At 45.2% G+C, this 144,179-nt stretch overlaps 3 protein-coding genes across 3 annotated transcripts; all 3 read left to right on the forward strand.

Moving 5' to 3' along the window:
* The first annotated feature begins 23,793 nt into the window (after window positions 1–23,793).
* Window positions 23,794–66,218, forward strand: LOC139048813 (uncharacterized). Its single transcript, XM_070523584.1, has 5 exons — window positions 23,794–23,912; window positions 41,164–41,264; window positions 42,256–42,315; window positions 56,780–56,888; window positions 66,007–66,218. Exons 2-5 carry the CDS (start codon window positions 41,198–41,200, stop codon window positions 66,113–66,115), a joined length of 345 nt encoding a protein of 114 aa, XP_070379685.1. The 5' UTR covers window positions 23,794–23,912; window positions 41,164–41,197; the 3' UTR covers window positions 66,116–66,218.
* Window positions 66,219–94,233: 28,015 nt separating this feature from the next.
* Window positions 94,234–96,394, forward strand: LOC139049274 (uncharacterized). Its single transcript, XM_070524648.1, has 2 exons — window positions 94,234–95,415; window positions 95,492–96,394. Exons 1-2 carry the CDS (start codon window positions 94,234–94,236, stop codon window positions 96,392–96,394), a joined length of 2,085 nt encoding a protein of 694 aa, XP_070380749.1.
* Window positions 96,395–120,403: 24,009 nt separating this feature from the next.
* Window positions 120,404–122,564, forward strand: LOC139049275 (uncharacterized). Its single transcript, XM_070524649.1, has 2 exons — window positions 120,404–121,585; window positions 121,662–122,564. Exons 1-2 carry the CDS (start codon window positions 120,404–120,406, stop codon window positions 122,562–122,564), a joined length of 2,085 nt encoding a protein of 694 aa, XP_070380750.1.
* The last annotated feature ends 21,615 nt before the right edge of the window (window positions 122,565–144,179 follow it).

A 144,179-nucleotide genomic window follows, 5' to 3' on the forward strand; every position in this document is an offset into this window, starting at 1 on the left:
GTAACGTCATCACTCCCCCGGTTGTGTGGCGGGAGATTTGAATTTCGAAAAACGTATTCGGACCCTTCAGATGCAATTTTCTGCTAGGCTAAGTCTTTCCTTGGCACGAAACATGCGTTGCGAGGTTTCTGGAAAGGTATTTAAACACAGCACGTCGACTTAGTATTTTCCTTTAGTGGCCTTTTAAGTGCCCCTGCCGATGTTTGATCTTTGACTACGTCGTATGAAGTTCACCTACTAGCATTTTAACCAAAGCATACGTTTGAATGCTCTATATTGACTCGCATACTGTGGTAGTCAAGATGAGGCCGAAGCTCAAAAGGTTATTCCTTTCGTTGACGCGGGTAAATGTCAGTACCAGACCAAGAAAGTTCCTTTTCCCTGACATATTCCTTATATTCGCAACTGCTACTCCTGAAGATCTTGGAGCAAAGAAATGTGAAGTCAATGCAAATGCCGTCTTGTGGTTAATACCCTCACTGCAGATGACGTATTGTCTCCATGACAAAAAAAAAAAAAAATTCCACGCACACGGATACTGCAAGGCATATGCACCAAGACATTGCCTCTTCAATACTGTAAGGCCATTTCCAAGTGTCGAACATAAAGAACATGCATGTCATTGATGTATGGTATGGTATGAAAATTTTACTCAGGTCCTTCAGGTCGCGTAGATACCCAGCCCGAAGCGGTCCGCTCCGCCGCCGTTGACGCAGAAAGAAAAAAAAAATACCTAGAATCTCCTCAGGGAGTTATCGGCATGATGCATAACCATTTTGTAGTAATGCCATAGGGTTGAGTGCTCACGCTGAGCACAACCGGTAATCCTAGCAGTGCCCAGCGGCTGCCGTAATCTTGGCGTCATTTCTGTAACTAAGACAGGGCAGCGGCGACATGAACTGCTATGGAAGGCGGTGCATGTTAAATGAGACAAGCAAACTACTTCAGGTGGCGGCGCCAGGTGCGCTGATGACGTTCCGATAGGAAGCCACGGCTGCTCCACTGTTTTGTCGTAATAAATGTCTACCTGATGCGTGCTGATATTTCTTGTCCTTGTAGAGTGCCACATTTCCTGTATAAATTACCTGGTTGCCGAAGTTGGCCTCAAGGACGTTGCTATAAGAGCGAGATACAGCTACAGGCACATACCTAATGACCCAATTCGGCATAGAAGAGGTTATTTAAAGAGCAGCACGAACCATGCGGCACACGCAGAGTGCTCTAAGTCATCGTCAAAGAGCTTCATTGAAGAGCGGCACATAATTACACCTGCCACATAGGGCCCTGTACCCAGAGACACAGGTTTCGGGAAAACGGTTTGAGACCGACATGGACAGATACATGGAGTGTTTTTTAGCTGCACCGGATTGTTACATATTACCGATACCGCATAGCGCAGTTTTAATCCTTGATCCAAATTTCTCCATGACGCGCCCATTACTTCTACGCCTAATTGAATATTTACCAAACTACGCTTATTATTTTTCAAGTCACTTTTGTACTGCAGAAAACATCATCCACGAATGGTAGCTATAGTCGGGGACAATTTAGGTCTGCAGTGAAGCCCCGTCCACGCTCTCAAAACCGCCAGCCACTGTTCCTCCTCGAGGGTGCCAATAGTTCGTACTTTAAACTTTCCCTGCTACGTCAATAAGGCGTTAACCACAAAAATGAAACTATAAGCGCGTTATTTTGTACTTTTTCACTCGTCTACTATAGTGTAATCGCAGAAGCCGAATTTCTTATTGAACTGAAATAATACGCTCGCTTTTACATTTATTGTCAAGTTTCACTTCAGTTGGCACTAAAGCTTCATGAGTAAGTTGTGTCAACAGTGAAATGAACTGTACTGCGGACTTCTGAAAAGTGAAATGCTCAGACTCCATACAATTTGTCCATATCTGTTGCACACCTCATCTCTTCCGCCGAAGAAAAGACTCTTGTAACTACAGCAGACGCTCAGGAGGTACCAAGTACGACGCCATTTTAAAATGCTTGCAAGACGACGAATTCGTTTGCTTATTTAATTGGCTGGTGGAGTAACATCCCTCCGCGCGGTCCATGTGCTTCGTTTGCCAACTGCTTTTTTTTGTTGTATCCTACAATAGCTATTTCGCAAGACGTATCATACCACTCAGTACTGCGGCAGTTTCAGGATAATAATTTTCAAAGTGTCCGATGAAATGCATCGGTGTTTCAGCTACTTTGTGCTTCAATGCACAAAACGGAGTTTTCTTTAAAACTCTACGCGGTACGTCAATATATTTCGCCAGATACTTGAAAATTGCATGTCAAAACTGCTGTAGTCACGAGAATTCTTTCAAAATTAACTGTCCATTCAAGCCTTACGATCTCACGGGCTATACTGCGTAGATTGAAATATGTGCCATAAAGTATTTATCTAAAATTGAATTAGGGTAATTATATGAATTATTGAAGTAATAACACTTTGATTTTTTGGAGAAATGATGAGCGTCTCATCGAGAAATTTAGATCAAGGGTTAGAATTACATTGCTTGCCACAGGCAATTTTTTTTTAATTGTGGTGGAGCTAAAAAAAAGAAAGCTGTTATAGGTAGATAGACAGTGTCCCTTAAATCGCGCGAACTACCCTCAGGATTCATTAGCGCACGCTCTTTATCCCGTTGGTGCATGATGAATTTAAAAGAATACACAAATTTATGCAAACCTGCAATTTTGATACGTGTTTTTCATCTGTACCCCCCCCACCCCGCCCCCCACTGTAATGCCTGAATGGGCGCTGTGGGTACTAAACAAATAAATAAATAAATAAATAAATAAATAAATAAATAAATAAGTAAGTAAACATAAGTAGATATCAGAAATACACCAGTGCGCGTACGCGGAGAAACCTCATTCACCCACAAAACTTTGTGCTAAAAGAACACGCAACGTAACTACGTTCATAAATAAACGTCATCTCATTGTTGTACAGATAAACTGAGGTGTCGCTGACACAATCATCTCCCTTATTTATAATATGATACCCTTCGTGTAACTCTCTCGCTCGGCTATCTCGGCACCGGCACAATATCTTAACGTCTTTCAGGATCGGCTTACACGGCCATACCAAGCAATGAGTAGGAAGGGACCCATTCGCTTTATTCTTAATCGGCAATTCATCCTCACTTATGCGTATGTTCACGCACCTTCCTGTTTGGCCAACGTAGACGTTGCCGCATGATAGCGGAATCTGATAGACTACCCCAACGCTGCAACACACAAGGACTGCGCCGGTCCTTGTGTGATCTCTCTCTCTGGTCGTTTGTTTGCGCAGTTAGAAAACTGTTTGCTGCTGCTTGTTCACATGAAAGCACAGAATTTTATACATGAAACCTAAGTGGAAAGTAATCACAGCAGAGATAAACGAACAGGGGCGATAGGAGCTGAGAATGCGCGCAGGCCAGTGATCTGTGCTGACTTATGACAGCAGGTACAGAGATTACGCGTGCGTTATAGGCATAATTCGAGTATCCACCCAAATGCGCGTACTAATCTTAACGCCGATTACCAGCTATATACCACCTATTATGACATTTATTCGTCACTTCACGCTAGTGACCGCCATGCTAACGAACTCATTTCAAGCTCTTTTTATGAAGAAAGCCTCGATTATTACCCTTTCAGTGCCATTCCTTGCTTTCCTTAGAAATGTCGTTTTGTCCAGGAGTGGCACACAACCACAGTGCTTGCACTTGTCTGCCATGTGGCCGCCCATGTTACAGGTGAAGGAAAGAACTCGAGTATAGTGAACAACATCTTTGTCGTGCGAACTATTGGTGTGGTGCTTAGGCGCACGATATTGAATGTACCACCCAATAAATCCTGACAGATTCCGGCTAATTACGTTTGATAGATTATACGAATTTAACATTACCAATTCCAATTTCCAGTAGTATTCCTATCGTTCCAGGTATTCTTTCCGCACTTTGAGCAGGTACTATTTCTGTTTTGTTGTGATAACGCTGTCTGAAGGCAAAGCCAACAATCCTGCCAAGAAACCATATTTTGCGTGCTATAGACCAAAGCAGAAGTGGATTTCATCGGGATTGTTATATTCTAAATGACTCTCAGCGTTAAATTTCATATTATTTTTCTGCTGATGCCGCCATCCCTCTGAAGACAATTATAGAGAGAGTTCACGCGCATCATGGAGAGCTTGACGAGAAATGCGAAAGAAGGAAAATCAACGAGAAACCTGCAAACGTTTGCATCTATAACCACATTACGCTCAATGTAGTCGAGAACCCTCCTTTTCTAACCGTCCACCAGCTTTGACGCTTTCCGTTGAGACCCGTTGAGCGAGAAGAACGTGACTCATTCTAGGCATTATTCTCTTGCGAGAAGCCATCGTAAACGGAGCGCGTGTGGCGAGACAGCCTCTTTCTCGTGCCGTTTGCTGCCCTTTAGGGCATGACTAAAATGCCACATTTAAACATTTAAGCGCAGCCACGCAGGAGAAGCGTCGGCAGCTGCCACCATCAATACCGTAACCCCCCGGCCCTTGAGTGTGCTGCCCAGCCTCACCTTCTGCTCGCTGCCGATCAAAGCGGCAACGTATCACTTCCATAAAATTTACATGTAATTAGTAGTTACAATCATCTTGCCATTTAGCCTGCTACTGTAAAATGTTAGGAATCCAGTAGTAAATATACTATTGTCATTATGCCACATGTTAACGCCATATATCATTTTGCTAATAACTGAGAATGATTTAGTGTGCAGACTTTGTTTTAGAACGACGTTGCGGATGTTGCATCTATATATTAAGAAAAAGAACGTTTTGAGAATCAGAATGGGGGCTACTAGTTGCCACGAGTACCATAACGATTAAGTAGGCACCGAAACATGTCATATTAGTGGAATGCATTTTTCGCTGCTGTACTATATAGGACACCAGCCCATAGTATGGGTTGCCTAATTGCGGCTTCGTCCGATTGCAGCCACTGGCAAATCATTATTTGTCAATTGCAATGTCTTAATATCCAGCGTTAGTCGAACTAGTAGGCAGAAAATTGTATTATTAGTCATGATCAAATCATAGCAGCGTTTCAAATTTAAGTTCGTCTGCTGCGTTTTCACTTTGGACTCAGCGAGGGCCTCAATTCCAAACTAAGCAACATAGCTTGCCCGCACTGTGGGCACCTCTTGTAAATTTAAAGAAAGAAATGGTCTGAATACAGAATTGTTAGAAAATTATTTTTCATTTCTGGAATAGGGATGTTAAGCCATAGAGCCCTGTACTTTACGTGTAACAGCAGGAAAGTTCTTCGACGACAAAGGATATTTTACGGTGAGCTTCACCACGCGAAACATTGGCGCTGCAGTCGGCACGACGCGCCGTGGGCGTTGACGTGGCCACAGGTGCTCCGTCGGCTGGTTCAAATCTAGGCTAGCGGGCTGAGAATGAAAATTTTAGAAACGCCAGCGAAGACACGGTGATGAGCGGTTCACCAGCTTGCCTATGATAAATAAAACACTTCCTAACAAATTCACAGAAATAAAATCTGAATCGTGACGAAGTGCTATCGTACGTTTCCTTTTGGGTGACGAAGTATCTAGCTGCATACTGGAAGGTATTTTCATACAGCTTCGTTCACGCGAGTGTATATGTTTTTGTATTGCCAAGTTCAAGTGCTCCATAATATGATACCTAATACTTCGATACGGTGAAAATAAGCTTGTTATGTGCAAGTATACAGTGTTCGCTAGCGGAAAGGTTACGTAGAATCTCCTCAGACAGTTGTGTGAACGAGGCGTAAGTATTTCGCAGTAACCACTTGGTGTTGAGTAGTCTGGCGCTGATGTATTTGCTATACTTGCGAGAATGACCGTGAAAGGATCGTGAAATGGAAGAGCATGATAGGAACTACGAATTGTTAAGTTCATGACGTTCCGATCCGAAGCCATGGCTGCTTCATAGTTTTGGCTTACTAGAGGTGGGCCTAATCCGTGCCTGATCGCACACGTCACGGGGTCACAGAGACGCGCTCGTGCCACTGCTCGCACATTTGTGATCGTGTTCTTCTACAGCTGGCTCCGATGCCGCTGATGATTCCCGCGTTCTTATATTGCCCCTCGCACTCTTGCCACTGCTAGGGCGTTGGTGGTCGTTTTCTTCGACAGCTGACTGGCTCTATGTTGACAGCGATCGTTTTAAGCGACGGACGGATGCACGGACAGTTTCTCCGTTGGGCAACCATAGAAACGCTTCGACATTTCCAAGAAAAAAAGACTGCACTGCGGCCCAAGGGTGGGCAGAACACTGCATTACAGTCTACTGTGCCCTGTCCTTTCCTCGTTTTACGAGCACGAAGCCTTATACGGAGCTCCATTTTAAGCGTAATTGGAATATATGTTTAGTTTTTTTTATTAAATAAATTATCTGCATATTTTGGTCTATATATTTGCCTTTTTAACAATCACCTCAAAGGCGCAATGTGACCGTTCGAGCTGGTTTTCCTGAAAATGCTCTCCTGATTTCGACGGAAAATCACCTTGGCCATGTAGACTTATTTGAAGAGATTATTTGATTGCTATTTTATATCTTCACATCTTAGATGTTGAATTTGTGAAATCCCGCAGCTGTAATGTGACGCATGTTTAGCGTAAATATTAAGACTACGAGCACACATCTCTCGTTGTTATTGCAAGGTCTATAGTGGAATGCTCCTTTCCTCTACCTTAGCCTGGTCTTGTGAACCCGACCCGTGGGGCTCAGATCACCTACCCATTTGGTTAACACCAACACATACTGCGGGTCGCCAGGATGTCGTTTATACAGTTACTAACTGGGACAAGTTCCGACAGCTGATCTCAGAGGCACCATCTCAAGACAGCCTATTTAAACTTATAAGTGAGTGCTTACAAAAAGCTACAGTACAACGGCGACGGAATATCGGCAAACCAAATCCCGATCTAAAGCTTTTGCGGCTCCGCGCATGTCGACGGCGCGCTTATAGACGGGCGCAGCGCTCTAAACGACGCACCGACTGGACTATATACAATCGCCTTGATGCAGCCATACGGCGACATACAAAAGAGCTTCGTCGCAAGAGCTGGGAAGCTTTGTGTAGTTCGTTGCATACTGGAAGTGGTTTTGGAAATGTATGGAGCATACTGAAGGTTCTCCGCACTCCTGAAATCTGCAAGAATCCTACGGCTACATTGAGCATAGCGACTGGCCAGTCACCAAAAGTAATAGCAGAGGCTTTTGCAGACTTTTTCGTCTCTCATGCATCCAGTGACACCACAATTAGCGACCTTCCTTGTTTGACAAGTCACAGCACCGTAATCGCTTCCTACAGTCCAGCTTGCCAGATGGACGAGGCAGATTTCACTCTTGAGGAGCTGCGACACGCGCTGAGCCTCTCCAAACGCCGCACTGCTCCAGGCGCAGATGGTGTGACGTACCAAGCATTCCGGAACGTTGATAAGAGTTTCCATGACCGTATATTGGACGAGTATAACGAAGTATGGAGAACCGGTGTAATCCCTGCTGAGTGGAAATCGTCCGTGGTAATACCAATTTTAAAGCCCGGGCGTCCGGCAAGGCACCTGAAGTCCTACCGACCAATATCCCTAACTTCAAACATCATCAAGTTAATGGAGCGAATGGTCTTGTTTCGCTTAGATGTCAGGCTAGAGGAGCTAAATTTTTTCCCTGATGTCATGAGTGGCTTTCATCGCCGCCGTTCGGCTCTGGACAGCATATCAGACCTCGTCTCAGCACTCGAATTTGCTAAAGAAAACAAGCATTGCGCCTACATGCTCTTCCTGGACATACAGCAAGCTTTCGATTCAGTTCCGCATAAGGCGATTATTGTCGCTCTTGCAACCGCGGGAATTTCGGGTCGTCTGCTCCACTTTGTGCATAATTTTCTGTCGGAGCGCCGGATGAAAGTGCGTGTCGGAGGAGTAACTAGTGAATACCGAAATGTGAAGTGTGGTGTTCCACAGGGCAGCGTATTATCACCGCTTTTGTTTAACACTCGCCGCGCTTCCAAGTCGTTTGCCTCGAGACACTGACTTCCCTGTGAGCATAGCTGTCTACGCAGATGACATTGCTCTGTGGATAAGCGGCCCTTCGCACCTTGGTCCGCGACTTCGTGCAAGCTTGCAAAGAGCTCTCAACGCTACTTCGGAGTACTTGGGTGAAGTTGGCCTGCTCATATCACCTGCTAAGTCGGCTGCAATAGCCTATCACCCTAAACAACGCGCTCGTCGAACAATGAGCCGACTGTATCTTGACGCAACGCCTATAAACTGGGTGCGACAACACCGTTATTTGGGCCTGATTGTGGATGATCGCATCTCTTGGCGTCCTGCCGTTAAATCTGTACGACGCAAATCGCACTCCCTTCTTAAGTATGTGGCCGCCTTAACTGCTCGAGGTGCTGGTTGCAACCAAACAACGGCTCTTCAGGTGTACCAGTCATCTGTACTCTCAGGCATGCTGTACGCATTACCAATTTTGAACATACCACCTAGTTTGATGGCCCAACTGGAGCGAGATCATCGCGTTGCCCTTCAACTACTGCTTGGATTACCTCATGATGCGCAATCTATTGCATTACTTACTGAAGCGCATCAGTTACCCCTGAGGCTGCAAGCAGATCAGAGAGCTCTGTATCACATTGAGCGTCTGCACCGCGCATCGAATGGTCAATCGCTCCTTGATGGTCTGATTCACCGCCCATGATCTCGCATGGGAAAAATGGCGGCATTATTTATAGATATCACTACCATTTCTGAACATGCTGCTTCAGATACGTCTCCGCCTCCAAAAGGTATCACGAAACACGTATTCCCCATTTTCCTCACAATCCCTGACATGCACAAAAAGTCTGAAATGGCTGTTTCGGCAATATTTCAATTGGCTCAGTCTCACTTGTTCGAAAAGTTTCCAGATTATCTTCAAGTTTTCACGGATGCATCTGTACACAACGACGGTCAAGGCGCCTCTGCAGCTTTTTACTGCCCTTCAACAGAAGTACGACGTACCTTTCAAATACCTCATCCAACTTCGTCAACAACTGCGGAACTAGCAGCGATTAATGTTGCACTGAAATACGTGCAAGAGGAGTTAATTACATCGAAGGTTGTCATCTTTACGGACTCCCGTGCTGCCCTTAGCAGGTTACAACGCAGTGAGCTTGATTTTCCACTTGTGCGCAGCATTAATGACTCTGCGAGCAAAAATACATCACGTGGGGTATGTCTCGTTGCTCAATGGATACCTTCACACGTAGGAATCGCCGGAAATGAAGAGGCTGATCGGCTCGCTTCAAGTTGCGTTCATAACAACTGTGACTGCCCAGAAATTACGTGCAAGCTTGATGACGCTCGTCTGCTGATTCGTCGCCACCTACTCAAGTAGCATCCAGATCAGCGCGTCGCAAATGGAACGTTCCCGCCCCGTGTTCGTGGTCGAGGCTTGCCTCGTCGCGCTAGAGCACAACTTCTCAAGCTGAGGGTTGGTTGCGTGAACGTGCACGAACGTTTATACAGACAAGGGCGTGCGGAAAGTCCGTTGTGTACGTCTTGTGGCTGTTACGAGACACTTCAGCACCTTATACTTGAGTGTCCCGCTTTCAGTGTGCAGCGCGTGTCACTAGTGAGAAACTATCATCTCCTTGGCCTGCGGTGTGCGACACTCGAGGAATGTTTATACCCCAGTGGCTGTGCATCTAAACGTGATCAGGCCCATCGCGCCCTACTAACCTTTATAGACCTAACTAACTTAGGTTCACGTTTGTAGCATGAACATTCGACATTCTGTTGTAGCGTGACCTTCAGTGACCGGCCCTACTGTGTGTGATCAGTGTTGTACCCTAACGCTTCTTCCTTCGAAGATGGGAGGTGGCGGGTTCAAACACCTTGTAGTGTATATTGTGAACCGGTGATTACGTGCAGGTGATTACGTGAAACGGTGATTACGTGCAGCTTTACTTGGCGTCTCATCGTGGAGAACACAATCAGCCGCATAGCGAACTAGCCATGGACGTGGTTGACAATTGTGGAGGCTGTTCGACGCGGTGTCACTTTAATTCCGGCTGCAGAGTTGTACTTTAGTGTTTAGATTTGTCCTGTTGCAGTGTTCTACTTTGGTCTTTAGATTTGTCCTGTTGCTCTCCTTTCCTTTTTCCTTTTTCCTCCCCTCCTTCCTATCTTCCATTTCTGTGTTGCTGTCGCCTCCCTTCAGAAGAGTAGGCAGGCGTTGTGCCCCTTCCGGTGGCAGTTGCCAGCCTGCTCCTCGCTTTCCCTTTCCTGTTACCTGCGTATATGTGTATATGTGTGCAAAACAAATAATAATAATAATAAGACTACGAGCAGCACTCGCATTTGGGTGTTCAAAAAGCGACGCGAATATTATTGGCGTGCCTTTTGGCAGTATCACAAGACAATACTTCTAAGTGATTGCTACAATAACAACTGCAACATCAATGCGAAATTTATCGCACTTTGGACAAGGGTATCTTGAAAATGATGTGAAAGATTCCTGCTAGTCTAACATTATCTCGCTACGTCCGGGCTTCAATAACGCAATCGCAACAAGTGAACCATTTCAATAAACTTTCTGCGCATCGTTTCAATTAGCTACTTGAAATATTTTTCTATTCATGTATGTGATATAATTTTCGCTTCTTCATGTAATTCACTAAAATGCCCCGATGTATGTTACCGTTCACAAAAAAAGTCTGTTACAAAAACCCACAAAAAAGGAACGACAAAGCCAGCGGGCACTTGTAGCAGCAAAATCTCTATATCCGACAACATACAAGTGCATTAGGAACCCCTATATGAAACCCCTGCAACCACTGCATTGAGACAACTATGACTTCTATCTTGTAGCGCCAATACAAATCTATTTCTTCCATTGTTTCACTCTAAATACCGACTGAGTGGACGCTTACGAAGGCTCCTACGAGTTGCAGTGCATTCTATTTCCTGAATATATGACATGTGTATATTTTTCTGTGTTCGCAGTTTGCCCAGTACCAGTAACATTTAAGTTACCGACTTTCCTTTCGTTGAAGGCACTTGAAGAACTGTCTGCAAGCCCGCCTGAGGGGTGCTTGCTTTGAGCGGCAGTAGAAAAAATACGAAGAGCACACTGTGTTATTTTCTATTACCACGAAAGATGTGGTCTGGCGGAAGATGTTGTCATGGTATATCCTCGGACTCGAGGGCATTTCCGAATTTTCATTGCCTAAAACGTGCGGTTTTCTTTGTTATTCTTTCCTTTTTCGTAGTGCATGGCTACCGAAACATGCCGCCCCTAATGTGGCCCAACTAAAATGCTAAGAATTCCAAGGCAGATGTCCTCTTGCCCTTCTTTGGTTTCCTACCGAAGTTAGTTGCTACTTAGCCATGCTCATCTCTCCGAATGAGCTCATATATCAGCGTATAAACAAAACATAGAATGAGCATCGACGACACATGACTGCTATAACTCGACGTCGTTCTCACTAACAATCCTGCGTTCTGCAGTTCTTTCTGTTACCCTTTAAGGCATTCTCTAGTGCTTAAGTTAAAATGATAATTTTCGCCTCTCTTATGATGTTTGTTAAGGCGCACAATTGCCCTGCTGGGCAAAGGACCTTGGCACCCAAACGTAGGACGATAGCGAGTAAGCTTAAGAACACAGAAAATCAGGTAGAGGAGATTAAAGAAGCACTGGATGCAGCGACAAAGAAACACAATATGATGGGAGACTGTGCAGCTTGCCTCATGGTAAGCCTTAGGCAGATATGGACAGAGCTCAACTACCCAGTCAAGGGGCTAGGAGCAATGATCGATTGCGTGGTAGAGCTCTGAAATCGCTTCACATAGCATCAGTCTGAAGCGCAAGGAGCGTTGCAAAGCAACGTAAAAATGACCGCGTAGGCGTCCGTCCATAGACTGACCTCCCAAAGCAGGGATGAAAGTAGAATTAATAATGGACAACGAGAACGGCAACCCCCGTATTTGGCAGCGGAACTCCAGGGGGTACGCTAATAAAAAAGCACTCCTGCAGCAGTACTTTAGATCATTAACGGACAAACCGCAGATTATAGCACTGCAAAAGACCCTAGCCTCCGCAGCGTCTCTCGCTGGTCACAGGGCAGTTCCCGGCCAGCCAGGCAGACGAGGAATCTGCACACCTATAGAAGCTAACACACCTCGCCGATGACCTGAAGCTGACGAATTCTAAGGTCGAACACATGATGGTGGGAATTCTGCTTATCACACCGCGGCACAACCAACGTAGAAACATTGTCCTTGTGCTTAACGTTTACAGCAATCGCAAGCGCAAGCGTCAGCAGTTGAAAACGCTGCTTGAGCAGGCAGTGGAACTAGCAGGCCCCCACCCCTTCCTCATAGTCGGAGACTTCATTACCCCAGACGGCTTATGGGGATACGCGTACGAGACAAGCGAAGGTCAGGACCTCTCGCGAGATGCCAATGAACTGGACCTAATCCTCATCATCGATAAGGCTTTCCCTACGCGGATAGGAATTTAGGTGACCAGAGACACGACACCACATCTCACTTTCATCAAGAATGTCTGAAAGTCTACATGGACCAACACCTCCACGGATGTTGGCAGGGATCACTACGTGTTGGAGACCTCAATAATGAGATCGCAGCAGGATCCGTGAGTTCGCTGTGATTGACTGGGATTTCTTCAGAACATCCGTAGTACAAGGGCCGATGTTCCCGACAACATACGCTAATGGTGCGAGCGCATCCGCAAAGATACGACCGCTGCCCCCCTAAAGGTAAAATTGGACCTAGGCGTGGCCAAGATGGACAGCAGAATTGCCCATCTGCTGGGAGTCAAGGAAGGCCTATTCCGAAGATGGAAGGACACAAGCGCAATCATAGGCTGCCGAAGGAAATACCAACGTTGAGCAAGGAAATAGAGAAGAATTGCAGCACATTGTGCAAACAGCAGTCGGACGCGCTCTGTGAGTCCGTGGGCCCTGGAACGTTCTAAGCATCCCTCGGACGAACCAGCCCTACGGTTAACCAGAGGCACATCCTAGCCCATGCCCTACATAAGGGAACCACACGGTAAGTGGTAGAGGAGCTTGTTGCTCTATCCGCCGTGGTTGCTCAGTGGCTATGGTCTTGGGCTGCTGAGCACGAGGTTACGAGATCGCATCCCGGCGACGCCGGCCACATTTTGATGGAGGCGAAATGCGAAAACACTCGTGCACTTAGATTTAAGGGCTCGTTAAAGAAGCCAAGCTGGTCAAAATTTATGGAGTACTCCACTGCGGCGTGCCTCAATCCCAAAGTGGTTTTGGCACTTAAAACCCCATAATATAAAAAAAAGCTTGTTGCACGAATAGTATCCAAGTACAGCTGCAACGGAAAAAGAATGGCACAAGTGAATCATGACCGGAGCGAAAAAATTGCGACACGTGGCGCTATTGTTGCCGAACGCGCTGATAGCGAGATTGCCAGGCATATTCCATTTCGAAAGCGGGGGTGGCCGGCAGAAAGCAGCCCATCCCGACGTTGCCCCATCGGATATTCAACATCTTAAAAACACGCTTGTGCATTTCTTATCTGCCGAACCGTGCGCCGATGTAGCTGCGCACATAATTTTTTTTTTTTGCGCTGGCGTTGCGAGCAATGCTATCTTCATCGCAGCTTTCCTTTAAAAGATTTGCTGGGCGATGCACTGTCAAAAGTAGCGTGTGGAAGTGCCTACGTCACACGACAGCAAGACTTTAAAATCAAGTGTAGTTCGCATGAAATTTGCCAGAACGACTTTAGGATGCCGCGAATCGACAAGGAAACAAGGGTCCAAATCTTAACCCTTGTTCAAGCTGGGCGCGTTGCTGCGGAGGTTGGGTGCTCGCTTGGAAGCGTTACGCGGATTGTTCGAGCTTTCCTCCAAGAGGCAAGGATTGAAGGCGCGGCTCGAGATGGGCGCCCAAGACGGACCAGCGAAGAAGAAGACAGGTTGATTGTCGCCGCTGCCTGTTGCGACCCTTTTATAACAGCCAAGGAGATACGGCAGGAACTCGGACTTCAGATATCGCTTACTACTATAAGGGAACGCCTTCGTTCAGTGGGGCTCCGCAGTAGAATGTCTTGCCAGAGGCCACTTTTGACGCGACAAAACAAGACGCTGATATTGGAGTTTGCCACAAGACATCTTTTCTGGAAGACTGAAGAATGGATGAATGTAGTGTTCACCGACGAATCTACCTTCAGCAGCAAGTGGGACCAACAGCGCCGTGTCTGGCGGCCAGACGGTGCCCGGTAGGTCATGTGCTTCCGTGTGTAAAAGGACAGGGAAGCAGCGCTTGCCTACATGTTCTTTCGTCTCCCATATGTTAAGAACAAAATGGCCGAATATTTATGGCAGCTGCTGCGGTGGTCTTTTCATTTTATTGCATTTCTCTACGCCTGGCATATTTTAAAACCTGTTGCTAAGGAGTTTATTTACTTTTCATTTAAATCCTACTACGCGAATTTCTGAAAAAAACTGTTGAGCTGCTGCGTAACAAGCAACACGTGAGCTTTGTTTTTTTGTTACAGGTTTGAACCCGAGTATACGCAACACGTCGCTGCTAGCGGCCGACGATCCGTCAATGTGTGGGGTGTTATAACATACCAAGGGCTTGGGCCGCTAATCCGGATAGATGGAGCTCTGACATCATCAGCCTATGCAGACATACTCGAAAGGAACTTAATTCCTTTCATCCTGGATGGCCCATTTCCGGATGGATGCTTCATTTTTCAGCATGACAGGAGCCCCATCCACACAAGCAGGTATAATTACTTGCAACCTATATGCACTTTGCACAAAAGAACTGGCAAACTTTTTGCTCACAATTTGTAAATGGATGCTATGAATTGATATTAGTGCATTGAAATGGAGGACTAAGAGTCTGTTTTTCTTTAAAATAATATTCTCAGTTGAGGCCTATATGATGTGGGCATTCTACCGGTGCCTTTTGGGGCTAATGAACATGTGACTGTTGTCATTTAACTGTTTTTATCTTTATCCACTTACAAGGTTATTTTCTGGCTGATCCTTCAGAAAAGTTGTCACTATAATTTTTTTCTGTTCATAAAATGTCGAGCCCTAAGGCTGTTATTTTTTCTGAACGAGTGGTTTCGTTCGGTATTTAAGAGAGTCATGCACCGCGGTGCTTATGCACAACAGCGTTAGCTTTCAATTATTGCACGCTCATAACTCCCATGTGCTGTTCCTATGTTTCTGCTAAGCAAAAAGCTTCCCAGGCTTTATGATCTCAAAATGTCTTTTTTTTTCTTTTTAAGGGTGGTTCGGCAGAGGCTTGAGGAGCTGTGCATTCAGGAGCTTCCATGGCCTCCAAAAGGAGCGGACTTCAATATTATTGAAAATGTGTGGGGCCTCATGAAGCAGCAACTGGCAAGACGGCAACTGCACGGAGCGTCACAAGATCTGCTTTGGGAGGCTGTGCAAGAAGAATGGACGCGACTCCAGGGCCTGCCTGGTATTGCAAGCACACTCTATGCCTCACTGCCCGCACGGGCACGCAATGTCGTAATGGCTGGTGGAGCTTTCGCCCGTCACTAAGCCACTAGCCTGGAAGGGATTTCTTAATTTATTGACATCTGTCAATTCATTTTATACTTTTCTTTATTTCACGTTCTGTGCTATATTGTTAAGGACATTGAAAATTAAAGACAAAATTTGGAGCTCAAGCTGTGCTGCGATCATTTGTTGCCAAAAAGTAAACTCATCTCTAGAATGTGCATGTTCATGCATGGTCCCCTGTATCTTCACTAGCGCTGATAGCCTTTGACAGTCTATCGTCCAGCAAATTGTGGGCTTTGAGGGAAACGTTTGCTAAAGAAAATGCTGTCGGCCAAAACGCCAGCTCAAAAAAAAGAAAAAGAAATGAAGTCATGTGCGCGACAACGTTGGCGCATGATTCTAGTGATAAGCAGCGCATAAGCTATCATTTAAAATACAAGCTTTCGGATGGGCAGCCTTCTGACGACCACCCCCGCTTTGGAAATGGAATATGCCTGGCAATCTCGCTATCAGCGCGTTCGGCAACAATAGCGCCGCGTGTCGCAACTTTTTCGCTCCGGTCATGATTCACTTGTGCCATTCTTTTTCCGTTGCAGCTGTACCTTCCAGTCGAACATGACGGCGAGGATGGCGTGTTCTGAGAATACGGTGGCCCCCCTCTACCACCACTAGACGTAAGCATTTGAGACTGAAATTTGGCGAGTGGTTCAACCTCTCAACTGCAAGTCGGCTCCTGGGCCCGACGAAATCAGCAACAGGACCCTCAGAATCATCGCCGCCGCATCCATAGAACGACTAACCAGCTTCATCAGCGAAGCATGAAAAACGGGAGAGATCGTGGATGGAAACGACATTTGTACAAGTAACATGATCGGTTCTCGCGCCGGCTTTTCAACGCAGGACACAATGATGCTTATTAAGCATCAAGTTATCGATGGGTAACCCAGGGATGCCAAGGTGGTTTTTGGCTTAGACCTGGGGAAGGCCTTCGACAACAGCAAGCACAAATTCATCCTGAAGATGGTGGCGAACCTCAAATTTCGGCCCAGGCTGCGTGACTGCATCAGGCACTTCCTGTCTGGAAAAAGAGCGAGGCTGCGTATCTGGAAGTTTTTCTCTGAAGACGTATCACTAGGACATCAAGGCACGCCCCACGGATCTGTTATTTCTCCGGTGCTTTTTATTCTCTGCGTGATTGGACTGTCCAAATGGCTGGCCAGCATAGACGGCATCAAACATTATATCTACACCGACGACATCACGTTCTGGTTCATTGGAGGCTGCGGAAGCCCGATCCAAGATGCCATGGAGGAGGCGATTGTCCAGGTAGAGTCGTACTTGCGCCGAACGGTACTCACACGCTCATCCACCAAGTCGGAGCTGATATTCTACAGGACGGAATGGGTCTCCCGACTGAAGAGATGGAAAACCGTGGAAGAAAATGACATACATCTTTAAACCAGAGAGGAAAAGGAAATCCCGAGGGCAGACATTATCAGGGTCCTCAGTATGTTTATCGAAGCAAAGCGTGGCAACAGCACCACTCTGCGAAAGATAGTCGCCAAGACAGACAACGCTTTTCGACTCGTCAGAATGATCTCCGGGAGAAACCCGGCCCTTAGGGCAGACAATTTGCCAAGGGTCATTAATGCGTTCGTGCTCTGACACTTTACATCACCGCTACCATGCAGAATTGGCTCAGGTGGGAATCGGACAAGCTCGGCGTTATTATCAGGAAAATGTCAAGGAAGCGCTGGGGCTTCCGTATGCGCACAGACTTATAATCTACTCAAGCTTGGTGGGCACAACTCTGCGGCCGAGATACCAGAAGCACAGGAACGCTCTCAGCTGAAGCAATGTTTGGGTACCGGCTAGTTGGTATTTCATTGCTTCAAACATCACTCTCAGCTGGCCTCATTGTCTACCACGATGACCGGTCGACACATACTTGCCGAATCGGGGTAAAACCCCATACAATTACAAACAAACAGGAAACTTATATGCAGAAATGCACAAGAAAACGTCACCGTTGATCCCACCCCGTGCAACATTCACTCTGCGCATAACCAGGGATGGCGTTGGGCGAGAGGGACGGCACTACTCAAGCAATAATAATATATGGGGTTTTACGTGCCAAAACCACTTTCTGATTATGAGGCACGCCGTAGTGGGGGACTCCGGAAATTTTGACCACCTGGGGTTCTTTAACGTGCACCTAAATCTAAGTACACGGGTGTTTTCGCATTTCGCCCCCATCGAAATGCGGCCGCCGTGGCCGGGATTCGATCCCGCGACCTCGTGCTCAGCAGCCTAACACCATAGCCACTGAGCAACCACGGCGGGTACTCAAGCAATTGGGTATGGGTTCCGCGATACGGCCGGTAGGCTACAGCTGCCTGTCCCCACGTAGGAGTAGCTTGGGGGCGCGGGGCAACCTGCGCCTCTTTACTCGACCTTAATAAAGTTATACTCACGCGCTCACTCACCACGTGACATCCGCAACGAGGCACGCACTAAGCACATCTTCAGTGCGCTAAGTAGTGCAAGATTTACCAGTGATGTTGAGTATGAACATTTAACAACGCACAGTTCGTGCGAAATGCTTGAGCATCTTTCATGTAACTTGCTGAGGAGATTCTACGAAAGTTTATTTCTTTCTACATCCATATCACGCATGATCATTACGTTCTACACTTGGAAAAGACCTACGGTATTGAAGGGTCAATATGCCTTCCAGTAGGAGATGTGCACAAAGATGAGATTTTTTTTTGCCACGAAGACAATATCTCATCGGTACTGAGGACATTAACGCCAGAAGGACGACATTTGCTTTGACGTCGTGTTTCTTTGCTCCAAGTGCTTCAGCAGTAGCAGTTGCGGCTATACGGAATATGTCAGGGAAAAATTTTCCCGGTGTAGTACTGATATTTAACCTGTGTCAAGAAAGAAAGAACCTTTAGAGCTCCGGCTTTAAATGAACTATCATAATTTGCGAGTCAGTACAGAGCTTTCAGACGTGTTCTTTGATTGAAATCCTAATAGGCGAACTTCACACGGCGTAGTCAAACACGATAATCATTTTCACGCAAGTATACGCAGTTACGGCGAATGCCTTAGATGGCTCATGACTGTGAGCAAAACGAGAACAAGGTAAAAGAGAGAGCCTGCGTTTCGACAAGTACTCTCCTCCACACATCATATATAGGTAGGGTTCTTCTAAATGGGAGAGGGGATCAGCCGGGTAGCGGAGGCAACGTTCAAGGGTGTGTTCGCGCCCTCACCCCCCCCCCCTTCCCCTCAAGGGTGTAGAATTGAAAATAAATTTTAGCTATTCAACATCTGTGGAGGAATGCGAGGTAGCTCCACGCGTGAGCGGGTTGACGCGTCATTGTAGGTTCCTATCTTCATAGGAAGGGACTAGGGCGATAGGTGGGCAGAGGGGTGGGCATTATCTGCTCTACTGAAGGTCAGTGAGCTATCGCCTCTCTGAAAGAGAGAATAAAGTAGCGGCCAAAAATGGTGCTCATGCAAAAAATAATAAAACGGCATAAATATATAAATAAAAGAAGAAAGGAAGGGATTAAAAAAAACAAATACTCAGCAACCAAAAATAATAACGAAGTCATGTTCTCCATAGCTTGAAATTTAGCACAGTGAATAGCGTATAAAAAACTCCCTTTGAAACGTTTAGGCCTATTGGATGCAATGTCTTGAAGTTATGAATGAGGTACGATTCTCTGTACTTTCTGTCTTGTGCAGAACGGACATTTTACTGCTGCACGTAGAGTATAAGTTCATCAAAAGTACCACCTTGTTGGTTGAAATCCTCGGCAGGGCGTGTGGGGAGCTCTTTAGCTTTATCCGAGCTATGACTGTGTAACCTTTCATTGATTGTACTGTTTCGCCAATGTTTTTGTTTGGGACTGCATTCAAATATTTTATTAATAAATGGTGATGGTTTCAAATATTCTGGTGTAGGCTCTTTCCTAGCTAATTCCGACTGCCTCTCTAATCTTGACTTGACGTCACAAGTTGTGTCGAGAGGAACTTGTGGATAGTTTCTTTCTGCTAGCATTGCTTTAAGGAAATTTAGGTGCTGTCTTCGGTGCAGATTGTTCTTATTTGTTTCGCTTATCCGACAAAAATTCCTCGCTTGCCGTGTCGCGGGTTATGATTGTTGTAACCTGAATACTGCTGGCTATCCGTACACTCCGGATAAAGTGTCGTTCTGTTTTGCATTTTCTATGCAGACCTTCGTGTCAAGGAAGTTGACTTGAGTAGGGAAGTGTTGGACAGTAAACTTATTAGTCGAGCGAAAGCGGTTTATATGGCTAAGTAGGTCAGATGACGCGCTTGTGCCGTGTTCCTATATTATCTATATGTCGTCAGTGTAACGGAGGTGGGTGTGGGTATTTAAATCGTACGACTTTATCAGGTTTTATTCAAGCTGCCCCACGAAAATATTGGCATACGTGGGAACAAATCCTATTGCCACGCTAGTGCCGAAAGTTTGCATGTAGCGAATGCAATGGAATTCTAGATAGCTCACTCTTTAGATTAGTTCTCACGCTCAACTATTGTAAATTCGGTTCTCTTCACTACCTGCAAGCTTTCGGCAATAGCATGGGAACACAATTCGGTCCCATGTATGCCAATATTTCATGGCCGAACACTGCACCAGGGAGGCCAATTCCCGTTCTGGTGAGGAAGTGTCGTTTGTTGAAGCTTAGCGGGCCTTCGTAATTTGTTTGTTCCTGGATTAGTACCGCCCCACTGGCTCTCAGCATTTTGTGCCGGAGTCAGGTGCCACTTGAAGCCTGGAGATGTAGTGTACTGATTATGAATTAGAGCTTACTATTTTCCGAAATAAATAAAAGAACCGATGATCTGAGTTCCGACTATGGCAACCGAGAAACCATGATAGCTCAGTCAGATAACCCTGCAGGCAGCGAAGCCTGCTTGTGGCGGGGAAGTCTAGCCCGGAGGCTCCTATATGCCTAAATACTCCCTTGATTTACTTAGCCGCGATAACGAGTTCTCATTTTCTTTTATTGCCGCGTCGTGTTATGAAGTGCACAGTGCTAACAACTAATCACGCATTAAGTGCCCCGAATACGTTAGCCAGATAGGTATAAGCAAACTCATATGTAAGTAGGCTTACGAAGGGGAAATCTTGTCCACATTAAAAAAACAACAACGCCATCTCGGGATGTATATCAGGTGGATGAATACTGAAACCAAAGTTATGAATTCCTGCGCTTTACATTACTTCTTTGCGCTCACTAGAGAGTCAGCGTTAGAGATGTCAGTGTTGTCAGTCTACGCCCTTTTGTTAAATCACACGTGCCTAAAAGTTCCCGTGGTTTATCCGTGATTGACGGGTTTTGTTGATCGCGATAGCTAGCACAATATTGTCAGCAATGTGGCAGACACTGTCAGATCCACACTGGAAGCTTACCACTATCACTGAAAACAAAGGTGTACAATCAATGCATACTACCGGTGCTTACATAATGGGCAGAAACTTGGAGATTGACAAAGAAGCTCGAAAACAAGTTAAGGACTGCGCAAAGAGCAATGAAACGAAGAATGTTAGGCGTAACGTTAAGAGTCAGGAATGAAGCCGTGCGGATCACATAGAAAAAAGGAAAATCCGGTATTATAATTGACATTCAGAGAAAGAAATGGTGCTGGGCAGGCCATGTATTGCATAGGTTACGTAACGGGTGGAGAATTAGGGTTACAGAATGGGTGCCATGAGAAGGGAAGACCAGTCGAGCACGATAGAAGGCTGTTGGCGCAGGACATGGGTAACTGGGGATGGCAGGGAGAGGCCTTCAACCAGCAGTGGACATGAAATAGGCTGATGATGATAATGGTGATGCTGACGACGACGATGATGATGATGATGTGAGACTGTGTTGTGCGTAGACACACCTGTCGGAGCATGCCCCCGCACATGTTACAGCATCTTTCTCTCTCTTCTTTGCAATTGCTCTTTCCTATTTTGCCTTTTGATCACGCCGGCCTAATAATGAAGGTGTTTCCTCTCTTTCTTGCCGTTCATTCCTCCCTACGCACGTCATAAGCGCGCATGTTTATAATACCTCCTATTGTGCAAATAAAATTCACTTCAAAATTTCCTTTTGTGTATGTCTAAATCCCTAGTCATTCACCTTTCGGTTTGTGCGCAACAATTATATAAATAAAATGCTGCCAACTGGGCCAAACCAGTCCCCTTTTCTGACGCCGTGGCTTCGCTTTTGTACTCTCCTCAAGATGGTACCGAAGTCGCTTAATTGTGTTCATTCTGTAGTCATTATTCCAGCTTCTTCGTCACATTACCGTGAGGTCATCATTATTACGCCATCGTTGCCACACTATTGACGTCATACCGGGGTCGTCATTTCGGCATTATCATTCCAATGTGTTCTTGCCGCCATTGTTATATTGTAATTTTCATTCCAGTGCCATCATTCTTTGTTCGTCATTCTAAATCGTCACACAGTCGTCATCACGCCATTGCTTTTTGTTTGATTGTCGAGACTTGTGTGCTATCATGCGAGGTCATCATACTGTCGTCGTGATACAGTTTGTTATTAGAACATCTTGGGGCCACCATGCTGTTATTGTAACAACGTCAGCATAAAGTCGTCAACATTCCAGAACTTCCATGCTGTTCTCGTCGCCATCATTCTCTTGGCAATGGTCCTTCACGATTCCATCGTCGTCGTAGTGCCATCATCAGCGATCCTCAGGACAATGTGGTTGTTCCATTGCAATCATGCTGTCGTCCTCACCTTATCGCCCTAATGCCGGTCTATCTAAATGCGTCGCTCCAGCATCTTCATCACATTGTCGTTACACCATGCCGTTCTCATCGTAACATAGTCCTCAATCCATTGTCGTCACGCTGTCGTCATCCGTCCACTGTTGTTATTTTGTTGTCATATGCCGTTGTAATCATTGTTCGACACGATCTCATGTCTGTATTCCATTGTTGTTATTGCCTCACTTGGCATAAACTTTAAATCTTGCTTTCGTGGTGGCTTCGTTGTCTTTATTCTAGCGTCACCACGCAGCCAGCGCCATGACGCTTCCGCCCTGCAATTTTCGTCAAGACATTGCTGTCATACCCTCGGGTCATCATCTTTTCTTCTTTAGGTGATTGTGGTCTTTCTATGAATCGCCAGACACTCTCTATCATGCCTTTACGTTGTCGTCACTCTATCTTCGCTGTGTTTTTGTTGCCACGTCAGCATAGTTATTCATTCCATTTAGTGCGTGAAATATGCATGTCGGAGGGTCGCCTTTGGCTCTTTCTTGGCCATAAATATGACCGTCCCATGTAGTTATACGTTGCGTAGCCTAAAACGAGAAACATTGCACGCATCACCGTCAGTTACCTGGCATTTATTTACCTGCTTCACAGTTGCGTACCTTCACATAAAATCCAATATGTGTATTTATCTGCATATATATATTTTTTTCGACCACGAAAGCTCCGATAGCAGGGACATTCAGGGGTTGCCGGTTTCTGTGGGCCACAAGCCTTACTGTAATCTTGGTAATATTTGTGAGAACTTGTGGCTCGTTTCTTTTCGCTCAATGCACAGAGCACTCCACCATTCATATAAACACGGCCGCGAAAATTGCGAATGGAACCCATTATTTCATGCGCATTAGTATAGTGTTTTAATAGCCGAGCTACTTCGGGGGCGCTGGAATACACCGGTGATCAGAAAGAATAGTAGTAGCGCGAGGAAAAAAACGCTGGGATACTATAAGCCATTTTATTGTAAGAACAACGCTTTTTACTAGGGCTGAATGTATATACTATTACTAGTCGAATATTTGTACCTACAAATCGTATTCGAAGTGTCGGTGATCGTTAATTAATGACGAAAGCATCACTTTCCCGATGTGCCAACCTGGTATTGGCATTTTCCCGAATTGAATTTTTCATATATGAAATGTGAGCCGAATATCATACTTGCTCTTAACGTGCGTCACTACACAATATAGCAGTGACTTCTTAAATTCTGAGCGATAGGTCTTGTGCGTATCTCTGAACCTTCTGAAGAACAGGAATAAAAAAACTCTGTTGGCATTATCGGCTCCACGTCCGTTCGTAGCTGCAGAAATAATTTCAAAAATGCTCACTGACTTTACTCGACATTAGTATGTATACGAAATTTAAATGTGACCGATATGAATTATGCCGTAATTCTTCTCCGTGTCAGCCTGAAGGTAGGAGCTTAGATATATAACCTGCCACCAGGCGCACTATATTGTACACGAAGTTGACACTTAATCAGAGGAAAACCGTTACTGCGGGGCTGACTGAGCTGTGATCCTTCTTGTGAGCATTCATGAGTATTTCTGTCCTCTTTGTATTCGAAATAATATGAGTTGTGGTTATCTTACAAAAATGTGAAAATTAGAACATTTGCTATCGCATAGCTACGCTATATTGTAACTATTTTGCGTCACCGCTATCCTATAGTTGTAGAGCTCAATTAAGCGGATTTTTCAACTGAAAGTTAGCATAATGTGCGGCGTATAAACTCCGCATGCTGGATGCAGTTTTTTTGCGTTTATGTTGTTTTGTTTGCAGGAATACTGTTGTTCTTTTTTGAGAAACCGCCATGGCTGCTTAGTGACTTTCGTATTGTGCTGCTAAGCACTAGCTCGCGGAATCAAATCCCGTCGACCACGGCCGAATTTAGATGGGCGCGAAATTCAAAAACACTTATGTAATTAGTTAGGTGTGAACGGCGTGCCTCATGTTCGCATCGTGGTTCCGGCATGTAAAACACAATAATCTGTTTTTAATTTTTGTGTCAACGCTACATTACTCGCATTGCACTCTCTTGAATAACGTGTGCATCTATGTAATAATTCCAATGCGCCTACTTATTTTGTCGTGGTTTCCTAACTGCAGAGGAAAGGCAAGATAGCTAACATCTGAAGCAACCATCCCAACGCATTGCTCAATAATGGAAGCTACCTATCCTCCCTCCTAACATGCACACGCAATTCACATATACAGCGACATACTAATTCTTAATACTAATTCTAATACTACTAATACTGCACTTAAATCTTAGAGTACGCGCACACACGAACACAAGATTGTTCTATTAGGCCTAAAGCGAACAGAAACTGTAATTTTTGCTCTGAATATACCAAATGATAAAACAAATTAGCTAGAACTGACCAAGCGCGAGCAAAACACGGACGAAAAAAGACGCACGCACACACACACATACACACACGCACACACACACACGCACCACACACACGCACACAGACACACGCACACAGACACACGCACACACACACACACACACACACACACACACACACACGCACACACACACACACGCACACACGCACACACGCACACAGACACACGCACACACACACACACAAACACACACACACACACACACACACACACACACACACACACACACACACACACACACACACACACACCCAGGCGCCTATGTGTGTCTTCTTTCGTCCGTGGTTTCCTTGAGCTTGTATGGCGCTTAAATACGCAACACCAACGTGCCAAGACTGCCACGTTGCTGAAATGAGTTAGGTTGTTGTCTACATCGAATCGTCTGCGTCTACTAAACCACATTCCAGTTAAGCGATGCATCACAAGTATTTTGTAAAGAAAAAGTGAGGTTTATCAAAGTGGCTGAACTAATCGCTCAAGTGGATTCTCTAAAGGTCATATCATAAGAAAGTGTAAAGCAGAAGAATCTGGGGTGTCAATGTAGGGAAGCTGGATTTTGACTTCTTTCCGACGCAGAGAGAAAAAAAGAAAAAAAAAACATGAATTCATTTTAATTTATTCATTCGTCATATGGATACGACGTCAGTATTTTGTCTTTGAAAGCACAATCCAGACTACCGCCCATCTTCCTTGGAACCCGCATTGTTGGCCTCACTGGTTTTCACAAGTTTCTTTTTATTCTTCTGTCAATCCAACATGGTATATTACAGCCGCAGCATACAGATCCTATCGCACCCGTCATTTATTTCAATTTGCCCGTCCACCGTCGCACAATACTTCGTTTTTTTCCTTCATTATATTCTAGAGCAGCTACACAGTGGAACAGCCTATCCTGTGACATCGTCTACATCGCTACTTTATCTTCTTAACTGCTTAAGAACGCGTAACTGATCTTCAATGTTAAAAATCTTCGCCGTATGCTTTCCTATTCGAAATATAATCTCACCCATTTTGTTCCATCCCCCGAAATGGAGGCCTTTAAGGAAATAAATAGAACTGAACTGAACAATTTTTTCTGCCCTGTCCCGTCAAAACAGGTATAAAAGGAATTTGATCCCTAAGAAAAAAATCATCATCATCATCATCATCATCATCATCATCCTGTTTTATGTCCACTGCAGGACGAAGGCCTCTCCTGCGATCTCCGATTAACCCTGCCCTGCGCCAACCAATTCCGACTAGTGCCCACAAATTTCCTAATTTCATCGTTCCACCTAGTTTTCGGCCGTCCTCGACTGCATTCCCATTCTCTTGGTATCCATTCTGTAACCCTAATGGTCCAATGGTCATCTAGCCGGCGCCTTACATGACCTGCCCAGCTCCATTTAATTTCTCTTGATACAAATTAGAATATCTTCCATACCCGTCGCTCCCTGATACAAACCGCTCTCTTTCTGTCTCTTAACGTTATACTTTGCAATCTTCGTTCCGTCGCTCCTTGCGCGGTCCTTAACTTGTTCTCAAGCATTTTTGTCAGTCTCCAAGTCTCTGCCCCATATGTCAGCCCTGGTAAAATGTACTGACTGTATACCTTGATTTTCATTTAAAATGGCAAGCTTCCAGTCAGGAGCTGATAATGGTTACCGTATGCGATCCAAACGTTTTTTTATTCTTCTATTTATTTTCTTCTCATGATCAGAGTTTCCTGTGATTAATTGATCCAGGTAAACACAGACTCTAGAGGCTGACTTGCGTTCCTGAACTCTTCTTCCTTTGCCCGGCTATTCTTCATTATCTTTGTTTCTTCTGCATATTAACCTTCAACCCCACTCTTACAATCTCTCTGTTAAGGTCCACGATCAGTTGTAGAAACTCGTCTTCATCGTTGCTGATTGGAACAATGTCATCAAAAAACCGAAGGCTGCTGCGATATTCGCCGTCGATCCTGACTCGTAAGCCTTCCCAGTTTAATAGTTTGACTACTTCTTCCAAGCACGCAGTGCACTGCATAGGAGATTGCGTCTCCCTGTCTGAGACCTTTCTTTATAGGCATTTTCCTGCTTTCCTTGTGTAAAACTAAGGTAGCTCTAGAATCTCTGCACATGTTCTCCAGGGTATTTATGTAAGCGTTCTGTACTCGTTTATTACGCAATGCCTTTATCCTTGCTGGTATCTCTACTGAATCAAATGCATTTTCGTAATCTATGAAAGCCATATAGGGAGGCTTATTGTGCTCTGCGGATTTCTCGATAACGTGATTAATTGCATGGATGTGATCCATTGTAGAGTATCCCATCCTGAAGCCAGCATGTTCCCTTGGTTTACTAAAGTACAGGGTTGCCCTTGTTCTGTTGGAGATAATTTTGGTAAACATTTTATATATTACTGTGAGTAAACTAATCGGTCTATAAGTTTTCAATTCTTTAACTTCTCCCTTTTTGCGGATTAGTATAATCTTTGCATTCTTCAAGTTTTTTGGCACTCTTGCAGTCGATAGACACTTCTTATGCAGAGCCACCAGTTTTCCAAGCAGTATGTCTCCTCCATCGTTGAATAAATCGACTGTTATCCCAGCTTCTCCTGCCCCTGTTCCTCATGTCTTGCAATGCCCTTTTGACCTCATCGCTAGTTATAAGAGGAGTTTTTGTATCCTGTTCATCACTGTGTCTAAAGGAGGTATCCTGACTCCTCTGGGTATTGTACAGGTGAGTAGAGAATTCTTCGGCTTCTTTTACTATGGCTTGGAGATCGCTGATGATATTACCCTTATTATCTTTCAGTGCATATATCTTGGTTTGTCCTATGCCAAGTTTCGTTCTCACGTATTTCAGGCTGCGTTCATTTTTTACGGCTTTTTCAGTCTTTCTCATGTATCACTTATTTTCGCCTTGTTGATCAGCTTTGACAGTTCCGCGCATTCTATCTTATCTCTTGAGTTGGACACTTTCATGCTTTGTCGTTTCTTTAGTAAGTATTTTGTTACATGGGAAAGCTTGCCTGCTGGTTGGCTTGGTGCCTTGCCTCCCACTTCAACTGCTGCCTGCGAAGCCAGCCTAGTTACGGTTTCCTTCATTAGATCTATGTCATCATCATCTCTTTTTTCTAAGGCTGCATATTTGTTTGCAAATACCAGCCTGAAGCTGTCTGCTTTTACCGTTACTGCCTATAGGTCGGCCTGTTTCTTTTTGGCCAATTTTGTTCTTTCTCTCTTCAAATTGAGGTGAATCCTAGCCCTTAGTAACCTATCATCACTGAACTTTTCCCCTACCTATCACTTATACATCCTGCACAATGCCGGCATCAGCAGAAAGTATGAAGTCAATTTCATTTCTTGTTTCACCATTAGGGCTTTTCCAGGTCCTCTTTCTGTTGCTACGGTTCCTAAAAACGTGTTAATTATTCGAAGCTCCTTCCTTCCTGCGAATTCTACCAGCATTTCTCCCCTAGTGTTCCTAGAATCGACACTGTAATTGCCAATTGCTTGTTCACCAGCCTGCCTTTTCTCCACTTTTGCATTGACGTCGCCTATTTGTACAGTATACTGAGTTTGCGCTCTTCTCATCGTTAATTCAACATTTTCATAAAACTGATCTACTTCCTCATTATCATGACTGGATGTTAGAGTATAGGCTTGTACTACCTTCAATCTATACCTTTTATTAAGTATGATTACGACTACAGCTACCCTCTCAATAATGTTTTAGAATTCGTCATGCTGCCAGCTATGTTCTTATGAATTAGAAATCCTACCCCGTATTGCTTCTTATCTGGGAGACCTCTATAGCAGAGGACATGTCCGTTATTCAGCAATGTATAAGCCTCACCAGTTCTTCTAATATCAGTAAGGCCGATGATATCCCAAACAATGTCTGATAGTTACTCAAAGAGTCCAGCTAAGCTAGCCTCACTCGAGAGGGTTGGGGAGGTAAACGTTACAAGGGTCAGTTTCCATTGGCGACCTGTCCGGACCCAGATATTCTTAGCACCCTCCGCTGCATTAAAGATCTGACTACCGCCTGGTGAGGTGCTCTGCAGTTTCTGCAGAGTGGGGAAATCGCGTAATTGAGTGATTCATTCGAGAGGCAGTGGCCGAATTCTGCACCAGGGAGGCCAATTGCTGTTCTGCTGAGGGAGTGTCTTGTTGAAGCTTCGTGGGTCTTCCTAATTTGGTTGTACCTGGATTAGTGTTGCCCAACTTGCTCTCGGCATCTTTTGCCGGTGTCAGGCGTCACTCCAATCCTGCAGATGTTGCGCACTGGAGGAGGTGAATTCCTAACTCACCAAAGCAAAAAAAAAAAATCTTATAGAGGGATTTGTACTTCCGACTATTGCAATCGTGCATTCGACATAGCTCAGTCCAGATAAACCCAAAGGCAGCGAGGCTCCCTTATTGCCCTCAAGTACAGCGGAGAGAGCCCTACATGCTTAGAAGCTTCTTTGATTTATCCGCTATAGAAGTGTTGGGTAACTTCAATATAGCAGGATTTCTAAATGGTTCTGGCCTCGTAGTTCCGGAATCGCACGTGCGCAGATGGCCGTGACCTCGTCTAGGCAAACCCTACAGGCGTACCGACGACCATTCAAAGTTGCGAATACATGCTCATGATATACAGGAGTACAAATGGCAACCCGTGAAAGCGAATATAAGTACAAATGTATAAGAAATAACTCGACGCAAAGTACGACTTTTTTAAATGAATATATGTATATGAAATATGGAACTGTTGATGTTACGTTATTTATTTCTTATCGTTTGCGTGCTACTGCCAACCTCATCACTTTTTGTCTTCCTTTAGCGCTGCAATTTATTTTGTATTGAGGAGGGGGGATATTCAGCACAAATATATTATTCTCTAAGCATCTGCCTGCTCTGAATCATTTCTGTAGTTCTCAAAGTACATCTTATTTATCAACCAACTTTGACGGTTCTAATTTTATAAACTGCATTGCCATTCTATATAGTACCAGCATTACTGTAACTGGCCTGTACGAGCTCGTCGTATCCTTATCAGTTTGCCTTGGCAGATCAGGTTCATCTTCCTCTCACGTCATCTAAAAGAATTTTCTTTATTCTAATTACTTGCTCTATCACACTATTCAGCATTTCCTTGCTCTTCGGACTGAAGTTTTTGATTAGCTATATTGAGAATTCATAGGGACCTGCAATCTTGGTATTAGGGAGATTTTCTTCTGTATTTTTCCAGTAACATCATTTTATGGTAACTTTTGATCCCCCAGACTTCATGTGGTTGCTGGATCGGTTTGAGTCTGAAGTATGCTTTCTTTGGTGCTGAAGTTATCCCTAATAACGTCTGTGATGTACCGCAGTGCATCGTCTCCTTTGTAGACGTTGCCGTCTTCTTACCTCATAATCGTTTGCCAATGTTAATTTTGAACTCCAAGTGCTTACATGGTTTCAGAATCATTTTGGTGCGGTTTTGCCTCATTTGTAAATGATACGCACCGAACATTCACTTGTGCATTTAATTTCTTCTTGTACGAGCTCAGGAGTACCTTAGGAGCACCTCTCTTCGTTTATTGCCAACTGCTTGGCTTCTCAATCATCCTTACTTGCCTGCTTATGCTCTTCTATAGCTTGCTTTATTCCTGTTCCGCCACTCACGTGGTATCCTCTTTCCAATCAAAATTTTTTTTTGCCATGTCTGTTTTATCTTTTGCTCCATAACGTCTACCAGTTCCTTACATTCCCAGACTACTGTAGAAAACGCCTCCATTTTCTTTCCTATGTTTCTTGCAATATATGCTTCTTGCTTTTCATTCATTTTAATACTTCCACTGCTATTGGTTTGTGTTACGCGTTAGTATCTCTCCCATATTTTAAGGTAAGACATTTATGATAGCTACCCAGGCAATATTTTCTATCTTTGTCTATTACCTAGCTGGTCTAGCTGTTCATAACCCATTCCGGAGACTAAGCCAAAATCGATACCGGACTGTCTACGCAGTGCCACCTTACCTGTCCATGACACTCACACTTGCTGTTAACTATTATAACGTTCTGTTCATCACACAGATCCAGCACTGGAGAACCGTCGCACTCAGTATATCCGTCTAAATTCTCCATGTGCGCATTAATATCTCCCACAAATATCACCTGGTTTGATATTTTGAACTCAATAATATTGATTCCAATGCAGTCAATGAAATCTATCGTTTTTATTTCTGCTAACACTGCCTGTCCCTAGGTAAGCTACTTCAAGCCACATCTTCTGGCCTTCCCATGTGCCGCTACCCCATAAATACCCCTAAATGTCTCTTTCACCGTTTGAACATCATACCTCAACTAGTTAGCATGCCTATGTATCTGCCTTTCCTTGACGCTGTCATTCTGTGGCACCCCTCCCATACGAAATTGTCACTAAGAGGCTGCTGCTTCAAATCATGCACATGCGGTATGGTGGAGGTGTATAAGCTTCATCTGCAATTTTGGTCAAGGTGTATAAGTTTGTAATTTCTTTGTTTTGAAATCTTGGTACTTCGGACATAGTATAAGAGATAACTCTACGTAAGTCTACTGTTATTAAGTACAACACAACTATTGCTTAAAATTGCATTTGCTACTGTATATACTCGAATCTAACGCGCATCTTTTTTCCAATAGAACTCGTCCAAAAATTTGTGTGCGCGTTAGTATCGAGTACGACACTAAAGCTGCATTACCACATCGCCATCGCCACTTCCACATGGCCGCTTTGTACACACTTCAAGCCCAGCTGCCATAGCTTCCTCCAAGCGCTGTAGTACCTGGCGTTCGTCTTCCCATTTTCTACGTTTGCTCTGTCAGCATGGAAGTGCCGACTGCGAAGACACGCGATGCCCCAATTAAAAGGAAAGTGATCATGTGTGCGGAGGCGGACGGAAATCGGCCGGCATCACGGCGCATTCGCAGTTCCCGAAACTTGCGTGCGGGAGTGGCACAAACTGAAGAGGCGTTCTACTCCGGCGGCTGCTGCGTATGGCACGGCTGCGCGACCCACATCTTGAAACCGATGCGCAATGGCGACTGAGTCTACCCATATAGGCGTACACGCTGAGTTGTCGTCGCTTAGGTCACGTTGAAGTGAGAGGCCGCACAAAGGTCAATTTGCTCGCCCCTGCTACAGTACTTCGTCACTCCAGTGTTTTGATAAGAGTTTCCGCGGGGCACTGAGTGATGCGTGTTCAAGTTTGCTTGTGCATGCGTGACCCCATGCCTGTTAATTGAGGTATAACTACGACTATCCTTACATTTCATACAGCTGTCTACTAAATTGCTATCGCAATCGATGCTTCACCTCTATGGGTAAAACTGGGACTTTTTCTATTTTTCGCAACTGTAGTATATAGGGAGTATATATTTGTTTTGTTTTTTCAAATGAGAAAAAGTTGTATTTCTGTATGAAAGAAAGAAATGCGTGGTACTATAAAGAACTTTTTTTAGGTCACAGCAAACGGATGCGCGTTACAATCGAGGGCGGGTCTCGGCCTTTTACTTTTTTTTTTGCTCACGGAAAGCGAGAGTGCGATACAATCGAGGGCGCGTTAGAAGCGAGTAAAGAGGGTACACTATTATACACTCATGCGTTGTTCTATGCTTCGGAAATCAAAATGGCACGATGGCTGCAGCAACACACTGAACTGCGTATCACGTGTAAAAGAGTCGTTCCATTTTCGATATGATTGGTCTCGATTTGACTGGTTAAATATTAAAGCACTTGGACTAGATGGAATATCAACTTGAGAAACAAAAAAATACTTTCTCACAGTTATGGCCGCTCTTGTCATCTGTCTTGCTAATGCCGGCGTATAATCGTTATCGCGCTCACCAATGTCGTTTCCCGAATTGAAGACACCTTGGGTGCCTCAGAACTTGGAGCATACAGCTATACCTTGAGTAGTGCTGCAACACACACCTTGTATGCAATGGGGACCAGCGCGGACCGGTTAAAGTCTGATGTGGGGGCCAACACCATTGAAACCGTAAGGGTTAGGCGCTTGATAAAGAGTTGCTTGGGTAGACTGTCACCAAACGACCTTCTTCGAGTGCCAAGGAAGGCCTACATCTTCTTAAAGAGCTATGACAGACCGCGATCCCCAAGCTTCCATACAGAAATGTAGCAGCACCCATTCGGTAATAAATTTGCGCGGAAGCATTGCCTACTTCAGCGTTTCGCGTTTCGTATGGCGTCTGTTTGCACGCCATACAAACTTGGAGGGCTGAGTGAGTGCCCACACCTTGCCTACTGTGAATTGATGTGGCGGATTCAGAACGGGCTGCTACTTCAACAAGACACATGACAGCATGATCCAGCCAGAAGGAAGTTAGTGGTACTGCATAGCAAGTCATTGGTGAGGTGAGGGACTAGCCTGAGTGGCTGCTTGGCGACGGCCCGGTGAAAATAGCCGTCGGTGCGGTTGTGGTGACGTTGAACTGGTGGGCATAAGGTGAGTGTGTCTTTTTCGCTGGATTACAGTAAAACAAATCAATTGCTTGTTGAAGCGACACCACTCTTTTGATCCGATATTGTGGAGCGCTTCTGGTGGTTGACGTTGCGACGGTCTTTCATGGCCGTTCTTTGACATGGCTTTCTCCAGACTATATGTCCCAATAGAATCCCTAGGAGTGTCGGCATTTAGATGCGGACATCTAAGAAAAATCCTTACAGCCATCTCCAGGATACGAACATGAATCTAGCATTTGACCGAGTTCATAGCAAGGGAATCATGTGATAGAAAATTCGAACAGAGGCGTTAGAAACAGTAATAAATTATTGAAGATTTCGTTTATGAGAATGAAGCGGCAGCCATCATTAGGCATACAATTCCCAGCAACATCAGCCAACCTAACAGGATGTGGAAGCATATGGTTTAATTACGCTGCAAATTTTGAGGATCATTAGTCAACATCTAAGGCATGGTTAGGGAAGTTTTTTTTTCGCTGGTTTGTTGCACCAGTGTAAACCCAATCGGCACTGTTGTAGGCGTTCCAGTGAGCTTCTGCTGAGAAATACAAGGCAAGGAGGAACAAATGTTTCTTTCGGTTAGCTTGGCTTTTGAATTTCGGATTATATTATGGGTATCTATAGGTTATATGAGATGGTGCGCAGAGGCACATATCTGTGTGTTTCTTCTCTAACTTAATGTTAAAATCTCATATTTATCATAAACGACATGTACAACAAAGTTGTGAAGATGTCGGTGAAGAAAATATGACAGAGGGTCAATAATGGCGTCAAAATTACATTTATTGTAGCTCTGGGTTGTTTCTGTGCATGCAAGAGGTTTGGAAGTATAAATAATAATGTAAAATTTAAATGCTAAACTATCACTTAAGCAAAAATCCTCTCCAAACTCCTAAACAGCCAAAGGAACTGGTTCTCGATATTGCTGAAATCAAAATGTTTCAATCATTGGTCAACAGGAGGCTTGAGACTTTGCAAGCTCGTGTATCTTCTCTGGAGTCACCCTCAACGTCTATTGGTGAGCAGGATTCAAACGCCAACGTACACACTCAAATCCAGCAATAAAAAAAAACTCTATATCAACTCTCTCTAGCAGAAACGACAATTTAGAAAGCAGGTCGCGTAGAAACAATATTATTACACACGGTTCAGTGAGGGCTCTAACGGGAATTGGAAGAAGCTTTCTTCCAACGTTGCTATGTGGTTTGAGGACACTCTTAAGAACGCACGATCGCGTATCCAAAGTTGTTATAGACTCTGCAATAACTTCAGAGGTCGGTCAAGTCCCGTTGTTATGAAGCTCCTTGATTTTCAGGATAAAGGGGTGGTGCTGAGGAATTGCTATAAACTAAAGAACACTAGCTGTTATGTTTCAGGAATTTCTCTCCACAGGTCTGCAATATTTGCAAGAAGCTCTGGAAAGCATCCTGCTCTCATAAGGACAGTGGTTCATCTGTCCAACTTCGATTTGATCACGTATTTATTAACAGGGTACGATATGATTGGGATAGCACATCCAATACTCTCGTCAGTTCATCTGCTTGCTCTACTAAACCGGCCGAAACACTTGCTAGGACCAAATCCCATTGAATTCACGGCGCTCGCAATAAACTTTCCATTTTAAACGTTAATGCAAGAAGCCTTGTCAGCAGTTTCTCTAAATTTCTTCGCTTGGTGTGGCCTTACTCGTAGCATATTATCGATGTTACTGAGATCTGGTTACATGATGGTGTGCATGGTTCTGTGGCAACCTCCCTGGTTTGAAAGTGGTTCGGCGTGAAAGAAAATTCGAGAGAGGAGGCGGTGTTGCTCCATTTCTTCAACCTCACCTTCACTTTTCTGTGCTCCTTGCACGACCTGATACTGCGTCTTTGTGGTGCAAAGTTAAACTTGAAAATATGTTTTGATTATAGATGTCGTTTACCGTTCGCCTGGTTTTACCATTACAGATTCTATGTGAATTTTTGCATAGTCATAATATTTCTTCATCCAACGCTATCTAGATAGGCGATCCTACTTCTTCCGGTGTTCATTGCTGTTCTATGAAAGTAAGTGGACACGAAGTAGCTATCCGGCAAGAGTTAGTCCACATTTCATTGTCCTGTGGCCTGCATCAGATGGTTCAAGATTTCACTCGGCGAACTTCAGTCCTTGATCTTGTCTTTCTTACTAAATCTCTTTTTATTGCCGGTTACGAATGCGATGTTATTGATGGAATATCTGACCACAATGCTGTGTTCACTTCAATTCCTGGCTCCATCCCTAGATCGCGCCATATGTACCGCACATTTCCTGACTTTAACCGCGCTGATGCTTTGGCCCTAATAGACGCCGTATGCGATTCTCTTTATGAGTTTGAACTAATAAGTACCACTAGGGATACTAATACATTGACAAGTTTCTTCGAAAATCTTGTCAGTAAATGTATCAACCTTTTTATTCCTTTAAAACTAAAGGAAACATACACTGAAATTCCTCGGATGCCTAGGGACCTTTTCCATTTATCACGTTTTGTGGCCATATTACGTCTCTCGAAACGTACTGGTGACTCAACAAAACTGATGCTATTCCATTGCGCTAAAAAGGAATACTGTGCCAAAAGGGTTGTTGCAAAAAATTTTCTTACCAGGTAACTTTACCAAAATTATTGATGGTTAATCCCCGAAAATTATGAAAAGCTATCCTACCAACGGGGTCATCGTCGGACACGTTGATAATTAACAATGTTGCAGTTTCTGATTCGCAGACAATAGGTTCTTTTAAGACCTACTTCCACTGTGTCTTTACGACTGATATCTCTGTAACCCCTGTTTTCGATTCCAAATCACACCCTTTAATCGACGATATATTACTGTCTCCCGAGGGTGTACTTAACTTAATCCTAAACGTAGACACCAAGATGCCGTGTCGTCGTGACGTTATCCCGACTAATTTCTCGTTCGATACTTTCTGTGGTGCAGCAGATATCAAACTATTATGTTTAGAAAATCTCTCTGAACCGGCACTTTTCCTCCGTCATGGAAACTTGCCTCAATGCTGCCCTTATTTAAGTCGAGTAACGTTCCATTGTTATATAACTATAGGCCAATCTCCTCAACAGCACACTCATGAAAATTACTCGAACAGAGTATCTTTAAACATAATATGAAGTTTCTTGAAAGTGGGAAACTTTTATGCACTTTCCAGCATGATTTTAGGCGTGGCTTTAACACTATAACACAACTGACAGAATTCGTTCATGACATCAGCAGTTCTTTAGACATAGGTGACAAGATTGATGCTATTCTTACAGACTCTAGAAAGGCCTTCCACACTGTGTCACACCCTAAACGTATGAGCAAGCTGCTCGCTATAGTAAAAAATGCATCTTTGGTTGGCTCGATATCGAACTTTATTTCCCAGCGTATATTTTTAATCGCTACTAACTCACCCTTGATGCCCGTTTCATCACGGGCTCTCCAAGGCTCAGTACTGGGTCCTCTTTTATTCATGCTTTACTATAATGATCTCCCCCTACGCACCTCAGTTTTACATTATGCAATTATATTTCCTGCTGATAATGTTGTCCTTAACAATTTGTCCTCAATTAATTTTGCTGGCTTCTGTAACTGGTCCGAAGTATGGCAAATGAATATGAACGTTTACAAAACTGTCGCCATGTTCTTTACAGAACGCTGATCCCCTTCTTTCTTTGCCTATGTCTTTAACAATATTATTTTAAATAAGGTCTTCAAATTCAAATATTTATGTATCCCACTAACACACGATTTGTCATGGTCGAAACACGTTGATGTCACCTGTAACACGGCCCCTAAAAGACTAGGTTACTTACACCGTATGCTGCGTCTTGCTCCTCAAGAAAGGAAACTTGCATTTAAAACTCTCATCCGCAGCATCCTCAAATATGGCTGTGTTGTACGGAGCCCATGCAAACACTCTGACGTCAAAAACTAGAATCAGTGCAAAAAAGGCAGTGGGTTTTTGTTTGTAGGTGAGATGACAAGGAATCTTCGCCGTCTAACTCTCTTCCCTTTCTTTATCTCACTCCTCTTGCAGTGCATCGCAAAGTTGAATGCCTAGAATTTCTGCACACGTTAATTAATTCTCCTCGCCTCTCCCCTCTATATAACTATTCGACTTTTTCCAAACCGTCAAGTACTAGGAGTCACCATGCTCTAAATAAATAAACCTTTTTACCCGCACTTATTCCTTTAAACACAGCTTTTTTCTTAATCAACAATTGAAGTTTGGAATTTATTACTGGGCAACATCTGTTCACTACCATGGAAACAATTCACGCAAGCTTGTTTATAAATGTTTGTGTGTTTGTTGTTCATCCCACTCCTGCAAAAACGTTATTTAGGCTGCAGTATGTATAAATAAATAAATAAATAAATAAATAAATAAATAAATAAATAAATAAATAAATAAATAAATAAATAAATAAATAAATAAATAAATAAATAAATGGCACACACTTGTACAGGTGATGATGTCGGTACAAAATGTAGTATTTTAGATGTCCCTATAAAAATTCCGATTGGCTGAAAGATCAGCCGTGTTAGTGAAAACAGTGAAAAATAGTTCCAAAATCACCGGTTTCAACCGCGTGTGCAATAGATGCAAGAGGCACAGAAGACCAAGATGTGTTACGATAATTGTTGTAATACATCACACTGGAAAATGTGGAACTTGTTTGCCAAGAAGGTTCACTACATCATGGAATTTATTGCCAAATTCAAACGAATTACCAGAAGGGCGGTAATAGACACCAATTTCATTTGCGGTGGGTCATTTCGACGCCTGGCCAGATATATTCAGGCTGACGATTCACATCAATAAGGTAGGATGCCAGAGGCTTTTCAATAGATATCAGTACGCTGCCCACAGCCCCTGTAGAGGAGTGCGATAGATTGCGAAACGCGAAACATTGTTAGCACTTTCGCGGTCGAAAATGTTAGGGTGCGACCAAGTTAACGTAGAGGCAATAACATCGCCGTCACCTAATGTTTGTTAAGTATACTGCATGAGTTACAGTGTAATGCACTCATATGCGTGGTGATGAAAAAGCGCCACAGCCCCTCGCCCATCTTTCTTTATATACGGTACGTTGAACGATTCCCAAGCTACGTGTGCTGCGCGTGCGCGGCCGGACGGCGGCTCGAATTACTTGATGCGGTCTGTCGCTGAGGCGTACCGTGAAAAACTTAATAAACATCTTTTTTTCCTTTAGCTGAATTGATAACGGCTCTGACGAAGTCAAGATATTTTCTTAATGGCAGCATCATGTTGTCAAAATCCGCAGACACGGAAATGTTCGAAGGCTTCAATTTGATCCGCTATGAAATGTATATTTCCTTTATTTCAAGAGCATTGAGCTTCTTGACGATTGGGCGGCATCTTGAGTTCATAAAGTGATCAAAACGATGATGGCCTAATGACATTGGACGACAATTATTTTCTCAAGGGGGTAGAAATCACAGCAATAGCATTTTGTGTGTCTTTTTGCGAAGACTCGCAGCCATCAAGAATGCTATGAAATATCGAATTGGTATGCCTTGAGCCGTCTTCCTATTTGTTACACCGAGACTCTAACTTGTATTGCTGCTATGTCAGGTGTCCAGTAACATTGCAGACATCGGTGTAATCAGCCCTAACATTTTAGGAGAGTTTAACTTGACTCTCGACTAAAGTGAGGCGTTCGAAATGTTAATTGGGTATTTTAAAGGCTTGCTGACAAGATTGAATAACGCGCGCATCATGCCTTAGGTTTGTCAGTGCTTAGTAAAGTTCTGTGTTCCGTTTTTTAAAATTTCTTTTAGCATTTGAAATATTTATGACATTTGCTCAGTGGTACTCACGCTATCGCCAGACACTGTAGGATAAAATCGACGGACAGGGCTTGTAGCGATCTTGCCTGGTTGCAGAAACAGGACCACGAAATCATCACATTCATACAGTGTCTAAATACGTATACTCGCGCCCACACCAGCGTCGAGCCGTTGGAAGGCGCACAGCAACATTATGTAAAGTAGACACATATTCAAAGTCGGAGATTCTGATTCCTCCACCTAAGGTTCAAATCCCAATTACTTTCAGTCCACGCTTAGCTCTCTTTGTCGTTTTCTGTGCCCTCAAATCTACGTGGCCAAATATCAGTTCCCCTAGACACGATGCGATTCAACATAATTTCATGCATGGCTGCAGCACTGTTGCTTCAATAGGTTTAGGAGAACGCGACTGCATCGCCTTGTGCATTTCAACATCAATGGTGGCACCATCTCGGCGAACATCATATTAGGGCTCCTTATACATAGAAAAAGTTTGTAGATTGCGACAGCATATATCTAGATTTTGTTATTACTCATAAACGCTCAATTCATCCCTAATCCGGTGGTTCAATGGCTTTGGCGTTCTGCGGCTCGCCTTGAGGTGGCGGATTTCAAAGCTCAGAACGCTTTTCTAACATGCTCTAAATTAATACTGAATATCCCAAGGGGGTGGGGCCACAATCATTCCGGAACCACCACTGTACCGCACTTTCCCAACTACACCGTCTCCTATGTCCGGCAAGTTATTGTAATGTTGTAAGTAGTACAAATTTATACAATTCTGGCACGTCAGGTACATTAACATCTTGAATGACTACAAGTCGCTTTTCAAAGTAAAATAACGTCAAGAAATGTAGTTAGGCTTCACCTTTAACGTTTTTGATTTCTTTTCAAGCGTACACCGACGAAAACCGTTTGCAGATTTGCTTGTCTCACAATAAATATATTTTGAATTTTCATACATTACTTAAAGGAACAGGAAAAAATATGAAGGCACTTAGGAAGCAAAATGTGCTATTGCACATTTTGCTTAGTGCTATTGCACATGACTGTTTCACCTTTCACGCAGGTGACATCTGCTTCACCTCCCCCACAGGTCGGGTCGGTATCGCACTATCTTCGGGATCGGCCCATGTATTGAGAGTGCTTAACGCCTGCTTTGACAGCAATAGCACATTAGTGCTAGTGCAGTCAATATAATAATAATATAATATATGGGGTTTTACGTGCCAAAACCACTTTCTGATTATGAGGCACGCCGTAGTGGGGGACTCCGGAAATTTTGACCACCTGGGGTTCTTTAACGTGCACCTAAATCTAAGTACACGGGTGTTTTCGCATTTTGCCCCCATCTGCTAGTGCAGTCAAGGTTCTTGACAGTTTGTCTGCTGACCTTCTGACAATGAGTGGGCCACAGATTTGCGGAGTACTTAACATAGTATTGCATAGTATTGGGAGTGCTTAACGCCCGCTTCACCTCCACCAAGGGTTGGGCCGGCATTGCACTATGTTCGGGCTTGGCCCACGTATGGTGCTTAACGCCTGCTTCACCTCCGCTGCGGGTAGGCGCGGCATTGCACTGTCTCGGGGATTGGTTCACGTATGGGGAGTTTTTTGCTTACCACGCGAACGACGCGAAAATTTCCTTGGACGGTAGAGATATAGAGCTTCGCTCTAAAAAGCATGGCTCATAGAGCGGTCTCCTACAATTCTCTCTGCAGAACATTTTTAAATGTTTATAGAGGTTGTTGAACTTCAGTCGCAGCTATAGACGCTCATCATTTTGTCTGCATATAGATGCCTACTGAACTTCCAATGATGCTTGTTACAAATGCAGCTGTATTGAGACGTATCATGTGCGTGAGGCATCAGGCGATATTAGTGGCTTGGTTACAATGCTTCAAGAAAAATACCAATACTCGTTATTACGTATGCGTTATCGCTTTTTTTACTAACATTACGGCATATGAAATACTTCAGTTTGTTTCCACCCATAAAAATGAATATTTCAGCAAAAAATGTTTTCTAACCGCCCCCCGTTTCACAGTGCCTCAATATGTACTCTTTCAGTTTACCAAGGACATATCTGATCTTATTTCCGGTGATGACGTCTTCGGTTCTCATTATGCTTTTATTGTTTATTGCATTCTCGGAATGCGACGACCGAATGCGTAAGTGATATTTTATACAATTTTATACTCTGCAATGTTTATTTTTTTTTTCAAAGCCATAGCTATCTGCATTCCTTCCGTCTAGTTTAGGGTTCAATGAATCGCGCCATTGAGCGATTGCAGGAAAAAAATTACAGGCGGTTTGGCCTCGCCAACCACGGAATATCGAGCGAAAGGACATTTTCCTGGACCAAATTCAGCCACTTTCTTGCAGCAAGTTAGGCATTGCTGGGCGTAGTTTGACTGGTTCCTAACTAAATGTTTTGAAGTTGCGATGTCGTTGTTAAACTGTCGTTTTCTTGCACACGATACGCATAGTGAGGGACACTGGGTTTTATAATGCATACAGGCTTATTCGGTGGACACACGGGAAGAAAGATTGCAGATTTACACAAAGGCCGCTTTGTAGTCAGTCTGTATTTTGTATAATGCTTCGTAAACATACAGCGTATGGTTAGTGCATATGTAAGTATGTAGTATGTACCTTCACCTGCATTTTTCAGAGACAGTATCCATGTGGTAGTGAGGGAACAGCTGGCGATTGCGACAAAGCACTTTTATATCACCAAACCTCATCTCCCTGTCTTGCGATGTCGGCGAAATGCGAAATCACCCGTGTACATAAATTTAGGTGCATGTTGAAAGACCCCAGGTGGTTGAAATTTCCGGAGTCCTACACTTCGGCCTGCCTCATAATCAGAAAGTGGTTTTGGCACGTAAAACCCCATAATTTAAAAACTTATCCCCCTCTACTATCCTGTTTTTTTCTATGGCCACTTCCACCAATGTCGAGTAGCTAGACATTGACGTGCTCCTCCGGAAGAGCTCTCTGCTTGTCCTCTAATTAAACCACCTTTTTGCTCTTTCAAATCTAAGCACCAAACTGTAATGCCTGTACCGAATAGCGATGTTGATTTGCCTGGTGCGTGCAAGAAGCTTTTTAAAAACTTTTTTGTTCATGCTCCCTTCGTCATTTCGAAAACATCAACAGGTAGAGTGACCGACCCAGAGTGCAAACTGCAGCGTTACCCAAAACGTGGTTCTCCATATGGTAAGTAAATATGTGTGATCTACTATAACTTAGTAGCAACGCCGATACTTGTCCTCCAGTAACTTCTGCTTACCTCTGTTACGTTCTCGGTCACATTAGAAAGTTTTGAAATAATGCACCTGTCCCTATTTCCGTGGAAGGACTGGTAAAAGCAAGCGTGAGTGAAGAAATTTTAGTTGCCGCTTTGTTATACCATTAGGCTGAGGAGGTTTGTGCAGTGTAGAGAGGTTTAGAAGGCGGCTTCCAAGAAACGGCTCGCACCTCTCTTACTCACGCTGATTTCTTTGTGTGATGTATTACGAAAAAGTGCACAAGTTGAAGACACTTACGAGAGCGCGAGCAATCGAAATGCGCATTATTTAGTGCAGTCGATTTGTGTTGTAAACAATTACGTAAAATATAAATAACTCTTAAGAACAGCGGCATAGTGTGCACTTGGTAAGCGCAGTTTCTTTTTAATACTGTCACGTAATGCGCATATGCAAACTCCGTAGGTATGTGGAAAAATGTATTAACATGGAACAGCAGTTCTGAGCAACGAAAGAAAGGGTATGCCATCTTCATTCAGCCGTCAGTTGCACTTTGGTTCAGACGTTGCATGATCTTGCGGTAAAGAAGACGCTTCATCGACATAAGTCGCCAATCTTGCTGGCGTCGGACCATGTGCTGTATATTGAGCAACATAACTTTTGTTTTGCCCTACTTGAGCTGTTTAGGCCTGTCTATGTAGCCTCTTAGGCCAACCCAGTGCACCAAGTTGTCTGCCTGCTTGGGCCACTAGGTAGCGGTCCTCGTGGCGATGCCATGGGGCAGTGAAAATTCATAATAAGTTGAGAGAAATCATCATAGACGAGGAAGGGTAAAGCAGCATAGGGAGTGGCCGTAAAGGGATCATTTTGAAAATAGGATATGTAGTTGGGAAAGAGACCAAGGAGTGCAAAATGGGCAGTCGAAATTTGAACACTGAACAAATAACAAATATAGACACCAGAGTCGAGGAAAAAATTGGCAAATAGCTAAGAAGGGGAATATAGTGAGCTTCTAAGTCTAATAACGACAGAAATACGGCAAACGAAACATGCTCATTTGAAAGGGGAAAAAAAGGAACTGAAAAGCTGGTGGAACAGGGAGATACCAGAAGCGATCACCGAATGACAGAAAGCATCCCGAGACCACAGGCAGGCAAAGAAGGCGCAGTTGCCGCAGGATGAAGTAGCCAGTAAATGAGAAATATACCGCGAGAAAAAGTCTATGATTCAAATACTGGTGCAAGCAACGATAAGAGGTGAAAGTGAACGTTCGTTTTCAGAAATATGTGAGAAAAAGAAGGCCGCCCCTAGAATATTATGGAACCACATAAAATTACTAGGCAGGAAGTCAAGAACAATTCAACATCTGCTAGCTGAAGAAGGCAACAAACTGGAAGGGGAAGCGGCATTAAATTACATCCGAAAAATAACAGCCGAATCTTTCCAAGGCAATGACAAGGTTGTATTTAAAGAAAAAAAAATTAGCATGAAAGAGACGCAGGTGGAAAAAGAGCTGCTGCTGACAAATTTCAACTGGAAGAAAGCCGAAGAGAAAGTTCCTAAGCGCACAGCCATAGGGCTAGACGACGTTCCCGTTAGGCTGATTAATGAACTAGCACCAAAAAGTAAGGAAGCTCTGGTGAAAGCAATAGGAAAAAACTTTAAAAGATAAACGAATACTAGACAATTGGCGATAAAGTTAAATTAATTTAATTTATAAAGGTAAGGGGGAAAAAGGCAGAATTCACTCGTATAGACCGTTGACACGAAGGTATTTCGCCCTCGTCAGCAGCAGTCCTTGAGATAGCTATTCTGCCGGCTAGCTCCCCACGCTATACGTGCCGCCCTCGCACCTTTTTAAGCTTTTCCTAGACGCTAGAGCTATGCTATTGTGTCCACGCAACCTTGAGCGATCGGAAAGCGCGTTTTCCACTCTTGGCCGGCGGAGAAGGGAGGCTTCGTTCCGGCCGCGAAGTTCTCCACATCTCTGTCAGATGCCCGGTCGTGGTCTCGTGCTGTCGACGCCTTCTCGGTGAGCGCTTATTTCCCCCCCTCCCTCATCTTTTAAGAGGCTCAATACATACAAGCATTTGTCTCGCAAACCAGATTTATTTCAAGGGAATTTTCCACGTCTCAATAATTTCTCTCGTCGTATTCGAGTGTTGATTGCCGTGCTATAGTTTGTTACCGAAGCCTTCCCTCAAGTCAAAACATTTTAAAGCAGTTTCCTACTCTCTAAAGCCGCTCGAGTTCACGCTGCTCCTCTGGCGGCCATTTTTCCAAGAAAATATGCCTTCCAACCACTCAGAATCGTGTGCGATATAAGCTTTCCCTCAAGTCAAAATATTTTAAGGCAGTTTGTCGTGTGCGTATCATGGCCACGCACGCTTATATCGCCTTAAACTGGCTCTTTTAACTACTACACGCAGAGACAAAGCAACAGCGCGCGCATTAGATCCCATAGATGAGATGAATATTTACAATTATTATTAGGGTTATAATTATATTCGAATGCTGATTGCTGTGCTATCGTTTGTTAACGAAGATTTCCCTCAAGGCTAACTATTTTGAGGCAGTGTTTCGTGTGCGCATCATAGCCACGCACGCTATATCGCCTTCCGTTCCTCTACCACGGGTGCGCGGGTGCAAAAATCGACTGTCGCGGACAATATCAGTCCCTTTCCACGTAAGTATGAGGCTCGGAGCAGCAGTTATGGCGCTTGAAAGTAACCTGGGGCCTGACGAACCAACCGACTGAGCTATCTTTCCGGGCAACATCAAAGGGTCATGAGTTCAAATCACCTGTCAGGTTCCTCTTTTTTCTATTTTTTCTCTTCCTTTTTAATGTCTTTTCCTTTATTTTATGACTGCACGGGAACCCTACTAAATACATATATATATATATATATATATTTATAAACGAGAAGAAAGGGGGTTAACCGAGGGACCCGATATTTATTAGTCATATAATGAGAAGCCAACAAACACTGACACCAAGTACAACAAGGGGAAATTGCATGAGCTTAATAAATGAAATAAAGCAATGATAAATTAATGGAAATTAAAGTGGATGAAAAAACAACTTGCCGCAGGTGGGAACCGAACCCACAACCTTCGCATGTCGCGTGCGATGCTCTACCAATTGAGCTACCGCGGCTAACACTCCCAGGGTTCTACTAGTACACATAAATACCCAAGAAAGTGGATGGGGAAACGCTGCCGCGGTAGCTCAATTGGTAGAGCATCGCACGCGACATGCGAAGGTTGTGGGTTCGGTTCCCACCTGCGGCAAGTTGTTTTTTCATCCACTTTAATTTCCATTAATTTATCATTACTTTATTTCATTTATTAAGCTCATGCAATTTCCCCTTGTTGTACTTGGTGTCAGTGTTTGTTGGCCTCTCATTATATGACTATATATATATATATATATATATATATATATATATATATATATATATATATATATATATATATATATATATATATATATATATATATATATATATACATACATCCTCAATTAGGTATGACGACACGTGTTGCAAGTCATAAATACCAGGTTCTCTAGTCGAGTGCCATCCGTGCGGTATAACCGATCTCAGGTTGGTCAACCTTGACTGATAAAATAGGGCACCACTGTAGGTTAAATGAGGCGTACAACTCCTGCGGGACCCGCCGTGGTTGCTCAGTGGCTATGGTGTTAGACTGCTGAGCACGAGGGCGCGGGATCGGATCCCGGCCACGGCGGCCGCATTTCGATGGGGGCGAAATGCGAAAACACCCATGTACTTAGAATTAGGTGCACGTTAAAGAACCCCAGGTGGTCGAAATTTCCGGAGTCCCCCACTACGGCGTGCCGTATAATCAGAAAGTGGTTTTGTCACGTAAAACCCCATAATTTAATTTTTTAATTTAACTACTGCGGGGACGGTAGAGTATCTGTCTCCCGTGCAAGAGGACCGTGGTTCAAATCCCGGTGCCGCGCTATTCTCCACCGGAAATACAAAAAAAACCGTGTGTTGAGAAAATTGCACAAACAGGCCTGGAGTGCGGCCTGATCCCGGCGACCAGAACCGGTAACGCACTCTCTCACCAGAGCAGGATTGGCCACCCTGGTGCAGTACTTGGCCACAACCTCCCATATGAATACAACAATCAAACCCCGGCCCTCAGTCCCCAGTAGCCGCGAAGCAACTGACCACGGCGGCGGTCAGATCTGTGACGCTGCAGAGGGTGCTAAGAATACCTGGCTCCGGACAGGCCGCCATTGGAATCTGAACCTGGCAACGTTTAACGTTAGAACGTTATCTAGTGAGGCGAGTCTAGCAGTGTTATTGGAGGAATTAGAGGGTAGTAAATGGGATATTAAAGGGCTCAGTGACGTTACGAGGACAAAAGAAGCATATACAGTGCTAAAAAGTGGGCACGTACTGTGCTACCGTGGCTTAGCTGAAAGACGAGAACTAGGAGTCGGATTCCTCATTAATAAGGAAATAGCTGGTAACATACAGGAATTCTCTAGCATTAACGAGACGGTAGCAGGTCTTGCTGTGAAACTTAATAAGAGGTACAAATTGAAGGTGTTACAAGTCTATGCCCCTACATGCAGTCATGACGACCAGGAAGTCGAAAGCTTTTATGAAGACGTGGAATTGGCGATGGGTAAAGTCAAAACAAAATACACTATACTGATGGGGGACTTCAATGCCAGGGTAGGTAAGAAGCAGGCTGGAGACAAGTCAGTGGGGGAATATGGCATAGGCTCTAGGAATAGCAGAGGAGAGTTATTAGTAGAGTTTGCAGAACAGAATAATATGCGGATAATGAATACCTTTTTCCGCAAGCGGGTTAGTCGAAAGTGGACGTGGAGGAGCCCGAATGGTGAGACTAGAAATGAAATCGACTTCATACTCTGCGCGAACCCTGGCATCATACAAGATGTAGACGTACTCGCAAGGTACGCTGCAGTGACCGTAGGATGGTAAGAACTCGAATTAGCCTAGACTTGAGGAGGCAACAGAAGAAACTGGTACACAAGAAGCCAATCAATGAGTTAGCGGTAAGAGGAAAACTAGAGGAATTCCGCATCAAGCTACAGAACAGGTATTCGGCTTTAACTCAGGAAGAGGACCTTAGTGTTGAAGCAATGAACGACAATCTCATGGGCATCATTAAGGAGTGCGCATTAGAAGTCGGTGGTAACGCCGTTAGACAGGAAACCAGTAAGCTATCGCAGGAGACAAAAGATCTGATCAAGAAACGCCAATGTATGAAAGCCTCTAACCCTACAGCTAGAATAGAACTGGCAGAACTTTCTAAGTTAATCAACAAGAGTAAGACAGCGGACATCAGGAACTATAATATGGATAGAATTGAACAGGCTCTCAGGAACGGAGGAAGCCTAAAAACAGTGAAGAAGAAACTAGGAATAGGCAAGAATCCGATGTGTACGTTGAGAGACAAAGCCGGCAATATCGTTACTAATATGGATGAGATAGTTGAAGTGGCTGAGGAGTTCTACAGAGATTTATATAGTACTAGTGGCACCCAAGACGATCGTGGAAGCGAAAATAGCCTAGAGGAATTCGAAATCCCGCAGGTAACGCCAGAAGAAGTAAAGAAAGCCTTAGGAGCTATGCAAAGGGGGAAGGCAGCTGGGGAGGATCAGGTAACAGCAGATTTGTTGAAGGATGGTGGTCAGATTGTTCTAGAGAAATTGGCCACCCTGTATACGCAATGCCTCATAACCTCGAGCGTACCGGAATCTTGGAAGAACGCTAACATAATCCTAATCCATAAGAAAGGAGACGCCAAAGACTTGAAAAATTATAGACCGATCAGCTTACTGTCCGTCGCCTACAAAGTATTTACTAAGGTAATCGCAAATAGAATCAGGAACACCTTAGACATCTGTCAACCAAAGGACCAGGCAGGATTCCGTAAAGGCTACACAACAATAGACCATATTCACACTATCAATCAGGTGATAGAAAAATGTGCAGAATATAACCAACCCTTATATATAGCTTTCATTGATTACGAGAAAGCGTTTGATTCAGTCGAAACCTCAGCAGTCATGGAGGCATTACGGAATCAGGGTGTAGATGAGCCATATGTAAAAATACTGGAAGCTATCTATAGCGGCTCGACAGCCACCGTAGTCCTCCACAAAGAAAGCAAGAAAATCCCAATAAAGAAAGGCGTCAGACAGGGAGATACGATCTCTCCAATGCTATTCACCGCATGTTTACAGGAGGTATTCAGAGACCTGAAGTGGGAAGAATGGGGGATAAAAGTTGATGGAGAATACCTTAGCAACTTGCAATTCGCTGATGATATTGCCTTGCTTAGTAACTCAGGAGACCAATTGCAATGCATGCTCACTGACCTGGAGAAACAAAGCAGAAGGGTGGGTCTGAAAATTAATCTGCAGAAAACTAAAGTAATGTTTAACAGTCTCGGAAAAGAATAGCAGTTTACGATAGGTAGCGAGGCACTGGAAGTGGTAAGGACATCTACTTAGGGCAGGTAGTGACCACGGATCCGGATCATGAGACTGAAATAACCAGAAGAATAAGAATGGGCTGGGGTGCGTTTGGCAGGCATTCTCAAATCATGAACAGCAGGTTGCCACTATCCCTCAAAAGGAAAGTGTATAACAGCTGTGTGTTACCAGTACTTACATATGGGGCAGAAACCTGGAGGCTTACGAAAAGGGTTCTGCTGAAATTGAGGACGACGCAACGAGCTATGGAAAGAAGAATGATCGGTGTAACGTTAAGGGATAAGAAAAGAGCAGAATGGGTGAGGCAACAAATGCGGGTAAATGACATCTTAGTTGAAATAAAGAAAAAGAAATGGACATGGGCCGGACATGTAATGAGGAGGGGAGATAACCGATGGTCATTAAGGGTTACGGACTGGATTCCAAGGGAAGGGAAGCGAAGCAGGGGGCGGCAGAAAGTTAGGTGGGCGGATGACATTAAGACGTTTGCAGGGACAACATGGCCACAATTAGTACATGACCGGGGTAGTTGGAGAAGTATGGGAGAGGCCTTTGCCCTGCAGTGGGCGTAACTAGGCTGATGATGATGATGATGATGATACAGGCTAGCAATGCAGACAATCAAATTAAAGCTTGAAGCATGGCCAGAGAATAATGGCATTTTGGGAGAACTTTAGAATGGCTTCAGAATAGGTAGGCGTTTAGATGATAACTTATTTGTTCTTACTCAGTCTATTCAAATATCAAAAGTATAAATCAGACTGTTATATGTGGCCTTTTTAGACAATACAGGAACGTATGACAACGTAGACCGCAACATTTTGTGGGATATTCTGGAAGGGGAAGGCTTAGGTGACGATTATCTACAGATTTTGAGAGAATTTATCTATTCATCTAGAAAATACCATTTGCGTTGAATCGGGAGGGATGAGGAGCGAGGAGAAAATTCATATCAATCACGGACTGAAGCAGGGGTGCCCTTTCTCTCCACTGCTGTTTATGACATACATGATGAAGATGGAGAGGGCGCTAGAAGGAAGTAATATAAGGTTTAATCTCTCATAGAAACAGCAGTTTCCAGGTTTATTTTATGCGTACGACATTGTGCTGCTAGCCATCAAGAAAAGTAATTTGCAACATCTGGCTAATATCTGTGGACAGCAAGGCAAAAATTTAGGTTTGAAATCTAGTATTAGAAATACAGGTGTTATGGTATTTAGTGAGGACAGTGAACAGACAGCGACAACAAAGGGCCAAGGAATACCTCATGTACAAGGATATATATACCTTGGTATATGGATAAACGCAGGCAATATATTTCTGGAAACACAGGAAAAAACAATAACACTAAAGGGGAAGCGAAATGCAATCATAATGAAGCACAGAGCACTATGGGGATACAAGAGGTTCGAGGTCCTCCGAGGTATGCGGAAAGGTGTAATGTTCCAGGAGTTACCTTTGGAAATGCGGTTATTTGCTTGAAATCAGGGGTGAAATCAGGACTCGATGGGAACCAAAGGTAAGTGGGTAACCTCGCATTGGGCGCTCCCGGGAAGGCTACAAGTGAAGCTATGCAGGGTGATATGGGCTGGACTAGTTTTGAAGCCAGGGAAGCTCGCAGTAAAATTGAGTATGAAGAACGACTGAGGTATATGGAAGAAAGTAAAAGGGCTGGGAGAGTGTTGAGGTATCTGCACAGGAAAAAAAATGATTCACAGTGGCGGAAAAGAACTAGGAAGCTTACCAGCAAGTATGTGGCCTGTAGGGTGGGCAACACAGCAACAAAGAACGCCAAGTGGAAACTCAGGGAGGCTGAAATAATCTGATGGGTGGCGGCAATGGAAGAGAAACCTGCTATGAGTAACTACTTAAAAGGAAAAAAAATGAAATCAGGAAAGAAAAAAATTATGATAACTCAAACGGAAGCTCACTACTTTTCGAGGCGAGTTCGGGACGCCTCAGAACACGCACCTATAAAGCGAGATATAAGAAGGAAGAAGAAGCAAGCGGCAAAACTACGGAAACGATGTAGCATGTTTTATTAGAATGTGAAGATATCCGCCCAGCTGTCGATTTAGTTACTACTGGCCTCCTTGAGGCCGTTGGCTTCAGCGAAAACAAGGGAAAAGTAACTATGTCCTCAATCAATATTACTTAGAGGCGAGTGGAAGATTGGAGGAAGAAAAGTAGGGAAACGACAAAAACGGAAACGTACAAAAGCAAAGTTCACAATTGACGGTCAGAATATTTGGATGTGGGATTTCATTGTGTTTTTTCTTTCTTTTCTTCTTTTAATCAAGGTGGGACATTAGGCAGTACATTAGCAACAACCTGTTGGCACAAGCCACCGCCCCGTTCCTATGGGATCGCTCATAACATACATCCATCCATCCATCCATCCATCCATCCATCCATCCATCCATCCATCCATCCATCCATCCATCCATCCATCCATCCATCCATCCATCCATCCATCCATCCATCCATCCATCCATCCATCCATCCTTCCATCCATCCATCCATCCGTCCGTCCGTCCGTCCGTCCGTCCGTCCGTCGCGGTCGTTCAGCCCGTATTCCCAAATTGACGTTTATATACCACATGCACTGGTAATTCTGAGACTTCCGCTGCCTTGGCTGTATGCCACATACTTCGATATGATTCCCTTCTGTTGGTACTCGCTTGCCACGGTCACTCATTAACATGGAGGCACGACGACGACCGTACAATGCCAAGCAGTAATACTGGAATTATGAAGAAAGGCTGATAATGATCGAGTAACAAATGCGTATAACGAAAATGGCATGACAATTACATATTGATCCCTATATTATGACTATTGTATAAAGAAGATAATGTGACGGCAGCGGGAGCAGCAAATCAGATGAAGGGAAATGACGATGAGGACAGGACGAGGATGGCATGGCGCTTATGGTATGACAACGGATGCATGATAGCGTCTCTTTGACGTCGACGGAATCACGGCGATGACACGACAACAGCTGCATAATCACGACTGAATAACGACAGCGTGATTGTGATAATATGACGGACACGGAACCGCATCGATAGATCGGCAAAGTTGCTACGACGATTAACGCACAGGCACGTACTCACGGAGTGAGAGGCGGCCCCCCTCCCTACCCGTGCCACCACTCGTAACGCACATTCCTAAAGCGCCGCCAAATTATTCTTGAGTCTTCGCAGCTATTCGGCGGTAAACATTTTGCTGCCTTTCTCACTCCTTTTGGATGGCGCATCGGCATCTCCTGGGGTGTGAATGCCAATTTTCTCATCGATTCGGTGCCTGCGCGATTAACTCGAGATGCGTTAAGTTGTCACCATCTATTGCAACAGTCACGGGCATAGCTGTTGCTTCGTTAGTTCAAGCTTCTTTGTTTAGACTGATCCAGTGACCAGGAAAGGTTTTCAGGTCGTAGTCAGCTGGTCCGTATGCTCGTGCAACGCGTTGCGGCCGGAGACAAGCAGGTTTAGTTTAGCATTTGCGACCAAGCGTAAACGCACTGCGTACGTAAAGAAATAGCGTTGTCATCACTGCGTATGCTCTGAACGTTATTTGGTTTCTGCAGTTTACGTGTGCTATTTACGTAATTACGTGCGTTATTTAACGAGCTTAGCGTTTAAATGCTTACGTACGCTAAGAAATAGCGTTGTCGAACATGACGGCTCCCATGGCTCCTGCTTCAGCGTGAATTCTCGTGATGGCTGCTCTCTGACTCGCGCTTATCGCCAGTAAATATTGAGATTAGCTTTCGTTTTCTCTAAACTCCCCTGAAAGGTTAGTTTGAGCGGATAGAGCGTCCGATTTCTGAGACCGTTCAGCGATTCCGGCGCCCGTACGCAACGAGATGTGTCGGAATAGCAACAACAGGATGATTGTTAATGGATTGTCTTGGCTTGGATAAGTTTGGCACGTGATACCAGACATCGCCCTGTTTTATAAAGTCTTCCTTACGTTTGCGTTCCCTTACGGTAAACTAAAGGTCTTGAAAGGACGCGCTCCGTAACATCCCGTAAAGGTGATAACGTTTAACGTACGTAAGGCCACAAATGCTATTCTAAAACTGTCTAATGCCAATTACGTTTGACCTGTTCTTTTGCTTCATTATTTTCACGAGTGACGGCTCGACGCCACGCTGGCATATCCTCGGAACCATATACCCATATACCCGTGCTATAGGTTAGATAAGGTGGAAAATAAAATCACGCCAAACGGCGTCCATTATCAAACGCTGCAATATCCGTTGAACCCATAAGCAATATTAATGTCAACCGGTACCTCGCCTGGGTTTTCCCTAATTGTACCGCACTTTTTATGCAAAAATTGGTAATTGCAAATAAGAGCCGCAAAGAGTTGAGAAATTAAGCGATCTACTAAAAGAGAGAGCCGAGGCAACAGCCAAACAGGAAGGAAAAAATGAAAATTAACAAATATAACCGTTGCTTGCGAAACTATTTATGGGTCAACAACTTTTTACTTAATAAAGAAGTAGAGAAAATTCCGCCGGAAATGGAGAACAGTTCCGTGTGTTTTGAATGACACTTCTACCGTTATCAATATAACCGCCTGACGTAGCCACTTCTCTGCTATGCTTATATGGGTGTTATTCTAACATTCCGCGGTGAGCGGAGTGCGTCTAAAACCACAGCGTGCTGCGCTGAGACCGGCTCAACGGGACTGCGTGCGATGGTCTACAAATTGCGTAATGCTCTACCACACGCGTAATGCGAAAGTTCTGGGATCGTTCCCCACCTACGCCAAGAAGTTTTTTCATGCACTTTAATTTCCTTTAATTTATCGTTTCTTTATTTCATTTATTAGGCACAAGCAATTTCTCCTATGCTGTCCTTGGTGTCAGTGTTTGTCGGCTTCTTAAGATGTGACTAATAAATATCAGACCCTTCGGTTAACCCCCTTTCTTCTCCTTCATTAGATAAAGAGGATCTCGAATTCAGCAACATTGATGCCTTCAGGTAGAATGTGTGGATTTGTTTACCGGCTGCCTTCACCCAAAAAGATCACTTTCTTGTGATACGCGCGGCCGAAAGGATGTTCCACATCCGTCACCAAGGCATGTGAGTGGTGGCGTTGGCTAACACTCCCAGGGTTCTACTAGGAACACAAATACCAAAGAAAGTGGATGGGGAAGCTGCGCTCCGATAGCGAAATTGATAAAGCATCGCATGCGTAATGCGAAGGTTGTCGGATCATGAAAAAATACCTTCACGCAGGTGGGGAACCTGTGGCAAGTTGTTTTTTCATACACTTTCATTTTGAATAATTTATCGTTTCTTTATTTCACCTATTAAGCACAAGTAATTTCCGCTATGTTGTCCTTGGTGTCAGTGTTTGTTGCCTTCTTAAGATATATAGAGAGATAGATAGATTGGCTAAAAGCAGCTGAAGTAGCGATGAATGGTAATCGCGAAAAAACTGGTGTGACATTGTCAAGAATGCTTTTATCATTAACCATAAAGAAAGAACATAGTAACAACCCTCACAAGATATGCAACTGCCCGCAGATGGTAAAGTTAAACCAAAAATTCAAAATTAATTCAATTGCATTATTCAGCCACAGTGCATAGTGGCTTGACAGTGGATGTCACAAAGGGTGGGGCGAGGACCGACGAGTGTCGTGATGACAGCGTCAACGAGTGTCATGGTTGCAGGCGCGGGGAAGGACTCTAACATGTTGAGCCCTTTCTGGTGAGGCGTACGTGCCATGCCCGATATCTGTCCCGGCATGGCTTGCTTGTTAGTACTTTTCAGCCCTTTCTTTGGCTTCTCAGTAAGGTACTGCTCAGGCCCCCGGTCAAGGCTCCCGGTAACAACCAGGCAAACGTCAGTATCAGTAATGCGGAACTTGAGCTCTTGGATCAACAACAGTATTCAGGCGAGGCTGATGTCATTTCGGACGAAGTCTTTCGACTCGGATTCGATGCCCAACAGCATCAAACGTCGGCACTTGTCACCGAGTTCATTGCATGCATGACGAAGGGACGTATGTTTTGTGAGCGTGTATTCAACAAACTTCTTTTGAAAATGAAAAAAAAAAACAGTGGTAAAGGTCATTATCATCAGGGAACGGACGGCAGATTTCTAAAAAGTGGAAGTCGTGCCTGGTGAGAGCGTCAAATGCCTCATTAACACAAGACGCAAGAAAACAGGATGCCTAAATGTCATGCGCTCGTGAATTCGAAAAAGGATGACCTGGGTGAGCAGAACTGTAATGACCAAGTGTCAGGGGCTGACCTTACATGCTGTTGGCCTAACTGATCCTGCGCTCAAGTACGTCGACTGAAGAGGTGTTGGTCGGCCATCGCCGTTGCAGGTTTGCGAGTTCAACAGTGGAGTTCGATCCTCGAGTTCACCTGTACTTCACCTTGAGGCCTAACGGGTGGACCTTGCTAGGTGTCTTGCTCGGAGGCCTGAAATAATTCCTGCTTTACACCAAGGAAAAAAAAGCATTTTAAAAGCCTACAAACACAGTTACAGCTCGTGCAAAATCTCTTTGTATGCACTGCTTTGAACGTAACATCAGCAATGCTGCTTTAAAATAAGCTTTTTCTGAATAGATATGTTCGGGGCTTCAGCTTTTCATAACTATTAAAAATAATTTTACACACCACCGTGACCCGCAGCCCAATAAAACAGTGTTACAAAATATACATACATGAAATCCAGCAAATAGTGAGGCTTAAAACATCGCCAATTTCGTTCATCTATGTTTGTATACCTTTACCGTCGTTTGTCTTGTGTCACTTTATCCCCTAGATTTTGAGAATTCAACATGAATATAGTCGCCTATGAGCCTAATTTGCAGCGTGTGATTAATAAGCTAACAAAAATTTTGTATATTCTCTTGAGAAACTGGTATCATGGGACTTGAAATGTGGCAGCGCGTTTTGACTGCGGTGTGACAGTAAAGCTTTTGAATTCATAATGTTGCCATTTCTTACGTGTGTCTACGTTAACCCGCCCTCGCCACAATTCACTGCGTCAGGGCGAGCTGTGTATACGGTGCATCTGGAATTCATTGTCAATAGTAACTTGAGTTACATATTTAATTAGGCAATTTTAATGCATTTTAAATAGGCAATATAAGTTATACAATATTACAACCTCTATGGATGTGCCAGAATTTTCAGAGATTTAGAAATCGTTCCCCTGCGGCAAGTACTGATTTAGTTAAATATTTTGGATTCACACCACATGTTTTTCTGCATTCATTGTCATGTACATTTTTGTTCGATTCCCGCCAAATAAACAGCATAAACGCTGTCGAGCTGGTGCTCTAGGCCAACCGGTCATGTGAACGAAGAGGGCCATGGAAAGCGGGAACTTGGCTGTGAAGTCACGCTGTACTAAATTGTGAGATGGAAAACGATGCATAAAACACTTATACAGGCTCACACTGGGGGACCAGGAAAGTAATACTTTATTGCGCAGCTACCACAGCTACTCGTCTGCATATACTGTATTCCAAAAATAAATTCGGAGACAATTTGGGTAGCTGTATTTCACAAATGCTCTCCTACTTGGTCAAAGCTGCAATTTCCAGAGTGCTTTCAGTTTTTCTTCTTAGCGACGCTGTGCAAGTTTAGATAAGCATGCCATGGGACATTAGCGACCGGAACCATTAAGCGCTAGGTTACATAAGAGAAACGGAGTGACATGGTCGAAAATAATATGTTGTTTTCATTGCAGCTTATACAATAAGCCAGTGTTTTGCGTGGGCGTTATGGTTCGTATCCTACCCTTGGAAATAGTTCTGATTTATTGGTTTAGGTCCAACCATAGCAAGGGTGTATTCGGCCTTCTGCCAATAACTGCGTTGAACATTGATGTTGGGCGAAAGCTTTAAATAAGAGGCGTGTCAAATCAATGTTTTCATTTTTATTTACAGTTGGCTGCCAATATGGGGACAAGTACGTCAACCACGGCCGCACAACGGATTCGGGTAGCTCAAAATGCCTGGGATTGTATTGCTGGAATGGGACGCTGACTCCACTAGAGTAAGGAAGTATTTTACTGCGAACGTATTGCGCGTACTCACGCGGATAATGCTATATTCTTTGCTCTGGCAGGCAGCAATGAGTGAGTTACGCTTAATGGCTAGACTCTAATGATTAGTTTTGAAAATGTGTGAGTGGTGTAATGAACGGCACCAAAGAAGCAAATGGCCTTTGGTTGAACTTCTTCAACCAAAGCGCTTTCGTGAGTGCGCGGCTAGCGAAGTCAACAACGTATTAATCGATGCCAGTCTTTCGCTCTGCAAGAACAGCGCCAATGCCGACGCCACTGGCATCCGTGTCTATTTCTGTCGGTGCACTTGGGTCAAAATATTGGAGTATGGGGGGATGAGGTTAGAAGACGACGCAGCGTCGTGAATGGGGCATCGCAAACTGGCGGTCAGGCTGAGAGGCAGTGGTTACCCACGAAAAGCTGCGTCAAAGGCACTATTATGGTGGCGAAGTTACGGATGAAACGACGAAAGTATACGATGAAGCTGCGGAGTTCTTTTGTCGCCTTGATCGTGTAAATTCATCGACGGTTTGGAGGTGGGTTGGATCTGGGAGCACACCATCTTTCGAAACAACGTGGCCAAAGATGACTAGCTGCCGGGTGGCGAAGCGACACTTCTTTAAATTGAGCTGAAGTACAGCATCGGCAAGGCAAGTGAGCACGCATTTGAGTCGGAGCAGTTGAGAAGAAAACTCCGGGAAAGAAATGACAATCTTATCGAGATAAAAAAGGTATTTCGGCCATTTGAGGCGCCGGAGGATGTTATCCCATCATTCTTTCAAACGTTGCAGGCACATTACACAGGCCAAAGGGCATCACGGTAAATTCATATAAGGCGTAAGGCGTAAGAAATGCCGTTTTCGGGCGGTCTGCGTCAGCCACCGGGACCTGTCAATAACCGGATCGTAAGTCCAAGGACGAAAAGAATTCAGCAGCTTGGAGGCTTTCCAGTGCATCGTCGATACTGGGAAGAGGACGGACATCTTTCCGAGTTATCTTGTTGAGTCGCCGTTAGTCCAAACAGAAACGAATTGTGCGATCTTTCTTTTTGACCAGCACTATCTGAGAAGTCCAGGGTCTGTGTGATGGCGGTATCACACTGCGTCCGAGTATGTCTCCTGCGTGCTCATCGATGACAGTGCGCTCCGTCGCGGACACCCGGTATGGACGTTGGCGTAGAGGCGCGTGGCTGCCGGTGTCGATGTGATGAACGACTGCGGAGGTACGTTCTATACATTGTCTTTGGAGGTCAAATGAAGTTCGAAATCGGTTAAGGAGGTCGACGATGTGCGTGTGCTGACTGGGAGTGAGGTTGGGATCAATAGACGGAGCAAACGTTCGGTCACATGCAGGCGGCAGTCGCAGAGACAGGGAAAGCCATGGTGCGAACTTGAAGAGGAGTCGCGTCATCAGGCACATTTTAGTGAGAGCTCTTGTCGAATTCGTTAGCAACACCGAGGCACTCGCCATGATGTAAGCTTGACGGACATGAAAATGAATTTGAAACGTGAAGTGCACTGGAGCCCTGGCAAAAGGGAAGGTAGGCAAAGAGAAGCAAGAAGGGATGACGGCATGCAGCAAGTTGAAGTGGCGTGAAAAGAACTACGGAATCGTAGAAAGTAGCACAGGAAACGGGTACAAGGGCGGAAAAGAAAGGAGGGATATCAGTGTTGGTGGCGACGAACACTCGAGCAGAAGGTGGAGACCAATCTCCATAAAGACTGCCGCAAAGTGGAGTCAGCGGAAGTTCTGCACATGCACAATCAATAACAGCCTGATGAGATGAGAGGAAACCCCATCCTAGAATGATGGCATGAGAGTAGCGGGGAAGAACAACACATTTAATGTGGTATAAACTGTCTTGTATGGCGACACGGACAGTACCTGTCCTTAAGGGCTCAATTGGCTCAGTGCTTGCTTTACATAGCGAAATGGCAGGAAACATTGTCGCGAATTTTCGGAGCGTACGGCGAAGCTGGTTGGCAATCACGGAAACTGCAGCCCCCATGTCGACAAGGGCATGAACGGCGATACCTTCGGCAAAACTTCAATGAAGTTCGTATTGAATAAATGAGGGCTTGAGCAGTTCGAAGAGATCGCAGTTCTTTCCTCCGGAACTATGCCGTTTAGTTTCCTCCACAGCTGGAGGGCGGTAGACGATGGGAGGCAGGGAACGCCGACGGGGAGATGGAGACCGACGAGTGTTGAAGATTTGGTGAACAGGAGATCAAGGAGCGAAGTGTGGAACTGGTGGCGAATAGCGGGACTGGGAGTCAGGTGCATTCCCTTGAATTGTCGCAGTATCGGGAGGATACCAACCCCACCGGCGGCAGAACCGTGCCACGTGGCCAGCAAAGGCACACGTGAGGCAGATCGTCCGGTTGTCTTGGGTACGCCACGGATTTTCAACAGGGGGCCGAGGTAAGGATGCACAGTTCTGAAGTGGGCGTAGGGGCTGCAGAGGCGCGCAGAAGCCGCTTGTGGGCAAGTAGTTCGCAGCTGCAAAAGGCGAGGCGTAGAAGCCACTTGTGGGCGTGTATTGTGCAGCTTCCGGCGGAGGTCCTGGCCTGGCGACGACGGCAGCGTACATGAGCGGAACCGGCGCTCAAGGTGACTGATCAGCGAGAGGGCACGCAGCTTCGTCAACACAGGCACAAGGCCTCCAACCTCTCGTTGTCGTCGTCTGTCTCGAAGCAGTGCCTGCTGCTCGTTCTTCTCCAGTACACTTATCAATTTGAGGATAATTGGAGACGTCCGTAAGTCTCATAAGGCTACATCGTGCAAGTCCCATACCACATGAAAATATGACTGGTAATACACGAGTATGTAGCCTTGAAACGTGATATACTTAAGTAGAGCTCTTCTCTATAGAAACACACAGGTGTCTCCACAGTGTTTGTTAATATTCTACGTCCTCAATCGCACATTACGTACACGAATCCCGAACTTCGTGCGTATGAGTAAGGCTAGAAAGATCTGTCGTACCGAACACACGTTAATAATGAACTGTCTGAGGCGATGTTTCAGACCGCCTGAACAGCTGTCAGGTGACGGCATTGTGTCATTGTTGTCAACTCGTCGTGCTACACGTGAAAGAGATTGGGCACCAAGATAGTCATTAGCCGTTCTGACCTAAGCACTGCCATGCCAGCAGATATTAGTATATTGTTGCGTAAGTGGGGCCACATTAGGCCTCATTCGGGGCGTATGTCACTGAAAAAATCGGGCTTTTGATATCAGGGACTTCGTGTATGACGAAGGTTGCAGCGAGATGCCAGAAATCGAGTCTAACACTGTGAACATGAAGACACTGAACGATAACTGTGGAGCATACACAACATCAATGAATATATTACATTTATCCAAAATGTGCAATGACTCGCCTGAAAGACGGCAACAGCATGATTAAAGCGTCTTTTTTATTTGAAGGCAGGTGACAAAGCTTGTTTGTATATTGCTGCTCCTCATTTGTAATTTATAAAATGACAGAAGCAGGCTCACCAAGTGTTTGCTCTTGTGTTGATGATTTGCTGGCATGCCTGCCGACAACACATTAACATACTAATTTAGTTGTTCACAGAGACAGGACCGATAGAAAAGGAAAAAGAAGAGAGAATTATTGGAGGATGATCTTCAGTCAGGTTATAGTTTACCGATAAGCCTACTGAGATATGCTGCTGGATGTGGGAATATGTTAGCTCTATTATGTATTGCGACGAGTCATGTGATTGCTGCTGCGTTCTACGGGCTCAAAGATGAGTCCTCGTTAGCAAAAAAAGCCCTGGTTAGCTAAAAGCTTTCCGAAGATATATTTTTCACTTCTTCCCTCAACACAAACATCCTGTCGCCATATTAGAACAGCACCTGGCGATCCTCCTACATTTGATTATTTGCCAACAGGACGGCGCCAGTTTACTGACCATACAATCGTTATGCCAACTTTGATGCCGAAAGAAAAGAGTAACATTTAACATACCGAGCTTTCACAAGTGTTTGAAACCGCCCGTCTGTAGTTCTGCTCGTCAAAAAGTGCAATGCCTGTAGAAGAAAACAGTTGATGTTACGATACGGTTAAGGGAGCCACAGAAATACCACGGAAGGCAACAGGGAAGAGACACTATTTTTCAAACGCGACTTGCATTGTATATCCACATATAAATAGACAAAATACGAGATTCTCACAGCACTTGGGTATAAATGCTGATAGCAAAACGTCTCTACAAAGTCTTCGTACTGAAATACAGTCGCTCACTGCTTGACGGGGCTGCACCACGCAACTGGAATGCCTGCGTCGCACCAGACACTGTTCCGCAATAGGCAGGAGGATTTGTCAGACATCTATGCCTGTTGGGCGAAGCGAGTAGAAAACCAGCTTGTCTGATGACTCGTAAGGTGTTGGCGCTGGAATGGGCACGCTTCGACAGTCGTCGGTCTACCGAACATTGACGCCCGCTCAAGCGAATGCGCCCGCCTGCTCCGCTTCGCGGCTGCGTTGACTTTGCTGACGTTTCCTCTTGTACTCTTTGCCCATGGTGGCATGGCACTGGCCACCTAGTGCCTTGACCTTCTAACGCCTGTAAGAACACGCACCTTATTTGCTCCCGAAGTTTGCTGGTACCTGTCTCGCGAATAATTTCTTAGCGGTGACATTGTGTGCCATCTACCGCGTCACGCGCTCAGCCGTGCACCGTGAACGGTTGTAGAAAATGGCACCTTTTCGTGTTCGTATACGCGCTTTCTTTCTCACTACACTTGCCCTCTTCACAGGAAGTTTTATAGGACAAACGCTTCCCCGCAACAGAAACGTTTAAGTTCCTCACATCACAATACCTTTCTCGGTTTTATGCAAGGTTGTCTCTTTTCAGCCTACTGCTTTCTCTACATGACTAAAGCTAGCTCAAAGCAGAACGACTGGATGAGCACAGCAATTAAATTGCACAATAGCGCACGTGCAACATTGCAATAAACTGCAATTACTAGGAGAATAGTTCGCCAAAGCTTGGGCAGAATAGGCTGTTATGTTGCGTATTGTTATAGTAGTATAAATTAGAGATAATTAGAGTGCTTTTAATACAAAGAACCACTGCGAAAGAACACGCAGGTGGCATATTGTACTTAGGCCCTGACTGTAACACCCAGATGTTGAGTGCGCCAACGACAGTTTCTTTTTAAACTTCCGGCGTCCCAGTGCTGCCATCATGAAAACACGTGCCTGACAAATGTACAGCCTATCTGACTGCCGCACTTCGCAGCTCACTGTGCCATGGGCGTTTCTCTCCTGCTCTCATTCCTTGTAGCACGAGCACAGAAGAGCGGCGAGGTGTCGTGGGTGCGTCGAGCGTTGATAATAATAGCCCGCCCTTGTTTTTACTAAAAATCAAGTTCCGGTGTAAAATTATGCAACAATAATGGGTATTGCGCCAGCGTATTAAGTTGCTTCTCGAGAGGTCGTTTTATCCGTGACGTATTCTCTTCAGCAACTTAAGGTCACTGTGCCCTCAAAACGCCATATGAGATTCTCTGCACTTTTTTGTTGTAGATTATTGTAGATTATTGTATTTATTGTAGATGTTCGGAACGCGTTTATTGAAGTAGACTCTGCTTATTACAAGGAGTAGGCTGTTCAGCTGCTTAAAATATGTTTAGAAAATTTTCTATTTACAGTCTTCTCGTAAACCATATCACCTATATACAATTGTAGATGTTTTGAGATGTTCTTAAAACGTTCTGTGTTTAGTGGCATAAGCCATGGGCAGGACTACACAGATTCGCGCACACCATACGAATAATTCAGGGAAATAAATGTCAGCTGCGTCTGAGCTAAACTGAGAACACCAGAAAACTTCACCTGTCAAGAGACGTGACTTTACCACACAGATGAACCACCGTTCGCGACGCTCGAACAAACGCGGAATACTTTTCCAGGCCATTTCCGTCACAAAATTTCAGAATTAAGTAGAGAGTCTTGGCTGCGAATTACGTGAAACTATTCACCCAGATGAATGAACTGGCGACTACAAGAGCTGCGCACCTCAATTCGGATTCACTACAAGGAACCCAGTTCGGAACAACCACCTTGCACTCATACATAAAACGCCTACCCAACAGGCGCGAACCATTTGCAAGGACTGATGATAGTCTGAGCTAGCTAACAGTAGCGCTTGCCATAGTATTCGCCTTTCTGTGTGAACTTCTTATATTGTGGTATTGTGTATTTTCTTTCTCTCTCTTGATCAGTGTCAACATTGAGAAGTATAAAAAGGCATGTTGCATATATCACGAATTCACCGAAGCTGGTTATGTAATTGTTACAAGCTGATCGCTTTCAGGAGGCTGCACTGCGTAGCGCGGTACGAGAATGCACGTGCAAAACACCCATAGGAAAGAACGTGCTCTGCAATAGAACTTTGAGGGCGGAGAAACGCTGGTTCTAGCGCTATTCGGGCCAATGGTGTTTAATTTTACAGAGCGCCTATGCGCCTCAATCGGGATGCCGCATTTACGAAAAGCACCTTTGGAGGTCTGCTTACAATTTCACTTCACGTATTGGTTTCTTTGTGCACTGATTTGGGTTCCATAACTAATCGCCCGCATGAACACTCGAATTTATTATTTCATATGGGACAGCATATTACCAGTCCCTGGCAATTATGGGTGCCTTGTCTTCATAATTGTCATCTTCATTCACAATAACTTTTGTTGTACTAACTAATTATGATCAATGCGCACAAAAAATATCATATATGAAGGACACAGCAAGCAGCATTGTGAGTATGCGTCAGAGCATCACAGATAGAACCGTACAATCTTCAAAAGCTAACTTTCGTGTCGAAAAACGTTTTTCTTTATAGTTTCATACCAGTGCCTGAAGTGGGGGAAAAATTATGTTTTATTTCTTGTTATCTTTGGCGAATGATCGCATCACCATTGTCAATCTTTTTTAGCATATGATGTCAGGAATTATTTGCACAGCTATGAAATATTGAATGCATAAAAGTAAAGAAATAATTGATGTTGTAGGTGACATTCGCGTGGCTTTTATTCCGCAAACTGCAGACGCTATCTGATATATTATCATTGGCAGGTAAAAAAAGAAACCTAATATACCTTCAGCACTTAGCAGTAGCAATACATGTATTGCCAGATTGGGTTACGAGAGTATGCAGTCGTGTTCTGGCGCCAATGTCTTATGTACCTCGATCACTGCCTTGCTGCGCGATTCCTCTAGGTGGGCTTTTTCGCCCTTTCTTTCACAATGAATGTACAAATAAATTGCCTCATCTAACATTCGCTTTCTAATGTTTAGAAAAAGTGTTTTAAATGCAGCAGTGGCTTTGCTACTGAATAACTAGAAGTGTAATAATGACAACAAGGAGAGAAACGTTTTGTTGAGCGAGTGTTCTACCGTAGCCTTAAAATGTGCGCTGTTATTTCTCGCGTGTGACGTGGTTGCAACTGCAGTCTTGTATGAGCTGTTCTGCTAATACAGTCAATTCACATAAAAGCGAAGCGTTACCCTCGTACTATTCAAATTGCTACGAAAAAAGAATACAAACCCTTCCCCTACCGGAAAATAGCGGTAAGCGAAGCTTGTCGTGCGTGCCTCCGACCTTCCACACGGTTACGTAACCTACAGGTATCAATGTCGGATGGCTTCGGCCTCGTGGTCCTTCAGCTCGGTATCTTTTGGTTGCTGTCGCACTGCTTGGGCTCGGGCGGCTCTAAATGCGCGTTTATAGTCCGACGTTATCGGCGCGCGGGCGAGCGTTGTTAGACGCCGGGTGCGTGCGGTTACGTTGGCGGCGCCACTGCATCGAACCATCGGTTGAACTATTGACGCTGTTGTTCTCACCGACGTAACATAACGTGTGCGCGCGTTCACGTTGCGTCGAATTATATTTAGCCCTTAACGGCTGAATCGGCGCCCCAATGGCAAGCCCTTTCGCGGGCTCGTTATCGGCGCCGCTCGACAAGCGCGGCCAGTTTCTCGGGGAGACGCACAACGCGCCGCCGTTTCATTTGTTTGCCGAGAATGTAATGAACGGAAACGAAGTCGGCGCAGCTACCCGAAAACCTTCCCTGCCCTTTCCTCCCCGGCGGAAGTGAAACGGCTCCGAATGGCTGCGCACGTGGTGTGAGCACGCGCCTAAGAACCAGGAACCTTGCTTAGGAGAGAGAGCGAAAACATTTATTTGTCATGAGATTGGGCGACTTCCTTGCTAAGGACTCCCGCACTGGCGCAGGCGCAGCTGTCAACTCAACAAACGGCCTTTTGCCGTAGCTGCTATAATCTCGGAGCAACTGGCCTTTTGCCTAAACAGGCCGCCGCCGTAATTTATGAGCCAATAGGAGCTTCGCTTGAAAAAACGGGGGCATGAAACCAATACGGCAAGATCACGGCTAAAACTGCCTCGGCCTTAGACTCCGCTCATTACTCTATGCGAACGCCGCTTTATGTTGCTCTAAATGCTCAAAGTTTGGAGCTAGTAAGCCAAGTGCCAAGTCAATGAAAGCCAATTTGTAATGGGTGAATCTATTTATGTGAAGAAAATTTATACAAGAATAAATATAAGCATTGTATATTAATCATAGTAATCATTACTCCGGCATGGCCGCCAGCTAACCGCGACCCTTGAAAGCAGAAAGAGTGTAGAGTGATTGCACTACACCGGTGTTAACAAATGGAGCCTAAATTTGGACGTTATCAAAAATGCAGGGGTATGTTAAGGGCCGTGGAACGACCTGGCAAACAAAATATTGGCGTACCATATGTTGACAGGAAATCAGCGGAGCAAGCGATGGTAGCCAATACTGTTGTGGACATAACTAAAAAATGTATATAGGTAGCACATGTAATACATAGGCCAGATTCTACATTGTTGAAGGATGGGTGCCAAGAGAAAGCAAGCGTGTCGGTGATGGCATATGAGTAGGCGGCGTGATAAATTTAGAAAATTTCGAAGCATTATACAGGGTGTCCACTGGCACAAGGCAGCGTTAATGTTTTTCGAAAACGGTAAACCTGTCATTGTTTTCATTTTATGGCAAAATGTCGTAATAATCTGGACCTCTAGTGGTCTGAATGTTGTTCTTTTTCTCTTTTCTCAGGTGCAGAGTACGTAAACCTTCTGATGAAAAGTTCAACTACACCCGCGAGGAAGGACCGTGGCCCTATTGCTGTTACTTTCTTCGGACATGCAAGCAACCTTCTTTGTAGCTTGGGTATCTGATCTACCCGCAATGCATCCACGATAATGTTTCATTCCAAGTTGACGGGCGGTAAAATAAAACATGTACTGGCACGCTTTTATGCCTGTGCATTCCTCCCCTGCATTTACGCGGTTATGGTTTCTGCTCAGCTTACAACGGTGGCTGAAGTGAAATGAAAGAGGAATGGAAAAACGCACGATTACAAAGTTCCTGATGTGGTACAAAAACCAGGTTGTCATAATATATATATATATATATATATATATATATATATATATATATATATATATATATATATATATATATATATATACATATATATATATATATATATATATATATATATATATATATATATATATATATATATATATATATATATATATATATATATATAGAGAGAGAGAGAGAGAGAGAGAGAGAGAGAGAAAGAGAGAGAGAGTGTACGAGAAGAAAGGGAGGGCTAACCAAGGGGCCGAAATTTTAATAATCAAATCATAAGAAGCCCACAAGAACTGACACCAAGGGCAACTTAGGGGAAATTACTAGTACTCACTAATGGCATTAAACAAATGCTAAATTAATAGAAATGAAAGTGCAAGAAAGAACAACTTGCCGCAGGTGGGGAACGATCCCATGTGTTCACATTACGCGTGTGAAGTGAGTAGCGATGAGCCTAACAGGACAATGAGTCATTGAATTGTTCGCTTGCTAACGGGGGTATGAGCCGTTGCGCTCACGGCGGTATGAACCATTGATGATGACAGTTACCGACATGCTGTTCTGTTGAGTTGTATGCGTGGTTATAAAGAATTGAACCATTGTTCGCTTCACTTTCCTGAGTGCCTGTAGACTCTGACTTACGGACTATGAGCCATTGCATTTTTTGCTTGCTTACGGGAGTATGAATGCTTACGGTGGTATGAGCCATTGATGATGATAGTTTTTGTTCGCGGAAAACAAAAATACAGGGAACCCTATCCATATACAACTTGCCGCGGGAGGAGAATGGTCCCACGTCTTCACATTACGCGTGCGATGATCCACCAATTTAGCTACCAGGGCGTCGCCTTCCCATCATGTTTTACGTCTAGACCTAACCATGAGAGTGTTAGCCAGCGCCACCACTCGAGTTGTGGAGCTTCTGGAGCAAGCATTCATATACTTTCCATAAATATCAATTCCAATTTTTCTATTCATGAAGACCACCCCTTAGCATCCTAACATCATAGGCACTAAACAACCACGGCGGGTGCGAAGCATCAATCACTCAGTCACATAACATCTGTCTTAGACGCAAAAATACGCAGTGCAGGAGAGAAGAACAAACTTTCTGCAAGTGAGCAGAAGTATTGCTCGTCGGAAAGTTCGTCCCCTAGACGTGCTCCTTGCGTACGTCAGGCTGCCTCAGGTGCTCCTCAGATGTGAGCCGGTCAGTCACAGCAGTTGCACCAAGAGCGCACAAGTCGACAACTATGCGGCGTTTCTCATTCATTTCACGTTAAAACATTTCACTAAATGCAGTCAGTCACAATGTAATACGTCTAGAAACCGCTCCTTTCAGCGGGAGTCCTGTTCACGCGACCAGAATTGCGAAAACCAAATGCAGGAACAAAATCACAACACATGATATGACGGCGGCATGTCGTAGAAGACCAAATTTACGTGCGCTTCTTTACGACCCACATGAATGCGCCACTTTTACTTCAAACGATATGTTCTACTATTTGTAACACAAAAGTCAGTCTTGTTTTCTTTGCGCATCCCATATATTGTTGCCTATATAGCAGCTCGCTTACGTGCAACGGCGCGAACTTAGACGAGAGTATGACTGATGCACGCCACAAACACTATCAAAGATCGTGGCTGAGAGGCCGACCTTAAGTGGCAAGCCACACGGCTCGACAAGCGTCACAAATCAGAGAATGCGGTGAAGGCACGTTACAGTATCTTCGATGTCGAACTGCGACGTCGAAAGGTTCACGGCCGCTCACGTAACGTCGGTCGCTTTTGATGGCACTACCATTCTGGGAGTTGTCGGCGAATTCAAAGTGGATGTGTTAGGAATGAAAAGGGAGTGGTTTACACGTTTCGTGTCGGGGACATTTCGGTTGCGATGCTATACAAATCTGGCACAACCGACCACCCACCGGCGTACGGGCATTGATTTCACATTAACAAGAATGTGTCTGCAGTTGCGAGTATGCCGGTTAGCACATGTCATAGCGACCCCGAATCCATTGCGATCTTCATTACGAAGTGATAATGACTCATGAAATAAAGTCGCTTGTGCAAGTTTTCTTACCACGATGTTTCCAGATCCGCTCCTCATTCACCTTGGCAAGGTGAAATGGTCTTGAATTCTTTTTAGTTAGACAATAGTTTGATTAGTTGGGAATTCGGTTCAGCATTATTGAAAAGGGTCCTGAACGTCGCATCGCGCGTGGTTAAAAACGCAGTCCGCGAATAACATACACCGCTGTGAACACCTAAGCCAAAGTTTGCAGTCGTGGGCGACGCCTGATGCTTGCAAGTGGAGCGTAAGATCACCTTTTTTTTCGAACGCCCTGTTTTCAATGGAAGCCTGCGCCTCAGTTTTCTGTACGCTTTATTTCGTAATATAGCAGACTCCCAGACGTGGCTGTTATTGGACAATAGCTGACCTCATTAAAGAAGGGTGTTTGAATCATTGCGCTTCTGCGTTCTGTTGCTGCCTATTATTATTCACGCAGTTCAATAAAAGCACTGATGTAAGCGAAAAGCTGATTTCGAATTTTGATAACTACATACTTCCAGAAGAAGCCGAATAACGACAGTGCATGATCGGCCGGAAAAAGAACTTTGGTCACCCTGCTTATCGGAGTTATAGACATTGGGCATCACTGCAATGATTGTAATAACTTTTCAACACTCAAGTAGCCCCGAACAATGCGAAACTTAAGGTCACACCACACACCTGTTTGCCAGCGCGCGCTCAATACCGACCGCTCCTGGCTACACGGCTTGGGAGAGATCGCATCGTAAAGAGAGCGCTTCAAAACGCGCAAGTTGGATGTCGCTACTGCGCGTCGATCAAGATAGTGCAGGTAAAAGCCGGTCAGCACCGCGCAGCGCGGCCACGTAGGATCATATGGGCGGGAGCGCGCACTGAAATCTTGACGTGTAAAAAGCAGGCGCTGAGCTTGTAATAATAATAATAATATTTGGGGTTTTACGTGCCAAAACCACTTTCTGATTATGAGGCACACCGTAGTGGAGGACTCCGGAAATTTTGACCACCTGGGGTTCTTTAACGTGCGCCTAAATCTAAGCACACGGGTGTTTTCGCATTTCGCCCCCATCGAAATGCGGCCGCCGTGGCCGGGATTCGATCCCGCGACCTCGTGCTCAGCAGCCCAACACCATAGCCACTGAGCAACCACGGCGGGTGGCGCTGAGCTTGTAGCAGCGCCTGTTTGTAGGAGTGGAGTGCTTGCAGCTGCGCGTATCGTAGCGTACAAGCAACGCAACTTGCAGCTGCGGCCTGCAACATAGTTTTGATAGTGCGGCCGCCGGGGGGTGCCTCCGCGAGTTCGCTTGCTTAGCGCACTGCGGCTCTCTGGGGTAAACCGCGTTTGGCGCATCGTAGACTTCAAAACTGGAAGTGGTGGTTTCTACGTAAGCATCCAAAACCAAATTTTGATGGCCCGCCACGCCGACATTCCGTAGGCGGTGCTTTGTGGGGACGCCTCGCTCCGTCGTAGCTTGCGCCGTGTCAGTCATCAGAGAAAGAATGGAAGCACCGTGAAGTAGCTCTTTGATTGCCAATAACACCACTTCTGGTGAACGAACAGAAGTCCTTTGTGCGTCAGAATATTTATGAAATATTCTATTTAATCTTCAAATACATTTCAAGACTTCCATAGAGCTGGTTCAGGGGCCCTTAAGGCTGGCTGGCTTATTGCAACGAGCTGCGTAATGCGATGCGCACTGATCTGCCGCTTCAATAAATAAATGGCCAGCCCGCTTCTGTGCGGGGAGCAGATTGTTTATGGCGTTTGGAGATAGTCGCAAACTGTGAAGTTTTTTTGGTCGAAATTATTATGCTCAGAATTTGTTAAGTTATATCTATTTAGTAGTATATAGACTGCTGATGACATGGATCAGCGGAAGCCATGCAGTGAGCCAGATGCAGTGAGCCAGTGCGGCTACAATAGTTAAGATGGAACCATATTACGAAGGCCCACTAAGCTGCAACACAGACACCGTCACACCAGAAGATGAAAAGGCCTCCCTTGTGCAGTTTTCGACCTCATGGCTCTTACAATTAAGCCATGGCGCTCAGTCTCCAGCCAGTGCGAAGCCCTTGACCAAGGCGGTGCACGGACCTGCGATGCCACAGGGGGTGCGCAAAATCTCTGGATGCGGGCAGACCGCCACTAGAAACTGAACCTACGAATATCTAACACGCGAACGCACTGGAGTGGGCCGAGCTTAGCATGGCTCTCGTAGGAATGATCAGGCAAAGTCTGGAATATCCTTGGCCTTAGAGAATTCAGAATAACTGGCGAGGTTACTACAGTGCGGACTTAGGGCCACGTACTCTGCGACAGTGTTCTAGATTAAAGTGAGTGCGGCACATAGATTTCTAGTTATTAAGGACAAAGAGCGGCACATTGAGGAAGTCTACAGTATCCATGTGAAGGCAGTGATCGTCGTAGTAAGCATAATTAGAAGATGTATCCAAAAGCTAGTACAAGCTTACGTTCTAGTGTGCAGTAATGATGATGGGCGCAGAAAAGGGACTTAATAAAATTGCTGAATTTGCAATGTGTGTGTTTGTGCAAGCGGTGCTTTTGAGACCGACTCCAATAGTGCTGGAAGCGAGTTTAATTGAATATTGGATGACCTTTGAATAACCAGTCAAGTGATCAGAATTTCGGCACACCCTTTGTGTCCACGCAGTAGCAGCAGCGCATTCATAACCCCATAAATCTCCCGGTCATGCATTTTTGTCCGTCAAGTTATCCGAGAAAGAGACAGTGCTCTCTTTCATAGTATAATGTAAACATATAATTTTTATGTGTTTAGATACAAACTACGCACGTCATGCGTCATGCCCATGTATCAGAATTTTTCTAGCACTTAACAATAAAAGTCTCTTGAAGGACACTTCAACCCCACAGCTAAATTGGTGCCAGCTGGAGGGTTCTGTAGATTTCAAGGATATTGTAGCTTGTTGTGTTCCAAGCGGCTTAACCGTAAGTTAGTGAGAAGTCGGTTTTTAAGCATTATTATGGTCTGTAATGATCGTGTCCTGTTGTTTTTAAATGCAGCAAGTTTAGGCTATTACATAGTGCAGTAAGAAGCGTTTTTTAGGTAAACAAGAAATGGAGCATTGCGAGCAGTCAAGTAGCTTCCCTGTATGCACAGGACTTATCAGTAGAAGGCTAATATTAGCTGCACAGCTTATAAAAACTGGCTACGTAGGTTTCGTAACCTGCTACACTACAGAAGTTGTCATCTTCTATATATAGGCGCTGTCTGCAACGAGGGGGAGAGGTCGAACGTGGCTTTCCTAAAGTTTAATAATTTTTTAGTTAAGGTAGGATTTTGAATTAAATCAAAATTATTTGAGAAATATTCGCGTTTATGAATTTTTAATTTGGGTTCGAAGAGCAAATCGGATAGGACACTATGCAATTTGTCTTTGGAAAGTTTTAAATAATCGCACACACTTACCAATGGAAAGGTGTAAACTCAGTACACTGCAGTCATAGGCGACTTCAATGCAAAAGGTGGGAAGCACCAGTCTTGAAGCAAGTCATTTGCAACAACAGCGTCAATTCTGTCATCAATTGATAACAGGAGTTAGAAGAATTGCAATGTAGAATTGCAATGTAGAGTTAGAAGAATCCAATGTCACGTTTGTCGAAGACAGGTTTGCACACACACTCGCGGCAACACACGCCTAGATGACATTAAATAATGCTGTTAACATTTACGTGCAACTACCTAAGTCAATTGTTACTGCCATCCAGTTCTCCCTATGTATACTTTATCACATGAGATAGTGATCACATATACGGCACACTCGGCACATTGTGTGAAGCGCTGTCTGTGATTAGTTTTACACTGGGCCTTCTCTCGGAAGCAAGCGCAAATTTGCTTACACAGTGATACCCGATTTCTAGGCGCGGAAAAATTGTCATCATTATGACTCCAGCCAAGCTTATTTAGGTTTTGTGATATTCCAGAAAAATACCTAATATACCTGCGACCGAAAGCTTCCTTTCGCCTTGTGGACTCACGATTTCTCCAAGGCATTTGATAGGCACGAGACAACAATACTTCTCCTCAGTATAGTGCGTGCACCCCGAAATGGATGTAAAGGCTTCTTCGCCCTTGTCTCAAGCGTGCAACACAAGCGTTGTGTCAAAAGCTGAAGACCCAGGCTCAAAAAGCGAATGTTAGTTTCTTGAGAAAGCTCATGCGTCAATGTTAGTGGACCTAAACGTCTAAAAAAAAGATCAAGCATGCTTTGCACTGCTGCAGTGCATTCATCGTTATTTGGAACGTCAAGAATAACTAAAACATCATCGACATACCGAAAAATAGGGACAACGTTTAAGCCGTGCAAATGTACGTTAAGTTTTCCAACACTTGCCTAAATATAAGTCTCTGAGTACAGGCGTTATTGAAGAAGCAATACAGCTACTGTCGTGTTGTAGGTAACTTCCTTTGTACCATGTAGCATAGATAGACGTAGATTATACGCTTAACAATTCCAAAAGGCACCTGAACTGCTGCCTGCGTCATTGTGAAAGTAAACAACGCGACGTTTGTCAATTGTTTCAATGTTTGCCACTGAAAATATTTTCACTAAGGTTCATATGATTTCTGAAGTAACGTACAGTGTTGTCTAAGCCATGCAGGAAAAAGGATCTTCCATATTTCTAATTTATTAGGGTTAACTTTATTGTTGTATTTATGAGAAAATCAAGCCCAACTACAAAAATTACTGACTGTCAGAATTTCACGTGCGGGAAATAACTGTCCGTTTCCTTCAATAGCTTTGTTTCAAAACGAGCTGACCTACTATGATTAAAATGCCAGTGTTTGATAGCGGTACGGCAGTTGTTCTCGAGCATCCCCACTTCAAAAAACTCAACAGGAAATTTTCAATCTATCGTATTTTGGGACGTTGTTTCTGTTGTTCTGTTGTCTGTAGTGTGACGTCTAGTAGGCGAAAGTTCTGTAGTTCCTGATCAATATAAAATTAAATATTGACAGAGACCCCTATAAGGATATGTATATTTATTAGAACAAGAAATCAAATTATAAAAGTAAAAAAAAAAACCATTCCACACGGGTTTCGAACTTCGGACGGGAGGATCCCGTGCCCAGCATCTCATCACTGCACTACGCCGCACATGTCTTTCAGAGTGCATTTTGGCTATGTCAACAGTAAAAATCACTGTCCGCGTTGCCGTTTAGTATTGTATTTTAAAAGCCAAGATGCGCTTTCACTCTACTGCGTTAACTGCCACACCTGTAGAAGAGCAAAGATGTTCTTGCCATTGATAGGTACATCATGGAGTGCTAAAACATCGATTTTGCTGTAAAATATCCATACTGAATAAGAAATTCAGAAATTGACAACGGTGACTAGGGACACTGTTAGGATTGTTACATCTAATTCTGACAGTTGTCTCTCGCTCTTTACAGTTTGAGCCCACATTTATATCGTGTGTTCAATAGTAAATAGCTACATAAGGACTCGTGGATGAGTCTTCACTCTGACAGCATACTGGCTTCTCACGGCAACGCTACACCAGATTAATGAGACCCGAGCGAGACAGCTTTTCACGCAACTGTGTGGTACCAACCAAAACTCATTTTCCGCTTCGAACAAGCTTGTTAAATATTTGTAGGGAATTAACTAATTTGTCAGTGTAACCGCATATGTGTGTCCACCCGTCTGTGTGCCACATCTTACCAAATAAAACAAAACGGATACGCAGCCATTCTCGCAGATGATATGATTTTGATCAGCAGCCGATTTTGAGTAGGCCGGTTGGGCGTTGCTGGTGCCGTGTCGTCACGGCCCAATTATAACAATTGGCCACGTCGACTTTAAAACCGGTGTCGGTGCTAGCAGCACTGCCGGCTTCAGAGAAGCATGATTGAGTACCACGCAAGAGAAAAGTACACTGTACACCACCGATGTAAAATTGTCATACAATTTTAAAGGGGCCGCTACGGAAAGTGCTTCTGTTGCGACTTCAGAACTCTTGGCTGTCGCGACAGAATGTTTCTTTTGCAATGTCAACATTGCTGTCGTAACGTCATAGTCGCGGTCACTCTAGAAAGCTGTTGTTCCGACTTCAGAACTGTTGTTGTCGCGACATAACGTTTCTGTTGCGACTACAGAACTCTTGGTCTTCGGGACAGGATGCTTCTGTTGCGACATCATCATTTCTGTCGTAACGTCAGAAATGTCTGTCGCAACTACAGAAACGTCAGGAACTTCTGTAGTACAGCAGAAATTTCTGTAGTTGCGACAGGAATTCATGTTGTTTTTTTCAACTGGGCACTACAGAAGCTTGTCGCATCGCATAATTTCAGTGTACTTCTGTTGTCATCATTGGGTACATGTTGCGACGATAGGTTTCCGTCGAACAACAACATTTCTGTGTTGTACAACAGAAGTTTGTCGCATTTCTTCATAAACACTTCTGTTATGACAATCGGGGGCCTGTTGCAATTATAGGTTTCTGTCGTACAACAAATTTTTTCTGCAGTACAACACAAGTTGGTCGCATTACTTTAAGAACACTTCTGTTGTGGCAACTGGGGGCCTGTTTGCCACAATAGGTTTCGGTAATATTTCAACAGCTGTCTGTAGCACTACAGAAGTTTGTCGGGTTACTTCAGGACCATTTCTGTTGGGACAACAGGGTGCCTGTTCTGATGACAAATTTTTCTTTAGTACTGCAAAACTTTGTTGTAGAGCTTCTGCTTTCTGTTGTAACAACAGACATACGACAGAGTGTACTTCTATAGTCACAACAAGAAATGTCTGCTGTACATCAGAAAAGTCTGGCGCTCCATCAGGAATCTGTAGTTACTTCAGAAAAATGCTGTTGTGCAACGGAAATTTTTGTAGTACTGAAGGCAACCTCTGTTGTCATTTTCAACTGGGTCCGCTCGAAAACAATTTAAGAAGCGCATGAAGTGCGTTGACGAATGTTTGTAGACGACACGTTAAGAGGCAAGAAGGTAGCGGTGTGTATCAAAGGGCGAACGTGTACTCCGGATATCCTATTTCCCATTAAGCTAAAGACATTAGAGTTGCGGCATACCTGCTAAGTTTAGAGAAGCACAATCCGCGAAAGCAGAAAATGCAGATGCGGTGATGAAATAGGAAACTTAAAAGTGCAAGTTGGAATTAGCTAGCACATGACATGGTCCTTCCGTGGACACAAAAATAAGTTGTAGACGATGATGGGAATATAATTAAAATAGTTGGCGTTTCGTACTTATGTAACTGATATCCCCCTCGCGTGAGTGGAAGACGAGCAGCAGCGAGAATAATCTGCCCCTGCGCACAATACCGCACCTCACCCAGCGAAAGGTTGACCGCTCTTGTTTACTCTCTATATGTTCCTTTTCAGTCACAGTCCCGACTCATATTGCCACGGGCAACGGGTGTAATACTGGTTTAAATATGAGACACCAAGACTGTCCGAACACCAACGACGTGACTTGATAAGTCTTTATAAGAAGTAAACCACTTCGGTGAGCGCCGTTTTCAACGAGCTACGCTAATGAGCATAAGCCTTTATATATTTAGTTTTCTTGTTTTGACGTGACGCTCGATCTGGATTTCAACTCATGGATTGTCGGAGAGCTGCGCCGAAATAGCACCGACAGCGCAGGGCTATGTTTATCAGTTTACGTCAGTTCAATCAAGTTTGCACACCTTACAAGAAGATAACTTTTTTCTACGTAGTCATGATATATGCAAAGAGTTGTTTACGTCTTTTCCGGAAAAACTGTGCCCTAAACGGACATAGCAGTGCACTTTCTGTAATAACATAAATGTGCGTCGACCACCTATGGAGCGTTACGATATTTTCAATTCGAAATCACTGTATAACCTGAATTGTATTGTGAAGAAGATGAAGCTACGTTTGCTTTCGAAATACTGACATTCAGCAATTCACTATAATAAAAATCCGATAGCAATCGCCAGCGACTTCCGGAACGAGTAGTCGTTTGGTGCGAGCAGAGAAGTGGAGTGATCCGCGAACTTTCACTGGGCGCCAATTCTAAAGAAAAGAACCAAATGCTTCCCTCAATCTAAGGGCGGCTACGTAGGAAAAAGTAATGCGTAGGAGGCTTGATGACGACAGCAGAATTCCAAGGAAAATGTACTCCTGCATAGCCGAGAAACGAAAGAGCATGTGAATGTTAATGGTGGTATGTTTGCACAAACCTTTCTTGGAAGCACCTGTAGCAAGAACTGGCGAGGCTTATACAATGCGGACTCAGGGCGACGTACACTGCCAGGGTTCTAGATTGAGACTTCTGGTTAACAATTATAAAGAGGGCAACAATGATGAATTCTACAGCATTCGTGTCAAGAGAGCGGTTGTCGTAGAAAATCGAATGAGAAAATATAACCTAAGGCTAAGTAAAAGCTTACGTTCCAGCCTGCAGTAATGATGATGAAGAAATTATACAGCCTTGTAAATTTTCTGAATTTGCAATGAGTAGGGTTGTGCGAGTAGTGTTTTTGAGACCAACTCGAATTGTGCTGGAAGCGAGTCTAATTGAATATCGGATGGCTTTCGAATAACCTGTAAAGTGATAAGAATTTTTGCGGACCCTTTGTGTCCACGTAGTACCAGCAGCGCGTTCATAACCCCAGAAATTGCCCGGTCATGCATTTTTGTCCGTCATGTTATCCGACAAAGAGAGCGTGTTTTCTTGCATAGTGTAATGTAGACATACAATCTTTACGTGTTCAGATACAAACTACGTGCGCAATGCGTCCTGCCCATGTATCTGAATTTTTCTAGCACTTAACAATAAAAGTCTCTTGAAGGACACTTCAACCCCACAGCTAAACTGGTGCCTGCTGTAGGCTTCTGCAGATTTAAAGGCTATTGTAGCTTGGTGTGTTCCAAGGGGCTTAACCGGAAGTTCGTGCTAAGTGGGTTTGTAAGCATTAATTTGGCCTGTAATATTTACATCCCATTGTTCTTAAGTTTACCAAGTTCAGGCTATTATGTAGTGCAGTAGGAAGCATTGTTTAGGTAAACCAGAAATGAAGCATTGCCAGCAGAGAAGTAGCTTCCCTGTACGCACAGGACTTATCAGTAGAGGGCGAATGATAGCTGCACAGCCTATAAAGACTGGCTACGTAGGTGTCGTAACCTGCAACACTACAGAAGTCGTGATGTTCAATATATAAGCTGTGTCCACAAAGAGGGGGAGGGGGCTCGAACGTGCTTTTCGTAAAGTTTTATGTTTTTTTACTTAAGGTAACATTTTGAAGTAATTCAAAATTATTTGAGAAATATTCGCGTTTATGAATTGTTACTTTGGGTTCAAAGAGCGAATCAAATAGGACTCTATCCAATTCATCATTCGAAAGTTTCAAGTATTCAAATGCCCTTACCTATGGAAAGGTGCAAACTCAGTACACTGCAGTCATGGGCGACTTCAATGAAGTAGGTGGGGGGCACCAGTCTTAAAACAAGTCATTTCCAACAACAGCGTCAATTGTAAAATCACTAGATCACATTTCTTAGTAAATTTCGGAGAAAGAAATAGTCTCTGAATAATGAATACCTCCTTCACGAACGAAGTAACAGGATGTCGACATGGAAAACTGCGTGTTTACAAACAGTAGAGGAAAAATTTAATACCCTCTGGCCAACCCAGCCTAGCGAAGGTTGTGGAAGTGTGAGGAAGTGTAAAGGACAGTCACGATAGGCTATTGAGGTGAAGAATTCTCCCAGTTTGAAAAAGAAAAGAGCAAAATTAGTAAAAAAATGCAGACCATCCTAGGTACCTTAAGGACCAACGCAGACGAATTTAGGCTTGCGCTGCCAAACAAATATGCTGCTCTAAAATAGGAAGACGAACATGAAATCAAGGCAATGAACGACGCCGTTAGCATGCTGATATAAATTGGGCACTCAAAGTGTAAGGGAAGGCACCAAAGCCACCAGCAGGTTAGCCCTGCCAAGTCACAAATTCGTTATTGAAGAAAAAGAAAAACATGGAACAACCTAATTAGAAAGATCAGGTAGAAATCGCTCATAGGTCCAGGCTATTAAACACGATGAACGAAAGCGATATCATAAATTGTAGCGTTGGAAAAATTTAGGAAGCTGTGAGATTTGGGGGCAGCATGAAATCAATGAGTTTGAAACATTGCGTATCCTCGAGTAATCCGTTTGCAGTGAGAAATAAGCAAGGTAATGTCATCAGAAATTTGGTTATAGAAACCGCAGCAGAATAATTACATACTGACCTGTAATGTACCCAGAGCCGCCATGCTAAGTTCATTGCAAGTAGTTATGGAAGACGTGCAGACGCTCTACATAAACGCCTGACGTAATAAGATGACCATGTAACTACAAGACCCGGGGCAAGCGGCCGGATAAGATGGAATAACAGCCGATTTGTTCAAGGATGAAGGATCTATAATACTTAAGAAGCTCGCGGTCCTTTGTATGCAATGCCTCACATTGAAGCGAATCAGAGATATTGCAGTAGGCAAACAATATACGAATCCATTAGAGGGGAAATGTTAATAAATTGCAGTATTATTGCGCCATTAGCTTGGACATTAGTATTGTACGAAATTTTCATCATTGCAATTTCTAGGAGAATCAGGGCAACCTTTGCGTCGAATCAACAACATAAACAGACTGTTTGACTACGTAGCAGTGGATTACTGCTACGTAGCTATTTCTGTGTGGATATTCAGCCGCGTCTACGAAGGTTACTCTGTCGTCTGACCCAAAGCTTCGGATTATTTTCTCTGCTCTACTCTTCCATCTGCCGTCGTTGTAACTTAGATGCATGCTCTTGGGTATATTTTGTACTAGGAGTTTGTCCTGATTTTCTCTCGTTATCGTCCTCTATTCCTCGTATGGATTGAGGTAATTCCTTCCTCGTTTGCTTAGTATATGCCGCCCCGTTTTGGTTTTCGTTAGTTCTGTTTGAGACGTTTGTTGTGCTTCTATAAGTTGGTCCATTGTGTTGTGGAGTCCTAACATTAGCAAAAGATCCGTGCTCGTACTGATGGGAATCCCTAGTGCCAGTTTGTATGCCTTTTTTTATCAGGTTGTTAATTTTAGTCATTTCCGCTGCAAATGAATGATGGAAGCCTGCTGTGAATGTGATCTGATTGACTACGAATGATTGTGTCAGCCGTATGATACTTTCTTCCTTCATGCCCTGGTGCTTGTTAGTAATTCGTTTGATTAATCTCATGGAGTTTGTTACCTTTGTGTCTAACTTCATTATGGTTTTCCCATTTGTGCTTTTGTTCTCGATTACTAGACCCAGCATCTTGAGCTGGTGGACTGTTGGGATATTCCACCCTTTCTGGGTGTCTAGCTTGATTTCCTCATGAGCCTTCTTTCTGTCTTATCCTTTGAGAGGCCTGTCCCTAAGTTTGGGGCGGTACAAGAGAAGTTCAGATTTCTCAGCAGAGCATGTGAGGCCTATTCCTATGTGGTGTTCCTCTACTGTGGTAATTGCAGCATGCAGTCGTTCTATTCATCTGTCGCTGCCATCACAGGTCCAGATAGTATTATCGTCCGCTAATATTGTGTGGTTCAGGGACTCTATGTGAATTATTTTTCGGGGAGTCCCATCAACACGAGATTAAACTGCATCGGGGAGATGACAGCGGCTTGCGGCGTGCCGGCCCCTCCTATGTCGATTTTGGGTGACATGAGCCCTCCGAAAAGTATGACTGGTTTCCTATCTCATAGGAAGAATTTGATGTAGTTATACGTCTGTTGCCCTAGTCCTATTCGTTCGATGCTTTCCAATATGGTTGCGTGGTTGGCATTATCGAAAGCCTTTTCAAGATCAAGGCCCAAGATGTGCCGTGTAAAGCGCGTTTTATAGTCAATTATCTGATGCTTAAGTTGCAGCATCGCATCTTGTGTCGAAAGGATTTTGCGAAATCCTATCATTGTATCTGGGTATATGTTATTATGCTCTAAGAAGTTATCTACTCTGTTTAAAATTACATGTTCCAATTATTTTCCGACGCAGGATGTTAGGGCGGTTGGTCTGAGGTTGTCGATCTCAAGCTTCTTACCAGGCTTTGGAATGAGCGTTATCGTCACTTCTTCTTTCTTCTTTCTTCTTTCTTCCATTCAGTAAGCACTTCTCCCTTTAGCCAGCACTCGCTTATGTATTCTGTTAGTTTGGCTATCGATTCATCATCGAGGTTCTTGAGAGCCTTGTTGGGTATACCTTCCGGACCTGGGGCGGATTTGGTGTTTAACTTTTGTAGGGCAACGCGAATTTCTGCTTCCATGAGTTCCCCCTCTAATTTTGCGTTTGTACTCTAGTTGTAGCTAGAATAGTTGCAAGAGGGTGCCTGTGTTAAGTATTTCTGCTGTAATTCATTCAGAAATTCCTCTTCTGTACCCTCATATGCAGGTATTAACTTAATTATGGCTTGCATGTGATTTTTCTTGTTATTGTCATGGTCAAGCAGGAACCTGAGCATGTGCCAGGTTTTTCCGGTGCTTATTTGTCCGTCTATGGAATTACAGATCTCGTGCCATTGTCGTTTGGTCAATTGCTTAGCATGCTCTTCTATTTTGTTCTTGAGGAGCGCTATGCGCTTTCTTAACTTTTTGTTATGCTTCTGACACTAAGTCTATTCTGAAGCGACTGCTTATCTTCCCACAGGTGGAGAAGTCTGCTGTCGCATTTACCCAAGTTAGATTAAGGTGGTGCTATTTTTGTGGCAGCTTTGACGTCATCACTGAGCTCCTTACTCTATTGTTCTATGTCTGCGATTGATCGTTGCTGTGTCGTCTCTCGCGTTCTACGAAATAGTTCCAAGTCTACTAAATTGATCTGTCATTCCTTGGGTCTATTCGGCGCTTCTCTGACGTGTAACTCCAATATGCGGTGGTCACTACCCAAACCTTCCAGTGTATGGTGCCACGTAACCTTTTCAATATTCGTAGTAAAGGATAGGTCTGGGGTTGTGTCCTTCTTTAGTGCCGTGCCTACTCTGGTTGGAGTGGTGGGGTCTGTGACTAGCTGATGCCTAATTCTAACGAGTCGTTCCATAAGTGCCTTCCTTTTGCTCTGGTATATAAGTATCCCCACGTGGTGTGTGGGGCACTAGAATCTAATCCTAGAACTACCGTGTTTTCTCCAGCAAGTCTGAGTGTGTTCTGGAATAGGTTCTTGAATTTTTTGTTTGTATAGCTTGGGGTAGCAATAAATGTTGAGAATAAATAAGCTGCGTCCTGTCTTTTTTGTGAGATGAGTTCCAATAAAATATTGTCAGCGTGCTTTATGCCTGTGTTGTGCTGCGCGGAAGTTATGTTTCTTTTTACCAGCGTGGTTAATACCCTGGTGTCCCCTTCAGCATAGTCAGAAGATCTATATCCTGCTAGCTTTGCAATTATGGCGTCTAGTCTATCCTTATCTTTTTAATACTGCTGCAAAACTGACTTTTTGTTTTCGTACCATCTACAACTCCACTGCCATATCCTGAAACCTCCTTTAGCGCGCCTCATTTCGGATGCATCAATGGGAGGGAGACGGGCGGTTGGAGAGAAGCTGATCGTATATAATTATGTGGCTGTGAAGTGGGTAAGGGTGGTGGTGCTTCTGACGCGACGGAAGGGAGCCGATTACCTGGTGACTGGTTTGCCTCTAGCATGTCTAATCTACTCATAATATCCGCTATTGCCTTAGCCATTTGATTCATCATTTCTTCCAGTTTTACATTTGACATTTGCATCTCTGCTAGGGTCTTTTGAATATGGGCTAATGCTTTATCTACCACTGCGTTATCTTATTTATCACTTCTGGCTTGGGCCTTGCGTTTGAATGAAGGGGGGTCATCCCCTTCGTCCATCTTATTGCCCGGGATTTCAGATGGCGCCTTCGTGCTCGCGTGTGGAGCGGCAGTTACCTGATTTATTTGGTTTCTTCCTTCCTTCGGAATTTTTATTTCATGGCTCATACGTGCTGGCGACATCCTCAACTGCGCATTCTCCTGTTTTAGTTGCTTTATCTCGTTATTAATGGCAGTCTCAGCGCCAGCCCCCGAGCGCACGCAATCGACCACGTCCAGCCAGCTCACCGTGATTGTCAGGTTTGCTGAAGACGATGGCCTAGTTCTGGACCTGGATCTGGATCCGGGTTGTGTTCCCGGTGTCTTGGAGCCGGATCACGATAAGGATCTGGTGGTGAATGGAGACCTTGTTCTCCATCTGTAGCGTCGTTCCCTGGCGTTTGGGAGGCCAGGTGTTCCGCGAGACTCTGCCCTATTCAGGTAGCGTCTTCATGATCTTCTTGTCGTTCTCGTTGAAGTCTGCGCCGTTGTCTCTGTTTAATGATGAAGGGCTTTTTGAATTTGGATTTTCTAGTCTTGTCTGCGGTCGGATGGTCCTCGACGCATAAGAGACATTTAAGTTGGCACGTATGGTCTTTATCTGGGTTTGTCGTTCCACATCCCGCACAAATCTTGTTATCAGGGTTGGGGCATACATCTCCTTTGTGTCCAAGTCTGTTACATTGGTCACAGAAATCAACATGTTTCCTGTACAGGGAGCAAGGGAGTAGCGCTTACTTGTATCGGACGTACGTGGGCACTTTGTGTCTATGAAAGAGCACAATCAGTGTGGTATTATTACTGAGTCTCTTTGCTGCTATCGCCATTGGTTTTTTTCTCGTAACTACCACTGCTGTGATTTCTCTTGGGCCCTTGTTGAGAGGGATTCCTCCGATGACTCCTTTGGCCGTCATGTCAGGCACTGTCTCGTAAGCATTGGTCTCGTAAAACGTGTCTAAAATCTTGATGCGTGTGAATCTTGCTCGCTCTTGATCCGATGTAGGGACGATGAAGATATTTTGATAATTGTTGCGGCAGACAATGTCCTCCTCCCTTTCGTCTCGATGAATTCCTGCCGCATCTTGTACCGCAGCTATGATGTGAACTATACCGTGCTCGGATATTTTGAATCCTCCACGGGGTCTGATCACAATATTGTAATCCCCTCTTCGCAAATGTGGCCTTTTGCTTGCCTTGCCTATTTGCTCTAGCCTGCCTTTCAATAGGTTATTGTTGCGCTTGACGAGCCACGTCGGCGACAAGGTGCTCTTACAATGTTGGGAGGTTCGTCGGTCCGATCTTCTGTGTCTGACCTTCTTCCATCACTAGCTTATATCAAATTCTTCCTGGGATGTGCTGCACCCGACTGCGGTGACTTCCATCATTGAGAAAATAATCGGGAATTGTTGAGGAAGCCGCCTCCAGCGCGCGGCCTCGCGGCTCTCCCACGATGAGGTCCGGCCAAAATATTGTCGTAGAGGCTTGACAAATGGGAATCCCACCCAGCTTGAGGTATTCGATTGTTTCTGGGAACGAGCTGAGTCCGTCGGCGTGCAATAGCGGGTGGCTTCTTGTGCTATTTCCGCTACAAAAGCATTCGAGGAATTCGGAGCCGACGTGATGTGCATACGCCCCCTCCGGCTTCTTCTTCTTCTTAGTGCAAGAGAGCAAAACAAACTTTGTGCAAGTGAGGAGAAGTATTGAAACTAAACATTTGACGGAATCACCGGTCTGGGTGGAAAAATCATTAGGACTTTCAGATTGACTCCGACCAAATAATTGAAGTTTATTAGCCCGACATTTCGGAGCCCATTCGGCACCTTCCTCAGGGGGTTGATCTTAGGAGGGTGGCGGTGTGCAGCTGCGCACCGCTCCTCCCCCCCCTCCCCCCCCCCCTCCACCCCGGAAGAACAACCCCCATAGGAAGGAGCCGAATGGCCTCCGAAATATCGGGCTAACAAAATTCAATTATTTGGTCGGAGTCAGCCTGAACATGCTGAGCAGAAGTATTGCGCGTCGGAAAGTTTGTCCCCTAGACGTGCTCCTCAGGTGGGCCTTAGATGTGAGCCCGTCAATCCCAGCAGTCTCACCAAGAGCGCCCAAGTCGAGATCTGTATGGTGGTCGCCATTCATTTCAGGTTAAAGCATTTAACTACATACTGTCAGTCCCAAGGTATTACATCTAGAAATCGCTCCTTTCCCCGAGAGTCATGTGCACCGCCGAGAATTGCGAAAACCAAATGCAGGAGCCAAACCTCAGCACATGATATGACGGCGGCATGTCGTAGAAGACCAAATTTACGCGCACATTATTACGCACCCGCATGAATGCGCCATCTTTACTGCCAGAAGCACTGATAAGAACGTTATGTTCTACTTTTTCCAACACAAAAGTCAGTCATGTTTTCTTTGCGCATCCCATGTATTGTTGTATATGTGGCGTATATTGTTGCAGCTTGCTTACGTGCAACGGCGCGAACGCGGATAAGAATACGACTGATGCACGCCGCAAACACTATGGAAGATCGTGGCCGAGAGGCCGACCTTAAGTGGTAGCCCATACAGGTCGACGTGTCTTGCGAGTCGGAGAATGCGGCGAAGACACGTTACAGTATCTTCGATCGCGAACTGCGATGTCGAAAGGTTCGCGGCCACTCAGTCATGTCGTTTGCTTGTGATGACGCTGCCATTCTGGCAGTTGTCGGTGAATTCAAAGTCGACCTGGCGGTGACGTGCGCTGACTCTGGATTCTGACAAGTTGACAGGGCATCGGCTCAGCCGACGGATGATGCATCGTGCCTGGTGTTTCTCGACGAAATCGCACGCATGCGTATGCACTCAGACTATGGCTATACATATGTTATATACCGTTTCTTGCGCTTAAGGGGTCACGTGGTGGCTATTCTTGCATGTGCGTTTTAATGCATGGTGCATGTACCTGATGTATAGCTTTTGGCTTTTGCTCAGGTCACCTACATTTGTTTGTCCTGCGTTGTTTATGTTGCCACCGACCGACGCCCGGAGAGCAGATAAGCGATTAAGAGAAGAACAGTTTACTTAGAGAGTGGCTTCTTTAAATAGATTAAACCGCACCATTATGTGCGCTAATGGTGGTCGATAGGATAACGGCCCAAGCTACACTGCTTCACCGGCACTTCACTGCACGAGTTCACTAAAGCGATATCACATCCCTTCCCCGCTAATCACGGAAACGATAACTATTTACTGGACGTCATTGACGGGCAAGCATCTCAAATCTGGTGGTTCTGCAGTAAAAGCGCAGGCACCAAACTTGAGGGTTCGGGTTGAGCAAATGAGGCACTTACACCACCTTGTGCGATCCTTGGTGTTGGGTCCCAAGCACACATCGACACCATCGGAACCACGTACGGGACCAGGTGTGCTTCCGTCTGGCGTCTGGACCTCTTACTTAACGAAAATTCCTTCACCACACTGAAAACTTTGGGGTAGTAACTGCCGCATGCATTCCGCATGCATCCTGTCGGGGTGCAGTCTTGCCATGCTTGACCTCAAGTCCCTTCCCAACACAAGCTCTGCAGGGACCTTGCTTGTCTCCGAGTGGGGGTGTACAATGCTTTTGGAACTAAAACCAAGGGACTTTACACGGTAGTGTTCTTCAGCTGTGACCCGTAAGTGCATATTTCACCTCGCACGCCATGCGTTCTGCTCTGCCAGTAATTGACGGGTGGTGAGGGGCGTTATACTTGTATTGAATGCCATTTAGTTTGAGGAATGACTCTATTTCTTGGCTCGTAAATGCTGCGCCGTTGTCGGACACAATAAGGTCCGGCAAACCCTCCGTTGCGAACATCTTGCGCAGTCATTCGTTAAAACCGACAAGTGTGCTGAAGTCGCTATTTCCACCTCCGCCCAGTTGCAGAAGGTGTGAAGGACCACCAAAAAACATGGCACCGTCACTGGGCCATGCAAAGTCACGGTGGATTCTGCTCCAGGGCCGCTCCTGCTTTGTCCAAAAGTGGGTAGGCACCCTGGCTTCACTTTGCCTATTTTGTTGACACGACATGCAGTGCCGCCCAAATTCTTGAATCTTTGCGTCCATCCGAGGCCACCAAACGTAGGATCTCCCGAGAGCTTTCATGGCCGATATTCCGGGATGGTTTGCTTGCAACAGCACGAGCACATGCTTTCGCAACGTCAACCGAATCACCACGCGGTTCCCCAGTACACGCAATCTCTGTGCAACAAAAGTTGACACTGTCTTGCCTCGTATGCACCATATTATTGGGGAACCCGCTCATTCGGTCAGCCATAAACGGTTCACTTCCTCACCTTTGAAAGCTGGAAGTCCTGCTACGTGCATGATGCTACATCGCCGGCGGTGACTGGTGGGTGCTCCACAGCTCCCAAGAGTAAGACATCGCCGGTAGTGGCGGCGTCTTGATGAAATCCCGAAGCCGGCAACCTGCTCAAGCAGTCCGCGTTAGCGGGGTCTAGAGATTTTCGGTACTCAAGTTGCTACTCATACGCCGAAAGCACTAAACTTCGAAGCAGCATGCGAGGTGACAGAACTTCGCTAATTTGTGTTTCCCTCCAGAATATTCCTAGAAGTGTTTATGGCCTGTGAAAATGGTAAATCTTCGCCCGGCTAAGTAGCGGGGAAAATGACAAACACCAAACACAACAGCTAACGCTGCTAGGTCAATTTTAGTGTAGTTCCGTTCAGCGTTCGTGAGTGTCCTCGATGCGTAGGAGATCGGCTGTTCGTTTTCTGTGTTCTCACAGTGAGCCATTACTGCGCCACCTACTGAGGACGCATCACATGACAGTATCAAGGAAGGACTTTTATTAAAATGTATGTAAAAGCAAGGATTCTGACATTAAGGACTTGCTTAGGCCTAGAAATGCGCTTTGATGCTCCTAATCCCACTTCCAGTTGTCATTTTTATCAACCAAATGGTAAAGTTTTCCGGTTGTTTGAGACCTACCCCACAAGAACCGATTGTAAAAGTATATCATACACTAAAAATTCCTTTAGCTCTTTCTTTGGTTGGGGCCGGGGCTTTGTGGATGGTCTCTATTTTGGTTTCGGCCAGATAGACGCAATTTTAGTCGATGCGATGACCTTAGAACTCAAGGTTTTGCTTGAAAAACTCGCATTTGTTTGCATGCACCCTGAGTTATCCTTGGCTAGACGGCTAAATACATCGGTAAGAACACGTTCATGTTCCCTTTCTGTCTCACTGACCACCAGAATGTCGTCTAGATATATGGCTGCTTGGGGAAGACGAGGTAGTATTGTGTCCATGGCCCTTTGGAACAGACCAGGTGCCACAAATACGCCGTAAGGCAGACGACGAACTTTGTAGAATCCGTGCACCGAGTTTGTTGTGAGCACTTGATCGGTGTGAGCGTCGATCAAAAGTTGCTGATACGCCTATGTCATCTCTAACTTCGAGAAAATACGCCTGTTTCCAAGTTTATCAAAAAGCTCCTTGCTGGTAGTAGCGGATACGCGTTTCTCCCGACAGTCAAGTTGACGCTGCTTCGATTATCCCCGCAAATCCTCAGAGAGCTATTCTTTTTTCGCACCACCACAATGGCAGTAGCCCCGTCTGAATATTGTGTTGACTCAAAGATTCCCTGCGCCACGAGCCTATTCAATTCGGTCACAAGAGCATCTTTCCAGGCAAGGGATGCTGATGTGTGTGTTGTGTGTCATATCGTGTGAAGCGATGGGATTACATTTACACATGGCCTTCTCTTGGAAGAAAGTGCAAGTTTACTCCCATAGCGATACCAGTTTTTTAGGTTTGGAAAAAACATCTACATCGGCGCGGCAGCCAACCTTCTTTGCGATTTGTGAAATTGCCGAAAAATACCAAGGGACTGTTTTCTTTTTCTTGCGTTCTCGCGAATTTGTCGTTCTGTGAACTGTCCGTGCGCGACCAGCTCTTTGGCCGGTCGTTGGAATGCCTTACGTGACTCTCACCTGCAAACATACGCATATCCAGCTGCACTGAGGCGGGATAGAAGTGACCGAAAGCTTTCCTCCGCCTTGTGGACAGAGTATTTCTTCAAGGAATTTCAGAGGCAAGACACAGTACTTCTGTTCAGTTTATAAGTAGCAGCGTCATTTTGAAAGGCAACAACGCCATGTTTGTCAATTGCCTCTTCTACGCAAGAGAGAAGCCGATTGCGGGACGGTCAATAAAAGAGGCCCTTTATGTCGACTGAAAATTATTTGCACTAACGTTCATGTGATTTCTCAGGTAACGTACAGTGTCGTCTGAACTATGCACCAAAAAAGGATCTGCTGTTTCGAATCTATTAGGGTCGGCTTTATTATTGCATTTAAGAGAAAATCAAGCCCTGTTAGAAAAGTTATGGAGGCTACCGCAATAGCACATGCAAGAAATAACTGTGTCAGTTTCTCTCGGTAGCCTTGTTTGGAGAAGTGCTGACCTTCCTTGATTGAAATGCCAGTGATCGATAACGGTACCAGCGTGTTCAGTGCTCATGTGTGACCTTGTTTTTTTTTCAGGTGTGTGCGTACAGCGTAACTAGCTGCGCACAGGCAAAATAAACATCTTTGTTGAAAGTCAGCGCTGCGCCTTTGCAGTTTGTGTGCCTCTTTTGTCTCCGTTGGATTCCGCGCTGTAGGCTTCCTCTATGCTCTACCAACTAGCCCAACTTATTACTCTGCTTACCACTCTAGTTGAAAATAAGTCTGCAATCATTGTATTCTACTGGTGTTAACATATGGGCCAGAAACTTGAACGTTAGGAATTCGTTTTTCGAACTTGTTTACAAAGTGTTCTCGAGTATATCCTCAAGAACAATTGAAGGATCGCACGAAGCACATTGGACGGAATATTTGTAGACAAAACGTTAAGTGACAGGAGGAAAGCGGTCTGTAAGAAACAGCGAATGGCTATAGCCGATATTCAATTTCTCACTAAGCGAAAAACATTGAGCTGAAGAGGCCACATAGTGCCTACCGTAAATAACCGGTGGACCATTAGAGTTACAGAATAGCTGCCAAAGAAAGAGAAACGCAGTCCGGGACAAGGGAAAATTAGATGCGGGGATGGAATTAGGAAATTTTTAGGCACAAGTTGGAATTATAGCTAGCACATGGCATGGTCCTGCAGTAGACACAGAAATAGGTTGTAAATGATGATGATAACATTTAAAAAATTGTTTGTTCTTTGTGCTTGTCTAACGGATTTCCCCCTCACGTGAACGTAGGGCCGGTAGCAGCGAGGTAAACACATAAAGCGGCGTCAACCACTTGTCGAGTGCTACGATATCTCCAATAAGAAATCACCCTGTAAGCCATGTTGTGTTGTGAAGCACATGAAGCTATGTTTGCTTTCGAAATATTGACATTCAGCAGTTCACATTAGTAAAAATCGGATAGCAATCGCCAGCGGCTTCCCTGAACGAGTAGGCGTTCGGCGCGAAAAGAAAAATTGAGTGATCCGTTAACGTTCCTTCGACGTCAATTGTATGGAAAGAAACAAATGTTTCCCTCAAGGAAATGGCGGCTACGAAGCATAAAATAACGTGCAGTAGGCCTGATGACGACAGCAAAATTACAAGCAAAATGTACTCGTAGAGGCGTGATTGATAGCCGAGAAACGAAAACGCATGTGTTGCTTATGTTGGCATGTATGCGCCAACCTTTCTTTGGAGCACCTGTAGTATGTATTCTGCATTGCTAAGCAAAATGTACTCATAGAGGCGTGATTGATAGCCGAGAAACGAAAGAGCATGTGTTGCTTATGGTGGCATGTATGCACCAACCTTTCTTGGAAGCAATTGTAGTATGCATTCTACATTTCTTAACTGCAAAACATTTCGCTCTAACAAGTAGAAACAGAAATTTTATAAGAACCAGAATCATTTTTCCTTTCAAAATAACATAAATGTACAGAAAATCGCACATTTCTTGGGGATTAGTAAAAGCTGCATATTACATAACCACACATCCACGGCACGAAAGTATATTTGTATTAATTGAAATACCGTGTGGAGGCAGGCCATTTGCAGAGATTAAAAAAATATATATCTCCGTAAGTATATCGACTTACTAATTACGGTAAATTTGTCAATAAGAATATAAAATGCGACGTTGAAACGACTAAACATCGTTAGCGTTATTAAAACAGAGTGTTAATGAAGCAGCGCACTGTTTATGAGATTGACTCACAGTCCTCCTGTAGGAACGTCTCGAGGGGCCGAATCTCGGCCGTTGCACTAAGGATCGTAAAACGACGCAGCATTCCGCCCCGATGCACCTGCGTAACGCCTATGCGCATATGATCAGGCCTATACGACTATGCGTTATATAGTCATTCCTATGCGCAGCCCACAGGCTTACGAAAAAGCACGAGAATGCACGGCAGATTATTAATGCAGAACTGCCTCAACATTTGTGCATCTAGAGGAAATGTTGTGCCTTGGTGTAACCATCAGAATATAGATGTAAACTTCTAAAATTCAGTCTTTCCTTAAATTTATGTCGTAAAGCTGTCCCCCCTTTTTTGATATCTCATTGGTAGGCAGGTGGAAACGATCTAGATTTACCTTAGGGTCCATCTATATTGCGGTTGTGACAGTCAGGTATACATTTTTTTTCCAAATAGATAAGATGCTTGTTTTGATCGGCCTCAAACGCTTTGTATTGCGCCATTTTTAAGGATCGCAGGAGACACACATGCGTGCCTATCAAGGCGCAGACACAACGCAGTAACGTATCTGGCGTTGTGCATGCCATATGCAGGCTGCTGTGCGTTTGGAAACTTTGTTGTAGAAAGAAACACAGCAGGAGTGATGCATCAAATAAAAAATTATATATGGGATTTGACGCGCCAAAAGTACAATCTTATTATGAGGTACACTGTAATGGGGTACTGCAATATCGTTTAGACTTTCTGGGGTTCATTACCGTACACCTAAATATGAGTACACGGGCGTTTTCGTATTTCGCTTGTACTAAATGCGGCAGCCGGGGCCGGGATTTGATTCCGCGAACTGTTGGATAGCAGCCTAACATCATACCCAGTAAACAACCACGGCGGATGCGATGCATCAATCACTCAAGCACATAAAATCTGACTTGCTAAATACGCAAAAATACGCAGTGCAGGTGAGAAGAAAAAAATTCTGAAAGTTAGCAGAAGTATTGCTCGTGGGAAAGTTCGTCCCCTATACGTGCTCCTTGGGTACGTCAGGCAGCCTCAGGTGCTCCTCAGACGTGAGCCCGTCAGTCACAGCAGTCGCAGCAAGAGCGCACAAGTCGAGAACTGTGTGGTGTTGCTCATTCATTTCGCATTAAAACATTTCCCTAAATGCAGTCATTCACAATGATATACATTTAGAAATCGCTCATTTAGAAACCGCGAGGTCACTTGCTTAGCGCACTGCGGCTCTCTGAGGGAAAGCGCGTTTGGCGCATTGTAGGTTTCAAAACTGGAAGTGGTTGTGTCTACGTAAGGATCCAAAATCAAATTTTGATGGCCCGCAACGCCGACGTTCCGTAGGCGGTGCTTTGTGGGGACGCCGCGCTCCGCCGTAGCTTGCGCCGTGTCAGTCATCAAAGAAAGAATGGAAGCACCGTGAAGCAGCTCTTTGATTGCCAGTAAGACCAATTGTGGTTAACGAACAGAAGTTTTTTTTGCGTCAAAATATTTACGGAATATTCTATTTCATCTGCAAACACATTTCAAGACTTCCATAAAGCTGGTTGAGGGGCCCTTAAGGCTGGCTGGCTTATTGCAACGAGCTGCGTAATGTGATACGCACTGATCTTCCGCGTCAATAAATAAATGGCCTGTCCGCTTCTGTGAGGGGAGCAGATTGTTTATGGTGTTCGGAGATAGTCGCCAGCTGTGAAGTTTTTTTTTTTGGTCGAAAATGTTAGGCTCAAAATTTTTAAGTGATATGTATTTATTTGTATATAGACTGCTGATGACATGGATTAGCGGAAGCGCACTGGGCTGCTAACTCAACGTCGTAATGTCGAATCCGCGTCCAGTCAACTACACTTTAGGCAAAAAAAAGATGCAGTGAGCTAGTGCGGCTACAATAGTTCAGATGGAACCATATGAGGAAGGCCCTCTAAGTTGCAACAGAGACACTGTCCCACCAGAACAGGAAAAGGACTCCCTTGTTCAGTTTTTACCTCATGACTCTTGCAAATACCCCTGGCGCTTAGTCTCCAGCCGCTGTGGAGCACCTGACCTAGGCGGTGGACGGACCTGCGATGCAACAGAGGGTGCGCTGTATCTCTGGATGCGGACAGACCGCCACTGGAAGCTGAACCAACGAATGTCTAACACGCGAGCCCACTGGAGTGAGCCGAGCTTAGCATGGCTCTCGTAGGAATAATCAGGCATAGTCTGGAATATCCTTGGCCTTAGAGAAGTTATAATAACTGGCGAGGCTAATACAGTGCAGATGTAGGACCACGTACTCTGTTACAGTGTTCTAGATTAGAGTGCGTGTGGCATAGCGATGTATCCAAAAGCTAGAACAAGCTCACGTTCTAATCTGCAGTAATGATGATGGGCAAAGAAAAGGGACTTAATAAACTTCTTATCAACCAACTCGAATAGTGCTGGAAGCGAGTCTAATTGAATATCGGATAGCATTTGAATAACCTGTAACGTGATCAGAAGTTTTGCACACCCTTTGTGTCCGCGCAGTAGCAGCAGCGCATTCATAGCCCCATAAATCTTCCGGTCAGGTATTTTCGTCCGTCATGTTATCCGCCAAAGAGAGTGTGTTTTCTTGCATAGTATAATACAGGCATATAATCGTTGTGTGTTTAAATACAAACTACGTGCGCCATGCGTCCTGCCCAAGTATCAGAATTTTTCTAGCACTTAGCAATAAAAGTCTTTCGAAGGACACTTCAACCTCACAGCTAAACTGGGGCAAGCTGGAGGGTTCTGTAGATTTCAAGGATATTTTAGCTTGTTGTGTTCCAAGGGGCCTAACCGGAAGTTTGTGTGAAGTCGGTTTGTAAGCATATTTATGGTCTTTAATGATCATGTCCCATTGCGTTTAAATTTAGCGAGTTTAGGCTATTATATAGTGCAGTAAGAAGCGTTTTTTAGGTAAACCAGAAATGGAGCATTGCGTGCAGTCAAGTAGCTTCCCTGTATGCACAGCGCTTATCAGTAGAGGGCTTATGATAGCTGCACTGCCTATAAAGATTCGCTACGTAGGTGTCGTAACCTGCTACATTATCGACTCAAGACGTGCTCCTCCAGCTCAAGGAGGAGGTGCTCAGCAACGTCCCACGAAACAGCGAACACGTCATCATGGCACTGGACATTAAAGGAGCCTTCGACAATGTCAGCCACGAAGCCATACTCACAGGAATGGATAGCCTGAACTGTGGCAGAAGGATTCATGGCTATGTCAAGGCCTTCCTCTTTAACCGAACAGCAACAATCGGCCTGGGAGCAGTTAGATCAGGGAAGTTTCGCACCCCATACAAGGGAACTCCTTGTTAAGAATTGGTAGCGACCGTCGCGCGTTTCTAGCTGCAACCATGGTTGGGGGGCCGGCGAACGGACGAGGGGGCGCCCCGCTGGGCTGGTGTCCCGACCGGCGCCTCGACCCGCAACCTGATCCGTGCCCCGCGTTTTCGGCGGACCGCCTGCTGTGCGCGAATGGCCGGCGCTTCCGAGAAGGACGAAGGCGTCAGTGCGGCCAGCGGACAACTTGGATTTTGTATTTTCTTTTCTCTTCTTTTCTAGTCACTGCGATGTCTTTTGTAAAATAAACGTTCAGTCTTGAAGCGAACCCCGACGAGGGAGAATCGTTCCTACGAGGCTCCTGCGTGCGCGGCCGCTGTATACGCCGCCGCCCGAAAGAGTCTCACGCAGCAGCAGTCAGTTTTTTTGTAGTCGCACTCGCGAAGTGACCTCCACAGAGAGCGTTGGTCGTAGCCCTTTAATTATTCTACATTTTCTGGTGCCGAAACCCGGGAGTGCTACATCTGGAATAACTTCGCCTGCATCATGGAGCGACTACAAAGGAAGCAAGCGGCCCTGCGACAAGCCATCGACACTACCATCGCAGCGGCCAGCACCTTACTTCAAGCGACAGAAGCATCAACCGGTGAGCTTGAAGAACATTTGGACATGCTTCTTGAGCAAGCTGAAGAGCTTAAAGCAGTCAACGATGCTATAGAAAAGAAAGTGGACCTACAGGAGCTCGACACCGTATTAATAGAGTGCGCTGCGTACAACTTGAGAATTTGCAACTTGAAAACAAGGATAAAGAGGGCACTGAGAGGTGGAGCGGCGAGCGAAACGAGGTCAAGTACACCATCAGAAACAGGAAATAACTCTGACCACGTCACACAGTCAGGTTCCGTCCAGCATGCAGTTACGACGACTCTTCAGCTACCGTCGACAACGACAAGACTTCCGAAGCTAGAGATCGCCAAATTCGACGGAAACCTGCGCTCATGGCACAGATTCTGGAATCAGTTCGAGTCTACCATCCACAAGAATCCAGCTCTACATCCAATTGACAAGTTTCAGTACTTGACGAGCTATCTCACCGGCAAGGCAGCAGCCGCTATCGACGGGCTACCACTCAGTGACCGAAATTATGAAATTGCAGTGAAGACATTGGTCGAAAGATTCGGAAGGGACGACGTTATCATTGAAGAACATAGGTCGAGGTTGCTCAACATCCGACCTGTCCATAACATCCTCGACACCGAAAGGCTGCGGACCCTTTATGATGAGGTACAGACGGGGGTTCGGAGTCTCGAGGCATTGGGTGTGGCGTCGAGCACATATGGAGTGCTTCTATTGACAGTCCTACGGAAGAACATCCCGAATGAGCTTTGCCTCGGTTACTGCAGGCAAAAGACAACATCTGCAATCGCGCCAGGAGATGATCTTCAAAATTTCCTCAGTTACCTCAAGACCGAAGTAGAAAGTCGAGAGAGAGCCGAATGTGGAACCCGTCAACAGCTGAGCACCGACAGGCTGAGTCACCCGATCCGCAAGGATATTCCTGAAAAGAAGGCGTCCGCGTCGGTTTTAACTGCCGTCATGAAGGCTGAAACACAGTGCAAATTATGCGAAGCGAGCAGCCACTCGACCGCCGACTGTGAAGTTGATTTGACTGCGGATCAGAAGAGGACAATTGTGCAGCGGGAAAGACTCTGCTTTAGGTGCGCCAAGGCAGGTCATCGAGCATACGAATGCCGCACCTCAAGATGGCTTAAATGTAAGATATGTTCCGGCCGTCGCGTTGCAGCCCTGTTATCTGAATCGACCACCAGCAACAGGAAAGTCGGAAAAGAAGACTGTACTCACTGAGACAATCGTACAGTCTTCGCTGCAGGTCGAAGGCACCAAGAAGAGAACCCGTGTCCTTCTGCAGACGGCTCAAGCGTGGGTTCAGGGTAGGGAGAAGCGAGCGATAGTCAGGCTGATGATTGACGGAGGAAGCCAGCGTACCTTTACCAAGAAAGAGGTTTCACGGAAGATGGGACTGCGGGTGATGGGAGAGGAGACCCTAAAAATAATGACCTTTGGAAACGAGAAGCCGTCTTCAGGAATGAAGTGCCGCCGAGTGGAGTTATGGTTGTGCAGTCGACACAACGAAAGAAAGATCCGCGTTGAAGCGCTTGAGATCCCGCAAATCTGCTGCGACATCGTGCCAGCACCTGAAGCTTCCACCGTCAACTACCTCGAAGAGCAAGGCCTCGAACTCGCCGACAGTACGCAAGATGGAGCAGAGATAGGGCTGCTGCTGGGATCCGATTACTACTGGGAGGTCACAACCGGTGGTCTCAGGCGCCTGGACAGCGGGCTCGTAGCCGTGGAGACCATTTTTGGCTGGACCCTGCAGGGGACAACACATACGACAGAATCAACAGCAACGTACGTGTCCACTGTGGGAGTGTTGCGCGTGGCTGTCATCGGCGAGGAAGACCAAGACGACACCGCTGCTCAACTGAAATCGTTTTGGCAGCTCGAGCACATTGGCATTGTCGACGAAGGAGAGGCCGACGTGGAAGACAACCAAGTTTTGCGGGAATTTCGGGAGAACGTATCCAGGAATAACTGCCGATATCAAGTTTCCCTTCCCTGCAAAGAGAATGCTGGCGATTTGGGAGACAACAAGCATGCTAAACAACGACGTGTACGTGGATGACTTGGTCACAGGTGCCGATACTCTAGAGGACGCTATGCGCATATGTAAGGAGGCGGAAAATATTCTTCAGATGGCAGGCATGAATCTAACAAAATGGGAGCCCAATGACTCTAACCTTGCAGCAGAATGGTCAGGAGAATTAGGCAACGAACAAGGACTTTCAGCACATACCGTAACTAAGATCCATGGCGTAGAGCAGAAACCGACTACAGATGAATTCACGTTCGAAATGGGTTCTCTGATTGACTTTTTAAAACAGCGTCAAGACACAAAAAGGTTCCGTCTACAAGCGACGGCTCGTATATTTGACCCATTTGGATTCCTTGCTCCCATCACTATCACGACTAAGATTCTGTTTCAGAGCCTATGGGAACGAGGTGCTCAATGGGATGACACACTTCCGTCAGACATCCTCGAAACGTGGAACAAGTGGTGTCAACAGCTTCCTGACTTAAGAAAAGTTTCCGTTCCAAGAAAATCAGGGCTGCGAAAGGTCGTCGGAAGAAGTGGTTTAAATAATGACATCTTTACCACCATACTCATTCAGATCGAGGCGGTTGTGAACTCCGCCCGCTCACGTTCCTTCACTCAGATGCGGGGGAGCTTTTGCCGCTAACGCCATCGCATTTCTTAATAGGACGCCGAATGACAAGTTTGCCTAGCACTGGAGAAACGGTCTCCAGCGAATCTACGAAGGCTGCGCTCACCAAACGTTGGCAACACCGCATGACACTTGTCGATTCATTCTGGAAACGATGGAGGCAGGAATACCTACTAGAACTTCGCTCTGCTCATGTTACCGCTCAGCGAAAAGAGGGAAGCATAAGGGAAGGGACATTGTCCTACTCGGAGAAGAGAAGGTCCCGCGACAGATGTGGAAGCTGTGCCGGGTTGTCGAGACGTTTCCTGGAAGGGACGGCCGAGTTCGAGCATGCAAGATTTCTCTGCCGGACCGAAAGCTGCTGAGACGACCGGTCCAAGCCCTCTACCCGCTTGAACTAGGGGAGGAATGAGCCGACGCTCATTGCGGGGGAGGTTGTTAAGAATTGGTAGCGACCGTCGCGCGTTTCTAGCTGCAACCATGGTTGGGGGGCCGGCGAACGGACGAGGGGGCGCCCCGCTGGGCTGGTGTCCCGACCGGCGCCTCGACCCGCAACCTGATCCGTGCCCCGCGTTTTCGGCGGACCGCCTGCTGTGCGCGAATGGCCGGCGCTTCCGAGAAGGACGAAGGCGTCAGTGCGGCCAGCGGACAACTTGGATTTTGTATTTTCTTTTCTCTTCTTTTCTAGTCACTGCGATGTCTTTTGTAAAATAAACGTTCAGTCTTGAAGCGAACCCCGACGAGGGAGAATTGTTCCTTCGAGGCTCCTGCGTGCGCGGCTGCTGTATACGCCGCCGCCCGAAAGAGTCTCACGCAGCAGCAGTCAGTTTTTTGTAGTCGCACTCGCGAAGTGACCTCCACAGAGCGTTGGTCGTAGCCTTTAATTATTCTACACTCCTCAAGGGTCGGTCATCTCCCCCATCCTCTTCAACGTCGCGATGATCGGGCTAGCAAGACAACTCGAACAACTTGAAGGCATACGGCACGCCATTTACGCTGACGACATCACGGTATGGGTGAACCGGGGATCGCTCAGTGAAAAAGAAGAGTGCCTGCAAAAAGCGGCCACCTGCGTAGAAACCTACGTTAGGGCCAGGGGCCTCACCTGCTCGACGGAGAAGTCCGAGCTCCTAAGGGTGTGGCGAGGCAAACAAAATCGAACGGTCCCTACAAGCGATGAGCTCAGCCTCAACGTATACCTCGCGGGACAACGCATTCCGGAGAAGACCACCATTCGGATCCTGGGGATGTGGCTTCAATCCAATCAACGGTGCAATCATACTCTGACACTGCTGAAGACTGCCACCATGCAGGTAGCCCGTATGATCAACAGAGTATCTAGCAAGAGACACGGCATGAAGGAGAGCGACACACTTAGGCTAGTCACGAGCCTCGTGGTTAGCAGAGTGGTGTATAGCCTTCCCTACCACAAATGCATCAAGCAAGAAGAAGAACAAGCGGACGCCATACTGCGAAAGGCGTACAAAACTGCGCTTCACCTGCCGCAGCGCACATCAACCGAGAAACTGCTGGCCCTGGGACTGCACAATACCTTCAGTGAACTAAGAGAAGCACTACTATGCTCTCAAGCACGTAGGTTGATGCAGACCCCCACGGGAAGGGTGCTCCTGCGAAGATATGACGGCGGCAACATGATCCAAGAGATCGAACGTATCGAGGCCATTCCGGACAAGTATCGCAGTACACTGCGAGTCGCACCGATACCCAAGAATATGGACCGGAACCTGCACAAGGCGCGTAGAGAAGCAAGAGCAGAGTACGTGCAGAGAACCTTGGCGAACAAGGACAACACAAGATATACGGACGCGGCAACGTTCGTCAAAGACGGAAGACACAACAGCAGATCAGTGGCGTTGGTGGTTAATTCGGACCTCAAGGAGATCACCAGCGCATCACTACAGGACTGCACGGTAGCCGAGGCCGAAGAGGCAGCTGTGGCTCTGGCAGCACTGGAGGGCTATCGATCTGGCAGGTCCCTAACAATAATAACAGACTCTCAAGCAGCATGCCGTAATTATGCAAACGGCAGAATTGGGCGCAAAGCACGCCATATACTCTGCTCATGCGACCCGGGAAACAAAGTTCACCATACCATAATCTGGGTACCAGGGCACACTGGCATAACAGGGAACCAAGAGGCGGATAGGATAGCTCGAGGGCATACCAACCGGGCGTCCGACACATCCAGCCTTGAGGAACCCGAGTCAGTACCCATGGGCTACTCAGATATACTAAATTATTATAAAGGAGTCAGACTGAAGTACCCACCCCCGGATAAGGATCTAAGCAGAGAGGATGCTGTTGCATGGCGACAACTGCAGACGGGTACTTTCCCGAATCTAAACCTTCTGAATAAAATTTTCCCTACACAATATGAGGCTAAGTGCCCATGGTGCGGAGAGAAACCATATCTGTACCTCATATCATGGGCCTGTCAAAATATTGAGTCCCCAACTATCTATAAAATTAAAAACCCGAGTGCGGAACAGTGGGAGAGTATGCTTTCCAGCGTAAGCTTGAACGGCCAAGAGCGCCTAGTAGAGCGAGCTCGCGGGTTGGCCATACTCAGTGGAGCTTTGGACTAGGGCACCAACCCTGTGATTGCAGACAGACGAATCCATCAGAAGATGGAAGACGCCGTCTGAAGCCGCGAAGATCTCTTTTCTAGAGACCAATAAATGTTTTCCGATCCGAGCCGAACCTGCTACACTACAGAAGTTGTCATCTTCTATATATATGCGTTGTCAACAACGAAGGGGAGGGGTCGAACTTGGTTTTCCTAAAGTTTAATGATCTTTTAGTTAAGGTAGCATCTTGAATTAAACAAAAACTATTTGAGGAATATTCGTGTTTATGAATTTTTACTTTCGGTTGAAAGAGCAAATCGGATGGGACACTATCCAATTTGTCATTGGAAAGTTTGAAATATTCGCACACACTTACCAATGGAAAGGTGTAAACTCAGTACATTGCAGTAAAGGGTGACTTCAATGCAAAAAGTAGGGGCACCAGTCTTGAAACAAGTCATTTGCAACAAGTGCGTCAATTCTATCATCACTAGCTAACAGGTGTTAGAAGAATTCGGAGAAAGAAATATTCTCCGAATAATAAGTGCCTTCTTTAGGAAGCGAAGTAACAGGATGTCGACCTGGAAAACTGCTTGTATACAAACAGTAAATGATAAATTTAATACCCTCTGACCAACCAAGCCTCGCGAAGGATGTAGAAGTGTTAGGAAGTGTAAAGGAGAGTCACTATGAGCTATTGAGGTGAAAAATGCTCCGAATTTGATGAAGAAAAGAGCAAAATTAGTCAAGAAATGCAAACCATCCTAGGCCCCTTATGGACCAAAGCAGTCGAATTCAGGCGGCTGCTCCCAAACCAATATGCTGCTCTAAAATAGGAAGATGAACATGACATCGAGGTAATGAACGATGCCGTTAGCGTGCTGATATAAATTGATCAATCAAAGTCTAGGAGAAGAAACCAAAGCGTCCAGCAGGTTAGCCCTCCCTAGTCTCAAAGTAGTTAGGTAGAAATCGCTGATAGGTCGAGGCTGTTAAACAAGGGGAAAGAAAGCGATATAATAAATTATAGCGTCCGAAAGCTTTAGGAAACTGCAGGATTTGGCGGCAGCATGAAACGAATGAGTATGAAACATTGCGTGTCCCCAAGTAATACGTTTGCAGTGAGAAAGAAGCAAGGCAATGTCATCAGAAGTTTGGTGATAGTAAACGCTGCAGAAGAATTATATGCTGACCATTAAAGTACCCAGAGCCGCCAAGCTACGTTCATTGCAAGCAGATATGGAGAACGTACAGACGCTGTACATAAATGTCTGGCGAAATCAGATGGCCCTATAGCTACAACTCCCGGGGTAAGCGGACGGATGAGATGTTATAACAGCCAATTTATTCAAAGATGAAGGATCTATCATGCTTAAGAAGCTCGCTGTATTTGGTATGCAATGCCTCACAATGAAGTGAATCAGAGATATTGGAGTAAGCCAACACTATACTAATCCATTAGAGGGGAAATCTTATGGAATTGCAGTATTATTGCACCATTACGTTGGAGATTAGTATTGCATGAAATTTTCATCATTGCAATTTCTAGGAGAATCAGGGCAACCTTTGCCTTTAATCAATCACATGAACAGACTGCTTTCAGGCAGGAAAATTATAGCATAGATGCCATTCATGTCATCAATCCACTTTTTCACAACCCTTCGGGGTAAAATCAGCCTCTCTGTATGGCTTTCATAGATTATGAAACAAGTTTCGTTCAGTAGACATACGCTTAATGATGGAGGCAATGAGATGTCAAGGAGTGCAGGAGGCATACGTGCATATATTGGAAAACATATTTAAACAATCCACAGCTAGTTTCATTTTCCCTAACAAAAGCAAAAACTTGCCTATTAAGAAAACGGTTAAGCCACGAGACGCAATCGCTTCAATGCCCTTCCCTACATGCAAAAAATGTTCAAGATATTACAAGGGGAAGTCTTAGAAGTGAGGATCAACGGCAAATAACTCAGCAACATTCAGTTTCGAGATGTAATTGTTCAGTCATCAACACTGGGGATGAATTGCGAAAAACTATGGAGTATCCTTATAGAGTGTTTGTAAAATTGGGGTAGACGTATATTATGCAGAAGGTAAATGCAATGCTGAATATTCTGGCAAGGGAACATGAAATCAGGATCACCAGTCACTCTTTAGATTATTCGCAGTAGTAGGTTTATCTTGGTCAATTACTTTTAGCAGAACCACATCTTGAGAACATTTCCAAAATAATAAATTTGGGTTGGAGTGCATTCGGCAGGCATTACCAACTCTTTACTGGGAGCTAACTTGCGTAGTTGAAGGTTACAGCGTGGGAACCGACGGAGACAATGGAGGCACATAATATGCACAGACACAGCGCTGACTTTCAACAGAAATGTTTATTTTGTCGGTGTTCAGCTGCTTTAAATGCGAGCACTTGTAAAAGGCAAGAAGCCGATCAGAGATGCACACAGAGCCTGTTCCTACCGCTATCGCACTCTGACGTTTGAGTCAAGCTATGCCAGCTCTTTTTCACAAAAGTCTGTCGAACGACAACGTACAAAGTTATTGCCCGCTCGTGAAATTGCGCCAGCGTCGCTAAATTCTCTGGTGAGGCTGGACTTTCTACTAGATGCAATGTTGCGTTTGTCGAAGAACGGTTTGCAGCGGCACTCGCGGCAACGCATGCCTAGATAACATTAAATAGTGTTGTTCAGATTTATGTGGAGCTCCCTAAGCCGATTGTTACTGCCTTGTCCAGTTTGCCCTGTGTATACTTTATCATATGAGGTAGTGATCTCATATATGGTACACTCGGCACAATGTGTGAAGCGCTGTCTTTGATTAGTTTTACACTGGGCCTTCTCTTGGAATTAAGCGCAAGTTTTCTTACACAGTGATACCAGTTTTCTAGGCGCCGAAAAATTATCAACATTGTGACTCCGGCCCACCTTGTTTAGGTTTTGTGAGATTCCTGAAAAATACGGAATATCTGCGGTATTTTTTGCGTTCTCATGATTTGTCCTTCTGTGTGCTGTGTCCGTGCGCGATCAGCTCTTTTACCGGTATTTGGTATGCCTTACGTGACTCTAACCTGCAAACATTACGCATATCCAGCAGCACTGAGGCGGATAGCTGCGACCAAAAGCTTTATTTCGCCTTGTGGACACAGGATTTCTTCAAGGAATTTGATAGACACGAGACAACAATACTTCTCCTCAGTTTAGAGGGGGCACCCCAAAGTGGATGTAAAGGCTTATTCGCCCTTGGCTCAAGCGTGCAGCACAAGTGTTGTGTCAAAAACTGAAGGCGCCGGCCCAAAAGGCGAATGTTAGTTTCTTGAGAAAGCTCGTGCGTCAATGTTATTGGACCTAAACGTCTATAAAAAAGATCAAGCATACTTTACACTGCTGCACTGCATTCATCGTTATTTGGAACGTCAAGAATAACTAAGAGATTATCCGCATACCGAAAAGTTTAAGCCGTGCAAATGTACGTTAGGATTTCCAACACAATTGGCTAAAAAGAAGTCCCTGAGTACAGGCGGTATTGAAGAACCAATACAGATACTCTCGTTTTGCAGGCAACTTCCTTCGTACCAGGTAGCATAGACAGACGTAAATTATACGCTCAACAATTCCGAAAGCCACCTGCACTGCTACCTGCGTCATTCTGAAAGTCAACAACGCGATGTTTGTCATTTGCCAATTCTACGCAAGACAAAAGCCGATTTCGGTGCGGTCAATAAAAGATGTCGTGTCTGTCCACTGAGAATTCTTTGCACTAAGGTTCATATGATTTCTGAAGTAACTTACAGTGTTGTCCAGCCATGCGCAGAAAAAGGATCGTTCATATTTATGATCTATAAGTGTTGGCTTTAATATTGTATTTATGAGAAAATCAAGCCCTACTAGAAAAATCATGGACGGTCGAAATTTCACGTGCGGGAAGTAACTGTGTCAGTTTCCCTCCATAGCCTTCTTTGAAACAGAGCTGACCTACCTTGATTAAAATGCCAGTGTTTGATATCGGTACGGTAGTTGTTCTCGAGCATCTGCTCGTGAACAATTGAAGAAGGGCGCGAAGTGCGATGAAATACAATTGTAGACGACACGTTAGGAGGCAAGAAGGGAGCAGTAGGTATCAAAGGGCAAATGGGTACTGCGGATATTCTATTTCCTATTAGGCTAAACACATTAGAGTTAGAGAATGCCTGCTAAGGTAAGAGAAGCGCAGTCCGAGAAAGCGGAATATCAGATGCTGTGATGAAATTAAGAAATTTGAAAGTGCAAGTTGGAATTAGCTAGCACATGACATGGTCCTTCCGTGGATGCAAAAATATGTCGTAGACAATGATGGCAATATGATTAAAAGAGTTGGCGTTTTGTACTTGTGTAACTGATTTCCCCCTCGCATAAGTGCAAGAAGGGCAGCAGCGAGATTAATCTGCGCCTGAGCACAACAACGCACCTCACCCATCGACAGGTTAACCGTCCTTGTTTGCTCTCTACATGTTTCTTTTCGCTCACCGTCCCGACTTATATTGCCACGGGGAACTCGTGTAATATCGGCTTAAATATGAGTCACCAAGACTGTCCGAACACCAACGAGGCGACTTGATAAGTCTTTGTCAGAAATAAAACACTTCGTTGAGCGCCGTTTTCAACGAGCTACGCTAATGAGCATAACCTTTTATTTATTTAGTTTTCTTGTTTTGACGTGACGCTCGGTCTGGTTTTCATCTCATGGATTGTCGGTGAGCTGCACCGAAATAGCACCGACAGCGCAGGGCTATGTGTATCATTTTACGGGAGTGCAATCCTGTTTGCACACCTTACAAGAAAATCAGTTTTTTCTACGTAGTCATGGTACATGCAAGAAATTATTCACGTCCTTTCTGGAAAAACGGCGCCCTAAACGGATATCGTAATGCACTTTCTGTAAACAATTAAATCTGCGTCGACCACTTGGGGAGCTTTACGATATTTCCAATTCGAAATCACCCTATAACCTGTCTTGTACTGTGAAGCACATGAAGCAATATTTGCTCTCGAAATACTGACATTGATCAATGCCTTTAATAAAAATAGGATAGCAATCGCCAGCGACTTCTCGGAACGCGTAGGCGTTTGGTGCAAACAGAAAGATGGAGTGATCCGTTAACTTCCACTGGACGTCAACGCTATAGAAAAGAACCAAATGCTTACGTCAATCTAATGGCGGCTACGTTGGAAAAAGTAATGCTTAGTATGGTTGATGACGACAGCAAAATTCTAAGGAAAATGAACTCCTACAGGCGTGATTCACAGCGGAGAAACAAAAGAACATGTGTTGTTTATGGTGGCATGCTTGCACAAACCTTTCTTGGAAGCACCTGTAGCCCAAACTGGCGAGGCTTATACAGTGCAAACTCAGGGCCACGTACTCTACTGGGGTTCTAGATTGGGACGTCTGGTTAATAATTATAGAGTGGGCAACATTGATGAATTCTACAGCATTCATATCAAGGCAGTGGTTATCGTAGAAAATTGAATGAGAAATATATACTAAGGCTAGTAAAAGCTTACGTTCCAGCCTGCAGTAATGATGATGAAAGAAGTATAGTTTCTGAATTTGCAATGAGTGGGGTTGTGCGAGTAGTGTTTTTGAGACCAACTCGAATTGTGCTGGAAGCGAGTCTAATTGAATATCGGATGGCTTTCGAATAACCTGTAAAGTGATAAGAATTTTTGCGGACCCTTTGTGTCCACGTAGTACCAGCAGCGCGTTCATAACCCCAGAAATTGCCCGGTCATGCATTTTTGTCCGTCATGTTATCCGACAAAGAGAGCGTGTTTTCTTGCATAGTGTAATGTAGACATACAATCTTTACGTGTTCAGATACAAACTACGTGCGCAATGCGTCCTGCCCATGTATCTGAATTTTTCTAGCACTTAACAATAAAAGTCTCTTGAAGGACACTTCAACCCCACAGCTAAACTGGTGCCTGCTGTAGGCTTCTGCAGATTTAAAGGCTATTGTAGCTTGGTGTGTTCCAAGGGGCTTAACCGGAAGTTCATGCTAAGTGGGTTTGTAAGCATTAATTTGGCCTGTAATATTTACATCCCATTGTTCTTAAGTTTACCAAGTTCAGGCTATTATGTAGTGCAGTAGGAAGCATTGTTTAGGTAAACCAGAAATGAAGCATTGCCAGCAGAGAAGTAGCTTCCCTGTACGCACAGGACTTATCAGTAGAGGGCGAATGATAGCTGCACAGCCTATAAAGACTGGCTACGTAGGTGTCGTAACCTGCAACACTACAGAAGTCGTGATGTTCAATATATAAGCTGTGTCCACAAAGAGGGGGAGGGGTCTGGAACGTGCTTTTCCTAAAGTTTAATGTTTTTTTCTTTGAGTTAAAGTAACATTTTGCAATATTTCAAATTTATTGGAGAAATATTCGGGTTTATTAATTGTTACTTTCGGTTGAAAGAGAGAATCGGATAGGACTCTATCCAATTCGCCATTTGAAAGTTTTATATATTCGCGCGTCCTTACCTATGGAAAGGTGCAAACTGAGAAGACTGCAGTCATGGGCGACTTCAATGCAATAGGTGGGTGGTGGATTACAATAGGTGGATTACTGCTACGTAGCTATTTCTGTGTGGGTGTTCAGCCGCGTCTAGGAAGGTTGCTTTGTCGTCTGACCCAACGCTTCTGATCATTTTCTGTGCTCTACTCTTCCGTCTGCCGTCGTTGTAACCTAGATGCATGTTCTTGGGTACATTTGGTAGTAGGAGTTTGTCATGATTTTCTCTCGTTATCATCCTCTATTCCCCGTATGGATTGTGGTAATTCCTTCCTAGTTTAAGTATATGCCGTCCCGTTTTGGTTTTCGTTAGTTCTGCTCGAGATGTTTGTTGTGCTTCTATGAATTCGTCCATTGTGCTGTGGAGTCGTAACATTAGCAAAAGATCCGTGCTCGTATTGATGGGAATCCCTAGTGCCAGTTTGTATGCCTTTTTTATCAGGTTGTTAATTTTAGTCTTTTCCCCTGCAAATCAATGGTTGAAGGCTGCTATGTATTTGATCTGATTGATTACGAATGATTGTATCATCCGTATGATACTTTCTTCCTTCATGCCCTGGTGCTTGTTAGTAATGAGTCTGATTAATCTCATGGTGTTTGTCACCTTAGTGTGTAACTTCTTTATGGTTTCCCAATTTGTGCGTTGGTTCTCGATTGTTAGACCCAGCACCTTGAGCTGGTTGACTATGCGGATATTCCGACCATTCTTGGTGTGTAGCTTGATTTCCTCATGAGCCTTGTTTCTGTCATATCCTGCGGGAGGCCTGCCCTTAAGTGTGGGGCGGTACAAGAGAAGTTCTGATTTCTCTGCAGAGCATGTGAGGCCTGTTCTTATGCGGTGATCCTCTACTGCGTCAATTGTAGTCTGCAGTCGTTGTTCTATTCATCCATCGCTGCCATCACAGATCCAGATAGTATTATCGCCCGCATAGATTGTGTGATTCAGGGACGCTATGTGATTTATTTTTTTTGGGAGTCCCATCAACACGAGTGTAAGCAGCATCGGGAAGATGACAGTGCCTTGCAACGTCCCGGCCCCCCTTCCCCCAGTGTCGATTTTAGGTGACATGAGCCCTCCGAATAGTATTACTGGTTTCCTACCTGAAAGGAAGTTTTTAATGTAGTTATACGTCTGTTGCCCTAGTCCAATTTGATCGATGTTTTCCAATATGGTTGCGTGGTTGGCATTATCGAAAGCCTTTTTAAGATCAAGGCCTAAGATGTGCCTTGTAAAGCACGTTTTATAATCGATTATCTGATGCTTAAGTTGCAGCATCGCATCTTGTGTCGAAATGATCTCTCGAATACCTATCATTGTATCTGGGTATATGTTATTATCCTCTAAGACGTTATCTACTCTGTTAAAAATTACATGTTCCAGTTATTTTCCGACGTAGGATGTTAGAGCGGTAGGTCTGAGGTTGTCGATCTCAAGCTTCTTACTAGGCTTTGGACTGAGCGTTATCCTCACTTTCTTCTATTCAGTAAGCACTACTCCCTTTACCCAACACTCGTTTATGTATTCCATTAGTTTGGCCATCGATTCATCATCGAGGTTCTTGAGAGTCTTCTTGGGTATACCGTCCGGACCTGGGGCGGATTTGGTGTTTAACTTTTGTAGGGCCACGCGAATTTCTGCCTCCGTGAGTTCCCCCTTTATTTTTGCGTTTGTACTCCAGTTGTAGCTAGAATAGTTGCAAGAGGATGCCTGTGTTAAGTATTTCCGCTGTATTTCATTTAGAAATTCCTCTTCTGTACCCTCATATGCATGTATTAACTTAATTATGGCTTGCGTGTGATTTTTCTTGTTATTGTCATGGTCAAGCAGGTACCTGAGCATGTGCCAGATTTTGCCGGTGCCTAATTGTCTGTGCATGGAATTACAGATCTCGTGCCATTGTTGTTTGGTCAATTGCTTAGCATGTTCTTCTATTTTTTTTCTTGAGGAGCGCTGTGCGCTTTCTTAACATTCTTTTACGCTTCTGAAGCGACTGATTAGCTTCCCACATGTGGAGATGTCTGCTGTCGCATTTACCCAAGTGAGATACAAGTGGTGCTGTATTTGTGGCAGGTTTGACGTCATCACTGAGCTCCTTAGTCCATTGTTTTATGTCTGCGATTGATCGTTGCTGCGTCGTCTCTCGCGTTCTACGAAAAAGTTCCCAGTGTACTAAATTTATCTGTTATTCCTTGGGTCCCTTCGGCCCTTCTCTGACCTGTAACTCGAATATGCGGTGGTCACTACCCAAACCTTCCAGTGTATTGTGCCACGTCACCATTTGAATATTCTTAGTAAAGGTTAGGTCTGGGGTTGCGTCCTTGTTTAGCGCCGTGCCTACTCTGGTTGGAGTGGCGGGGTCTGTGACGAACTGATGCCTAATCCTTACGAGTCGTTCCATTTGTGCCTTCTTTTGCTCTGGTATATAAATATCCCTACGTGGTGTTGGGCTGTAAAGTCTGATCCTAGAACTACCGAATTTTCTCCAGCCAGTCTGAGTGTGTTCTGGAATAGATTCCTGAATTTTTTGTTTATATAGCTTGGGGTAGCTATAAATGTTGAGAAGTAAGCTACGTCGTGTCTTTTTTTTGTGAGATGCGTTCCAATAAAATATTGTCAATGTGCTTTATGCCTGTGTTGTGCTGCACGCAAGTCATGTTTCTCTTTAGCAGCGTGGTTAATGCCCTGGTGTCCCCTACGGCATAGCCAAAAGAACTATATCCAGCTAGGTTTGCAATTATGACGTCTAGTGTATCCTTGTCTTTTAAATACTGCTGCAAAGCTGACTTTTTGTTTTCGTAACATCTACAACTCCACTGCCATATCCTGCACCCTCCTTTAGCGCGCCTCATTTCGGGTGCGACAATGGGAGGGAGACGGGTGGTTGGAGAGAAGCTAACCGTATATAATTATGTGGCTGTCAAGTGGGTGAGGGTGGTGGTGCTTCTGACGCGACGGAGGGGAGCCGATTACCTGGTGACTGGTTTGCCTTTAGCATGTCTAATCTACTCATAATTGCCGCTATTGCCTTAGCCATTTGATTCATCATTTCGGCCAATTTTACATTTGCCATAAATACTTGTTTCCTGTGCAGGGAGCAAGGGAGTAGCGCTGCCTTGTATCGGACGTACGTGGGCAATTTGTGTCTATGAAAGAGCACAATAAGTGTGGTAGTATTACTGAGTCTCTTTGCTGCTATCGCCGTTGTTTTTTTTTCTCGTAACTACCGCTGCTGTGATGTCTCTTGGGCCCTTGTCGAGAGGGATGCCTCTGATGACTCCTTTGGCCTTCATGTCAGGCGCTGTCTCGTAAACAGTGGTCTCGTAAAACATGTCTAAAATCTTGATACGTCTGAATCTTGCTCCCTCTTGATCCGATGTAGTGACGATGAAGATATTTTGATAATTGTTGCGGCAGACAACGTCCTCCTCCCTTTCGTCTCGATGAATGCCTGCCGCATCTTGTACCGCAGCTATGAGGTCAACTAAACTATACCATGCTCGGATATTTTGAATCCTCCACGCGGTCTGATCACAATATTGTAATCCCCTCTTGGCAAATGTGGCCTTCTGCTTGCCTTGCGTATTTGCTCTAGCCGGCCTTTCCATGGGTTATTGTTGCGCTTGACGAGCCGCGTCGGCGACAAGGTGCTCTCACAATGCTGGGAGGTTCGTCTGTCTGATCTTCTGTGTCTGACCTTCTTCCACCCTTGCTTATATCCAATTCTTCCTGGGATGTGCTGCGCCCCACTGCGGTGACTTCCATCATTGAGAAAATAATCGGGAATTGTTGAGGAAGCCGCCTCCAGCGCGTGGCCTCGCGGATCTCCCACCGTGAGGTCCGGCCAAAATATTGTCGTAGAGGCTTGACAAATGGGAATCCCACCCAGCTTGAGGTATCCGATTGTTTCTGGGAACAAGCTGAGTCCGTCGGCGTGCAATAGCAAGTGGTTTTTATGTTATTTCCGCTACAAAAGCATTCGAGGAATTTGGAGCCGACGTGATGTGCATACGCTCCCTCCGGCTTCTTCTTCTTCTTAGTGCAAGAGAGCAGAACAAACTTTGTCCAAGTGAGCAGAAGTATTGAAACTAAACATTTAACGGAATCGCCGGTCTGGGTGGAAGAATCATTAGGACTTTCAGATTGAGTCCGACCAAATAATTGAAGTTTGTTAGCCCGACATTTCGGAGCCCATTCGGCATCTTCCTCAGGCGGTTGATCGTCGGAGGGTGGCGGTGTGCAGCTGCGCACCGCTCCTCCCCCCCCTCCCCCCCCCTCCCCCCCGGAAGAACAACCCCCATAGGAAGGAGCCGAATGGCCTCCGAAATATCGGGCTAACAAAATTCAATTATTTGGTCGGAGTCAGCCTGAACATGCTGAGCAGAAGTATTGCGCGTCGGAAAGTTTGTCCCCTAGACGTGCTCCTCAGGTGGGCTTTAGATGTGAGCCCGTCAATCCCAGCAGTCTCACCAGGAGCGCCGAAGTCGTGATCTGTATAGTGGTTCTCATTCATTTCAGGTTAAAGCATTTAACTACATACAGTCAGTCACAAGGTATTACATCTAGAAATCGCTCCTTTCACCGAGAGTCATGGGCACCGACTAGAATTGCGAAAACCAAATGCAGGAGCAAAACCACAGCACATGACATGACGGCGGCATGTCATAGAAGACCAAATTTTCGTGCACATTATTACGCACCCGCATGAATGCGCCATCTTTACTTCCAAAAGCACTGATAAGAACGTTATGTTCTAGTTTTTCCAACATAAAAGTCAGTTTTGTTTTCTTTGCGCATCCCATGTATTGTTGTGTATGTGGCGTATATTGTTGCAACTTGCTTACGTGCAACGGCGCGAACGCGGATAAGAATACGACTGATGCACGCTGCAAACAGTATCGAAGATCGTGGCCGAGAGGCCGAGCTTAAGTGGTAGCCCATACAGGTCGACGTGTGTTGCGAGTCGGAGAATGCGGCGAAGACACGTTACAGTATCTTTGATTGCGAACTGCGATGTCGAAAGGTTCGCGGCCACTCAGTCATGTCGTTTGCTTGTGATGACGCTGCCATTCTGGCAGTTGTCGGTGAATTCAAAGTCGACCTGGCGGTGACGTGCGCTGACTCTGGATTCTGACAAGTTGACAGGGCATCGGCTCAGCCGACGGATGATGCATCGTGCCTGGTGTTTCTCGACGAAATCGCACGCATGCGTATGCACTCAGACTATGGCTATACATATGTTATATACCGTTTCTTGCGCTTAAGGGGTCACGTGGTGGCTATTCTTGCATGTGCGTTTTAATGCATGGTGCATGTACCTGATGTATAGCTTTTGGCTTTTGCTCAGGTCACCTACATTTGTTTGTCCTGCGTTGTTTATGTTGCCACCGACCGACGCCCGGAGAGCAGATAAGCGATTAAGAGAAGAACAGTTTACTTAGAGAGTGGCTTCTTTAAATAGATTAAACCGCACCATTATGTGCGCTAATGGTGGTCGATAGGATAACGGCCCAAGCTACACTGCTTCACCGGCACTTCACTGCACGAGTTCACTAAAGCGATATCACATCCCTTCCCCGCTAATCACGGAAACGATAACTATTTACTGGACGTCATTGACGGGCAAGCATCTCAAATCTGGTGGTTCTGCAGTAAAAGCGCAGGCACCAAACTTGAGTGTTCGGGTTGAGCAAATGAGGCACTTACACCACCTTGTGCGATCCTTGGTGTTGGGTCCCAAGCACACATCGACACCATCGGAACCACGTACGGGACCAGGTGTGCTTCCGTCTGGCGTCTGGACCTCTTACTTAACGAAAATTCCTTCACCACACTGAAAACTTTGGGGTAGTAACTGCCGCATGCATTCCGCATGCATCCTGTCGGGGTGCAGTCTTGCCATGCTTGACCTCAAGTCCCTTCCCAACACAAGCTCTGCAGGGACCTTGCTTGTCTCCGAGTGGGGGTGTACAATGCTTTTGGAACTAAAACCAAGGGACTTTACACGGTAGTGTTCTTCAGCTGTGACCCGTAAGTGCATATTTCACCTCGCACGCCATGCGTTCTGCTCTGCCAGTAATTGACGGGTGGTGAGGGGCGTTATACTTGTATTGAATGCCATTTAGTTTGAGGAATGACTCTATTTCTTGGCTCGTAAATGCTGCGCCGTTGTCGGACACAATAAGGTCCGGCAAACCCTCCGTTGCGAACATCTTGCGCAGTCATTCGTTAAAACCGACAAGTGTGCTGAAGTCGCTATTTCCACCTCCGCCCAGTTGCAGAAGGTGTGAAGGACCACCAAAAAACATGGCACCGTCACTGGGCCATGCAAAGTCACGGTGGATTCTGCTCCAGGGCCGCTCCTGCTTTGTCCAAAAGTGGGTAGGCACCCTGGCTTCACTTTGCCTATTTTGTTGACACGACATGCAGTGCCGCCCAAATTCTTGAATCTCTGCGTCCATCCGAGGCCACCAAACGTAGGATCTCCCGAGAGCTTTCATGGCCGATATTCCGGGATGGTTTGCTTGCAACAGCACGAGCACATGCTTTCGCAACGTCAACCGAATCACCACGCGGTTCCCCAGTACACGCAATCTCTGTGCAACAAAAGTTGACACTGTCTTGCCTCGTATGCACCATATTATTGGGGAACCCGCTCATTCGGTCAGCCATAAACGGTTCACTTCCTCACCTTTGAAAGCTGGAAGTCCTGCTACGTGCATGATGCTACATCGCCGGCGGTGACTGGTGGGTGCTCCACAGCTCCCAAGAGTAAGACATCGCCGGTAGTGGCGGCGTCTTGATGAAATCCCGAAGCCGGCAACCTGCTCACGCAGTCCGCGTTAGCGGGGTCTAGAGATTTTCGGTACTCAAGTTGCTACTCATACGCCGAAAGCACTAAACTTCGAAGCAGCATGCGAGGTGACAGAACTTCGCTAATTTGTGTTTCCCTCCAGAATATTCCTAGAAGTGTTTATGGCCTGTGAAAATGGTAAATCTTCGCCCCGCTAGGTAGCGGGGAAAATGACAAACACCAAACACAACAGCTAACGCTGCTCGGTCAATTTTAGTGTAGTTCCGTTCAGCGTTCGTGAGTGTCCTCGATGCGTAGGAGATCGGCTGTTCGTTTTCTGTGTTCTCACAGTGAGCCAATACTGCGCCACCTACTGAGGACGCATCACATGACAGTATCAAGGAAGGACTTTTATTAAAATGTATGTAAAAGCAAGGATTCTGACATTAAGGACTTGCTTAGGCCTAGAAATGCGCTTTGATGCTCCTAATCCCACTTCCAGTTGTCATTTTTATCAACCAAATGGTAAAGTTTTCCGGTTGTTTGAGACCTACCCCACAAGAACCGATTGTAAAAGTATATCATACACTAAAAATTCCTTTAGCTCTTTCTTTGGTTGGGGCCGGGGCTTTGTGGATGGTCTCTATTTTGGTTTCGGCCAGATAGACGCAATTTTAGTCGATGCGATGACCTTAGAACTCAAGGTTTTGCTTGAAAAACTCGCATTTGTTTGCATGCACCCTGAGTTATCCTTGGCTAGACGGCTAAATACATCGGTAAGCACACGTTCATGTTCCCTTTCTGTCTCACTGACCACCAGAATGTCGTCTAGATATATGGCTGCTTGGGGAAGACGAGGTAGTATTGTGTCCATGGCCCTTTGGAACAGACCAGGTGCCACAAATACGCCGTAAGGCAGACGACGAACTTTGTAGAATCCGTGCACCGTGTTTGTTGTGAGCAGTTGATCGGTGTGAGCGTCGATCAAAAGTTGCTGATACGCCTATGTCATCTCTAACTTCGAGAAAATACGCCTGTTTCCAAGTTTATCAAAAAGCTCCTTGCTGGTAGTAGCGGATACGCGTTTCTCCCGACAGTCAAGTTGACGCTGCTTCGATTATCCCCGCATATCCTCAGAGAGCTATTCTTTTTTCGCACCACCACAATGGCAGTAGCCCCGTCTGAATATTGTGTTGACTCAAAGATTCCCTGCGCCACGAGCCTATTCAATTCGGTCACAAGAGCATCTTTCCAGGCGAGGGATGCTGATGTGTGTGTTGTGTGTCATATCGTGTGAAGCGATGGGATTACATTTACACATGGCCTTCTCTTGGAAGAAAGTGCAAGTTTACTCCCATAGCGATACCAGTTTTTTAGGTTTGGAAAAAACATCTACATCGGCGCGGCAGCCAACCTTCTTTGCGATTTGTGAAATTGCCGAAAAATACCAAGGGACTGTTTTCTTTTTCTTGCGTTCTCGCGAATTTGTCGTTCTGTGAACTGTCCGTGCGCGACCAGCTCTTTGGCCGGTCGTTGGAATGCCTTACGTGACTCTCACCTGCAAACATACGCATATCCAGCTGCACTGAGGCGGATAGAAGTGACCGAAAGCTTTTCTCCGCCTTGTGGACAGAGTATTTCTTCAAGGAATTTCAGAGGCAAGACACAGTACTTCTGTTCAGTTTATAAGTAGCAGCGTCATTTTGAAAGGCAACAACGCCATGTTTGTCAATTGCCTCTTCTACGCAAGAGAAAAGCCGATTGCGGGACGGTCAATAAAAGAGGCCCTTTATGTCGACTGAAAATTTTTTGCACTAACGTTCATGTGATTTCTCAGGTAACGTACAGTGTCGTCTGAACTATGCACCAAAAAAGGATCTGCTGTTTCGAATCTATTAGGGTCGGCTTTATTATTGCATTTAAGAGAAAATCAAGCCCTGTTAGAAAAGTTATGGAGGCTACCGCAATAGCACATGCAAGAAATAACTGTGTCAGTTTCTCTCGGTAGCCTTGTTTGGAGAAGTGCTGACCTTCCTTGATTGAAATGCCAGTGATCGGTAACGGTACCAGCGTGTTCAGTGCTCATGTGTGACCTTGTTTTTTTTTCAGGTGTGTGCGTACAGCGTAACTAGCTGCGCACAGGCAAAATAAACATCTTTGTTGAAAGTCAGCGCTGCGCCTTTGCAGTTTGTGTGCCTCTTTTGTCTCCGTTGGATTCCGCGCTGTAGGCTTCCTCTATGCTCTACCAACTAGCCCAACTTATTACTCTGCTTACCACTCTAGTTGAAAATAAGTCTGCAATCATTGTATTCTACTGGTGTTAACATATGGGCCAGAAACTTGAACGTTAGGAATTCTTTTTTCGAACTTGTTTACAAAGTGTTCTCGAGTATATCCTCAAGAACAATTGAAGGATCGCACGAAGCACATTGGACGGAATATTTGTAGACAAAACGTTAAGTGACAGGAGGAAAGCGGTCTGTAAGAAACAGCGAATGGCTATAGCCGATATTCAATTTCTCACTAAGCGAAAAACATTGAGCTGAAGAGGCCACGTAGTGCCTACCGTAAATAACCGGTGGACCATTAGAGTTACAGAATAGCTGCCAAAGAAAGAGAAACGCAGTCCGGGACAAGGGAAAATTAGATGCGGGGATGGAATTAGGAAATTTTTAGGCACAAGTTGGAATTATAGCTAGCACATGGCATGGTCCTGCAGTAGACACAGAAATAGGTTGTAAATGATGATGATAACATTTAAAAAATTGTTTGTTCTTTGTGCTTGTCTAACGGATTTCCCCCTCACGTGAACGTAGGGCCGGTAGCAGCGAGGTAAACACATAAAGCGGCGTCAACCACTTGTCGAGTGCTACGATATCTCCAATAAGAAATCACCCTGTAAGCCATGTTGTGTTGTGAAGCACATGAAGCTATGTTTCCTTTCGAAATATTGACATTCAGCAGTTCACATTAGTAAAAATCGGATAGCAATCGCCAGCGGCTTCCCTGAACGAGTAGGCGTTCGGCGCGAAAAGAAAAATTGAGTGATCCGTTAACGTTCCTTCGACGTCAATTGTATGGAAAGAAACAAATGTTTCCCTCAAGGAAATGGCGGCTACGAAGGATAAAATAACGTGCAGTAGGCCTGATGACGACAGCAAAATTACAAGCAAAATGTACTCGTAGAGGCGTGATTGATAGCCGAGAAACGAAAGAGCATGTGTTGCTTATGGTGGCATGTATGCACCAACCTTTCTTGGAAGCAATTGTAGTATGCATTCTACATTTCTTAACTGCAAAACATTTCGCTCTAACAAGTAGAAACAGAAATTTTATAAGAACCAGAATCATTTTTCCTTTGAAAATAACATAAATGTACAGAAAATCGCACATTTCTTGGGGATTAGTAAAAGCTGCATATTACATAACCACACATCCACGGCACGAAAGTATATTTGTATTAATTGAAATACCGTGTGGAGGCAGGCCATTTGCAGAGATTAAAAAAATATATATCTCCGTAAGTATATCGACTTACTAATTACGGTAAATTTGTCAATAAGAATATAAAATGCGACGTTGAAACGACTAAACATCGTTAGCGTTATTAAAACAGAGTGTTAATGAAGCAGCGCACTGTTTATGAGATTGACTCACAGTCCTCCTGTAGGAACGTCTCGAGGGGCCGAATCTCGGCCGTTGCACTAAGGATCGTAAAACGACGCAGCATTCCGCCCCGATGCACCTGCGTAACGCCTATGCGCATATGATCAGGCCTATACGACTATGCGTTATATAGTCATTCCTATGCGCAGCCCACAGGCTTACGAAAAAGCACGAGAATGCACGGCAGATTATTAATGCAGAACTGCCTCAACATTTGTGCATCTAGAGGAAATGTTGTGCCTTGGTGTAACCATCAGAATATAGATGTAAACTTCTAAAATTCAGTCTTTCCTTAAATTTATGTCGTAAAGCTGTCCCCCCTTTTTTGATATCTCATTGGTAGGCAGGTGGAAACGATCTAGATTTACCTTAGGGTCCATCTATATTGCGGTTGTGACAGTCAGGTATACATTTTTTTTCCAAATAGATAAGATGCTTGTTTTGATCGGCCTCAAACGCTTTGTATTGCGCCATTTTTCAGGATCGCAGGAGACACACATGCGTGCCTATCAAGGCGCAGACACAACGCAGTAACGTATCTGGCGTTGTGCATGCCATATGCAGGCTGCTGTGCGTTTGGAAACTTTGTTGTAGAAAGAAACACAGCAGGAGTGATGCATCAAATAAAAAATTATATATGGGATTTGACGCGCCAAAACTACAATCTTATTATGAGGTACACTGTAATGGGGTACTGCAATATCGTTTAGACTTTCTGGGGTTCATTACCGTACACCTAAATATGAGTACACGGGCGTTTTCGTATTTCGCTTGTACTAAATGCGGCAGCCGTGGCCGGGATTTGATTCCGCGAACTGTTGGATAGCAGCCTAACATCATAGCCAGTAAACAACCACGGCGGATGCGATGCATCAATCACTCAAGCACATAAAATCTGACTTGCTAAATACGCAAAAATACGCAGTGCAGGAGAGAAGAAAAAAATTCTGAAAGTTAGCAGAAGTATTGCTCGTGGGAAAGTTCGTCCCCTATACGTGCTCCTTGGGTACGTCAGGCAGCCTCAGGTGCTCCTCAGACGTGAGCCCGTCAGTCACAGCAGTCGCAGCAAGAGCGCACAAGTCGAGAACTGTGTGGTGTTGCTCATTCATTTCGCATTAAAACATTTCCCTAAATGCAGTCATTCACAATGATATACATTTAGAAATCGCTCATTTAGAAACCGCGATGTCACTTGCTTAGCGCACTGCGGCTCTCTGAGGGAAAGCGCGTTTGGCGCATTGTAGGTTTCAAAACTGGAAGTGGTTGTGTCTACGTAAGGATCCAAAATCAAATTTTGATGGCCCGCAACGCCGACGTTCCGTAGGCGGTGCTTTGTGGGGACGCCGCGCTCCGCCGTAGCTTGCGCCGTGTCAGTCATCAAAGAAAGAATGGAAGCACCGTGAAGCAGCTCTTTGATTGCCAGTAAGACCAATTGTGGTTAACGAACAGAAGTTTTTTTTGCGTCAAAATATTTACGGAATATTCTATTTCATCTGCAAACACATTTCAAGACTTCCATAAAGCTGGTTGAGGGGCCCTTAAGGCTGGCTGGCTTATTGCAACGAGCTGCGTAATGTGATACGCACTGATCTTCCGCGTCAATAAATAAATGGCCTGTCCGCTTCTGTGAGGGGAGCAGATTGTTTATGGTGTTCGGAGATAGTCGCCAGCTGTGAAGTTTTTTTTTTGGTCGAAAATGTTAGGCTCAAAATTTTTAAGTGATATGTATTTATTTGTATATAGACTGCTGATGACATGGATTAGCGGAAGCGCACTGGGCTGCTAACTCAACGTCGTAATGTCGAATCCGCGTCCAGTCAACTACACTTTAGGCAAAAAAAGATGCAGTGAGCTAGTGCGGCTACAATAGTTCAGATGGAACCATATGAGGAAGGCCCTCTAAGTTGCAACAGAGACACTGTCCCACCAGAACAGGAAAAGGACTCCCTTGTTCAGTTTTTACCTCATGACTCTTGCAAATACCCCTGGCGCTTAGTCTCCAGCCACTGTGGAGCACCTGACCTAGGCGGTGGACGGACCTGCGATGCAACAGAGGGTGCGCTGTATCTCTGGATGCGGACAGACCGCCACTGGAAGCTGAACCAACGAATGTCTAACACGCGAGCCCACTGGAGTGAGCCGAGCTTAGCATGGCTCTCGTAGGAATAATCAGGCATAGTCTGGAATATCCTTGGCCTTAGAGAAGTTATAATAACTGGCGAGGCTAATACAGTGCAGATGTAGGACCACGTACTCTGTTACAGTGTTCTAGATTAGAGTGCGTGTGGCATAGCGATGTATCCAAAAGCTAGTACAAGCTCACGTTCTAATCTGCAGTAATGATGATGGGCAAAGAAAAGGGACTTAATAAACTTCTTATCAACCAACTCGAATAGTGCTGGAAGCGAGTCTAATTGAATATCGGATAGCATTTGAATAACCTGTAACGTGATCAGAAGTTTTGCACACCCTTTGTGTCCGCGCAGTAGCAGCAGCGCATTCATAGCCCCATAAATCTTCCGGTCAGGTATTTTCGTCCGTCATGTTATCCGCCAAAGAGAGTGTGTTTTCTTGCATAGTATAATACAGGCATATAATCGTTGTGTGTTTAAATACAAACTACCTGCGCCATGCGTCCTGCCCAAGTATCAGAATTTTTCTAGCACTTAGCAATAAAAGTCTCTCGAAGGACACTTCAACCTCACAGCTAAACTGGGGCAAGCTGGAGGGTTCTGTAGATTTCAAGGATATTTTAGCTTGTTGTGTTCCAAGGGGCCTAACCGGAAGTTTGTGTGAAGTCGGTTTGTAAGCATATTTATGGTCTTTAATGATCATGTCCCATTGCGTTTAAATTTAGCGAGTTTAGGCTATTATATAGTGCAGTAAGAAGCGTTTTTTAGGTAAACCAGAAATGGAGCATTGCGTGCAGTCAAGTAGCTTCCCTGTATGCACAGCGCTTATCAGTAGAGGGCTTATGATAGCTGCACTGCCTATAAAGATTCGCTACGTAGGTGTCGTAACCTGCTACATTATCGACTCAAGACGTGCTCCTCCAGCTCAAGGAGGAGGTGCTCAGCAACGTCCCACGAAACAGCGAACACGTCATCATGGCACTGGACATTAAAGGAGCCTTCGACAATGTCAGCCACGAAGCCATACTCACAGGAATGGATAGCCTGAACTGTGGCAGAAGGATTCATGGCTATGTCAAGGCCTTCCTCTTTAACCGAACAGCAACAATCGGCCTGGGAGCAGTTAGATCAGAGAAGTTTCGCACCCCATACAAGGGAACTCCTTGTTAAGAATTTGTAGCGACCGTCGCGCGTTTCTAGCTGCAACCATGGTTGGGGGGCCGGCGAACGGACGAGGGGGCGCCCCGCTGGGCTGGTGTCCCGACCGGCGCCTCGACCCGCAACCTGATCCGTGCCCCGCGTTTTCGGCGGACCGCCTGCTGTGCGCGAATGGCCGGCGCTTCCGAGAAGGACGAAGGCGTCAGTGCGGCCAGCGGACAACTTGGATTTTGTATTTTCTTTTCTCTTCTTTTCTAGTCACTGCGATGTTTTTTGTAAAATAAACGTTCAGTCTTGAAGCGAACCCCGACGAGGGAGAATCGTTCCTTCGAGGCTCCTGCGTGCGCGGCCGCTGTATACGCCGCCGCCCGAAAGAGTCTCACGCAGCAGCAGTCAGTTTTTTTGTAGTCGCACTCGCGAAGTGACCTCCACAGAGAGCGTTGGTCGTAGCCCTTTAATTATTCTACATTTTCTGGTGCCGAAACCCGGGAGTGCTACATCTGGAATAACTTCGCCTGCATCATGGAGCGACTACAAAGGAAGCAAGCGGCCCTGCGACAAGCCATCGACACTACCATCGCAGCGGCCAGCACCTTACTTCAAGCGACAGAAGCATCAACCGGTGAGCTTGAAGAACATTTGGACATCCTTCTTGAGCAAGCTGAAGAGCTTAAAGCAGTCAACGATGCTATAGAAAAGAAAGTGGACCTACAGGAGCTCGACACCGTATTAATAGAGTGCGCTGCGTACAACTTGAGAATTTGCAACTTGAAAACAAGGATAAAGAGGGCACTGAGAGGTGGAGCGGCGAGCGAAACGAGGTCAAGTACACCATCAGAAACAGGAAATAACTCTGACCACGTCACACAGTCAGGTTCCGTCCAGCATGCAGTTACGACGACTCTTCAGCTACCGTCGACAACGACAAGACTTCCGAAGCTAGAGATCGCCAAATTCGACGGAAACCTGCGCTCATGGCACAGATTCTGGAATCAGTTCGAGTCTACCATCCACAAGAATCCAGCTCTACATCCAATTGACAAGTTTCAGTACTTGACGAGCTATCTCACCGGCAAGGCAGCAGCCGCTATCGACGGGCTACCACTCAGTGACCGAAATTATGAAATTGCAGTGAAGACATTGGTCGAAAGATTCGGAAGGGACGACGTTATCATTGAAGAACATATGTCGAGGTTGCTCAACATCCGACCTGTCCATAACATCCTCGACACCGAAAGGCTGCGGACACTTTATGATGAGGTACAGACGGGGGTTCGGAGTCTCGAGGCATTGGGTGTGGCGTCGAGCACATATGGAGTGCTTCTATTGACAGTCCTACGGAAGAACATCCCGAATGAGCTTTGCCTCGGTTACTGCAGGCAAAAGACAACATCTGCAATCGCGCCAGGAGATGATCTTCAAAATTTCCTCAGTTACCTCAAGACCGAAGTAGAAAGTCGAGAGAGAGCCGAATGTGGAACCCGTCAACAGCTGAGCACCGACAGGCTGAGTCACCTGATCCGCAAGGATATTCCTGAAAAGAAGGCGTCCGCGTCGGTTTTAACTGCCGTCATGAAGGCTGAAACACAGTGCAAATTATGCGAAGCGAGCAGCCACTCGACCGCCGACTGTGAAGTTGATTTGACTGCGGATCAGAAGAGGACAATTGTGCAGCGGGAAAGACTCTGCTTTAGGTGCGCCAAGGCAGGTCATCGAGCATACGAATGCCGCACCTCAAGATGGCTTAAATGTAAGATATGTTCCGGCCGTCGCGTTGCAGCCCTGTTATCTGAATCGACCACCAGCAACAGGAAAGTCGGAAAAGAAGACTGTACTCACTGAGACAATCGTACAGTCTTCGCTGCAGGTCGAAGGCACCAAGAAGAGAACCCGTGTCCTTCTGCAGACGGCTCAAGCGTGGGTTCAGGGTAGGGAGAAGCGAGCGATAGTCAGGCTGATGATTGACGGAGGAAGCCAGCGTACCTTTACCAAGAAAGAGGTTTCACGGAAGATGGGACTGCGGGTGATGGGAGAGGAGACCCTAAAAATAATGACCTTTGGAAACGAGAAGCCGTCTTCAGGAATGAAGTGCCGCCGAGTGGAGTTATGGTTGTGCAGTCGACACAACGAAAGAAAGGTCCGCGTTGAAGCGCTTGAGATCCCGCAAATCTGCTGCGACATCGTGCCAGCACCTGAAGCTTCCACCGTCAACTACCTCGAAGAGCAAGGCCTCGAACTCGCCGACAGTACGCAAGATGGAGCAGAGATAGGGCTGCTGCTGGGATCCGTTTACTACTGGGAGGTCACAACCGGTGGTCTCAGGCGCCTGGACAGCGGGCTCGTAGCCGTGGAGACCATTTTTGGCTGGACCCTGCAGGGGACAACACATACGACAGAATCAACAGCAACGTACGTGTCCACTGTGGGAGTGTTGCGCGTGGCTGTCATCGGCGAGGAAGACCAAGACGACACCGCTGCTCAACTGAAATCGTTTTGGCAGCTCGAGCACATTGGCATTGTCGACGAAGGAGAGGCCGACGTGGAAGACAACCAAGTTTTGCGGGAATTTCGGGAGAACGTATCCAGGAATAACTGCCGATATCAAGTTTCCCTTCCCTGCAAAGAGAATGCTGGCGATTTGGGAGACAACAAGCATGCTAAACAACGACGTGTACGTGGATGACTTGGTCACAGGTGCCGATACTCTAGAGGACGCTATGCGCATATGTAAGGAGGCGGAAAATATTCTTCAGATGGCAGGCATGAATCTAACAAAATGGGAGCCCAATGACTCTAACCTTGCAGCAGAATGGTCAGGAGAATTAGGCAACGAACAAGGACTTTCAGCACATACCGTAACTAAGATCCATGGCGTAGAGCAGAAACCGACTACAGATGAATTCACGTTCGAAATGGGTTCTCTGATTGACTTTTTAAAACAGCGTCAAGACACAAAAAGGTTCCGTCTACAAGCGACGGCTCGTATATTTGACCCATTTGGATTCCTTGCTCCCATCACTATCACGACTAAGATTCTGTTTCAGAGCCTATGGGAACGAGGTGCTCAATGGGATGACACACTTCCGTCAGACATCCTCGAAACGTGGAACAAGTGGTGTCAACAGCTTCCTGACTTAAGAAAAGTTTCCGTTCCAAGAAAATCAGGGCTGCGAAAGGTCGTCGGAAGAAGTGGTTTAAATAATGACATCTTTACCACCATACTCATTCAGATCGAGGCGGTTGTGAACTCCGCCCGCTCACGTTCCTTCACTCAGATGCGGGGGAGCTTTTGCCGCTAACGCCATCGCATTTCTTAATAGGACGCCGAATGACAAGTTTGCCTAGCACTGGAGAAACGGTCTCCAGCGAATCTACGAAGGCTGCGCTCACCAAACGTTGGCAACACCGCATGACACTTGTCGATTCATTCTGGAAACGATGGAGGCAGGAATACCTACTAGAACTTCGCTCTGCTCATGCTACCGCTCAGCGAAAAGAGGGAAGCATAAGGGAAGGGACATTGTCCTACTCGGAGAAGAGAAGGTCCCGCGACAGATGTGGAAGCTGTGCCGGGTTGTCGAGACGTTTCCTGGAAGGGACGGCCGAGTTCGAGCATGCAAGATTTCTCTGCCGGACCGAAAGCTGCTGAGACGACCGGTCCAAGCCCTCTACCCGCTTGAACTAGGGGAGGAATGAGCCGACGCTCATTGCGGGGGAGGTTGTTAAGAATTGGTAGCGACCGTCGCGCGTTTCTAGCTGCAACCATGGTTGGGGGGCCGGCGAACGGACGAGGGGGCGCCCCGCTGGGCTGGTGTCCCGACCGGCGCCTCGACCCGCAACCTGATCCGTGCCCCGCGTTTTCGGCGGACCGCCTGCTGTGCGCGAATGGCCGGCGCTTCCGAGAAGGACGAAGGCGTCAGTGCGGCCAGCGGACAACTTGGATTTTGTATTTTCTTTTCTCTTCTTTTCTAGTCACTGCGATGTCTTTTGTAAAATAAACGTTCAGTCTTGAAGCGAACCCCGACGAGGGAGAATCGTTCCTTCGAGGCTCCTGCGTGCGCGGCCGCTGTATACGCCGCCGCCCGAAAGAGTCTCACGCAGCAGCAGTCAGTTTTTTTGTAGTCGCACTCGCGAAGTGACCTCCACAGAGCGTTGGTCGTAGCCTTTAATTATTCTACACTCCTCAAGGGTCGGTCATCTCCCCCATCCTCTTCAACGTCGCAATGATCGGGCTAGCAAGACAACTCGAACAACTTGAAGGCATACGGCACGCCATTTACGCTGACGGCATCACGGTATGGGTGAACCGGGGATCGCTCAGCAAAAAAGAAGAGTGCCTGCAAAAAGCGGCCACCTGCGTAGAAACCTACGTTAGGGCCAGGGGCCTCACCTGCTCGACGGAGAAGTCCGAGCTCCTAAGGGTGTGGCGAGGCAAACAAAATCGAACGGTCCCTACAAGCGATGAGCTCAGCCTCAACGTATACCTCGCGGGACAACGCATTCCGGAGAAGACCACCATTCGGATCCTGGGGATGTGGCTTCAATCCAATCAACGGTGCAATCATACTCTGACACTGCTGAAGACTGCCACCATGCAGGTAGCCCGTATGATCAACAGAGTATCTAGCAAGAGACACGGTATGAAGGAGAGCGACACACTTAGGCTAGTCACGAGCCTCGTGGTTAGCAGAGTGGTGTATAGCCTTCCCTACCACAAATGCATCAAGCAAGAAGAAGAACAAGCGGACGCCATACTGCGAAAGGCGTACAAAACTGCGCTTCACCTGCCGCAGCGCACATCAACCGAGAAACTGCTGGCCCTGGGACTGCACAATACCTTCAGTGAACTAAGAGAAGCACTACTATGCTCTCAGGCACGTAGGTTGATGCAGACCCCCACGGGAAGGGTGCTCCTACGAAGATATGACGGCGGCAACATGATCCAAGAGATCGAACGTATCGAGGCCATTCCGGACAAGTATCGCAGTACACTGCGAGTCGCACCGATACCCAAGAATATGGACCGGAACCTGCACAAGGCGCGTAGAGAAGCAAGAGCGGAGTACGTGCAGAGAACCTTGGCGAACAAGGACAACACAAGGTATACGGACGCGGCAACGTTCGTCAAAGACGGAAGACACAACAGCAGATCAGTGGCGTTGGTGGTTAATTCGGACCTCAAGGAGATCACCAGCGCATCACTACAGGACTGCACGGTAGCCGAGGCCGAAGAGGCAGCTGTGGCTCTGGCAGCACTGGAGGGCTATCGATCTGGCAGGTCCCTAACAATAATAACAGACTCTCAAGCAGCATGCCGTAATTATGCAAACGGCAGAATTGGGCGCAAAGCACGCCATATACTCTGCTCATGCGACCCGGGAAACAAAGTTCACCATACCATAATCTGGGTACCAGGGCACACTGGCATAACAGGGAACCAAGAGGCGGATAGGATAGCTCGAGGGCATACCAACCGGGCGTCCGACACATCCAGCCTTGAGGAACCCGAGTCAGTACCCATGGGCTACTCAGATATACTAAATTATTATAAAGGAGTCAGACTGAAGTACCCACCCCCGGATAAGGATCTAAGCAGAGAGGATGCTGTTGCATGGCGACAACTGCAGACGGGTACTTTCCCGAATCTAAACCTTCTGAATAAAATTTTCCCTACACAATACGAGGCTAAGTGCCCATGGTGCGGAGAGAAACCATATCTGTACCACATATCATGGGCCTGTCAAAATATTGAGTCCCCAACTATCTATAAAATTAAAAACCCGAGTGCGGAACAGTGGGAGAGTATGCTTTCCAGCGTAAGCTTGAACGGCCAAGAGCGCCTAGTAGAGCGAGCTCGCGGGTTGGCCATACTCAGTGGAGCTTTGGACTAGGGCACCAACCCTGTGATTGCAGACAGACGAATCCATCAGAAGATGGAAGACGCCGTCTGAAGCCGCGAAGATCTCTTTTCTAGAGCCCAATAAATGTTTTCCGATCCGAGCCGAACCTGCTACACTACAGAAGTTGTCATCTTCTATATATATGCGTTGTCAACAACGAAGGGGAGGGGTCGAACTTGGTTTTCCTAAAGTTTAATGATCTTTTAGTTAAGGTAGCATCTTGAATTAAACAAAAATTATTTGAGGAATATTCGTGTTTATGAATTTTTACTTTGGGTTGAAAGAGCAAATCGGATGGGACACTATCCAATTTGTCATTGGAAAGTTTGAAATATTCGCACACACTTACCAATGGAAAGGTGTAAACTCAGTACATTGCAGTAAAGGGTGACTTCAATGCAAAAAGTAGGGGCACCAGTCTTGAAACAAGTCATTTGCAACAAGTGCGTCAATTCTATCATCACTAGCTAACAGGTGTTAGAAGAATTCGGAGAAAGAAATATTCTCCGAATAATAAGTGCCTTCTTTAGGAAGCGAAGTAACAGGATGTCGACCTGGAAAACTGCTTGTATACAAACAGTAAATGATAAATTTAATACCCTCTGACCAACCAAGCCTCGCGAAGGATGTAGAAGTGTTAGGAAGTGTAAAGGAGAGTCACTATGAGCTATTGAGGTGAAAAATGCTCCCAATTTGATGAAGAAAAGAGCAAAATTAGTCAAGAAGTGCAAACCATCCTAGGCCCCTTATGGACCAAAGCAGTCGAATTCAGGCGGCTGCTCCCAAACCAAGATGCTGCTCTAAAATAGGAAGACGAACATGACATCGAGGTAATGAACGATGCCGTTAGCGTGCTGATATAAATTGATCAATCAAAGTCTAGGAGAAGAAACCAAAGCGTCCAGCAGGTTAGCCCTCCCTAGTCTCAAAGTAGTTAGGTAGAAATCGCTGATAGGTCGAGGCTGTTAAACAAGGGGAAAGAAAGCGATATAATAAATTATAGCGTCCGAAAGCTTTAGGAAACTGCAGGATTTGGCGGCAGCATGAAACGAATGAGTATGAAACATTGCGTGTCCCCAAGTAATACGTTTGCAGTGAGAAAGAAGCAAGGCAATGTCATCAGAAGTTTGGTGATAGTAAACGCTGCAGAAGAATTATATGCTGACCATTAAAGTACCCAGAGCCGCCAAGCTACGTTCATTGCAAGCAGATATGGAGAACGTACAGACGCTGTACATAAATGTCTGGCGAAATCAGATGGCCCTATAGCTACAACTCCCGGGGTAAGCGGACGGATAAGATGTTATAACAGCCAATTTATTCAAAGATGAAGGATCTATCATGCTTAAGAAGCTCGCTGTATTTGGTATGCAATGCCTCACAATGAAGTGAATCAGAGATATTGGAGTAAGCCAACACTATACTAATCCATTAGAGGGGAAATCTTATGGAATTGCAGTATTATTGCACCATTACGTTGGAGATTAGTATTGCATGAAATTTTCATCATTGCAATTTCTAGGAGAATCAGGGCAACCTTTGCCTTTAATCAATCACATGAACAGACTGCTTTCAGGCAGGAAAATTATAGCATAGATGCCATTCATGTCATCAATCCACTTTTTCACAACCCTTCGGGGTAAAATCAGCCTCTCTGTATGGCTTTCATAGATTATGAAACAAGTTTCGTTCAGTAGACATACGCTTAATGATGGAGGCAATGAGATGTCAAGGAGTGCAGGAGGCATACGTGCATATATTGGAAAACATATTTAAACAATCCACAGCTAGTTTCATTTTCCCTAACAAAAGCAAAAACTTGCCTATTAAGAAAACGGTTAAGCCACGAGACGCAATCGCTTCAATGCCCTTCCCTACATGCAAAAAATGTTCAAGATATTACAAGGGGAAGTCTTAGAAGTGAGGATCAACGGCAAATAACTCAGCAACATTCAGTTTCGAGATGTAATTGTTCAGTCATCAACACTGGGGATGAATTGCGAAAAACTATGGAGTATCCTTATAGAGTGTTTGTAAAATTGGGGTAGACGTATATTATGCAGAAGGTAAATGCAATGCTGAATATTCTGGCAAGGGAACATGAAATCAGGATCACCAGTCACTCTTTAGATTATTCGCAGTAGTAGGTTTATCTTGGTCAATTACTTTTAGCAGAACCACATCTTGAGAACATTTCCAAAATAATAAATTTGGGTTGGAGTGCATTCGGCAGGCATTACCAACTCTTTACTGGGAGCTAACTTGCGTAGTTGAAGGTTACAGCGTGGGAACCGACGGAGACAATGGAGGCACATAATATGCACAGACACAGCGCTGACTTTCAACAGAAATGTTTATTTTGTCGGTGTTCAGCTGCTTTAAATGCGAGCACTTGTAAAAGGCAAGAAGCCGATCAGAGATGCACACAGAGCCTGTTCCTACCGCTATCGCACTCTGACGTTTGAGTCAAGCTATGCCAGCTCTTTTTCACAAAAGTCTGTCGAACGACAACGTACAAAGTTATTGCCCGCTCGTGAAATTGCGCCAGCGTCGCTAAATTCTCTGGTGAGGCTGGACTTTCTACTAGATGCAATGTTGCGTTTGTCGAAGAACGGTTTGCAGCGGCACTCGCGGCAACGCATGCCTAGATAACATTAAATAGTGTTGTTCAGATTTATGTGGAGCTCCCTAAGCCGATTGTTACTGCCTTGTCCAGTTTGCCCTGTGTATACTTTATCATATGAGGTAGTGATCTCATATATGGTACACTCGGCACAATGTGTGAAGCGCTGTCTTTGATTAGTTTTACACTGGGCCTTCTCTTGGAATTAAGCGCAAGTTTTCTTACACAGTGATACCAGTTTTCTAGGCGCCGAAAAATTATCAACATTGTGACTCCGGCCCACCTTGTTTAGGTTTTGTGAGATTCCTGAAAAATACGGAATATCTGCGGTATTTTTTGCGTTCTCATGATTTGTCCTTCTGTGTGCTGTGTCCGTGCGCGATCAGCTCTTTTACCGGTATTTGGTATGCCTTACGTGACTCTAACCTGCAAACATTACGCATATCCAGCAGCACTGAGGCGGATAGCTGCGACCAAAAGCTTTATTTCGCCTTGTGGACACAGGATTTCTTCAAGGAATTTGATAGACACGAGACAACAATACTTCTCCTCAGTTTAGAGGGGGCACCCCAAAGTGGATGTAAAGGCTTATTCGCCCTTGGCTCAAGCGTGCAGCACAAGTGTTGTGTCAAAAACTGAAGGCGCCGGCCCCAAAGGCGAATGTTAGTTTCTTGAGAAAGCTCGTGCGTCAATGTTATTGGACCTAAACGTCTATAAAAAAGATCAAGCATACTTTACACTGCTGCACTGCATTCATCGTTATTTGGAACGTCAAGAATAACTAAGAGATTATCCGCATACCGAAAAGTTTAAGCCGTGCAAATGTACGTTAGGATTTCCAACACAATTGGCTAAAAAGAAGTCCCTGAGTACAGGCGGTATTGAAGAACCAATACAGATACTCTCGTTTTGCAGGCAACTTCCTTCGTACCAGGTAGCATAGACAGACGTAAATTATACGCTCAACAATTCCGAAAGCCACCTGCACTGCTACCTGCGTCATTCTGAAAGTCAACAACGCGATGTTTGTCATTTGCCAATTCTACGCAAGACAAAAGCCGATTTCGGTGCGGTCAATAAAAGATGTCGTGTCTGTCCACTGAGAATTCTTTGCACTAAGGTTCATATGATTTCTGAAGTAACTTACAGTGTTGTCCAGCCATGCGCAGAAAAAGGATCGTTCATATTTATGATCTATAAGTGTTGGCTTTAATATTGTATTTATGAGAAAATCAAGCCCTACTAGAAAAATCATGGACGGTCGATATTTCACGTGCGGGACGTAACTGGGTCAGTTTCCCTCCATAGCCTTCTTTGAAACAGAGCTGACCTACCTTGATTAAAATGCCAGTGTTTGATATCGGTACGGTAGTTGTTCTCGAGCATCTGCTCGTGAACAATTGAAGAAGGGCGCGAAGTGCGATGAAATACAATTGTAGACGACACGTTAGGAGGCAAGAAGGGAGCAGTAGGTATCAAAGGGCAAATGGGTACTGCGGATATTCTATTTCCTATTAGGCTAAACACATTAGAGTTAGAGAATGCCTGCTAAGGTAAGAGAAGCGCAGTCCGAGAAAGCGGAATATCAGATGCTGTGATGAAATTAAGAAATTTGAAAGTGCAAGTTGGAATTAGCTAGCACATGACATGGTCCTTCCGTGGATGCAAAAATATGTCGTAGACAATGATGGCAATATGATTAAAAGAGTTGGCGTTTTGTACTTGTGTAACTGATTTCCCCCTCGCATAAGTGCAAGAAGGGCAGCAGCGAGATTAATCTGCGCCTGAGCACAACAACGCACCTCACCCATCGACAGGTTAACCGTCCTTGTTTGCTCTCTACATGTTTCTTTTCGCTCACCGTCCCGACTTATATTGCCACGGGGAACTCGTGTAATATCGGCTTAAATATGAGTCACCAAGACTGTCCGAACACCAACGAGGCGACTTGATAAGTCTTTGTCAGAAATAAAACACTTCGTTGAGCGCCGTTTTCAACGAGCTACGCTAATGAGCATAACCTTTTATTTATTTAGTTTTCTTGTTTTGACGTGACGCTCGGTCTGGTTTTCATCTCATGGATTGTCGGTGAGCTGCACCGAAATAGCACCGACAGCGCAGGGCTATGTGTATCATTTTACGGGAGTGCAATCCTGTTTGCACACCTTACAAGAAAATCAGTTTTTTCTACGTAGTCATGGTACATGCAAGAAATTATTCACGTCCTTTCTGGAAAAACGGCGCCCTAAACGGATATCGTAATGCACTTTCTGTAAACAATTAAATCTGCGTCGACCACTTGGGGAGCTTTACGATATTTCCAATTCGAAATCACCCTATAACCTGTCTTGTACTGTGAAGCACATGAAGCAATATTTGCTCTCGAAATACTGACATTGATCAATGCCTTTAATAAAAATAGGATAGCAATCGCCAGCGACTTCTCGGAACGCGTAGGCGTTTGGTGCAAACAGAAAGATGGAGTGATCCGTTAACTTCCACTGGACGTCAACGCTATAGAAAAGAACCAAATGCTTACGTCAATCTAATGGCGGCTACGTTGGAAAAAGTAATGCTTAGTATGGTTGATGACGACAGCAAAATTCTAAGGAAAATGAACTCCTACAGGCGTGATTCACAGCGGAGAAACAAAAGAACATGTGTTGTTTATGGTGGCATGCTTGCACAAACCTTTCTTGGAAGCACCTGTAGCCCAAACTGGCGAGGCTTATACAGTGCAAACTCAGGGCCACGTACTCTACTGGGGTTCTAGATTGGGACGTCTGGTTAATAATTATAGAGTGGGCAACATTGATGAATTCTACAGCATTCATATCAAGGCAGTGGTTATCGTAGAAAATTGAATGAGAAATATATACTAAGGCTAGTAAAAGCTTACGTTCCAGCCTGCAGTAATGATGATGAAAGAAGTATAGTTTCTGAATTTGCAATGAGTGGGGTTGTGCGAGTAGTGTTTTTGAGACCAACTCGAATTGTGCTGGAAGCGAGTCTAATTGAATATCGGATGGCTTTCGAATAACCTGTAAAGTGATAAGAATTTTTGCGGACCCTTTGTGTCCACGTAGTACCAGCAGCGCGTTCATAACCCCAGAAATTGCCCGGTCATGCATTTTTGTCCGTCATGTTATCCGACAAAGAGAGCGTGTTTTCTTGCATAGTGTAATGTAGACATACAATCTTTACGTGTTCAGATACAAACTACGTGCGCAATGCGTCCTGCCCATGTATCTGAATTTTTCTAGCACTTAACAATAAAAGTCTCTTGAAGGACACTTCAACCCCACAGCTAAACTGGTGCCTGCTGTGGGCTTCTGCAGATTTAAAGGCTATTGTAGCTTGGTGTGTTCCAAGGGGCTTAACCGGAAGTTCATGCTAAGTGGGTTTGTAAGCATTAATTTGGCCTGTAATATTTACATCCCATTGTTCTTAAGTTTACCAAGTTCAGGCTATTATGTAGTGCAGTAGGAAGCATTGTTTAGGTAAACCAGAAATGAAGCATTGCCAGCAGAGAAGTAGCTTCCCTGTACGCACAGGACTTATCAGTAGAGGGCGAATGATAGCTGCACAGCCTATAAAGACTGGCTACGTAGGTGTCGTAACCTGCAACACTACAGAAGTCGTGATGTTCAATATATAAGCTGTGTCCACAAAGAGGGGGAGGGGTCTGGAACGTGCTTTTCCTAAAGTTTAATGTTTTTTTCTTTGAGTTAAAGTAACATTTTGCAATATTTCAAATTTATTGGAGAAATATTCGGGTTTATTAATTGTTACTTTCGGTTGAAAGAGAGAATCGGATAGGACTCTATCCAATTCGCCATTTGAAAGTTTTATATATTCGCGCGTCCTTACCTATGGAAAGGTGCAAACTGAGAAGACTGCAGTCATGGGCGACTTCAATGCAATAGGTGGGTGGTGGATTACAATAGGTGGATTACTGCTACGTAGCTATTTCTGTGTGGGTGTTCAGCCGCGTCTAGGAAGGTTGCTTTGTCGTCTGACCCAACGCTTCTGATCATTTTCTGTGCTCTACTCTTCCGTCTGCCGTCGTTGTAACCTAGATGCATGTTCTTGGGTACATTTGGTAGTAGGAGTTTGTTATGATTTTCTCTCGTTATCATCCTCTATTCCCCGTATGGATTGTGGTAATTCCTTCCTAGTTTAAGTATATGCCGTCCCGTTTTGGTTTTCGTTAGTTCTGCTCGAGATGTTTGTTGTGCTTCTATGAATTCGTCCATTGTGCTGTGGAGTCGTAACATTAGCAAAAGATCCGTGCTCGTATTGATGGGAATCCCTAGTGCCAGTTTGTATGCCTTTTTTATCAGGTTGTTAATTTTAGTCTTTTCCCCTGCAAATCAATGGTTGAAGGCTGCTATGTATTTGATCTGATTGATTACGAATGATTGTATCATCCGTATGATACTTTCTTCCTTCATGCCCTGGTGCTTGTTAGTAATGAGTCTGATTAATCTCATGGTGTTTGTCACCTTAGTGTGTAACTTCTTTATGGTTTCCCAATTTGTGCGTTGGTTCTCGATTGTTAGACCCAGCACCTTGAGCTGGTTGACTATGCGGATATTCCGACCATTCTTGGTGTGTAGCTTGATTTCCTCATGAGCCTTGTTTCTGTCATATCCTGCGGGAGGCCTGCCCTTAAGTGTGGGGCGGTACAAGAGAAGTTCTGATTTCTCTGCAGAGCATGTGAGGCCTGTTCTTATGCGGTGATCCTCTACTGCGTCAATTGTAGTCTGCAGTCGTTGTTCTATTCATCCATCGCTGCCATCACAGATCCAGATAGTATTATCGCCCGCATAGATTGTGTGATTCAGGGACGCTATGTGATTTATTTTTTTTGGGAGTCCCATCAACACGAGTGTAAGCAGCATCGGGAAGATGACAGTGCCTTGCAACGTCCCGGCCCCCCTTCCCCCCCAGTGTCGATTTTAGGTGACATGAGCCCTCCGAATAGTATTACTGGTTTCCTACCTGAAAGGAAGTTTTTAATGTAGTTATACGTCTGTTGCCCTAGTCCAATTTGATCGATGTTTTCCAATATGGTTGCGTGGTTGGCATTATCGAAAGCCTTTTTAAGATCAAGGCCTAAGATGTGCCTTGTAAAGCACGTTTTATAATCGATTATCTGATGCTTAAGTTGCAGCATCGCATCTTGTGTCGAAATGATCTCTCGAATACCTATCATTGTATCTGGGTATATGTTATTATCCTCTAAGACGTTATCTACTCTGTTAAAAATTACATGTTCCAGTTATTTTCCGACGTAGGATGTTAGGGCGGTAGGTCTGAGGTTGTCGATCTCAAGCTTCTTACTAGGCTTTGGACTGAGCGTTATCGTCACTTTCTTCTATTCAGTAAGCACTACTCCCTTTACCCAACACTCGTTTATGTATTCCATTAGTTTGGCCATCGATTCATCATCGAGGTTCTTGAGAGTCTTCTTGGGTATACCGTCCGGACCTGGGGCGGATTTGGTGTTTAACTTTTGTAGGGCCACGCGAATTTCTGCCTCCGTGAGTTCCCCCTTTATTTTTGCGTTTGTACTCCAGTTGTAGCTAGAATAGTTGCAAGAGGATGCCTGTGTTAAGTATTTCCGCTGTATTTCATTTAGAAATTCCTCTTCTGTACCCTCATATGCATGTATTAACTTAATTATGGCTTGCGTGTGATTTTTCTTGTTATTGTCATGGTCAAGCAGGTACCTGAGCATGTGCCAGATTTTGCCGGTGCCTAATTGTCTGTGCATGGAATTACAGATCTCGTGCCATTGTTGTTTGGTCAATTGCTTAGCATGTTCTTCTATTTTTTTTCTTGAGGAGCGCTGTGCGCTTTCTTAACATTCTTTTATGCTTCTGAAGCGACTGATTAGCTTCCCACATGTGGAGATGTCTGCTGTCGCATTTACCCAAGTGAGATACAAGTGGTGCTGTATTTGTGGCAGGTTTGACGTCATCACTGAGCTCCTTAGTCCATTGTTTTATGTCTGCGATTGATCGTTGCTGCGTCGTCTCTCGCGTTCTACGAAAAAGTTCCCAGTGTACTAAATTTATCTGTTATTCCTTGGGTCCCTTCGGCCCTTCTCTGACCTGTAACTCGAATATGCGGTGGTCACTACCCAAACCTTCCAGTGTATTGTGCCACGTCACCATTTGAATATTCTTAGTAAAGGTTAGGTCTGGGGTTGCCTCCTTGTTTAGCGCCGTGCCTACTCTGGTTGGAGTGGCGGGGTCTGTGACGAACTGATGCCTAATCCTTACGAGTCGTTCCATTTGTGCCTTCTTTTGCTCTGGTATATAAATATCCCCACGTGGTGTTGGGCTGTAAAGTCTGATCCTAGAACTACCGAATTTTCTCCAGCCAGTCTGAGTGTGTTCTGGAATAGATTCCTGAATTTTTTGTTTATATAGCTTGGGGTAGCTATAAATGTTGAGAAGTAAGCTACGTCGTGTCTTTTTTTTGTGAGATGCGTTCCAATAAAATATTGTCAATGTGCTTTATGCCTGTGTTGTGCTGCACGCAAGTCATGTTTCTCTTTAGCAGCGTGGTTAATGCCCTGGTGTCCCCTACGGCATAGCCAAAAGAACTATATCCAGCTAGGTTTGCAATTATGACGTCTAGTGTATCCTTGTCTTTTAAATACTGCTGCAAAGCTGACTTTTTGTTTTCGTAACATCTACAACTCCACTGCCATATCCTGAACCCTCCTTTAGCGCGCCTCATTTCGGGTGCGACAATGGGAGGGAGACGGGTGGTTGGAGAGAAGCTGACCGTATATAATTATGTGGCTGTCAAGTGGGTGAGGGTGGTGGTGCTTCTGACGCGACGGAGGGGAGCCGATTACCTGGTGACTGGTTTGCCTTTAGCATGTCTAATCTACTCATAATTGCCGCTATTGCCTTAGCCATTTGATTCATCATTTCGGCCAATTTTACATTTGCCATAAATCAACTTGTTTCCTGTGCAGGGAGCAAGGGAGTAGCGCTGCCTTGTATCGGACGTACGTGGGCAATTTGTGTCTATGAAAGAGCACAATAAGTGTGGTAGTATTACTGAGTCTCTTTGCTGCTATCGCCGTTGTTTTTTTTTTCTCGTAACTACCGCTGCTGTGATGTCTCTTGGGCCCTTGTCGAGAGGGATGCCTCCGATGACTCCTTTGGCCTTCATGTCAGGCGCTGTCTCGTAAACAGTGGTCTCGTAAAACATGTCTAAAATCTTGATACGTCTGAATCTTGCTCCCTCTTGATCCGATGTAGTGACGATGAAGATATTTTGATAATTGTTGCGGCAGACAACGTCCTCCTCCCTTTCGTCTCGATGAATGCCTGCCGCATCTTGTACCGCAGCTATGAGGTCAACTAAACTATACCATGCTCGGATATTTTGAATCCTCCACGCGGTCTGATCACAATATTGTAATCCCCTCTTGGCAAATGTGGCCTTCTGCTTGCCTTGCGTATTTGCTCTAGCCGGCCTTTCCATGGGTTATTGTTGCGCTTGACGAGCCGCGTCGGCGACAAGGTGCTCTCACAATGCTGGGAGGTTCGTCTGTCTGATCTTCTGTGTCTGACCTTCTTCCACCCTTGCTTATATCCAATTCTTCCTGGGATGTGCTGCGCCCCACTGCGGTGACTTCCATCATTGAGAAGATAATCGGGAATTGTTGAGGAAGCCGCCTCCAGCGCGTGGCCTCGCGGATCTCCCACCGTGAGGTCCGGCCAAAATATTGTCGTAGAGGCTTGACAAATGGGAATCCCACCCAGCTTGAGGTATCCGATTGTTTCTGGGAACAAGCTGAGTCCGTCGGCGTGCAATAGCAAGTGGTTTTTATGTTATTTCCGCTACAAAAGCATTCGAGGAATTTGGAGCCGACGTGATGTGCATACGCTCCCTCCGGCTTCTTCTTCTTCTTAGTGCAAGAGAGCAGAACAAACTTTGTCCAAGTGAGCAGAAGTATTGAAACTAAACATTTAACGGAATCGCCGGTCTGGGTGGAAGAATCATTAGGACTTTCAGATTGACTCCGACCAAATAATTGAAGTTTGTTAGCCCGACATTTCGGAGCCCATTCGGCACCTTCCTCAGGCGGTTGATCGTCGGAGGGAGGCGGTGTGCAGCTGCACACCCGTCCTGCCCCCCCCCACCCTCCCGGAAGATCAACCCCCATAGGGAGGAGCCGAATGGCCTCCGAAATATCGGGCTAACAAACTTCAAATATATGGTCGGAGTCAGTCTGAACATGCTAAGCAGAAGTATTGCACGTCGGAAAGTTTGTCCCCTAGACGTGCTCTTTGCGTACGTCGGGCTGCCTCAGGTGGGCCTTAGATGTGAGCCCGTCAATCCCAGCAGTCTCACCAGGAGCGCCGAAGTCGTGATCTGTATAGTGGTTCTCATTCATTTCAGGTTAAAGCATTTAACTACATACAGTCAGTCACAAGGTATTACATCTAGAAATCGCTCCTTTCACCGAGAGTCATGGGCACCGACTAGAATTGCGAAAACCAAATGCAGGAGCAAAACCACAGCACATGACATGACGGCGGCATATCATAGAAGACCAAATTTTCGTGCACATTATTACGCACCCGCATGAATGCGCCATCTTTACTTCCAAAAGCACTGATAAGAACGTTATGTTCTAGTTTTTCCAACATAAAAGTCAGTTTTGTTTTCTTTGCGCATCCCATGTATTGTTGTGTATGTGGCGTATATTGTTGCAACTTGCTTACGTGCAACGGCGCGAACGCGGATAAGAATACGACTGATGCACGCCGCAAACACTATGGAAGATCGTGGCCGAGAGGCCGACCTTAAGTGGTAGCCCATACAGGTCGACGTGTGTTGCGAGTCGGAGAATGCGGCGAAGACACGTTACAGTATCTTCGATCGCGAACTGCGATGTCGAAAGGTTCGCGGCCACTCAGTCATGTCGGTTGCTTTTGATGACGCTGCCATTCTGGCAGTTGTCGGTGAATTCAAAGTCGACCTGGCGGTGACGTGCGCTGACGCTGGATTCTGACAAGTTGACAGGGCATCGGCTCAGCCGACGGGTGATGCATTGTCCCTGGTGTTTCTCGACGAAATCGCACGTATGCGTATGCACTCAGACTATGGCTAAACTTATGTTATATACCGTTTCATGCGCCTAAGGGGTCACGTGGTGGCTATTCTTGCATGTGCGTTTTAATGCATGGTGCATGTACCTGATGTATAGCTTTTGGCTTTTGCTCAGGCCACCTACATTTGTTGGTCCCCGTTGTTTATGTTGCCACCTACCGACGCCTGGAGAGTAGATAGGCGATTAAGAGAGGAACAGTTTACTTAGAGAGTGGCTTCTTTAAATAGATTAAGCCGCACCATTATGTGCGCTAATGGTGGTCGATAGGATAACTGCCCAAGCTTCACTGCTTCGCCGGCACTTCACTGCACGAGTTCACTAAAGCGATATCACATCCCTTCCCCGCTAATCACGCAAACGATAGCTATTTACTGGACGTCAAACAAGGGAAATTATCTCAAATCTGGTGGTTCCGCAGTAAAAGCGCAGGCACCAAACTTGAGATTTCGAGTGGAGCAAATGAGGCACTTACACCACCTGGTGCGATCCCTGGTGTTGGGTCCCAAGCACACGTCGACACCATCGGAACCACGCACGGGACCACGTACGCGGTCTCGATGGTGTCGATGTGTGCTTCCGTCTGGCGTCTGGACCTCTTACATAACGAAAATTCCTTCACCACACTGAAAACTTTGTGGTAGTAACTGCCGCATGCATTCCGCATGCATCCTGTCGGGGTGCAGTCTTGCCATGCTTGACCTCAAGTCCCTTCCCAACACGAGCTCTGCAGGGACCTTGCTTGTCTCCGAGTGGGGGTGTACAATGCTTTTGGAACTAAAACCAAGGGACTTTACACGGTAGTGTTCTTCAGGGTGTGATCCGTAAGTGCATATTTCACCTCGCACGCCATGCGTTCTGCTCTGCCAGTAATTGACGGGTGGTGAGGGGCGTTATACTTGTATTGAATGCCATTTAGTTTGAGGAATGACTCTATTTCTTGGCTCGTAAATGCTGCGCCGTTGTCGGACACAATAAGTTCCGGCAAACCCTCCGTTGCGAACATCTTGCGCAGTCATTCGTGAAAGACAGACAAGTGTGCTGAAGTCGCTATTTCCACCTCCGCCCAGTTGTAGAAGGTGTGAAGGACCACCAAAAAACATGGCACCGTCACTGGGCCCCGCAAATCGAGATGGATTCTGCTCCAGGGCCGCTCCTGCTTTGTCCAAAAGTGGGTAGGCACCCTGGCTTCACTTTGCCTGTTTTGTTGACACGACATGCAGTGCCGCCCAAATTCTTGAATCTCTGCGTTCATCCGAGGCCACCAAACGTAGGATCTCCCGAGAGCTTTCATGGCCGATACTCCGGGATGGTTTGCATGCAACAGAACGAGCAGATGCTTTCGCAACGTCAACCCAATCACCACGCGGTTCCCCAGTACACGCAATCTCTGTGCAACAAAAGGTGACACTATCTTGCTTCGTATGCACCATATTATTGGGGAACCCGCTCCTTCGGCCAGCCATAAACGGTTCACTTCATCACCTTTGAAAGCTGGAAGTCCTGCAACGTGCATGATGCAACATCGCCGGCGGTGACTGGTGGGTGCTCCACAGCTCCCAAGAGTAAGACATCGCCTGTAGTGTCGGCGTCTTGATGAAATCCCGGAGCCGGCAACCTGCTCACGCAGTCCGCGTTAGCGTGGTCCAGAGATTTTCGGTACTCAAGTTGCTACTCATACGCCGACAGCACTAAACTTCGAAGCAGCATGCGAGGTGACAGAACTTCGCTAATTTGTGTTTCCCTCCAGAATTTTTCTAGAAGTGTTTATGGTCTGTGAAAATCGTAAGTCTTCGCCCGGCTAAGTAGCGGGGAAAATGACAAACACCAAACACAACAGCTAACGGTGCTCGGTCAATTTTAGTGTAGTTCCGTTCAGCGTTCGTGAGTGTCCTCGATGCGTAGGAGATCGGCTGCTCGTTTTCTGTGTTGTCACAGTGAGCCAATACTCCGCCAACACCTACCCAGGACGCATCACATGACAGTATCAAGGAAGGACTTTCATTAAAATGTATGTACAAGCAAGGATACTGACAATAAGGACTTGCTTAGGCCTAGAAATGCGCTTTGATGCTCCTAATCCCACTTCCAGTTGTCATTTTTATCAAGCAAATGGTAAAGTTTTTCGGTTGTTTGAGACCTAGCCCACAAGAACCGATTGTGAAAGTATATCATAGATTAAAAATTCTTTTAGCTCTTTCTTTGGTTGGGGCCAGGGCTATGTGGATGGTCTCTATTTTGGTTTCGGCCAGATAGACGCAATTTTAGTCGATGCGATGACCTTAGAACTCAAGGTTTTGCTTGAAAAACTCGCATTTGTTTCCATGCACCCTGAGTTATCCTTGGCTAGATGGCTAAATACGTCGGTAAGCACACGTTCATGTTCCCTTTCTGTCTCACTGACCACCAGAATGTCGTCTAGATATATGGCTGGTTGGGGAAGACCAGATAGTATTGTGTCCACGGCCCTTTGGAACAGACCAGGTGCCACAAATACGCCGTAAGGCAGACGACGAACTTTGTAGAATCCGTGCACCGTGTTTGTTCTGAGCAGTTGATCGCTGTGAGCGTCGATCAAAAGTTGCTGATACGCCTATGTTAGGTCTAACTTCGAGAAAATACGCCCGTTCCCAAGCTTATCAAAAAGCTCCTTGCTGGTAGTAGGGGATACGCGTTTCTCCCGACAGTCAAGTTGACGCTGCTTCGATTATCCCCGCAAATCCTGAGAGAGCTATTCTTTTTTCGCACCACCACAATGGCAGTAGCCCCGTCTGAATATTTTGTTGACTCAAAGATTCCCTGCGCCACGAGCCTATTCAATTCGGTCACAAGAGCATCCTTCCAGGCGAAGGATGCTGTTGTGTGTGTTGTGTGTCATATCGTGTGAAGCGATGGGATTACATTTACACTGGGCCTTGGAAGAAAGTGCAAGTTTACTCCCATAGCGATACCAGTTTTTTAGGTTTGGAAAAAACATCTACATCGGCACGGCAGCCAACCTTCTTTGGGATTTGTGAAATTGCCGAAAAATACCAAGTGACTTTTTTCTTTTTCTTGCGTTCTCGCGAATTTGTCGTTCTGTGAACAGTGTCCGCGCGCGACCAGCTCTTTTGCCGGTCGTTGGTATGCCTTACGTGACTCTCACCTGCAAACATACGCATATCCAGCTGCACTGAGGCGGATAGAAGTGACCGAAAGCTTTTCTCCGCCTTGTGGACAGAGTATTTCTTCAAGGAATTTCAGAGGCGAGACACAATATTTCTGTTCAGTTTATAAGTAGCAGCGTCATTTTGAAAGTCAACAACGCCATGTTTGTCAATTGCCTCTTCTACGCAAGAGAGAAGCCGATTGCGGGACGGTCAACAAAAGAGGTCCTTTATGTCGACTGAAAATTTTTTGCACTAACGTTCATATGATTTCTCAGGTAACGTACAGTGTCGTCTGAACCATGCACCAAAAAAGGATCTGCTATTTCGAATCTATTAGGGTCGGCTTTAATATTGCATTTAAGAGAAAATCAAGCCCTGTTAGAAAAGTTATGGAGGCTACCGCAATAGCACATGCAAGAAATAACTGCGTCAGTTTCTCTCGGTAGCCTTGTTTGAAAAAGAGCTGACCTTCTTTGATTGAAATGCCCGTGATCGATAACGGTACCAGCGTGTTCAGTGCTCATGTGTGACCTTGTTTTTTTTTTCAGGTGTTTGCGTTAAAACTAGCTGCGCACAGGCAAAATAAACATCTTTGTTGAAAGTCAGCGCTGCGCCTGTGCAGTTTGTGTGCCTCTTTTGTCTCCGTTGGATTCCGCGCTGTAGGCTTCCTCTATGTTCAACCAACTAGCCCAACTTATTACTCTGCTTACCACTCTAATTGAAAATAAGTCTGCAATCATTGTATTCTACTGGTGTTAACATATGGGCAAGAAACTTGAACGTTAGGAATTCTTTGTTTGAACTTGTTTACAAAGTGTTCTCGAGTATATCCTCAAGAACAATTGAAGGATCGCACGAAGCACATTGGAAGGAATATTTGTAGACAAAACGTTAAGTGACAGGAGGAAAGCGGTCTGTAAGAAAGAGCGAATGGCTATAGCCGATATTCAATTTCTCACTAAGCGAAAAAGATTGAGCTGAAGAGGCCACGTAGTTCCTACCGTAAATAACCGGTGGACCATTAGAGTTACAGAATAGCTGCCAAAGAAAGAGAAACGCAGTCCGGGACAAGGGAAAATAGATGCGGGGATGGAATTAGGAAATTTTTAGGCGCAAGTTGGAATTATAGCTAGCACATGGCATGGTCCTGCAGTAGACACAGAAATAGGTTGTAAACGATGATGATAACATTTAAAAAATTGTTTGTTCTTTGTGCTTGTCTAACGGATTTCCCCCTCACGTGAATGTAGGGCCGGTAGCAGCGAGGTAAACACATAAAGCTGCGTCAACTACTTGTCGAGTGCTACGATATCTCCAATAAGAAATCACCCTGTAAGCCATGTTGTGTTGTGAAGCACATGAAGCTATGTTTGCTTTCGAAATATTGACATTCAGCAGTTCACATTAGTAGAAATCGGATAGCAATCGCCAGCGGCTTCCCTGAACGAGCAGGCGTTCGGCGCGAATAGAAAAATTGAGTGATCCGTTAACGTTCCTTCGACGTCAATTGTATGGAAAGAAACAAATGTTTCCCTGAAAGAAATGGCGGCTACGAAGGATAAAATAACGTGCAGTAGGCCTGATGACGACAGCAAAATTACAAGCAAAATGTACTCGTAGAGGCGTGATTGATAGTCGAGAAACGAAAGAGCATGTGTTGCTTATGCTGGCATGTATGCACCAACCTTTCTTGGGAGCAATTGTAGTATGTATTCCACATTTCTTAACTGCAAAACATTTCGCTCGAACAAGTAGAAACAGAAGTTTCATCAGAACCAGAATAATTTTTGCTTTCAAAATAACATAGATGTACAGAAAATCGCACATTTCTTGGGGATTAGTAAAAGCTGCATATTACATAACCACACATCCACGGCACAAAAGTATATTTGTATTATTGAAATACCGTGTGGAGGCAGGCCATTTGCAGAGAATAAGAAAATATATATCTCCATAAGTATATCGACTTACTAATTACGGTAAATTTGTCAATAAGAATATAAAATGCGACGTTGAAACGACTAAACATCGTTAGCGTTATTAAAGCAGAGTGTTAATGAAGCAGTGCACTGTTTATGAGATTGACTCACAGTCCTTCTGTAGGAACTTCTCGAGGGGCCAAATCTCGGCCGTTGCACTTAGGATCGTAAAACGACAAAGCATTCCGCTCCGATGCACCTGCGTAACGCCTATGCGCATATGATCAGGCCTATAACGACTATGCGTTATATAGTCATTCCTATGCGCAGCCCACAGGCTTACGAAAAAGCACGAGAATGCACGGCAGATTATTAATGCAGAACTGCCTCAACATTTGCGCATCTAGAGGAAATGTTGTGCCTTGGTGTAACCATCAAAATATAGATGCAAACTTCTAAAATTCAGTCTTTCCTTAAATTTATGTCGTAAAGCTGTCCCCCCTTTTTTAATATCTCATTGGTAGGCAGGTGGAAACGATCTAGATTTACCTTAGGGTCCATCTATATTGCGGTTGTGACAGTCAGGTATACATTTTTTTTTTCAAATAGATAAGATGCTTGTTTTAATCGGCCTCAAACGCTTTGTATTGCGCCATTTTTCAGGATCGCAGGAGAGACACATGCGTGCCTATCAAGGCGCAGACACAACGCAGTAACGTATCTGGCGTTGTGCATGCCATATGCAGGCTGCTGTGCGTTTGGAAACTTTGTTGTAGAAAGAAACACAGCTGGAGTGATGCATCAATTAAAAAATTATATATGGTATTTGACGTGCCAAAACTACAATCTCATTATGAGGTACACTGTAATTGGGTACTGCAATATTGTTTGGACTTTCTGGGGTTCATTACCGTACACCTAAATATGAGTACACGGGCGTTTTCGTATTTCGATTGTACTAAATGCGGCAGCCGTGGCCGGGATTTGATTCCGCGAACTGTTGGATAGCAGCCTAACATCATAGCCACTAAACAACCACGGCGGATGCGATGCATCAATCACTCAAGCACATAAAATCTGACTTGATAAATACGCAAAAATACGCAGTGCAGGAGAGAAGAACAAACTTTCTGAAAGTTAGCAGAAGTATTGCTCGTGGGAAAGTTCGTCCCCTATACGTGCTCCTTGGGTGCGTCAGGCAGCCTCTCAGGTGCTCCTCAGACGTGAGCCCGTGTCACAGCAGTCGCACCAAGAGCGCACAAGTCGACAACTGTGTGGTGTTGCTCATTCATTTCGCGTTAAAACTTTTCCCTAAATGCAGTCATTCAGAATGATATACATTTAGAAATCGCTCATTTAGAAACCGCGAGGTCACTTGCTTAGCGCACTGCGGCTCTCTGAGGGAAAGCGCGTTTGGCGCATTGTAGGTTTCAAAACTGGAAGTGGTTGTGTCTACGTAAGGATCCAAAATCAAATTTTGATGGCCCGCCACGCCGACGTTCCGTAGGCGGTGCTTTGTGGGGACGCCGCGCTCCGCCGTAGCTTGCGCCGTGTCTGTCATC

This window comes from Dermacentor albipictus, chromosome 8 (genome assembly GCF_038994185.2).
Source record: "Dermacentor albipictus isolate Rhodes 1998 colony chromosome 8, USDA_Dalb.pri_finalv2, whole genome shotgun sequence".
NCBI classification, from domain to species: domain Eukaryota; kingdom Metazoa; phylum Arthropoda; class Arachnida; order Ixodida; family Ixodidae; genus Dermacentor; species Dermacentor albipictus.

Excerpts from the sequence above, each read along its gene's own strand:
- LOC139048813 (XM_070523584.1), top strand. The coding sequence starts at position 41,198 with ATGACGTCTTCGGTTCTCATTATGCTTTTATTGTTTATTGCATTCTCG. Across the intron at positions 41,265-42,255 it reads GGAATGCGACGACCGAATGC|GTAGAGTGACCGACCCAGAG; the intron begins GTAAGTGATATT and ends AAACATCAACAG. Across the intron at positions 42,316-56,779 it reads AAAACGTGGTTCTCCATATG|TTGGCTGCCAATATGGGGAC; the intron begins GTAAGTAAATAT and ends TTTTATTTACAG.
- LOC139049274 (XM_070524648.1), top strand. The coding sequence starts at position 94,234 with ATGGAGCGACTACAAAGGAAGCAAGCGGCCCTGCGACAAGCCATCGAC. Across the intron at positions 95,416-95,491 it reads TCTGCTTTAGGTGCGCCAAG|CCCTGTTATCTGAATCGACC; the intron begins GCAGGTCATCGA and ends GTCGCGTTGCAG.
- LOC139049275 (XM_070524649.1), top strand. The coding sequence starts at position 120,404 with ATGGAGCGACTACAAAGGAAGCAAGCGGCCCTGCGACAAGCCATCGAC. Across the intron at positions 121,586-121,661 it reads TCTGCTTTAGGTGCGCCAAG|CCCTGTTATCTGAATCGACC; the intron begins GCAGGTCATCGA and ends GTCGCGTTGCAG.